Here is a 118,412-nt window from a genome sequence, read left to right as displayed (position 1 = left end):
GATAGAGCTAAGCACCCTGCTACTTGTCAGCATAAAAAGCCCTTTGTAATTTTCTGTAATTTCTCTGCATCATCTGTGAAGCTAAATTCCATGAGGCCAACAACCTCTTTTTGATTCTGACACTGACATATAGGTGATCAATAAGAATTTATTGAGTGAATCTCAAAGCATTGGGACCTATCTTGAAGCAGACTTCAAAGCAGGAGTCTGTGGGCTCTAAAGCCAGACCAGGGTTAGCTGTTGGCATCATTTCGTTCACTTTCATACTGATTAGTGTGTCGTATGTAGACATCTGTTGGTTGAGGGTGGTAACTGCAAGCTGTCATGGCATGGAGGAAGGTTCATAGTTGCACTTGCTGTTTGGATTTTGAACTGGGGTTTGATTTCGTCTTTACAAAAAAGTTTCTTCAGCTTAAAAAATTACCAACTGTTTAAAAGTTTGTGGCCATATTGTCTACCATACAGAGCCAGCTTTCACTTTTATATGGTAGGGAATTTTTGACATTTACAAATACTGATTTATTTATTTTAAAAAGATTTTATTTATTCATTCATGAGACACAGAGAGGCAGAGACACAGGCAGAGGGAGAAGCAGGCTCCATGCAGGGAGCCCAATGCAGGACTCCATCTCAGGACCCTGGGATCATGCCCTGAGCCAAAGGCAGATGTTCAACCACTGAGCCCCCCAGATGCCCCTAGAAATATTGCTTTAAAAAGATAAATAGGGATGCCTGGGTGGCTTAGTCTGTTAAGCATCTGCCTTTGGCTCGGGTCATGGTCCCAGTGTTGTAGGATCGAGCTCCATGTTCAGTGGGAGTCTGCTTCTGCCCCTCCCTCTGCTGTACTTTCTCTCTCTCTGTCAAATAAGTAAAATCTTTTAAAATTTTTTTAGAAAGATAAAGCAGCAGCTCATAAGGTGCTCAGAAGTGTTGAATATGGTGCAGTTATAAAATGGACTGTTAATAGGAACTTGATAAAAAGGCAAAAGAACATAGTAGTCTCAAGTGTAAGCAGATGGGAGACTCTACATGTTCAATAATTTATTATAGGTAATACCTTTGAAATGATGTACTAACCTTCTAGGATAATATTTTGGATAAGAGAATCCTATTGATTATTTTTAGGAGATGATCCTAAAACATGAATTTTTATTCTTTTTTTACAGCTCTTCTTTAAAGATTCTTCTTTAAAAAACTTTTTAAAGTTTTTAAAAATTGATGTGTTCCTCTCATCCTGTTTCAGTTCCACAGATCTGCTTTCAAAATACAGTTATTTAGAGCATCCGGGTGGCTTGTCGGTTGTCTGCCTTTGGCTCATGTCATGATGCTGGGGTTCTGGGATGGAGCCCCACATAGGGCTTATTGCTCAGCAGGGAGCCTGCTTCTCCCTCTCCTTCCTCCTTCTGCTCTCTCTTACTATCTCTCTCTCTTAAAATCTTAATCTAATTATAAATATATTTTTTTTAACAGTCAACTTATTACAGTAATATTCCGAATTGCAAAATTTCAGCCTTTTTCCTCATTTTTCTGTTCCTTTTTCCTCATTTTCCTGTTCCTAAATGAATGAATTCCATTTAAACATTTCTCAGAAAAAAAAAAAAACTTTCTCAGTTAAATTTTAGTATTTTTATGTGTTAATTTTGGTTTATACCTTTCCAGGTCACACCCTGTATTAGGCCTTCTTCCAAGATCACAGCACCCCCCCCCACCCCACCCCCCCCACCCCCCCCCCCCCGCCAAATTGACTTCACTGCCTTTGGTCTCCCCCATTTTCGGCTCATTTATAGATAATTTACAGATAGCTTTATGTTACTTCCTTGATTTAAATACAGAAAAAACTTCAATGATTCTATTTCTTGTTGGATATTATCTCAAATGTTCTGGGTGTTTTAGACTTTTAGACATGAATGTCTATGACACAGCTACTTTCACCATATCCTTAAACTCTTTTGCCACAACAAAGTTCATTTGCATCCTCTCTCATGAGTTATTTTTATCCTAATGGAGTGGGAATGGCTAAATTCAAATAGATCTGGTACTTACTTTGTGACCTTAGAGACGAATCTATGGAGCCTATGATACGGTCTTGCAGGTAGTAAAGACTTAGAAACGGCAGCTTTTAATAATACTTTTCTGTATCTGTTTATGACCATAACCACTCCAAAATGTAGCTGAAGTAGCCTTGAATTTACTCTTTTTCCCCTTCTATGTTGTCTCAACTGCATTACTGTTAAGTTGTTCACACTTAAATGTATTCATAGGTTGCTTTGTATCTTCTCTGCAAAAGCAGGTTGTAACATCCATTTGTATCTCCTTCCCCGCCAGGTTGCCTGTTGTAGCTCATTGAATGCAGAGAGGGCATTCAGTAAAGGTTGATTGTCAAGGAAAAACAGCTATGGAGTTTTCTCAAATTTACAAGAGGAAAAGACAGTTTTAAAAAACATCCAGAAAAAGTAATCTTAGTCTGCAGTATTGCAATAATTGCAATAAATTACTTCCATGGCAAGAGAAACATTCTGACAAAACCGTGGTTTTCAAAGGTTTATACAGTATCAGAATTGGTAAACCTTTGCTTAAAACACCCCCTGTATAAAAGTTTTCCCCCTTTTCTCACATTTATTTTGTTCTTTTTAAAGAGGCAAGTGGGAAGACCAAATGTCTTTAGTTAAGCACTTTGCTAGCCAGCAGTGGAAGTGCTACTCCTACTCTGCAGGCATCCTTTAATGGGGGGTGGGTAGGCCCCTAACAGTGGGGACCCAGCACTCCCAGGAGAGGTTGCTGGGTTAGAGAGCAAAGACATGATGGAACGCACTCAGTTGTTAAAACACAAACTTCCCATCTTGGTCTTGAAATCCTTCAGTATTCATCCTTCAGAACTTCATGTCTTTGGTCAATAAAGGAAAACAATTTTTAAGTTTAACAGTGTTATTTCAGCATGAACGCTGGAAATTAATAACTACATAGGAGGGAGTAGCAATTACCTATGTAAACTGCTGCCTCTAAAACTTGAGGTTCCATTCGTTAAATTATTTGCTTTTCTCTCATTATAAAAAATAGAAATTGGAAACTTCTAATAGGAAGTTTCAAAAATGAAGTAGGAAAAACAAAAGCACAGAATTCTGCTATCCAAAGAATGGTCTAATCACTTGTTTTACTCGTTTCCCCTACTCTAATATTTTAAAATTTTGTTCATTTTAAAATTGTACCTTGCTTTTGGGGAGAGTGGGGAATAATGGACCCTCTAAAGAGCTGTAAATATTGAAGTCTAGCTAAAACATTCCAGGGAACTTCTGCCAAAGGGGTTCCTATATATAATGAATTTTTTGGAAAATCAAAAACCTTTTCCCATTTACTGAGTATTTTTTAAAGATTTATTTATGAATGAGATACACAGAGGCAGACAGAGAAGCAGGATCCTATGGGGAGCCCAATGAGGGACTTAATCCCAGAACTCCAGGATCATGCCCTGAACCAAAGGCAGAGGCTCAACTGCTGAGCCACCCAGGTGCCCCACTAAGTTGGGATATTCGTTATTTTTTAGAAATTGGTACCTCTAAATTAGCCATTTTGTACTCAGCCACGTCTTATTTAAACTATTGTATAAAATGTCTCAGAAGGCTAACTGGAGTCCAGCCTCTTTCCTTGGCTAGAAATTTGACATCAGGGGTTTCAGTGATAAGGGTTAAGGGATGTTAATTTTCAAATGCCTACAGAAGGCAAATCTTTGTTTATAACTCTGTGTTTCAAAAGCACTTTTTTTTTAAGATTATTTATTTATTATCTATCTATCTATTTATTTATTTATTTAATTTATTCATGATAGATCTAGAGAGAGAAAGAGGCAGAGACACAGAAGGAGGGAGAAGCAGGCTCCATGCAGGGAGCCCGATGCGGGACTCGATCCCAGAACTCCAGGACCGCGCCCTGGGCCAAAGGCAGGTGCCAAACCGCTGAGCCACCCAGGGATCTCCTCAAAAGCACTTTGAAGTCAAAATTTAATATTTGGGACAAAAGACTTCTCCTTATACCAGCATTTCCCAAAATGTGTTTGGTAATCAAGGAATTTAAGTTCAGAGGGATGGTCCTAGGTTAAATTATTTAAGGTAATGGTTCTCTGGCTATTTGTTAAGAATCCTGCATAATTTCTCAGCACTTTTACTTACATTAATACATTAAATACCTTGTGTATTCAACGGTTGCAAAGGTTTTCTTGTTTTTAATCAGAAGGTACATTTTTCATCTGCCATTTCTCTCATGGTACAAAGTGATTTAGGGTGGGCTATATATCATAGCTGCTCTGGAGGGACTGGGTTTTGAAGAGTTGTTGTAATATTATTGCCTCACAAAAAGATCATTAAATTTGGTCTTGTCCAGGCTTTATTTGGTGGTAATCAGTTCTGTGTAGTATGTGGACTTTGTTATATTTGCTTGTTTTTAAGGTAACAGTAATGCAAATAAACAGTATTCATTGCTTATAAGAATATTCTTTATCAAGGATCAGGAGGGGAGCTTGAGTGGCTCAGTGGTTAAGCATCTGCCTTTAGCTCAGGTCATGAGCTGGGGGTCCTGGGACTGAGCCCTGCATCAGGCTCCCTGCTTGGTGGGGAGTCTGCTTCTCCCTCTTCCTCTGCCCCCACCCCTCCTGTGCACTCTCTCTCTCAAATAAAAATCTGTTTAAAGAAAGAACCAGGAATATTCTAAATTTACTAAGTTCAGAGGTAGTCATGACCCCTACCCAGTAAACTTTGTCTTAGACAATTTGTGAATGTTCTTATAGTACAGAAGAAAGTCACTGAGAAAACTTACAAAATCAACTCTAAAACATCTATAAAACGCTGTGGAATAGTTCATATGCTAAAGTAGGATAAAATGTTCTCTGAGTGGGAGAGGATCTTATTAGTGATATAAAGTCTCTAATGAACTCAAACTCTTTTCCTAAACTATTTTAGGTATTGTGATGTGGTGTTTGGGTTTTTTGTTTTTTGTTTTTGTTTTTTTGTTTTTTTTTGGTTCTTCAGTAATCATTCTCTCCCCCCTTCTAAAGCCATGAGGAAGATATAAGGGACCTGTCATAAAAAAGACAACCATAATGTCTCTCAACTTCTCGATAAGCAACTTACCCTGTTGTAATGAGACAATATACTATGCTCATTTTTTCTGGATTCTCTAGGAAAAGATTATTTCCAATCCAGTATCAGATATTTTTACTTTCTAAAGCTAGAAGTAACTTCTTACAACAGTTAAAAAAATTACAAATGCAAATTTGCTTCTGGAACAAAACACAACATTGATTTCTTAGACTTTAAAAAATGCTGAGAAGCTTTTAATACCTCTGATACATGTAACAGCTCAAGTCTGAACATGATAATTAAGCACCAAAATCAAATTGACTTCACATTTCTCTACAGTACTCCCCTCCATTTAGATTTATTCACGTTAACGTTTATCATAATTTAGATAGATTAAAAAAAAAAGTTGTGTTCAGGAGATTCCTTAAACAGTAAATGCCCATCCCAGCTAACCAGTGTTTCAGTTCTCCAGTCAATTCTGTTTGTTATCTGAGGCAAAAGACCTGGTCTTTAATAAGATATATTATGCTGCTTTCAAAATATTTATGCCACTTAGTGTTAATTATCCTCTTTGTGCCTGGGCAAGCACCAAAAATGACATCCAAATAAGGCATCTTAAACCACAGCTTTTAGATAGTCACAGAAACAGTCAAGCAAGGGTCTTCATTTTACAGGTAAGGAAACTGAACGTGGGATGGGTTTGAACGTGGGGTTCTTGCAAATTTAACTCCCATGTTCTTTTATCTTGTAAAATTTTACCATGTTGTTTTCTCCATAGAAGGAAATTTTTACCTGAATTTAGAAGCTGAGGAGCATAACCACCATAAGGGGGTAAGAGATAGTAGGAAAGAGGTCATGCAGGGAGATTTGGGGCTCTGGTCTAAGGAGAGTTGGAATTCCGGTTTCTCCCCTTGGACACTGAACTTGGTTGGTGGAGAGTATACTTGAGATTCGGTTATCCTAAACCCTCACTACAAAGTTTACTTCTGAGTACTTTGCTGCAAAATAGGTACCCTGAGCGTGCTCTGTATTAAACTCAGGTTTGGTTTAGATTTGGTTTGGAGATTATTTTGTTTTACTTGTGTCTAAATGATTTTGATAAAATTTCTGATTTTAAAACATTATTTCCTTAAGGAAATTACATTAAGGCTTGTGAACCAGTTCAGATTTTGGTTCATGTCCCTTTGAAAATTGGTATTGTAGAAAAGTTGGGACTCAGACTGACTGAAAAACAAGGCTTGATGATAAATCGAGTTTTCTCTGCTTTATAGCATACCAAAATCATTTTCTGTAATATTAATACATTCAAGTATAAATTAGTTTATTTAAATAAAAATGATCCAGATAATTCAAGTTATTACCAGACTTTTATAAGAAATAGGAAGATCACAAATTCTGTTTAGATTAACAAGCATGATTTGTGTGTATGGAATAAGGTTGGCACAGGAATAGCTCCCATTCATTTGTGTTTCTCACGTACTCATCACGTACCAAGCCCAGTATAGTTTCGTTTTCAGATCCTAGAGAACTCTCAGTTGAAAGACCCAAAGCAACTTACATTCCATGAGCAATATATAGCACTTAGACATCTGCTTATGAGTTGCTGTTTTTTTGTTTGATGTTTCCCCTCTCAATTCTTAGATAAAACGTTCTAAGATAGGTTAACTCTCATGATAGCAGGTGGAGAACAGTTGCTTCAAGTTGAGTACCAGTGGTAGAACTTTTGTTTTCTGATGAGAAAAGAAGGTAGCTTGTGTTGTTAACAGGTAACAATACATTTACTATGAACCTTAGGATAAAGGCAAAGCATAGTAAAAACACTGTATTCATATTTATTTGTTGAGACATAATTGAAAACTCTTCTGTCAATGTGACTACTAAGCTGGAGATTGCCAACGCAGAGGCCCTCATCTGACAAAATGACTCAAAGCCCAACACAGCTTGTGGGAGGGACCAGGACTATAGGTTCCTAGAACTCTTTGTTTACTCATTCATTTGGTTTCTACTCTGTCCTGGGCTCTGAAGATGATAAACATGAATTTTAAGCAAGTTGACTGTTTTTTGTTTTAAGTAGAACTTCCCAAGTTCTGTGTGGATTTGAAGAGGAGAAGCCTGGGCGCAGAGACCAGTAAAGCTGCTGCAGTGGTGCTGGTGAGCTGTGATGGCCTAAACTTGACAATGTTACTAGCCACGGAGAGAGGGTTTATAATTTATAATATAATTATAACACTTATAATTAACATCAATCTCGAGTGACTGAATATATGGGATGAGGAAAGAGGACAAAGTATCAAGGACGACTCTCAGGTTTCTCGTTTGGTGGTTCAGAGAAAATCTAGGAGGAAAAGCAGCTCCAGGGAGGAAAATATGTTCAATTTCAACATGATGAGTTGAGGTACCCGTGGGTCACATCCAGGTGGATATGTATAGTGAGAAGCTGCACTTGAATTTGAAGCTCAGGCGAGATGCTAGAGCTACACTTTTGGGGGTCATCAGCATAACAGAACTATGGCATCTGCATCTGCAGAAAGGCAGGGACACCTAATTGACCTGTTGTTTTGGGGCTCTGTAGATCGAACCTTGCCATCCCATTAGGCCCTTATTTTCTTGGGCCACTGAGACATGGTTGTCTCTTTTCTCTCATATTTCCTTAGAACATTTATGAAATGAAATATTTCAGTCCTATCATCATTTTTCCCCTGTGCTGGGAATGAATTAAAAATGGCACCTCCTCTATCTTCACATACGGCATTCATGGCAAGATTTCGGATATAGTAGGTAATCCATGAATGTTCATCTTCATTGCTTATATTCAGCTGGCTCTCTGTGTACAAAATTTGCTTCATATTTTTCTTGGAGAAACTTCTTTCTTCATTCTCAAGTTTTTCTTACAAATTTCTAAGACAACTACAAGATTAAGTGGACTACTTGAAAGGTCAGTATCTTCCATTCATCAAGATCAAATCATTCCTTTTGTTATCACCACCACATGTTGCTTGTTGTGATTTGAAAACCACCGTTTCTCTTCTCTGGGAAGGGCCATGGAGTTTGTTCAGTCAAGATCCCACAGGGGGAGTTAAGAGTTGCAGTAACCTGGCATGAAATCCCTGATTCCAGGTGATGATGGGGGGTTGTATTTCACATTTTGCTTTATTTGACAAATATGTGAAAGGCAGTCACTAGAAATATGAACAGACCAGGCTTTGTTGCAGCTGAGTGGCTTGGCAAATTCCTATACAGAGGAATCTTAGGACATAAAGGAGTTGATACTGGGATAGAATCCAGTTGCCCTCTGAATGGGAGTAAAATATCCTTTTTAAGAGCACTGAATTTCTCAGATTTTTCTGGAATAACCACCTTTGTGAGGTATGGATCATGTCCAGGAACTGTAACCTGAGAGGAAACAAAAAAACAATCTTCTGAGTGATTTCAGATGTTTTGTGGTGCCAACACTAAAAACACCGACATCCACCACTAAAACACAGCCTTTATGAGTCGCACATAACCATCTGCCCGGCCTTCCAGGCTAGTAACAGCTTTTGGCCTACTCACTGAATGAGTTGTCCAATGCCTGTTGCCCAGAGTTATGAAGTGCAATAAAGACAGGTCCTTTATCAGGAGATGTAAGCTAAGAGAAGGAAACCGTAGGCTGATTCTCTCATCATTTTTATGGAAAACAAAGGTAAAGTTGACTGTTTCCCTTTGTCCCAAGTCTATACTTAATATCCTGATTGGGTATCGAGATTATACGTGGAATTCTGTTCTCAATTTATTCCATTTTCCTTGTAGCTGATCTGAGTGTACAAGTTTATTGTTTCCTCAAAAGGCTTTGTTTTTACCTGGCTTTCTTCCTGAGCCTGAATCTTAAGCTGGATTGATTGATGGAAGAAATCAGGAGAAAGGACAAAAGCCAAACTACAGATGATGTCCACTGAGAAATACTTTCTTTTAAAAATATTTTATTTATTTGACAGGAGAGCGAGCATGGAGAGAGCAAGAGTGATAGCGAGAGCGAGAGAGCGCGTGCGCCTGAGTGAGCACTTGTACCAGCGGGGGGCAGGGGAGAGGGAGAAGCAGGCTCCCCATTGATCAGGGAGCCCTGTGTGGGGCTCCATCCCAGGACCCTAGGATCATGACCTGAGCCAAAGGCAAATACTTAACCACCAGGGCACCCCTGAGAAACACTTTTATTATATATGGAGAAGGAAGAGAATGGGGACAATTATTTACATAAGCAGCAGATGGTATATATTTTAGTCATTCATTTCAGCTTCCAGTCTTGCCCTCCACCCTTGTCCTAGAACTAGTAGCTAAGGCTAACAGGTACTTAGTCTAAATGGAAATGAACAATTAATAACTTTATAAAGGTGTGGCTTATTTTGGGGATTACATGATAATTTAGACTCATTACAAGGACTCTCCCAAAGCCCCCGTTTTTGTTTTTGGTTTTGTTTTGTTTTTTTTTTTCATGGAATAGAAAGGTCACTATAACAGGAAAATAAAGGGCCTTTTTAGGCAGAGAGTCACAGTGAATTGTGGCCTTACCAGTTCTAGGGGCAATTCTTAAGAGGATTAGCTGTTGATGAGCCCCACTGCTGGGCACCAGGGGAATAACCTATAGGAATTGAGAAGCTCTGCATCCGAAACTTTTATGAATTGAAAAACATGCTTTTCATCATTTTACCTTCAGGACATAACAAAATACAAAGCCAGTTTTTACTACGGAGCAGATGACCACCTTTTCCAAGGAGTCACTTCGTACAGAAAGACTGCTTTGTAGCTGGCATCAGACCCACTAAGCAAAGCAGAAGAATCTTGAGATTCTTAGAGAAAGTCGTATCAAAGAGGAAGAAGCACAGTCTGGCCAATTAAATCAGGTACTTAATTCGCTTAGTTCATTCAGATAAATCTGTTTGGGCACAAAGTAACCCAAGCCTCCCTCTAGGAAATGACTCAAACACCTTCATAGAATTAAACCTGGAATTTTACTTGTATTTATTGGAACTCACCATCATTTGCTTATGAAAGGGCTGCAAAGTATGTCTACCACTTGCTTTATATAGTGGTATAGTTTGTGGATCAAATGTTATTTGTAATGAATTCTAAGGAACTTGTGTCCCAATCCATTCTTTAATAGCAGAAATTATGTTTCATGAAATGGGTGTTAAAATGGTATTCCACGAAGCCTGGAAGCACTTTGGCTACATTGTTTAATTATTCTTATTAATAGTAAAGTTCATTCCACCTTTCATCATAAAATATATCACAAGAAATAGGATTTGGCTTCTGTTAACACTGCCAGGTGGGAAAAAAGGTGATTTGTTTGGATTGTTCCTATCATTCTCATCTCTTCCACTCCCTGCCAAATTTAAGTCTGGTGATGTCCTTTCCTTCTATCCTGATGTAATCACTTTTGGAACTTTGCAGACTTATTTCAGATTCCTTCTGGGTAAGTACTGCAAGTTCTGAAATGTTTTAATAACAATAATGAGGGCTATATACTCACATTTAATACATAGGACCCAGGCAAGAGGAGGAGATAATACTCTCCTAATCTGTTGGTTTTATAAGGGCAGATATGTTTTCTGTCTTGAACTTCTACAATTACATTGGGTAATGGATTTCCATTCTGGTCAAAAACTTGACCCTTTACACCTGCAAGACAAAAAGCATTAAATGTTAACAGCACATTTTATGACCTATGGAAAAAAATATTTGTAAGTATTTGAGAAAAATACACCCAATTATTTATTAAGCTATTTTAAAATGATGATAATAAAGTATTTAAAGGAAGGTAAACCTTTCCAAAAAATTGAGATATAATTGGGATATAACAATAGTTCCAGATGTATAAGATAATGATTTGATATATGTATATTTGTGAAATGATCACAATTTACCTAGTTAACATAGTTCAAGATTTTTCTTGTTTAGAGTTTTATAAATGGATGTTAAATTTTGTTAAATGTTTTTTTCCTGTATTTATTGGGATGATCATATTGTTTTTATCTTTATTTTGTTGATATGGTATATTACACTGATGGACTTTGCAGAGGTTGAGCCATCGCTGCATCCCTGGAATAAGTCCCACTTGATCAAGGTCCTTTTAATGTATTGTTGAAGTTGGTTTGCTAATACTTTGTTGGAGGATTTTTGCATCTATGTTCATCGGAGATATTGGCTTGTAATTTTCTTGGAGTGTCATTCATTTTTGCTATCAGTGTAAAGCTGGGTTTGAGAGTGTTTTCTCCTTTTCTGTTTTTTGGAAAAGAGTTTGAGGATTGGTATTAATTATTTAAATGTTCGGTAGAATTCACCAATGAAGCCACTAGTCTTGGGCTTTTGTTTGAATTAGGAATCAAAAACATGTCAAAAGTCTCCCTACTAGTAAAAGGTCTGTTCAGACTTTCTGTTTTTTCATGATTCAGTCTTTGTAGGTGATGCTTCTGTGGATTTAACTATCATCTAGGTTGCCCACTTTTTTGGTGTGTAGAGTAGTAGTCTTTTATGATCCTTTGCATTGCTGTGCTATCAGTTGTAATATCTCTTTTGTTTCTGATTTTGAGTTCTTTTTTTCCTGGTGAGTCTAGCTAAAGGTTTATCTTTTTTAAAAAACCAGTTCTTAGTTTTATTGATTTTTTTCTCTTTTTAGTTACTATTTCATTTATTTCCTCTTTGATCTTTATTCCTTCTTTCTCCTAATGTTAGGCTTTATTTTTTAATTTTTATTTATTTTTTTATTGGAGTTCAATTTGCCAACATATAGCATAACACCCAGTGCTCATCCTGCCAAGTGCCCCCCTCAGTGCCTGTCACCCCGTCACCCAAACCTCCTGCCCACCTCCCCTTCCACTACCCCTTGTTCATTTCCCAGAGTTAGGTGTCTCTCATGTTTTGTCACCCTCACTGATATTTTCACTCATTTTCTCTCCTTTCCCTTTATTCCTTTTCACTATTTTTTATATTCCCCAAATGAATGAGACCATATAATGTTTGTCCTTTTCCGATCGACTTATTTCACTCAGCATAATACCCTCCAGGTCCATCCACTTCGAAGCAATTGGTGGGTATTTGTTGTTTCTAATGGCTGAGTCATATTCCATTGTATACATAGACCACAGCTTCTTTAACCATCATCTGTCGATGGACACCGAGGCTCCTTCCACAGTTTGGCTCTTGTGGACATTGCTGCTATAAACATCAGGGTGCAGGTGTCCCCACGTTTCACTGCATTGGTATCTTTGGGGTAAATCTATTTTTAACTCTTTGAGGAACTTCCACACAGTTTTCCAGAGTGGCTGCACCAGTTCACATTCCCACCTATTGTGCAAGAGGGTTCCTCTTTCTCCACATCCTCTCCAACATTTGTCTGTCTTCTTAATTTTCACCATTCTCACTAGTGTGAGGTGGTATCTCATTGTGGTTTTGTTTTGTATTTCCCTGATGGCCAGTGATACGGAGCATTTTCTCATGTGCTTGTTGGCCATGTCTGTCTTCCTCTGTGAAATTTCTGTTCATGTCTTTTGCCCATTTCATGATTGGATTCAGGCTTATTTTATTCTTTTTTTAAGCTTGGTGAGGTATGAAGTTGGGTTGTTTTGAAATTTTTTTAAAATTTTAATTCCAGTATAGTTAACATACAGTATTATATTAGTTTCGGGTATACAATATAGTGATTCAACAATTCTCTGAGATCTCTGTTTCTTAGTGTAGGTATTTACCCCTGTGATCTTCCTTCTTAGAACTGCTTTTGCCGCATCCTGTAAGTTTTGGTATGTTGTATTCTTATTTCATTCATTTCAAGATTTTTATTTTTTTGACCTATTGGTTATGTAGTAGCATGTTGTTTCATTTCTGAATATTTGTGAATTTTCCAATTTTCTTCTAGTAACTGATTTCTAGTTTTATACCACCATGGTTAGAAAAGATAGCCGATATGATTTCAATATCTGTAAATTTATTGAGACTCATCCTGTGGCATGACACATGACTTATCCAGGAGAACGTTCCATGTGCACTTGAAGATGATGTGTATTCTGCTGCTGTTGGATGGAATACTATGTCATTTAAGGTATTTCTGTAGTAATTTTCGGTCTGGATGACCTGTCCATTGATGAAAGTGGGATAATAAAGCCTCTTATTATTATTATATTGCTGTCTAGGTCTATTAATACTCACTTTATATAGTTAAGTACTCCTATGCTAGAACATTCTGTTGGACTGATTCCTTTATAATTCCGTAATAAGCTTGTCTCTTATTAGTCTTTGTCTTAAAGTCTGTTTTGTCTAGGATAGCTATCCCAACTATCTTTTCGTTTCCATTTGCATGGAATATCCTTTTTTACCCCTTCACTTTCAGTCTCTGGGTGTCCTTATATCTGGAGTCTCCTGCAGGCAACATATAGATGGATCTTATGTTTGTTTGGTTTTTTTATCCACCCAGCCACTCTGTCTTTAGATTGGAGAATTTAGTCCATTTACATTTAAAGTAATTACTGATAGGTATGTAGTTATTGCCATTTTGATGATTGTTTTCTGGCTGTTTTGTAATTCCTTTGTTCTTGGTTTTCTATAGTATGCTTAGATTCCTTCATTTTTTTGTGTATCTATAGGGTTTTTGCTTTGTGGTTACCTTGACACTTAGATAACTATAACAGTCTATTTAAAGTTTATAATAACTTGATTTCATTTTAAACCTTTGCATGTTTATTCCCATCATCTACATTTTGCATCTTTTTTGTTTTTTAAGATTTTATTTATTCATGAGAGACACACAGAGAAAGAGAGAGAGAGAGGGAGAGACAGAGACATAGGCAGAGGGAGAAGCAGGCTTCCTATAGGAAGCCTGATGTGGAACTGAACCCCAGGACTCTAGGATCACACCCTGAGCCTAAGGCAGATGCCCAACCACTGAGCCACCCAGGTGCCCATTTTGCATCTTTTTATCTGTGTATCCATTAACAAATTATTGTAGTTATAGTAATTTTTGCCACTTTGTCTTTTAATCTTCATAATAGCTTTGTAAGTGATTAACCACTACCTTTACAACATTAGATTATTCTGAATTTTATTTAAGATTTACCTTTACCAGAACAGCCCACGTGGGTGGCTCAGCGGTTTAGTGCCGCCTTCAGCCCAGGGGCCTGATCCTAGAGACCTGGGATTGAGTCCCATGTCAGGTTCCCTGCATGGAGCCTGCTTCTCCCTCTGCCTGTGTCTCTGCCCCGCCCCCCCTCATGAATAAATAAAATCTTTAAAAAAAAAAAAAAAAAAGATTTACCTTTACCAGTGAGTATTCTGTTACTAATTAGTACCCTTTCATTTCACCTAAAGAAGTTTCTTTAACCTTTCCTATAACGCTGGTCTAATGGTGATGAATTCCTTATCTTTTGCTTGTCTGGAAAATTCTTTCTCTCTCCTTTAATTCTAAAGGACAGCTTTGCTAGATAGAGTATTCTTGGTTAGCAATTTCTTTTCTTCCAGAACTTTGAATATACTGTGCCACTACCTTTTGGCTTACAAAGTTTCTGCTGAAAGGGCAGCCTGGGTGGCTCAGCGGTTTAGCGCTTGCCTTTGGCCCAGGGCATGATCCTGGAGTTCCGGGATCGAGTCCCACGTCAGGGTTCCTGCATGGAGCCTCCTTCTCCCTCTGCCTGAGTCTCTGCCTCTTTCTCTCTGGATCTCTCATGAATAAATAAATAAAATATTAAAAAACAAAAACAAAAAAAAAGTTTCTGAAAAAAAAATCCACTGGTAATATTATGGGGATTCCCTGGTATATAACAAGTTGTTCTTCTCTTACCACTTTTTAGATTCTCTGTCTTTAACCTCTGACACTTTGATTATAATATATCTTAGTGTGGATTTGAGTTCATCTTATTTGGAATTCTCTGGCCCTCCCAGATCTGGAGGTCTGTTTCCCTCCCCAGGTTAGGGAACTAACTCTTCAGTCATCCTTTCTTTATAAAAGTTTTCCATTCCTTTATTGCTTCTTCTGGGACCCCTATAATGTAAATATTGGTATGTTTGATGTTGTCCCATAAATCCCTTAAGCTGTCTCCACTCTTTCATTCTTTCCTTTTTGCTGCTCTGATTAGATGAGTTCCATTGCCTTGTCTTCAAGTTCATGGATTTTTCTGCTGCATCTAGTCTGCTGTTGAGCCCCTCTGTTGTATTTTTCAGTTCTATTACTGTATTTTTCAGCTGTGTGACTTTTATTTGGCGGTGTCTTATAGTCCCTCTTTGTTGAAATTCTCATTTGTTCATGCATTGTTCTCCTGAGCTCAGTGAGCATGTTTATGATCGTTATTTGAACTCTATATCAGGTAAATCACTATCTCCATTTCAGTAAGGTCTTTGAGGCTTTATCTTATTCTTTTGTTTGGAATATACTGCTCTGTTTCTTCATTTTCTTTGATTCTGTGTTGGTTTCTATACATTAGATAAAACACCTCTTCCAGTCCTGGAGGAGTGGTCTTTTGTTAATGAAACTTATCATTCAACTCTGACCTAGCTCTTGGTTGTTTCTCAAACCTTTGTGATTATCTAAACAGCCCACTTTATTCTTAGGAGTTCCCAGTAGTTGAGGTTGTGCCAAGACCTATTGGTACCCAGATTCAGGCTGATTGGATGCCAGACCCTCAGGCAGAGGCTTTTAAAGTATGCAAATAAACCTCTTTCAGGGCAAGACTGGAGAATGGATGTGTCTCCCTGTTCCCTTTACACTGACCCCCTGGGGTGATAGCCAGTTAAGACCGGTTTCTTTGTTAGTCTCTTGTTGGAGCCCTGAACACAGACCCCACTGGCTACCAGAGCTAAGAGGTATTCACTTGGTTGTAGCCCCAAAACTGGGGCACCATATGCGTGCACAGGCTCCCTTTTGGGAGAGACTGTTGATCTGGAGGGAGAGGGAGTGCAAATATGGTGTCTGTCAACTTCTATCTCTGGAGACTATTTTGGGATACCCCTAGATGTGTATTAAGCTAGATACTTGCCCCTCAAGCCAGAGCTTTAAGACCAGCAAGTAGGCCTCTTTTGCAGAAAAACTGGGCATCTCTCAGTTGGCTGGCTTGGCACTGGGCCCTCGCAGGCAACCAGGTGCACCTGTGCAGACCTATAAGAACTATTTCCCAGTTTGCTGTAGCCTTGAGGGTCTTGTAGATGCAAGCCCCAGTGGCTTTCAAAGCTAGATGTTTTCAGGGATTGTTTTTTGGGTATAGCTTTTAACAGTTGGGGTGCCAGATGTGGGTGGGGTTCATACCTTTTGCTGCTCAGGGAGAAGCTTGGAGTTGTGAGTACCTTCCTGTTGTGGGTTGCTGTACCATGGATGGGGCGTATGGCAGGATCACATCTCAACCTCTCCTACTTTTTGCAACATAGGTTTATTTTCATTCATCCAATGCATGGGAATGGCTCAGGCAGTTTTTGGTTTCTTTCAGAGCAAAGTGTCCCATATGTAGCTATAGATTTGGTGTATTTGGTCCCACAGAATGTGGGAGGAGATGAATTCAGGATACTCCTACATTGCCATCTTGAACCAGAACTTGGTAAACTAATTTTTGATGTAACTTAAAAGTTTGTTTCAGATATTCCATCTATAGCACCTATTATCAAAATGAGGGAACCTTGATGACAACCTAAATCCATTCCTGTCCTTTCCAAATTGTCCAAACTACTGTAGCATTGCTCTTGGTGGAGTTCATTAAATCCTAAACTAAAAAATGCCACTGTATATACAAAAGTGGGAGGAGGTGGTTGCACCTGGCTGAGTCAGTTGGGGGAGCATGTGACTTTTGATCTAGGTGTCATGAGTTTGAGCCCCACATTGAATGTAGAGATTACTTTTAAAAAAATGCCAGTTTATTAATTTACAATAAGATACTTAGCTATGCAAGGGACTCAATAGTTTTGTCTCGTGGTCAAACTACATGGGAAAGTTACAATCACAAAATTTCTTGTAATTAATGGTGTCTATTACTAACAACAGGAGTGAACATTTACTGACCAGTTAGTATATTTCAGGCTCTGTGGCAAGTGCTTGCCATGCATGTTCTCCTCACATCAACTCTGATGTAGGCAATATTATCATACTTTTGCAGATGAGGAAACTAAGGCTTTGGATTATTAAATAACCTTAAGCTCCTAGAGCTGAGTGGTACAGCTGGGCTGTAAGTCCACACTGAACCTGACACCATACCCCTCATCTCAGAATTTCAGGAATACAGTTAAGAAAAGGCCATTTTAAATGTTACACATCACCTTCCAGTTTGTTCACTCAGTGACAAATCATCTTAACCAGTGAGAAGAAGCTACAATGAAAAAAAAAATGACCCTGCACTATTCCCAGGTCATTATACTTAGTAATTATTTACTGGAGCAGAAAACTACGAGACATAGATTGGTTTCCTTCAGAAAAGTTTAAAATGAAATGTAAAAGTTTTGACATTTGGCAACAAAATCTTTGTCTCAAAGGTTAAGCGTTGCCTTTTGCTTTCTTTCCTGACTCTTTGTTGCCTGTGCCCGCCCGCCCCTCCCCCCGCACAGAAATTACTAAATGCAGTATTTCCTTCTCACATATTCAACACGTAGCAGCTGTGTAACCTCTGTTTTCAGGTAATTTGTCCTCCTGCCTTTTCTAAAAGTTTTATCTATATTTATTCCTACTACTTGGTACGTATCCTTTTGATTTTTAGGTAGGACCCAACCATAAACATCAGTCACGATTTAACAACCCAATTACACATTTATTCATTGGATACCAGTGGCATTATTCTTTGAAGAAATGTTTTCACTGTGCTGCCCTTCTCAGGAGGTCTTTTGACACATTAGGTAAGTACAGATATGTACCAGTCAGGTCACAGTGTAAATCCCAGGTCACAACACATTCCCAAGACTCACTTTCATCACCCTTAAAATGGAAGTGATATGTACCACCTTCCAGGCCCTTCTACTGGCTCAGGAGGCTTTTCCTCTCCAGGCAAGGTAAGCCAGAGACTTCCAGATGGGTCAAAGTCTCAGATGTCTCATAGCAAGTGGGGAAGCTAAGCCAGTGACTGTAACACCGCTTGTCAAATATCAGTACTTTTCCTTAAACCACAGTAATACCAATAAGAAGGTGTTTGCGCCCATCATCTCTAAGCAAAGACAGTCTTTGGCTTCCTACCAGACACTGCAATGGAGAGAACCTATCAAATAACTGGACATCGGGTTTCATTATTAAATTGGAAAAAAAAAAAAAAAAAAAGCCTCTGTTTTAAACCACAAGGGGGCAGGGTTGGTGTGCTTATATATATTTTAGGTAGTTTGTGCATACCTGATTGTAGGGACAGGGAGATACATATTCTTTATAAAACCTAGTGTAAATGGATTTGTAAGCTCTCCAGATTAATAATAGTCATGCTATAATTAGCATGTTACTTCACAGTTACAAAGCTCCTTCATTGGCATTATTAGGTCAGTGTGATACTTCAGAGCCCACCTTAATTCAGTGCTTGGAAGATAACCTTTAGCGCTAGATTGCAATTCCAAAAATAGTAGTGCAGTTATGTAGAGCATATTTCATTTTAAGTTGCACTCCCATGTTGATACAGGTGAAGGAGAAATGTTATATTAGGCAGGGTAACACTAAATACAGAAATATGATAGGCTAAATTAGTATGTGACTCATGAGGAAAATCTAGTAGCAAAATACCAGAATATTAATCGAGAGAGGACTCAATAATCTTAATAAATGCTAAGATGCTGATGAAAAGTGACTTCTTTAACATCCCTTATCACAGGGAATTGGCCTACTTCATGAATGTCTCAGCCCTGTGAATTCACCAGTAATCTTTGCACACTCATGCTCTGGGGGGTGGGTGCTGGAGGGGCACCCAGGTTGGTGATATGAGCTCATATTGGGGAGGGAAGCTCAGCTCTGGAGCCCCTATGCTTCTTACTCTTCCCTCATCTCTTTAGCAGGTGGAAAGCTTTGGTGTGAAGTATGCAGAAAATTCCAGGAGCTGTGCAGTTATGTAGCAGGCCTATGAGGTAAAACCTCCTCGACCCAAACCCACACCTACTTTAGCTTGACTTAGTAGCATAACTACTGTGCCAGTTACTTGATAGCAAATTCTGAGGTTTCTTTCCCCAAGCCATCCTGAATGGAGAAAAATATACCCTGGCAATGCAGGAGAGCCTTCCACACCCTGCCCAGAGACACAGCCTTGTTCAATAAACTTGAACTGCATGACTCCACCACCATCACAAGCACTGTGTTTCTCTGGTACAGCGGTTTTCAAAGCATGGTTCCTGGGACCAGCAGCATCTCCTTGGGAAAGGCGAACCATTCAAGATGTACTAAGTCCTGACAATCTGTGCTTTAACAAACCCTCCAGTGAGTCTGCTGTACAGGTTTGAGAACTACCACCCTTGCCCCATTTAGTCCGTCCATCTCTGTTAAGGGCTAGATAGCTGTCTAAAAGACCAGACTGGGAAGACTGTGTCAGGACCAGGTCACTTGGCAGAGTTGCCAGGTTTGGGGTTTAGGTCACCACCCCAGTACTAGGAAAAATGCAAAATGGCATGTCCAGTGTCCTCTGAATCTATGATGCTGTGTGACAAGCAAACTGTTGAATCATCACCATCTAGAAAATGCTGGAGTAATAACTTGTTTTTCTAGATCTTTTGCCAGACTTCTCAGTCAACATGAAGATTTTGAAGTACTCTGGATTTTCCACCCTCATATTAAAGTAACATACATCATGCTTTCTCTTATATGAACTGATGAGCACTGAATTTCTCACATGCTGCAGATATTCATGCAGAGAAAAGTCTTAATCATTAGTTCTGGTACTCAGAATGAGGCTGTACCCGGAAAAACCAATAGAGGCTTGCATTTTTTCAACCCTAAGTTTTTGCCAGATATAATGTTTTGTGTTAGAAGAAATTAAAAAAAAAATCTTACAAACCTAGGTGCACCTGTTTTATATATTCAATTAGTGAAGCTTTGTTTTTATTCCAGAAGAACGGAAGCTTCTCCTCATGAGGATATTTACAGCATGACAGCTCCAACGTAATCTCAAAACACTGCTCCCAGATGTAGTTGTAATCTTGCATTCCACCTAAACACAAGCATATTTAATTTTTTAAGTCTGAAATTGAAGTAGTGTTAAGTATCCCAAACCTTGGGGACAAGTGAATCAGACAGTTACAAGGAAAGTACATGTAAACAGGAGAAGATGAACTTGACGTAAACAGGAGAAGATGAACTTGACGTATTAGCATTATAGAATCAGGACCTGACATCTTATTAGCCAGGCGTGAACAGGCGATCTAACACTCCCACGTGGGTACCTGGGTCGGAGCAGACTAAAGTTCAGCTGTGCGCCACCTGAGGGGAGGGGAAGGGTCAGTCCTATTTTTTTTTTCCAATCATAATGTACAAAAAGGATTCATCAGTGTACATTTCTTCTGTAAGTTACATCCTAGAGATATATGGAATGATACTTCTAAAAAAAAAAACTGCTTAGAAACCATAACTACACTTCTTATGTGAAGCTACATACACTCATTAGGAGGAATGCCAATGGCTAAGGGTCAGTGAGCGTGTGCCTTCAGCGGGTACTAGCTGAGGAGTCTGTTAGGCAGCTACTCCCCAGGTTTTACAGACAGACCATCACAGATACCAAGGAACGTGCCAGTGAGTGCAGAGCCCAGCGCACAGGCCCTCCTGTCTAGGCCCCATGCTCTTACCCACTAGAGGCTGAGCTGCATCTGGGGGTGAGAGAGAGAGTGCCCGGCGGCTCTCGGGGATGGAGGGACCCAGGCCCCCTGAGGCTGCTGGTGCCCAAGCTCACCATCCAGTTCTCACCTCTGGAGACTATTTCTAAAGGGTCATAATCCTGTTTCATATTTTCTAAGATGCAAAAATTTTCATATTTAAAAATCTCTGAGTGGGGAGGTGTGTTAAATTCGATGGCTGAAAAACCCAATTGTCATTAGTTTGGCCAGAAACGTTTCTCTTTCATCCTTGGAGGTACGGTGTTTTATCCTCAGTGGCATCTTGGATCTGATGAAATCACTGCAGGCCAGCAGGGTACTTGGGAAGTACTGACTTAGCAAAAAGCCTCATGCTAAGAAAATAGTCAAACTATTATCAACGTGTTATTTACGTTAAATAGCAGCTACGGAGGTCTAGATTCTAACGGGAAGGATTTCTCTGTTCTTGGTACTTACTTCCCTTCTAAGACTTGTACTTGTGTTTCTCCCTGACCTCGTTTTTTTTTTTTTTTTTTTTTTATTTTTTTATTTTTTATTTTTTTTTAATTTTTATTTATTTATGATAGTCACAGAGAGAGAGAGAGAGAGAGGCAGAGACACAGGCAGAGGGAGAAGCAGGCTCCATGCACCGGGAGCCTGATGTGGGATTCGATCCCGGGTCTCCAGGATCGCGCCCTGGGCCAAAGACAAGCGCCAAACCGCTGCGCCACCCAGGGATCCCTCCCTGACCTCGTTTTCACCAAGAAATAGAGGAAGAGACAGAAAGCCGAAGTCCTGGGGGGGGGGGGGCAGGGGCTCTTGGAGCCCGTGGGAGCTGCGCACGCAGGGTTCCTAGCTGGTCCCCAGGGTTAGAGACCCCGCCTGCGGGTGGGGGCGGGGGAGGACTGAGGGCCACCCCATGGGGCCAGGCCGCACAGGTCCCCGCTCGGAGCTCTCGGGTGCGGCCTGCGGACCCCAGGCCACCATGGGGAGCGCGCACGGTTGAGGGGGGGCAGCTCTGGGGGGGGCGGGGGGCTCCCCTCGGGGCCCCGGCCTCGGGCCCTGCCGCCGCTCCCGGCCTGCATGTCTCCTCCGACCCCCGGGCTGCCACCTACCTTAGTCCTTCTATGGGAACATTACCGCCCCCGCCCCCGGGATCCCTGCGCGGGGGTCCCGTGCCCTCCCTCACCTGCCCCCCTATTCCCAGGGCCGAGGAGCCGGGGGAAGGAGGGACCCACCTCTGAGCGGATACCAGGCGTAGCCGTTGGTGATTCCGTTGGGGAAGTCCATCTTGTCCTTACACTGATCTCCCTTCTTCATGGTGGGGTTTCTCGAGGCGTAGACGTGGGCGAGGTGTTGGAAGACGTCGTCGTCGGGGGTCAGGCTGCGGGAGTGGGACGTCCCGGTGGCTGCGGGGGACCCACATGTCTCGGCGGGCGCCCAGCGCGAAGCACCTGGCGCCGCCGCCTCCGTGCCAAGGCCCCTCCCTCCTCCCGACGAGGCCGGGGCTCCTCGGGGTCTCCCCGCGCCCCTCCCCCCCACGAGGCCGGGGCTCCTCGGGGGTCTCCCCGCGCCCCTCCCCCCCACGAGGCCGGGGCTCCTGGGGGGTCTCCCCGCGCCCCTCCCCCCCACGAGGCCGGGGCTCCTGGGGGTCTCCGCGCGCCCCTCCCCCCCACGAGGCCGGGGCTCCTGGGGGGTCTCCCCGCGCCCCTCCCCCCCACGAGGCCGGGGCTCCTGGGGGGTCTCCCCGCGCCCCTCCCCCCCACGAGGCCGGGGCTCCTGGGGGTCTCCGCGCGCCCCTCCCCCCCACGAGGCCGGGGCTCCTCGGGGTCTCCCCGCGCCCCTCCTCCCCACGAGGCCGGGGCTCCTGGGGGGTCTCCCCGCGCCCCTCCCCCCCACGAGGCCGGGGCTCCTGGGGGTCTCCGCGCGCCCCTCCCCCCCACGAGGCCCGGGCTCCTGGGGGTCTCCCCGCGCCCCTCCCCCCCACGAGGCCGGGGCTCCTGGGGGTCTCCCCGCGCCCCTCCTCCCCACGAGGCCGGGGCTCCTGGGGGTCTCCCCGCGCCCCTCCCCCCCACGAGGCCGGGGCTCCCCGCGCCCCTCCTCCCGACGAGGCCGGGGCTCCTCGGGGTCTCCCCGCGCCCCTCCTCCCCACGAGGCCGGGGCTCCTCGGGGGTCTCCGCGCCCCTCCCCCCCACGAGGCCGGGGCTCCTGGGGGTCTCCCCGCGCCCCTCCCCCCCACGAGGCCGGGGCTCCTGGGGGTCTCCCCGCGCCCCTCCCCCCCACGAGGCCGGGGCTCCTCGGGGGTCTCCCCGCGCCCCTCCCCCCCACGAGGCCGGGGCTCCTGGGGGTCTCCCCGCGCCCCTCCCCCCCACGAGGCCGGGGCTCCTGGGGGTCTCCCCGCGCCCCTCCCCCCCACGAGGCCGGGGCTCCTGGGGGTCTCCCCGCGCCCCTCCTCCCCACGAGGCCGGGGCTCCTCGGGGGTCTCCGCGCCCCTCCCCCCCACGAGGCCGGGGCTCCTGGGGGGTCTCCGCGCGCCCCTCCCCCCCACGAGGCCGGGGCTCCTCGGGGTCTCCCCGCGCCCCTCCCCCCCACGAGGCCGGGGCTCCTCGGGGGTCTCCGCGCCCCTCCCCCCCACGAGGCCGGGGCTCCTGGGGGTCTCCCCGCGCCCCTCCCCCCCACGAGGCCGGGGCTCCTTGGGGTCTCCCCGCGCCCCTCCCCCCCACGAGGCCGGGGCTCCTGGGGGTCTCCCCGCGCCCCTCCCCCCCACGAGGCCGGGGCTCCTGGGGGTCTCCCCGCGCCCCTCCCCCCCACGAGGCCGGGGCTCCTGGGGGTCTCCCCGCGCCCCTCCCCCCCACGAGGCCGGGGCTCCTGGGGGGTCTCTCCGCGCCCCTCCCCCCCACGAGGCCGGGGCTCCTGGGGGTCTCCCCGCGCCCCTCCCCCCCACGAGGCCGGGGCTCCTCGGGGCCCCCGCCCCCCTCAGGCCTCAGATGCACGCATCCCGGGGCGACGGCCCCTTACCCGGCACCCCGTTGTCGAAGGGGTAGCTGGCCACCAGGGCGCCGCCGTGCAGGTTGGCGGAGAGCACGAAGGTCTCGGCCTCCAGCCAGGCCATGACGGCCGCCGCCTCGGGCTGCCGCGACACGTCGTTGGGCTCGAAGGCGTCGGGGAAGTTGCGGTTCAGGTCGTAGTGGTTACTGTTCTCCCTTCGGGAGGAAGACGGAGGGGTCGGGGTGCGCTGGGGCAGGCGGGGAAGGGGCTCGGCCGCGCGGGTCTGGGCGGTGGGCGGGCGCTGGTGCCCCCAGGGCGGTGGGCGGCCTGCAGCCCCGGGGACACGCGGTGGGCAGGGCACGTGGGGGCTCGTGCCCTTAGATGCCCCCCTGGAGGCCCGAGTCACCGCCACCGGCCCCCTGGGGACTCACGGTGGGCTGGGCGCTGGGGGTACGGGGGGCTCCTGCCCTGGACGCCCCCCCAGGAGGCCCAAGTCGCACCCAGTGGCCGCCCAGGGCCTCACCGTGGGCTGGGGGCACCCGGGGGCTCCTGCCCTGGATGCCCGCCCGAGGCCCCCCACTGGCCGCCCGACTGGGGGCTGCCACTGAGTCTCCCCGACCCCGCCTTGCAGGGCCCAGAGTGAACAGGGAGGGTCTAGGTCGCTGAGCCGGGTGCTGGTTCCCTAGCGAGGGGTGGAGAGGCGACAGGAACCTCCTCAGTGCGACCCCTCCTGCGGCCGCCGCTGTCCCTACCCCGCAGGATGGCCCGACATCGCGGGTCATCCACTGGTGAGGTTATATTTATTTTTGGTAAAAGCAAACAAACGTTTGCCCCTATATCAGTGTCCAGCAGACCCCTGAGAAATCCTCAACTCCGGGGGGCCACTGCGAGAAAATAAACTGTTTAAATCAGAAATAGTACAAGGCTCTCTCTTCCTCTTTTTTTTTTTTTTTTAAGATTATTTGGGAGGGGGCAGCCCCGGTGGCACAGTGGTTTAGTGCCACCTGCAGCCCAGGGTGTGATCCTGGAGACCGGGGATCGAGTCCCACATCAGGCTCCCTGAATGGAGCCTGCTTCTCCCTCTGCCTGTGTCTCTGTGTGTGTGTGTCTCATGAATAAATAAATAAAATACTTTAAAAAAAAAGATTACTTCGGAGGGAGAGAGCGAGCGAGCGGGCACATGCCCATCAACAGTTGGGGGGGGACAGAGAGAGAAGCAGCCCCCCCCCCAGGGGCAGCCTGGCAGCGACAGTGCAGGGCTCCGTCCACCACCCTGACGTCGCCCCTGAGCCGAGGACAGGAGCCAGACTCTTAACTGGGGAGCCACCCAGGCGCCCCCTGGCCCCCTCTTCTTCTTTTGATCAGTTCCTGTCCTGGCTTTTAAAAAACCAACCGGTAATTCCCAGGGGCCCTGCTGCAGATTTAGGCTCCGAGATTTAACGGTGCACAACGTGGGCCGCAGGACTCCTGCCCCTTCCCGGGGCGCTCACAGACGGGTGCTGGGCCCAGTCAGGAGGGATCCCCGAGGAGGCCTGGGCGGTGGGCGGCCTGGGGGGGGCAGGGGAGCCCGGCGGGTGGCCCAGGAGGAAGGCCGCCTTCTCCGGCCCTCACTCGTCTGCCTCCGGCAGTGGCCTGAAGCCTTGAGCGGCCCAGGCCAGGGCTGGTTCCCCGGGCGCCTGGGGCCCCCCTCACCTTCCGTTACTGTAGAAGCAGTCGGGCTTCCGGACGGCCTCGAACCCGTCGGGGTTCATGGAAGGCATGAAGTGCATCCGGGTGCTGTTGATTAGGTTCGTGATTTCCAGGTCTTTTCCATCCCTGGTCACGAGGTGCTCGATCAGATGGAGCAGGAGCTCCCGCCCCACGGTCTGCGCAGGTTGAGAGAGAAAACGGGGTGTTACTGGGGCAGAGGACGGTGAGGAGCGTCGTCCGGAGGCACGGTTTCCCCAACAAGGGCTCCCACTGCCACCCACGCCTGCCCTGACACCACGGTGACCTCCCCACGTGGCGCTCGGGCAGGGGGCCACCGCTCAGCGGCCTGCGGGGCAGCAGCGGCGAACGGTATTAAAAAAAAAAAAGTTAATCTTTTAAAAAGCATTTTAAAAAGTATTTTAAAAAAATTTTTATTTATTTATTCATGAGAGACAGAGAGGCAGAGACACAGGCAGAGGGAGAAGCAGGCTCCCTGCAGGGAGCCCGACGCGGGACTCGATCCCGGGTCTCCAGGATCACGCCCTGGGCTGAAGGCAGGTGCTAAATTGCTGAGCTACCCGGGCGGCCCCAAGAATTTCTTTTTTTAAAAAAAATAATTAGGTGGAATAAAGGTTATTCTTATTATAGTCTCCGTTTTCTCTGCCTTCTGAAATACTGGAGGGGGAGAGCAGGGGCGGCACAGGGGGCAGGAGCCGGCCCCCAAGAAAACGTGGATGGCGACCCCCGGGCTGTGTTTCAGACACACGTGGGTTCCAAGAGGGAAGAGTCCTGGTTGGTAATAAGTATCCACACAGTGAGCAAGGTCAGCCCCGTCTGTGCAGCCCCAGTTGCCGCCTTCTTGGGTTTCTGCAACCTCAGCCATTCGCACATCATGCTTTTTTTTGGGGGGGGGCCCATATCTGCATATTATCTATACTCTTGCTTAGTTTCTATTTTCTTTAAGTCAGCTCACTTTTACTTACAAGAAAAATGAAAACCTTTGTGTCCTTAACCATTTTGCCAGATAGATCTTGTTTGAAAAGGAGGACCATGAAAACAAACATGATCATATCCAGCTACCATTATCTGATGTATCACCAGCTAGTGGGGACCTCAAGACCCATGAGAGATCTTGCTTCATAATCCTCAATAGTGAGAATTACATTTTTTATTTAAAAAAAAAAAAGTAATTTGCAGTTCACAACCTGATCATAGAACTAGTCTGACGAGGCTATGTCAACTTGTCTCTAGAATCCTGGGTTCAAAGGAAATCTCCTTGTAGGAACGTTGGCCTCTTACCTAAGATCAGATGCTGCTGTGGGGTCAGTCCCTGGGAAATCTGGGGCACCGGGTGATTTAGGGCCGCGGTGTAGAGGCACCAGTGTAGGCATGAGCAGGACAAGAGTTTCCAATGAAAACCCCACCGTATGAATTCACTGTTGTGACAACAGATGAGCAAGCCTTGAACGGCAATCTCTCACTGTAGTCCCCTCGTTGGCAAGCAAACAAACTACATTTTATGAATTTGTAATCCCCATGAACATGGAACCATTGGAACTGGGACTAAGAAAATTTGGAATATGTGAATTATATGTTTACAGGTAGCCATCAGGTCCAGAGCGGAAATATATTCAATATTGACTTCAATTTTTTTCCTACTTATTTCTATCTTCTACTACTACTACTACTACTACTACCTTGATTTTTGTGTTTACAGTCAAAATTGTCAGCTTGTGGGGCACCTGGCTGGCTCAGTGAGTTAAGTGTCTGCCTTGGGCTCAGGTCATAATCCCGGAGACCTGGGATCGAGCCCCAAACCAGGCTCCCTGCCCAGTGGCGAAGGGGGCATGAGAGCCCATCAAAAGCTAAAAATGATAAATATGTGTGTGTGTGTGTGTGCCTCTCCCAGGCAGAGGGAGAAGCAGGCTCCCTGCAGGGAGCCCGACGTGGAACTCGATCCCAGGACTCCGGGATCATGCCCTGGGCTGAAGGCAGATGCTCAACCGTTGAGCCACCCAGGCATCCCCCAAAATGCTATATTTTAAATGATTACAATTTCAAAAAGTTTTTCCCCAATTTTCTTTCTTGACTTTGGAAGAACCCGGTAATTCCTTAGGTTGAGAACATATTTATCAAGTCTACCAATTACTTGAGTTTCACCTCAGTTTTATTCTGTTCACATAACATGAAATCTCATGCTTAAAGGGTACCGTAGTCTGACACCCCATTTTATTTTATATCCTTTGAATCCTCCTCATTCTCTTACTGCAGAAATCCAAAGATGTCTAGAACAATATCTGGCAACTATTCATGATGGTTGTTTCTGAGTGCTAGTTTTTTATGATTTTTACTCCTTTTATTTTTCTGGCATTTTTTTTTTTAAAGAAAACCTTTATTATTTTTACGAGACCAAGAAAATCCGGATTCTTTCAAGTAAACCAATGTAAAACCAAAGTACTTTCTGTCTCCATATCCCAAAAACATATCACAAGTCCTTAACTGCAGAGGACAAATTTTAAAAATCTTGGAAAAATGGTAAAACACCAAGTAAGAGAATAATTTTTAAAAGGCTGAGTTTAAACAGCTAAAATTTCAGGGAGTTAAAGTCCTCTCTTTCTGTTGGGGCTGTATTTCGCTGCCTTCCTAACAGCAGATTTATGCCAAATATTATTCAAATTAATTCTTCCCAACCTTAATATAAATGTTTCAAACACTCATTCATGTTTTATGCATAAACTTCCCTTCTTTAAAAATTAAGTCTTTGAATATGAAACCTTAGAGGGTCCAAATTTTAAAAAGGATCACAGTCAAAGCAATCCCAACAGCTTCACCAGCTTTCCGTTTAGCACGCCCACTTCCTGTGAGGGTGTAGACTGAGTATGAGAATCCCTCCCGAAGACACTGAGAGACTGGACGCACATGCCAGGTTTGGGGGCCTTTCCTGATCACTCATCTGCCAGTTAAAATGGTAATAATCCAAATGCAGCAAATAAATTCTCCATCAGTTTTGGTTTCCAGTCAAGGTGGAATCTGCCAGAGAGACAAAATATGCATTCTAGCTCTTTGAAGAATGTTTTATAACAGTGGAAATAAATTTTTGAAGAGTCACCAATCTAGGCAACACGTGAGAGCGAGAGCAAAACCCAGCTATCCCGACGACGGAATCTGTCTTAAAAATGCTACGTTATAGTGCAGCTTCTCGGTGGAAAAATAAGCCTGTGAGCTCTGGGGCTCCCCAAATAGTGTGTTATCGATTTAATTCTTTTGTCTGATTGCCTAGATATTAGCCTAAATATTACATTATCTAGCACACTTTTCCCAGGGTTCCAGAGCTCTGCAGGCTTGTGCTCCCCTAATAGCACCCCATACATCTACAATGGCCCCACTGACCTTGACCAACCACCCTGCCCCCCACTCCCTCCTCTAAGCCTTGAGGGCAGGGACCCTAAGAGGCTCTCTCTGTAGCCCCGTAACTTTCCCAGCTCTGCGGATAGCATGTTCTCCGTAAACGATTGCTGAGGACTGTTGACAAACCCGCTACAAGGTCAAGACTATTCTAAGGAGGAAATTTCTGAAAACGTGAAGACTTAAGCTGCTAAACGAGGGCAGATGATGTACCAACCATCAAGTTATTTCCTTTGAAGGATTTTCAATATTGAACAACTTTCACAGGGGCAGGGGCTTACATACAATTCAGGTCATGCCAGGGACTCAAGGTACCTGGTCCCCTAGCCTAACCTCACCAAAAGCTGAGATGGAGAGAAAAAGCACAATTACAGGAGAAATTTAATACATGCTTGAAAGGAATCAGACCCTTCACTTGGAATAAAGATTAATTCTAACTCCAAAAGGAAAAAATTAACAATCTAAAGCCACACTGCCTAACTGAGGGTATTTTGCTACCATCTGGGATAATGGTGGAAAAAAGAACTTGGCAAATGGCATCTGGAAGGACAAGCTTTACTTTTTTTTTTTTTTTTTTTTTTTTTTTTTTAGTACATTTGGAACCTGTACTGCATGTTGACTACACATCCCAGATTTTCCAGCCCAGGCAAAATTAAGGTATTATGGCCTGGTGTTCATATAAATCATTAAATACCCTCTAAATACAAACATCTAAGCACACAAACTGCATCTCATAAATCGTCTTATATGCCTAGAAGGTGTGTGTGAGAATCCTTTATCCATTTATCCTGTATTTTTAGGTTAAAAAATATGGTCACTATTATCCAGGGATTGTTTTTGCTTTTAGCTTATATACCTAAAACATAAGAACTATGAATGAATGCCACCCAAATATGAAGTTCTAAGTGTGATGTGGATATTTCGAAAAGCTACCCAAATAACCCACCCTAGTAAAAGTAATTCATTGATGTTTAAGAAATAGGAGCTTGGGACTGGGGGGATGGGGGGACAAAAAAGAAACCGAATTGGCAATTCAGTTAAGCCTAACGAGCACACAGTGAATATCTGCTCCCATCCTGCTGAAGACCATGGCCCTGAGGTCAAGGGAACCCAGTGACCCTGGCTTGTGACCTGTACTTTGCCTATTACTGGATTAGCTGAAACCTATTGGCACTCAACTTTCTCAACACATAGTCAGGCCTCACTTCAGTATTTCTATTAGGAAGTAGAGAGGTCTTAACGATCTAGAGATTAACCAAGATTTTTTTTCTTCCTACAGAGTTTAAAAACCATGGGATGAGGCGGCTTTGGGGAAGGCACCTCCCCCGCCCACCCTGAGGCTGAGGCTACCAGATGTTCCCAGCCTTGGGGCCTGGTCCCAGTCTCCAGTGGAACTCTGTCAATGACTCTGTGGATGGCTCTAGCTCACTGCAAAGTGGACCAGTCACAGAAGGAGGGGGACGGAGACAAAGACCCCATTCTCCAGCTCCGCCAGTGTTTGTGGAGTAAAGAACTACAGGGAGCCCACTCAGTGTGCCGGCCGCGTCCCTTCCACTGAAAAACAATCACTAGGCTTGAGATGCGTCTACACCACCCATTAGGAGCCTGCAGAAACCAGAACTAGAATTGGGGCTTCTACAATGCGCCGGGTCGGCGTGTGTGTCAACAGATGGCCCAGGTGACTGAGAAAAACACGGGTGAAAGGTAGAAACTCAGAAATACTTCTCCCTCGCTGTTCTGAAAAGAGCCTGAAGCCCAGGTGGCAAAGGCCCAGGGGTGCAGTTGGCTACCCTGCGTGATTTCCTGGCCATCAAGGAGGGCAAGCAGGGCGCAGAAAAAAGGACGGGAGAGAGAGGGGACTTGGACTTACAGCCAGGGTCACCCTAAGGGCTTGGCCTCTTTTACACGACAAGGGAGACCCAATCTTCTCATCCAATGGCACTGAACACTCCGAAGGCAGCAGAAAGGGTAAAGGAGGTGGACCTACGCTGGGTGGGGCTCGCGCTTGGGTTTAGACATCCGTGACTGAGCCCACGGCTGCTTCCCTCCGGGGAACCGGGCCTAATCAACCTGCCTGCTGCAGAAGGGCTCAGCCTACGCCCAGGGCCACGGGGCGCAGTCTTGGTTCAGCCCAGCTCCTGACTTCAGGGCCGTGAGATCGCGCCCCACGCTGGGCTCCACGATGAGCGCACACTCTTCTTTGCATCCTCTCCCTCTCCCTCTCTCTCTCTCTCTCTCTCTCTCTCTCTCTCTCTCGCGCGCGCGCGCGCGCGCGCTCTCTCTCATCCTCCCAAATGAATAAATACTTAAAAAAAAAAAAAGGCAGCTCTGCCCACCCAGTACTTAGTGTGGCCCATGCTCCGTAATGTGGGCTATTCTCATTATTCTCTTGTAAAGCGCCGCGGAGACGTAACTCGCCAGTCCCATCACCGTGGCTCAGTGAGCTGGTGTCATCAGAAGCACAGGAGCCAACAGCAAGGTGACCCAAGACAAGCAAGATACTACACGAGCGTAGGCTGAGCATCACGTCTTTCCTAACAATCCTTGCCTGCAAAGGATCATCCTACGTTGATTTTGCTGCCACGGTTTGCTTTTTGCAAACCCTCAGCATCAGCCAAATCCATCCTCACGATTCCTAAGGGTATGTTAGCCAAGATGTTTCACGCCCATACAGCAAACCTTTGCATTTAGCTTCCAGTTGGAAGGAAACAGGAACTAGAAGCCCAAGTTCATTGATACCATAAGGAAGGAAGAAATCCAGAATGTGGAACATTCTGCAGGATAGATAACTGATCGGGTCTCTTTATTAGATCTAGAGTCGTGAAAAGATCCTTTAAAAGGCCAGGAGAAAAAGGGATTCAAGGGTCATATCGATCACATGCGGTGCCTGGGCCTGGACTGGATCCTGATTTAGACAATTTGGGGGACATTTTAAGAAACTAGAAAGGGGGATAGGAGATAAAGATAGGATACACTCTTATTAACTTGAAAGGGTAGCTAGTGTGAAATGTCACAAATAGCAAATCAGCATAGCTCATTTAACCAAAGTACGCACACGCACACACAAGCGTCTGGAAGGATAAACAGTATTAGGAGAATTAACTACTGATTTTTGGAAGGTCAATACACAAGGTTTTTGTTGGTGGTGGTTGATGTTTTGTTGGAGATGCACAAGACTGATTTTATGACAACAACAAATTGATTTTAATTTCAAAAAGACCTGATTCAGGACGCCTGGGTGGCTCAGGGGTTGAGCGTCTGCCTTCGGCTCAGGTCGTGGTCCCCGGGGTCCTGGGATCGGGTCCCACATTGGCCTCCCCACGGGGAGCCTGCTTCTCCCTCTGCCTGTGTCTCTCATGAATGAATAAATAAAATCTTTAAAGACCTGATTCTAAGACAAGGTATAAAGATGTAAGGTGAAAGTTCATGGGGGCAAATAGCGGGTCTGATCAGCAGAACCGGGTCTTGCTGCCTCCACTGCCACCATCCAGCCGGGTACTGACACAGGCGGTACACAGTCCTCGGTGGGGCGGGGTCCAGGTAAGAGAGGCAATACTTTCAAAATAGTGATCGGGGGGCTCAGTGGTTGGGCGTCTGCCCGGCTCAGGTCATGGTGCTGGGGTCCTGGGTCGAGCCTCCTCCTCCGCAGCACCTTGGGCTCCCTGCTCTTTCTCCACCATCCCCCACCCAGCTCACACTCTCAAATAAATAAAATGAAAAAAAAAATAAGTGTGATCAGTGCTGTCCCCCGTGAGCTGCTCGTGTGGGGCCCACAGAGTCCTGGAGGAGCCAGGGCCAGTGCTCGCAGGCGCCCCCCCGCCCCAGGGCTCCAGCTAGGGAGGTGGGAGCCGCACCCACAGGGTGGCTGTGCAGCTCTTTTTCTCCGCTCATGGAGAAGAGGCCTTTGGTCCCCAGCTCCTGGCTGTCATCTGCAGCGGGGCTTGGGGGCTTGGGGCTCGAGACTCTCTCTCAATTCCGAGAGGTGGGATAGAGGACGCGGGCCCCGGGGTGGTTGGAGCCCCCGCTCAGGCCCCGGCTCCCGTGGAGCCATCCCTGTCCCCAGCTCCCCGCGGCACCGGGAGCAGAGGGTCGAGGTGGCCGGTCCTCGGGGCCACGGCTGGGACGCTAGGGGACAGCAGGCCTGGGTCCCGCCCGAAGCCCAGCAAAGGGCCAGGAGGGTGTGTCGCAAACCAAACGGGGGCAGCTAAAGCGGAATAAAACCAGTTTGTCTCTGAGAAGTTGGGGGAGAGGCGGGCGCTGGGATAGGGTTTGTGGGGAGGCGCCCTCGGTCGGTTGCGGGGGCCCGAGGCTTTCAGAAGCCCAGTGTTCCTGGGATCCCCTGCGTGAGGAACAGTCCAGCCCGCCCGGGGCTGCGGCACCCTGGTGCCCCTAGAGGTAGGAAGGCCTGCCAGGGAGGGGAGGGGTTGGGGGGGCTGGGGATGGGTCCAGGGAGGAGTCAGGGGCCTGGGGAGGGGTCCAAGGGGTCCAGGGAGGGGTCGGGGTACTCAGGGAGGGGTCCGGGGAGGAGTTGGGGGCCCGGGGAGGGGTCTGGGGAGGAGTTGGGGGGCCCAGAGAGGGGTCCAAGGGGCCTGGGGGCCTGGGGGGGGGTTCCAAGGGCCTGAGGAGGGGTCCGAGGGATTGGGGGCCAGGGAGAGGTCGGGGGGCTGGGGAAGGGTAGGAAGGCCCAGGTAGGGGTCAGGGGAGGAGTTGGGGGACCCAGGGAGGGGTTGGGGGTGGGGGGGCCGTGCAGGCTTGGGCACCCTGCTCCCCCAGCCCCACGCAGGACCAGCTGCCGGGACGTCCGTTCCCTGCACCCTCTCTAAGGCCTTTCGGGGATGTGGGTGCTGCCCTCCGCATCCCCAGGGCGCTCAGGGTCCGGCCGCACACGTACCTCGTCTCCGTGCATGTTTGCCACGTACTTGAACTCTGGGATCCCGACCCTGTGCTCCTTCGGGAAGCGCCCCACGACCAGGACCCACAGGTTCCTGCCTGTACAGCAAAGACAAGGATAGAAAAGTAAGGATAGAAAAGTAAGTTGTGTCCCTGGGAGTGGGGGGGCGGAGAAAGGTCGGCCCGTCTGTCCTATGGTCTGTGGGTCAGGCTCACAGTCCTGGGGGCCCCTCAGCCCAAGCCCTCCCCCTCCGGGCTCCCCGCTGATCCCAGGATGGATTCCCAAGAATCCAACACGCCTCAGGCTGCAGCCTCCGCATTTCCCCCAAATGCTGATGCGCTCGGAGCTCCTGGTGCTTCAGAGAAACCACCCTGCACCTTGGCTGGGTCCCCCGATGGCTGCGGGGGGGGGGGGGGGGCGCAGAGCCCTGGGCCTCGCATCGGGGTGGCTTCTTGGAGCACAGATGCCACAGCCCCAATGCCCCGGGGGGGGGGCGAGGCTGTAGCCCCCCACTCGTCCTGGGCACACAGGCCGTGGGGACCGTGCACCCCACCACCACCCGCTGACACGGAGTTTCAGGATCTTCCAAACACCCAGGCTGCTTAGGATCGGGCAGCTGGCGGGGGGCGGGGGGCCGGGCAGTGGCTTGGGCCCCAAGGCCAAGGCCTGACCTGCTCCACTTCCACCCATGAAGTTCCCTCATGGGTGACATGTGGGGGCCCCTCTTGGCCCCAAGTCACCTGTTTTAGCCCATCAGGCTCTTTTCATACAAAGACTTTAAAATCAGACACTGAGGACGATGTTCAAAGTCTGTCTCGTACGTAACAAAGTTCAAAGCCCTGTGACGTCAGAGCCTTCTGGGGCACGGAGAGCCCAGGGGAGGAACTCAACCGGCTTGGGTGCAATCGCGGCAGGGGTCCCCCAGGCTGCGGGCACGCGGCTGCCTTGAGGAATCCAGGGAGAAACACATACCTCTTTTTTTTTTTCACCTTTTCTTTCTTTTTAAAAAGATTTTATTGGGCAGCCTGGGTGGCTCAGCGGTTTAGTGCCGCCTTCAGCCCAGGGCCTGACCCTGGAGACCTGGGATTGAGTCCCACGTCGGGCTCCCTGCAGGGAGCCTGCTTCTCCCTCTGCCTGTGTCTCTGCCTCACTGTCTCTCGTGAAAAAAAAAATCTTTAAAAAAATAAATCAAAAGATTTTATTTATCTGAGAAAGTGTGTGCATGAGCAGGGGGAGGAGCATAGGAGAGGGAGAGACAGACAGCCCAGGGCAGGCCTTTATCCCAGGGCCCTGAGATCATGAGCTGAGCCAAGGGCAGACACTTGGCTGAGCCACCCAGGCGCCCCTTCCCCATTCATTCTTCATTTACTGTTAATATTTTAGGGATGTTTTTCATGACAGGGTGACACTTTAAATTTAGTAACTGCAGGATTTCTCAGAAAATACCCACAAAAAGACGTTTATCGGACTGATTAGAACAGAACCCGCATTGGCTCACACATTCCTTCACTTGGGACTACCGTATCCAGGCATTTTGGCAGGTGACCAGACTCCAGTGAGTTTCTGATCTAGTGGAGAACAGCAGCGTGCAAACACATAATTACATTAGCCGGTGACCTATACGGCCAAAGAAGTGGGTAGAAGGTACTGTTGTGTATGTAGAATCAAAGAAATGGTTCACTCTTTCCAAGGAAGGGGATCATGAAAAGGTTTACAGATCTAGGAGTTTATAGATGCCTTCTGAGCAGGGTTTTGAAGAAGGTTCCCACGTTTGCCACGTGGACAAGTATAATCCGTCCAGTGATTTCCCATCAGAACCATTTTTTTAAAAAAGACTTTATTTATTCATAGAGATGCAGAGAGGGGGTGGGCAGGAGAGAGAAGCAGGGAGCCCGATGTGGGACTCAATCCAGGGTCTCCAGGATCACGCCCTGGGCTGCAGGCGGCGCTAAACCGCTGTGCCACCAGGGCTGCCCCAGAACCATTTCATTAACCAGAACCTTCTATTGCCTGATATGAATTCTCAGGTCATCTAGAATTTCAATTCTACAAAGTTAATATTTTCATGTAAGCAAGGAAGAAAAAATTTTTTTAAGGCTGGGTGTGGAGCCTACTTAAAAAAAAAACAACAATAAAAAACAAAAGCCTTGAACTTGCGACCCTGAGACCATGACCTGAGCTGAGATAAAAAATCAGATGCTTAACCAACTGAGCCACCCAGGCGCCCCAAGGAAGAACTATTTCTGAGTGAGCTAATAAACCTGGTTTTTTAGGTTTCCTTCTGAGGAATTCTTTTTTGGTAGCTCTTAATACTTTTTAAGCTAGAATAATCATGGATTTGTACAGAAGAAGATAGTTGCTTCACAGGCAAGGGGGAAAATTCATTATCATCTCAACATAATATCTATAATGACATAACAACCAATTTGCAACAGCTGGTCTGTCACATAAGACTAGGGTAAGACAACAAAAGCTGGGCAGCCCCGGTGGCTCAGTGGTTTAGCGCCGCCTTCGGCCCTGGCGTGATCCTGGAGATCCAGGATCGAGTCCCACATCGGGCTCCCTGCATGGGGCCTGCTTCTCCCTCTGCCTGTGTCTCTCTGTCTCTCTCTGTGTCTCAAATAAATAAAATCTTAAAAAAAAAAAAAAAAGGCAACGAAACCTGACTTGACACAGCTATCCGGTATCAATTGGCTTAAGGAAGGAGGGAGATCGATAAAACCTAAGTGAAAAAATACTTGGTGGGTAACTCAATCCCAATTTTAGCACAGATGGCCCCTAAATGAATTGCAAGATGAGAAATTTACCTTGAATAACCTCAGTGGCACAAAGTTTGAGAATGAAAACCAACCAATAACCCTGGAAGACCACAGCTTTGTAGTACAACCTGAAATCTGGCATTGTGATGCCCCCAGCTATGGTTTTCTTTTTTAAAATTCCCCTGGCTATTCGGGGTCTTTTCTGAATGTGAACTGGTGCAGCCACTCTGGAAAACTGTGTGGAGGTTCCTCAAAGAGTTAAAAGTAGAGCTGACCTAGGACCCAGCAATTGCACTGTTGGGGATTTACCCCAAAGATACAGATGCAGTGAAACGCCGGGACACCTGCACCCCGATGTTTCTAGCAGCAATGTCCACAATAGCCAAACTGTGGAAGGAGCTTCGGTGTCCATCGACAGATGATGGATAAAGAAGATGTGGTTTATGTATACAATGGAACATTCCTCAGCCATTAGAAACGACAAATACACCATTTGCTTCAACATGGATGGACCTGGAGGGTATTAAGCTGAGTGAAGTAAGTCAATCAGAGAAGGACAAACATTATATGTTCTCATTCATTTGGGGAATATAAATAATAGTGAAAGGGAATATAAGGGAAGGGAGAGGAAATGTGTGGGAGATATCAGAACGGGAGACAGAACATAAAGACTCCTAACTCTGGGAAACGAACTAGGGGTGGTGGAAGGGGAGGAGGGTGGGGGGTGGGGGTGACTGGGTGATGGGCACTGAGGGGGGCACTTGACGGGATGGGCACTGGGTGTTATTCTGTATGTTGGCAAATTGAACACCAATAAAAAATAAATTTATTATTAAAAAAAAAACCCTGGAAGATATTCACGCAAATGCTTTTGGAATGACAAGCATCTTGAAGGCTTTTAACTCCCCTTTCCAACGAACACCGGCCACCCCTGGCTTAGACCAGAGCAAATGCACAAAGGACAAACTTGACGTTTCACAGCACGATTGCCAGCGTAAGGTTAATTTAAACACCATCTTTTTCTTCCCCTATCAAGGTAGGAAAGGCTACCCTTATTCCCCCTTTCTAATACCTGGTGTGCTGAAGAGTTCTGAAATGCTTGGCCTTTCCCTTTACTACAAAGTAAATGAAACTTGAATTCCAAATATTTTATTATTTATTTATTTTGTTTTAAAGATTTTATTTATTCATTTATGAGAGACAGAGAGAGAGAGGCAGAGACACAGGCAGAGGGAGAAGCAGGCTCCCGGTGGGGACCCCGATGTGGGACTCGATCCCAGGACCCCAGGATCATGCCCTGAGCCAAAGGCAGGTGCTCAGCCACTGAGCCCCCCCAGGTGTCCCGGATTCCAAATATTTTTGTATCTATATTATATTCGGGAACTTGGGAGCTTGACACAAATCCCAGGGGTGTGACACAGGTGCCCAACACGGGGTGTGACACGGTTTGCTTGGAAGATCAGGAAAAGCTTTATAACTTCTAAGGATTCATAAAACCCCAAAGACAAGAACAGCAGGCAATAAATGCCACAAAGTACTTTTTTAGGAGTTCAGGAGAAAGCAGATGGAGAAGTTTGGAGAATTAAGTATAGCTTCAAGAGTAGAAATGGGAGAAGTGTCATGCCCAGATCAGAGCCACCTGGATCCCTGTAAAAATGCCAACCCCCGAGCCCCATGCACTAAATCAAATTCTAGGGGTAAAACTCAAAACCTGCATTTAACAGGCTCCCTTGGTGATTCTGAGGCCCCATTAAAAATTGAAAGCTTGCTGAGCCTGAGGCAGTGAATCTCCAGACAGATCGAGAGGCGCTTGATTTTTAGGCAAAACCATCTCATTTTGCATATAGTCACATGCTTCTATGTTAACAAAATAAACTTCTACATCTTTTTAACTGGCTGCTTAATATCTTAACACCTGACTATATTAGCCCTTGCGTTCAGCCAATGCCCTTTTGTTAGGTGTTCAAAAATACGCAGTTTTATGCGAATCACAGCATCGCTGCCAAAATGACATACAGAATTTCTGACGACACTATTTCATCGTGCAAAAGAAGTCAGAATACCCAATTGTATTACGTAGGGCCACGTACAACAGACTGCTCGTTAACAGACGAGCCTGCAACAGTGCACGGTGGCTCACCATGAGCGATGAGGGTTGGAGGATGGGGCGGGGAGGGATCCAAGAAAAATTTTTCCCACTTCCCTATCCTTCCAGTTTTTTAAAAAACAAAACACCCAATTCTATCAGAGCCTAAGCAGCGGCCCCAGTGCTGAGCCCTGTTTCTGAGCCGCACAACAGCTCATGCAACACTCACAGCTTAGTGTTGAGCAAACCGACTTGGGTGGTGGCACCAGGCCCCAAACCCAGGTGTGTGTGATTTTTTGTGTGTGTGTGTGCGTGATTCTGAAACCTGTATTCCTCCGATGATGCCAGGCTGCTCTCACGGGCCTGAAAGCGCCGGGGGGCAGGGGGGGGGCGGGCTAGAGGCAGCCTCAGCGCAGGGCAAACGTTCCCAGCAGCTGTTTCAATGTCATGTTGCTACGGTCACACCGGGGGCATCAGCCAGCTGCCACCTGGCTGCGACCGACTGAGCCAGGACGAGACCCCGGCCTGAGGGCTGGCACCCGGGTCAGGCTCTCTGCTCCCATGGTTTCCCACGGGGTGGCCTGGTCCCCGGGGGCTGCTGGGCTGATGAGGCTTGTCCGTGTGTCTGCGAGGCCACGACGCTCCGGTGTCCGGGGATGCGGCACCGCTGCCCCCCCCCCCCCAGGTGCCCACCCGGGGCTAAGGCGGGCTCCGTGGGCTCTGCTAAGGCTGCTTCGCCTTCCCGAGAGGGAGCCAAACGCCTGACGCCACGGCCTCGATTTCACTGGTGCACGTTCCTGTTCACACACTCACACTCACACACAGCTTAGCACACAGCTCCGAGGCCGCACGTTAGCTAGTGGTGGGGTGAACACAGCCCGCTGCCCACCCGAGTCACGTTAAACGCCTGGCCTCCGAACGTCATGTGTCCCCCGGCTCTGGAGCGGGGGGCAAAGAGGTTCCTGCCAAGGGGCTCATTCCAGAAACCACACACACACGTGCACACACACACGGGCAAACAGGGACCCAAAGCCAAGGTCTCCAAGTTGCCTCTGCTTGCTCGGCCACATCCTCATTCCCAGCTCACAGCCCTGGTTTGTAAAACCCGCCCCAACAGGGACCGCGCCCCTAAGCACAGTGCCTGCGCTGCACTGCTCTAGCTCTCCACGACGTGCTCTAGCTCCCCACGACGTGCAAAACGTCAACGATGACCAGAAATATCAAGGGCAGGCGCCCCAGGCCTCAGGCATGGGTTGCGCTGTGGGGAACCCCCTCCCTCCCCCGTGGGGACCCGGACCCAGGAGGACGGTGAGGGCCCAGGAGGCGGCGTGGACACGGCCAGGCTATCACGCGCTCCCTTAGCTTTGCAGACAGCTCCCTGATTCCTGGACCGGGGCCTCGGCCCCCTGAGGGGGGGATCTGGAGTGGGTGCGCCTCAGGGCACCCGGCGCTGGGGGCTTTCCAGGCATCACTCACCCTCTGCCTGTGGGAGCGACAGAAAACACCGGGCAACCCCCCACCCCGCACACCTGTCTGGGACCCCAGGTCACGCCCGTGCCCTCCCTTGGTGGCCGACCCCCGCGGTGCTCAGGTGGGGGTCAGGAGCACCCCGTCAAGAGCTGGTCCTCGCCCAGCCGCGGTGACAGCCGCTGGATCCTCATGGGGCTGCTCTTGTCCGGGCCAGAGGGGCTTGGCGGCAGGGCCCGCGCTGCAGACGGAGACCGGGGCGCCCCGGGACCCCAGTGCTGCAGGGCCAGGGGGAGCTGCCTGGAGGCGGCCGGGCGATGCCCAGAGCCACGCAGGACCACGGGTTTGAGTGCAGGTTGCCATGCGGGGAACTCCCGGGCAGCTTTAGGGTCCGCGGCTCCTGCCACCCTGGGGCGGTCCTGGTGTGGGGGCCCAGGGGCGCTGTGGGCCCCACAGCCCGCGCCCCGGATCCGGAGCCTCAGCCCCGGCACTTTCCCAATGAGCTGTGGGCGGCAGATGCCAGGGGGCCGCCGCCTCTCGTCCTGGCTCCCCGCATGCCATCCGCCCGTGGCCAGGCCCGGACGAGGAGGCGGCGGTCCGCTGAGTGTGCCAGCCCTGCCATCCGGTCCTCCCCGGCCCATCCCCCTGGCTGGACACGACCCCCCACGGCCACCCCGGTCCTTCCCCAAGCCTGTGTATTTTCTTCTTCATGCATTTTTCATTAAGATCGTAAATTTAGGGACACTGGGGGGGGGGGGGGCTCAGCGGTTTGGTGCCTTTGTCCCAGGACGTGACCCCCAGGACCCGGGATCGAGTCCCACATCGGGCTCCCTGCAGGGAGCCTGCTTCTGCCTCTGCCTGTGTCTCTGCCTCCCTCTCTCTGTGTGTCTCATGAATAAATAAATAAAATCTTAAAAAAAAAAGATTGTAAATTTAATTATTCCCTTGCATAATGTCTGTCTTGACTAGAACACAACATCCAGAGCACCCCCCGCATGCTCACTATTTGTCGGGTTTGTGCGTTCAGTGCGTGGCTATGCTCTTAGCTAACAGTGCCTGGTGCGCAGCAGGTGGCCAATAAATGTCTACGCAGCCTTCCACGGTTACTGAAGCGGCTCCGGGACTACTTCTTCGTAAACGCTGGCACATCAGATCCAAATTCCTCCCTCGTCCTCCCTCCGCCCAGACTGTTCACCACCTGCGGACAGGTGCTCTCATTGGCAGCAGGCCCCTCGCTGTGCCCCCTGGCTCAGCCTCGTCCTTGCTGCTGCCCACCTTGCCCTAGAACACGTCACTGGACTTTCAGCCTTTTCAAATCTTGTGCATTCCCCAAAACCTAATTCCAGAAGTTTCCCTGGATTGCTCAGATCCACGCTAATTTCTCCTCTAAGGTATTTTTATAAAATGACACTGCACGCTTTGGTGTTAGAAGAACATCCGGGGCAGTGATGGCTCCATAAAACCCAACTCTCCCTTTCGGTTGGTTTTCTAAGGGTTTCACATGAACAGTCTTGTTTTCTCAACAGTGTTGTCGGCACGGCTCGCGTGGTCAGAGCCCCCTCTCTTGGCTGCCGTACACCACGGCCAGCCACCAGGGTTCAGGTGGGGCCAGTAGGGGCCCGGGTCACTACGGTTGACACCACACCCGGGGCCTTGTTGAGCTCAGGTGTGGTCACCTACTCTGGCCCATGAGATGTGGGTGGAAACGACACACATGGCATTTCTGGGAAGAAGCTACAGGAGCCAGTGTAGGGTGGCCACCTCCTTTGGCTCCATTGCAAGACAGGCAGCATTTGGCAGAAGTTGCTCGGTCAGCCTAGGTCCTGGGGGAAGATGGCAGGGAACAGGGTCACAACTGACCTGTGATACACGTGTAACGTGAGAAAGATATAAGCCTTCATGTTGTTGTCATCACCCATTGAGATTTGGGGTTTTAAAAGTTTCTGGGCTAGAGTTTAGCTTCTCCTATCTGTTATGCCCTCCGTAGCAAACCCACCCCAAGGGATCCTTCCTGCCACCGAATGCTCATCATTCTTAAGACAAAACACTGGTAATCTGCAATTTTTTTTCCCCCAGATAGGTTTTGTGGGGATGACACAGAGGTGAGGAAAGTTTAAAAACATTGCTTTAAAACTACTCACGTGGGGAGGGGGCGCCTGGGTGGTTGAGCCAGTTAAGCCATCAACTCTTGGTTTGGGCTCAGGTCGTGATCTCAGGGTGGTGGGATGGAGCCCCACGTCAGGCTCCATGCAGGGCATGGAGTCTGCTCTCTCTCCCTCTCCCTTTGCAACCCCTGAACCCCACCCCATGCCTGTGCTCATTCTAAATAATAATAATAAATAATAATAATATCATGGTAAGACATCATTGGCAAAGCCTATCTCTTAGGATTTTTTTTCCCCCGGATCATCTCATCATATCTGCCTGTATCATCAAATAGTATTTGTACATAGACACGACTCCAGAGCTGAAATAATACTTTGAGTTCCAGAAGTGCAAAGTTGGACATGAATCGACAAAAATGGGCAAGAAAGGACCTAAATACATGTCACATGGAAGCAATGTGGGACGGCCTGAAGCCAGGTAAACCGATGCACTCAAGTACAGGCATAGGCAAAGCGGTAGCCCCGGTGGCTCCTGGAACCCAGGCCTGCCTGACCTCAGGAGCCAGGAACAGGCCAGCAAAGGCTTTGCTAACCCACGGCTAGGAGACCGAGCTGAGAGCAGCAGCCAGCACCGTAGCCAGCAGCTGCAGCCCTGCTGGACTAAGTGCTTCCCTGCTTACAGATGCTTCTGGACAAAAAGCAGATACATCTTCACTGTGAAAGCTACTGTCCTGTACAAAGGCTTAGTCTTCCATTTCCCCATTTATTCATTCAATAAATAGGTATGGGGTCCCGAGCCTGAGTCTAGCATTTAGTCAGCTGGAACAATTGTAAGTCACTGATGATACTGGCCTGGAAAACACTGATTTTCTATTTTTTTCAAGTACTTTGGGATGTCTTTTTTTTTTTTTTTTTTAAGTAATCTCTACACCCAACATGGGGCTGGAACTCACAACCTTGTGATCAAGAGTTTCACCCTCTGTTGACTGAGCCAGCTGGGCTGTCGCCTGATTTTCTGATTTCTGAGGTCACTCTCATCATCTGGGGGGGGAAAAAGTCCACATGAAGCACAATGTCTTATAAACTTTCCATTATTTGGGAGGGGGGATCAATCAAATGTGAATCAAATCCCATGGCTCTGCTGTTTATCCTGCAATAGTTCCCCAGGGCATTAAGATAGAACCCAAGCCCTCAGCATGGCACGTCTGTCCTCAGTCTGTCCGCTTGCTGCCTCAGCATCCTCCCCACAATCGCAATCCCATACACCAGGCTCTAGGCATTCTTAATTATGTGTCATCCTCAAAGGAGCCAACCACCTGCCTCTACCTTTAATGCATGCTATTTCTTCTTACTGGATAAATAATCCTCTGTCCACCCATCAAAGCAGCTACCTTCCACTGGCCTTTTCAAGGCTCAACCAAAAGCCAACACTTTTCTTACCCTTCTCCTCCTCCTTCAGTCCTATCCCTTGCCAGCCTGAATTACTCTCCCTTCTGAACCTTCATGGGACTTTTGCAGCCTCTCTCCTAACGCTTATTGAAACCACAGGTTTTCCTGCAACAAGGGATGGTGTATCTTTGGGCTTGCAGAACCTCATACAGTGCCTGGCACATACGTAGTAGACGATCGATACATGATCGTTGAGTGGATTGGTGACTGGATAAATTAACAACAACTCAGAAGTCCAGTTGGAGCTGCGGTCACCCCCGGTCCAGAGACTAGATGGAAAAGTCTGCAGCTAGTCTACAAAGTACCATTTGGGTGGGATCTGAAAAGAATCCAATTTCCTAGATTGCAATCCCAAAGCACATGAACCCTCTTGGAGCATTACCATGGGAGCGTGCGGATGTCCAAACCAAATATCTGGCTTTGAGTGAGACTCTTCCCACATTATGGGAGTTGGGATTTCATCTGCTTACACATTTGTCCCTAAGCGTGGCACTAATGTTCTGAAATGATATCTAGGTTCCATTTTATTTCTTCCTGAACAGGTGAATGGGATGGGAGAGGGTGTTGGAGATTGCAGTTTCCAAGTCAAGGATTCTTCTGATTGCTGAGAGACATTTCCTTGTTTCATTGAAAAACAGGAAAAACTTGAAGATGCATTGAGTTCAGATAAACTTTCTTTTCTTCTTAAATTTCAAAACTAGTCACAACTCCCAGAGAAGCAGAGAGCATCTTGTCTCATTAATCATCAACCAGCAACCCAAACAAGAGGATCCTAGGAAATTCCTCTGCTTTTCTGCTCTAGCAAATCTACCCTCATGAGTCCTCCTGCTCTATTCCCAGGTCAGAGGCTGAATCTGTTCCCCTTCCTCTAAACATTTTAGTTTTTGAGCTGTAAATTATAAGAAGTTTTTAAAAATTGAGTTTTAAGAACTGGCCATCATTCTCATACCCCAACCACCATAATCTCCCTATATTCCTCTCTAGTTTTCGTCATCTTTTTTTTTTTTTTTCATATAGAGACAGGAAACTTGTTTTTGAATCCCCAAAGTGAAAACCTCTAGAGGCCTCATACTATAAAAAGCTGAGAACTTCCCTTTTTGGTCCCCCGGGAGAGAAGTCAAACGTAATCAGATCATCACAGTTGAGCAATCATAGTAGCCACGTTGACTATTAACTTAAAACACAAACAGGGCTTAAGGAGATTTTTTAAATCTTATTTTAAAGGATGCAATAATTACAGCTAGCGCTACTCATTAATTGTCCACTTGAGAGTTCTCCTTGATGGTGCGTCAGGAGCGTGCTCACTCGGTATTGATGTTCCAGTTCTTTCTTCCCAGTTGTTTGGATTTCTTAGGAGTTCCTGTAGGTGTCACAGAGCTGTGATTTGTGAGGAGGTCAACGCAGATCCATCTGACCCAGAAAAAGATCATTTGCTGGAGGCTGGCTTCTCCTTACTGCCTATTTATTATGACCCTAAAAAACTCATCTTTTAGTGGCAAGGAATAATGGCAATTTATTATAGGTTTCCTCATGAGCTACTTGGGAGGACAGAACTTTTCCTTTCAATCATCCCACTCCCTGCACCTGTGCCCTAAAACGCTTTCATTTGAGAGTGAAGTGAGCCGGAGTCGGGACAGAAGGATGTGGAGCCCCTGACAGCAGGAGGCCTGCAGTCGCCAGGAGGACTGCAGGCCTGCAGTCGCCAACCCGAGATGAGGTTCCCTCAAGGACTCCACTCAGCCAAAAGCCAGGGCACCTGATGGATTGGTGGAATTAACGAAGGTGGACTTCTCACTAGTACCGCTGTTCTGAGATTTAAATCTCGTAAAGGAATCAATAGTAGTAAAGACATCAAAACCAATATTTCAGTGACACACCATCTGCCTCGAAACAGCATCTGGATTTATTTTATTTAAATTCAATTAACATATAATGTATTATTGGTTTCAGAGGTAGAGCTCAGTGAGTCCTCAGTCTTATTTAACACCCAGCGCTCATTACATCAGGTGCCCTCCTTAATCCCCATCACCCAGTTACCCCATCCCCCCACCCCTCCCCTCCAGCAACTCTGTCTCCTATGATTAAAAGTCACTAATGGTTTGTCTCCCTGATTTCATCTTATTTTTTCTTCTCTTCCCCTATGATCCAGTTTTGTTTCTTAAATTCCGCATATGAGGGAGATCATATGGTAACTGTATTTTTCTGATTGACTTATTTTCCTTGGCATAATACCCTCCAGTTCCATCCATGGTGCTGTAAATGACAAGATTTCATTTTTTTTTGATGGCTGAGTAATCTTCCATCGTGTGTATACACACACACATACACACACACACACACACACACACCCCACACCTTCTTTATCCATTCATCTGTCAATAGACAGCATTTGGGATTTCTTAAAAGATACTCAGTATCCCTATGGCGGCACTTTATATACTGACGCAGGTTCTAGAATCAAATTGCCAGGGTTTAACCCCTGGCCACTTATTAGCCATGTGGTATTGGGCAAGTTGCTTAATCTGCCTGACTGGATCACTTTTATTGTCTTTGTTATGGGATTAAGAATACCCACACCTCATGGGGCTGCTCTCTTTTAATCCCCACAAGCTTTACGGACAGTGCCAGAAACGTGGTAAGCGCACGTCTGCTGGAGGGCCTCAAGTGCGCAGAACTGGCTGAGGACAAACTTTAGGCTCTAGCAGGTGACGCAACAGTGGAGCAATTAAAGAAAAATTTCAAATGTAAAGTGTCCATACGTATGGATAGAGACCTTTTGCCAAGAGTCAGCAGCAATGTATGTTCCAGATCTGCAGCTCAGATATGCTCAGAAAGACCAATACCCACTTAAGGGTTTTTTTTTTTTTTAAATAGAAGGATGGACCCACAAAGTAGAAGGGGTTATCTTGAGAAAACAGGTCCTTCAAAATCTGTTAGCAAACAGTCACAAACATTCTCATCACCAGACATCCAGTGAGTTTACTTTTTCAATCCCAGCCCTGAGTCCCATGGAGAATTCCCAGGATGAGATGCCTGAGGTTGGTGTCAAGCCTGGAATCTGCATGCACACAGGGCCAGAGGGCAGGTTAGGAAACCGGTCACCTCAGCTCATTGCGCTGAACCATTAACCATAAACACGTCTTTCACGTCTTCTTACGTGTCTTATTGCCAAAGTGATTGAAGCCATCACACAGATTTTTTTTTTTTTAACTATCTCCAGGCTAATGAGGCTGGAAACCACGTTAGGATTTCCAGTCTGGAGAGGCTCCAACTCACCCCTGAAAGAGCACAACCCAAGAGCTTGTAGATAAAGAATTGGCTCATTAAGGAACCAATGACATAAAACTGGTTCAATAGGAGTGGGTCGAAGTCAACAAAAGGGAGGGGACTGTCCCAGATTATGAGACTCCAAGAGACATTAACACAATATGCAACGTGTGGACCTTGACTGGAAAAAAAAAAAAAACACAAAAACCCCATAAGTTATACAAAGGCATTCTTGGGATCATTGGAGAATTTTTAAATAGAATATGTTATTCATTAATATTTTTGTTAGTTTAATAGCAGTATGTTGTGGTAAGGTAGGATGAAGTCATTTTTTGGTGACGCATGCTGAAGTCTTTAGAGACAATGTGGCATGTCACTTACCATTTCTAATAGGTTAGCAAAACCTATAGAGCTCAGACAAGGCAAATGTGGTTCTACATGAAGACTGTGTGAATATTTATTTTGCTATGTTTGCAATTTTTCTATAGGTTTGAAAAACTGCAAAATAAAGAGCTGGGGAGAAGGGAGGTTTCGAAACAGTAAAGGTGAGGAATCATGGCCTGACCCACTGGCTCCTGCAGCGTATGAAGGTGAGACGCAGGATGGAGAAAAGTCAGAGTTGTTCACCTGAAAGGTGAGGCCATCAGGAAGGGAGTGGGGGTCTGGAGGAAAAAAAAAGTCACAGGATGCCTTTTCCCAAAGAAAACACAGAATTATCCTCCAAAAGGAGTTTAGAAATTACTAGGCGCACTACCTCAAACCAAAGCACCTAGTTAGCTTCTTACAGCTCCACAAATAAGAAAAATCATCCCAGTGTAAACATGAATGTGAACTAAAGGACATTTTTTTTTTTAATTTTTACCACAACCGGAAAACAAACCACAAAAATATTTTTACTCTCATGATTTATGTAACCATTGAGCCTTCGGATCCCCAAGCCATGAAGCCCACGAAGTCCAAGTGACTAACATAGGATACAAATAAGGAATCGGGAAAGCTTGGGTGTTGGGCAACTGAATCATGACTCCCATCTCTTCCTCAAGATTGGACTTTGGATCAGGGGGAAAAAGGAATGTAAATGGTTGGAATTCTTCTATCTGCCTCAATTTGATCACCATTCCCCTGCAGGCCTTCCTTGGAACAGAGCAGCAAAACTATTACGGGGGAGGGAGGGCAAGGGGGGGGGCAGGGACAGTGGCTGCTGAGCTGCCCAGTCTGAGCGACAAGGGCCTACCACTGTCACTTGGCCCCACAGACACTCAGGAGAGGCCCTACTTGACCCCATGGACGTCAGTGCAGGGCCACAGGTTTGTGGCTTTCACAGGTCCTTTCAATTTATCCTTTAACAACAACAACAAAACCACAGCACGTATTTGCTTCTTAGGTCAATGAACCTGAGAAGCTATATGATTATCACTCGAGCACTTTCAAAGTAGTGGTGGATATGAGATTTACTTACATTTCTGTTTCTGTTCATTTTTAATGCAGCCAAGAATATGAACATACTTCAACACTATAGCTCTAGGTGGTACCCAGCACCATCAGCTGGTGCTAATTTTTTAAATAAGATTTTATTTATTTATTCCTGAAAGACCCAGAGAGAGAGGCCGAGACACAGGCAGAGGGACAAGCAGGCTCCCTGCGGGGAGCCCAATGGGGGACTTGATCCCAGGATCCCGGGATCACTCTGAACCCAAAGCAGATCTCAACCACCGAACCACCCAGGCATCCCTGGTGCTAATTTTTTTTTTTAAAGATTTTATCTTTGGGGTGCTTAGGTGGCTCGGTCAAGTAAGCGTCTGACTCTGGCACAGGCCATAATCATCTCAGGGGGGTCATGGGATCAAGCCCTGTGTCAGGCTCTCTGCTCCATGGGGAATCTGCTTGTCCCTCTCCTTCCGCTCCTGCCGTGGGCTCAAACTCTTTTTCTAATTCTCTCTCAAGTAAATAAATCTTAAAAATATAAAAATGAAAATAAAGATGTTATTTTTAAGTAATCTCTTAACCCAATGTGGGGCTTGAACTCATGACCCCCGAGACCAAGAGTGGGGGCTCCACCCCGGGGAGGCGCCCAGCTGGTGCTGATTAATTCCTCTAACAAAGTAGCAATTTGCTTGTCCCTATTGTCACAAAGTGGACACAAATACAAACACGGGCTTAAACAGAGCCAGTGCCCAGGCACTGAGGGCCTTGCCACAGCCCTACCTGGGAAACCGTGGACACGCTTCTCAGGCTTACGAAGCGATGGGCCGAGGAGGGGCCTGCAGGATGTCACAGGGGTCACAGCTCACTGCCCTCGGAGGAGTTTCCGCTCATCTTGGGCATTTCCAGGGTTTCACCGAGAGTTTGATCATTAGGATTGCCAAGGAAGGGGCCTATTCAAGTGATGTCCTATTGTGAAGTCAGAGGAACAACTTGAAAACTTTAGGGAATCCTATCTGCTTAAAATATTGGTATTTTACATACTTTCCAGGGCATTTTTCATGCACTTCATCAGAGTAGTTAGTCCTTACAGGAGCCCCCGAGATGCGTAAGGCAGGCATCACTGTACTCATTCTACAGGCGGGGGAAGGGGCTGGGCCTTGGAGCCTAAGTGGTTTTTTTTTTTTTTTTTTTAAAGATTTATTTATTTATGTTAGAGAGAGGCAGAGACACAGGAGGAGGGAGAAGCAGGCTCCATGCAGAGAGCCTGACACGGGACTCGATCCCCGGTCTCCAGGATCGCGCCCTGGGCCAAAGGCAGGCGCTAAACCGCTGCGCCACCCAGGGATCCCTGCCTAAGTAGTTTTTATTTGCTTCACACTAAGACCGACATTTGGCCTACGGGGCTCCTCCGAGTGGAGAAGTCGTCGCCAGCTCAGCTGGGATAGTTACCGTCCTTAACCCGAGAACTTGAGGCGTCTCGCTTCCCAACCCATGGGGTATCTAACTCCCAAGATGAACAAAAGCTTCATCTTCCTCACTCCTCTCCCCACCCCACAAGAGCAACTTGTGTGTCTGTGTTGTATGTGGTGTAAGTGTGTACGTATGTCTTGTGTTGGGGAGTGCGGGGTGTGTGTGTGTGTGTGTGACCCATGTGAGGCCTGTGTTTTTATGTTGTATTTGTTGTGTGTGTGCGATGTACATGTGTGACCTGTGTGTGTTGTTTGGGGGGTTATATGTGTGGTGTATGTGGCGTATATAGGAGTGTTTTGCAGCTGTGGGTGTTGTGTGTGTGATGCGGGTGTGGTAATTGTAGTGTATGTCTTGTGTATTGTGTATATGAATGGGTGGTATATATGTGGTGTTGTGTGGTGTATATGAGTGCTATTGTGGCAGTGTGAGTGGTATTATTGTGGTGTGTGTTTGGTGTATGTGGTGTGTGCACTGATATGCCACACACACCTCACATACACAACAAATACCAGAGCACAAAAAACATACCGCAAACACACCACATGCATGTAGCCTATGCACATGACACTTGTACATGCATGAAGACACAACACAAAAACCACACACCAACCACACACCTCACGTTCGACGTGCTTCTGTACCACATACACCACACTCACAACGACCGCACATACATCACACAGAGCACACATGACGCGGAGAGGGCCACCAATACACACACCCCACACAAACCACAAATACACCACACAACCCCACAGGTACATCATACGCTCACCACATATGACACACGCACACATCACACAATGCACGGATGCCACACACACCACTCAGACACCACACACGCAGTACACAGACACAGAAGCAACTCTTAAGTCACTTCTCCAATGGCGACATGCAGCTCCTTGGACTCATCAAGGAGAGACGTCTTCTGGAAAGTCATGTGCTGATTTTGGGTCTGTCGGAGCTTCGAGAAACTAACTGCTTACCATTCAAAAATCCACTTTATCTGGGGCATTTACCAAAAGGAAATGCACGAATTCAAAAAGACCTATGCACGTCTAGGGTTACTGCAGGGCCACTAGCGATGGGAGGGTACGGAAGCAGCCCAAGCGTCCGTCGGCCGACAAATGGCTAAAGACGCGGTGTGTACGTACAACTAGACTCAGCCCTAGGAAAGGAGGAGATCTTGTCATTTGTGACAACACACGCAGGCCCACAGGGTATGAAGCGAAGTGAGATAAGTCAGAGAAAGAGAAATATCCTAGGATTTCACGGATATGTGGGATCTAAAAAACAAAACAGATGAATAAACAAAAGGCAGACACAGACCTATAAATGCAGAGAACTTAGGGTTGCCAAGGTCAGGGATGGGGATGGGCAAAATGGGTGGAGGGGAGGGGGGTACAGGCCTCCGGCTACAGAATGAATATGTTGGGATGCCTGGGTGGCTCAAGGTGTGACTGCGGGGTCCCGGGATCGAGTCCCACATCGGGCTCCCTGCGTAGAGCCTGCTTCTCCCTCTGCCTGGGTCTCTGCCTCTCTCTGTGGGTCTCTCATGAATAAATAAATAAAATCTTAAAAAAAAGAATGAGGATGTCATTTGGATGAAAGCACAGCACAGGGAATACAGTCGATGCTAATGTGACAGCTTTATGTGGGGACAGAGGGTGGTTGTGCTTGTGGTGAGTATAACATATGGACTTGTTGGGATCCCTGGGTGGCGCAGCGGTTTGGCGCCTGCCTTGGGCCCAGGGCGCAATCCTGGAGACCCGGGATCGAATCCCACATCGGGCTCTTGGTGCATGGAGCCTGCTTCTCCCTCTGCCTGTGCCGCTGCCTCTCTCTCTATCTCTCTCTCTGTGACTATCATGAATAAATAAATAAAATCTTTAAAAAAAACAAAAAAACAAAAAAAACATATGGACTTGTTGAATCAGTATGTCATACACCTGAAACTAGTGCAACGTTGTGTGCCAACTACACCTGATATTTATTTATACATATATACACCTGAATTTAAAAGGAAACATCTTAGGCCGCTTTCCTACCCCCTCAAAAACAAAGTCAATGTTATTTGCGAAGCAGGCCTGCATACACACACACACACACACACACACAGGAACCAGCATTTTTTTTTTTTTTTTTTTTTTTTTTTTTTTTTTTAGGAACCAGCATTTATTTTGGAAATTGCTAAATTTCCCAACTATTTCTCTGGCTGCATATTTAGCACTGGCTCGCCTTACGTCTTTTCTAAGCTGAAGACCATGGCTTTACGGATGCCACCTTGTACTTGTATCTACAGCTTTTGCTCAATATGCCTAAAGCAGCAGCAATGAGCCGTCAGGCTCTGGACCGCCCGCCAGAGTAGATCCAAGGTTGCATGGGCTATTTTAAGGTCAGAAAATCTCTCAGGGGGGATCCCTGGGTGGCACAGCAGTTTGGCGCCTGCCTTTGGCCCAGGGCGCGATCCTGGAGACCCAGGATCGAATCCCACGTCGGGTTCCCGGTGCATGGAGCCTGCTTCTCCCTCTGCCTGTGCCTCTGCCTCTCTCTCTCTATCATAAATAAATTAAAAAAAAAAAAAAAAAGAAAATCTCTCAGGACCACCTCTTTGGCTTTATCAAACTGTACAATTAAGCTTACGTCTCAGGTCAGCTCCCCCCTTAAAATGTGGGCTGAGAAATGCCCGCTTCTGAGAAGCATGAGGAAATGCAGCTGCTAATAAGCCACCTGAGTTTACTCACCCATTTTTAAAGCACATCTTATCTTGATCTTTGGTAGTTTATAAGATATTTAGCAATTCATGCCCTGCCAATTTCACAAGGATATGAGGCAGCTAGGTCACAGAGCACATTGCCCACTGGCAATTCTTTCTCAAGAAAGAATGGGCCAAACAGACGCATGAAAAAATGTTCCGCGTCACTCGGCATTGGGGAAATATAAATCAAAACCACAAAGAGACACCACCTCACACCTGTCAGAATGGCTCAGATGAGCAACTCAGGAAACAGGTGTTGGCGAGGATGCAGAGAAAGGGGAGCCCTCTTGCACTGTTGGTGGGAAGGCAGGCTGGTGCAGCCGCTCTGGAGAACCGTGTGGAGGGTCCTCAAGAAGCTGAAAATAGAGCTGCCCTACGACCCAGCAACTGCACTGCTGGGGATTTACCCAAAAGATACAAATGTAATGATCCGAAGGGGCACCTGCGCCCCAGTGTTTAGAGCAGCGATGTCCACAAGAGCCAGACTATGGAAAGGGCCCAGATGTCCATGGGCAGATGAATGGATAAAGAAGATGTGGTCTGTAGACACACAATGGACTATCGCTCAGCCATCAGAAAGAATGAAATCTTCCCACTTGCAGTGACGTGGATAGAACTGGAGGGCATTATGCTGAGTGATAGAAATCAATCAGAGAGAGCCAATTATCCTATGATCGCCCTCATCTGTGGAATTTAAGAAACAAAACAGAGGATCATAGGGGAAGGGAGGGCAAAATAAAACAAGATAAAATCAGAGAGGGAGACAAACCATAAGAGACTCTTAATCACAGGAAATAAACTGAGGGCCTCTGGAGGGGAGGGGGGAGGGCATGGGGTAACTGGGTGATGGGCACTAAGGAGGGCACGTGCTGTAATGAGCACTGGGTGTTGTAGCAACCGATGAATCACTAAATACTACCTCTGAAACTAATAATACAGTATATGTTAAATTTCAATAAGAAAAATTTTAAGGGAAGCCTGGATGGCTCAGTGGAGCGTCTGCCTTCGGCTCAGGGTGTGACCCCGGGGTCCTGGGATCGAGTCCCACATCGGGCTCCCTGTGTGGAGCCTGCTTCTCCTTGTCTCTGCCTCTCTCTGGGTCTCTCGTGAATAAATTTAAAAATTCTTAAAAAATTTTTTTATATAAAGGAGAGCACGTGTCATGATGAGCCCTGGGTGATGTATGGAAGTGACGGACACTACATTGTATCCCTGAAACTAATATTACACCGGATGGTAACTATACTGGGATTGAAAAAAAAAAAAAAAAAAAAAGCAACTTCTCTATGTAGCAGCATTAAAAAAAAAAGTCCCAGAGCTTCTCAAGGGCACTGATTGCTTAAAAAAAAAGAGTGGCCCAGACGCGGGTCGGAAGGCCCAGGACGGACTGCAGGCGCGGGAATGCACGAGGTCCCCACCTTTCCACGGGCGCCGACCCAGGAAGCTGGGGGCCAAGACTCCAATCCGAGGGGGCCATCTAGGCGCTTGGTGACTCTGCTCTGCGCTTTGTCACGAGGAGACTTGCAGCCCCGCTGCTCCCCCACCTGCCTTGGCTGGACCCCTCTGGCAGCCCGAATCTTACCCTGTGCCTCCCCCTCCCCTGAGCCCAAAAGGTCTGGCCTAGTGTGCCCTGGGGCTGCGGCCTAACTCCATCCAGGGCTGGGCTGGACGGCTGGAGGGCAAGAGAGCCCCACTGCTCAGCTCAGCCTGGAGGTGCCCAGTTCGGGGGGCAGGTGGGGGGCAGCCGCAGGGTCGGGCGGAGGCTCCCACACCTGCCTATTAACCTCCTGCCCTTCTAACGCAGGAGGAGCTGGAGCGTCCCCTCCTGGGGGGATGACGAGGATTCAGAGAAATCTTGGAGCAATTTTAGACAGGGTTGCTACACTTTTGTGATTTATTATTTTTTATTTTTAAAGATTTTATTTAGTTCATAAGACAGAGAGAGAGAGAGAGAGAGAAACAGAGACACAAGCAGAGGGAGAAGCAGGCTCCATGCAGGGAGCCCGAAGTGGGGCTCGATCCCGGGTCTCCAGGATCACGCCCCGGCCACAGGTGGTGCTAAACCGCTGAGCCCCCGCGCCCCTCCGGCTGCCCAATTTTTTTTTTTTTTTTTTAAGCTCATGTAAGATCTATCGTCCAGTGGGAGTTCAGTCGTTCCCAAGTAATCCTTGGCTGTGCTCATGCAGCCTGTCAGGGGCCAGAGTTCAGCACAGCAGGAAGTGCCTGGAGCAGGGGGGGTGGCGCTGCATGTCACAAGCACCCTCTGGGGGCACCTGGCTGGCTCGATCGGGGCAGCGCAAGCCTTGAGGGGTGCTGGGTTTGAGCCTCACGCTGGGGGTAACAATTACTTAATAAATCAATCTTCTAAAAAACCAACCCCCCAGGCAGGCCTCTAGACTACCTGCAGCAGAATTATCTGGGGTTTTAGTTAAAAGAGGCAGCCCTTGGGCCCCCCCCAGAACACCAACCTTTCCACGAACGTTCAGGAGTTTGCATCTTTCATAGTAGCTCAGCTGAGCGCAGCACACACCATAAACACCAAAACCAAAAGCAAACCCCTTAGTGACTTAGGACATACACGTGGCAACAAGATTGTATCTGCTGAACCCGCAGGCATGTTCCCAGCCCCCCAGAAGCGCCCCAGTGTGGCTCCACGAGCACCCTTGTGCACACGTGCGAACCATCCAGGCTCCGGGCCACAGCGCTGTGCATGGTGCAAGGCAGACACTTGGGGAGGCCCCGTAGGCTCCATCCGAGGTCCCTGGAGGGCCGTGGCTTGGCCAGGATGGGCCCCCGGGGGGGCTGGGAACCCTCGCAGAGGTCTCCCCGCCCTGCCCCTTGCACACAGCGAGTGGCGCCAGCAGGGTGGCGGTGAGCGCCCGGAGCCCGACCACCTGGGGCGGCGCTGGGATTTTGGCCTGGGCACCCAACCGAACTCCCTGGAGTCTGAAGGTCCTCCTGTGTCAAAGATGACCTATTACTCCTGCACCTTGGGGGCGGGGGTGCATGGGAAGGAGCAAGACAAGCAGCCTTGGAAGGGCGCCCAGAACAGGGCCTGGCGCATAGCAAGCAGTCGCGTGTGTTGCGTGTGCTTGATGCACTGGCATTTCTGGGCTCACCGGTGTAACACAGCATGGGGCTGTGTGGTTCTTAGTCCAAAGGAAGAAACGGATGGAGGGGACTTTGAGTGGATTGGCCCAGACCAGTTCCCACGCCAGCCCACTTTAAGAATTATCCATCCACTGAAGGCTTATTCATCTGTCACCAGTGTTTGGGCCACACAACATCTTCTTTCAAGGTCAGAGGCTGGAGACCTGCTTCAGTAAGAAGCTGGGGGGGGGGGGGGTAGCGTTCACCACCACAAGGCCAGTCAGGCACCTCCCTATTTCTGTTTTGCACTTGAGGAATCCTACAGCAGCCACATGAGGCCCCCTAATTTTATAAAAATATGGGGAGAGCCTTATGAAGACTCTTAAGGGTTAACAGAGATTTTATCAGTTTATTTTGGTTGTAGTTTCTTATTTTTAAAAAAGTTAGGTAATCTCTTCCACCTTCCCCAAATCCCAGTTCTTGCAGAGTCATTAATGTCCAACCAATGCTTTCTGGTGTCTCAATTCTTTGTATACGCATTCTTTTCAGATGCATTAAACAAAAGAATCTGTAAAATATAAACTCCCTGAAGAGGCTCTCTTAAATCTAAAAAGGGTTAATTAACATACCTGTGAGTTAGCAGTCCATCCAGAAGTAATGGAAATAAAAATCAGTCATTAATCCAAAGTGGGGTTACTTTTTTTTCAAGGTTGGGTTACTTTTAAATAGGATATTATGGGGATCCCTGGGTGGCTCAGCAGTTTATCACCTGCCTTCGGCCCCGGGCATGATCCTGGAGACCCAGGATTGAGTCCCACATCAGGCTCCCTGCATGGGGCCTGCTTCTCCCTCTGCCTGGGTCTCTCTCTCTCTCTCTCTCTCTCTCTCATGAATAAATAAAATCTTTAAAAAAAATAAAGAAAAAAATTAGAATATTATCCCAAAGTCTTTTTTTTTTTTGTCCCAGATGATGGATGAACAACCCTATTACATTACAACTAGAAATACCAAAGGATCCAATCTCTGAATCATACGGGCTTATTTTTTGTTTTTTTGTATCTGAAGCTGTGATATTTCATGTATTTGAGAAGTTTCATGTATGTCCTGAGCAACCAGGACACAAGGTCAGCGTTTTGCCTCTGTCCCTCCCTGGACCCATTAGGACTCAATTTATTTGACAGACTGCAGCCTTCTTTCCCATCATGTTACCCTTTTTCTTCTGGACATCTACTCCCTGAGTGTCTTTTTCTTTTTTCCTTTTTTTTTTTTTAAGATATTATTTTTAAGTAATATCTACACCCAACATGGGGCATGAACTCACAATCCTGAGACCCCAAGATCAAGGGTCACACACTCTACCAACCTAGTCAGCCAGATACCTTGTGTCTTTTCAAAATCTCCATGTTTCTTTCTGCTTATAGAAATCATACACAGTTTAAAAATTTGAACATTCCAAAATACATACACTGTATGTAGGATGTGGAATCTATCCAAACACACTCTGTTCACAAGAATAGATTCCAGATGGAGTCAGGTGCCAAATGTAAAACTAAAGCTATCAAAATATTGAAAAAAAAAAAGTATAGACTATATTTATGACCTTAGGGCAAAGGCAGGCTTTTTAAATGAGACATAAAACATAAAAGCATGAAGAAAAAGAAATAGATTAATGACCAGGACTTCATAAAAATTAACTTTTGTAAGGCCAAAAAATATTGAAAACATTATTTATATTGTATACATATTAAACAATTAAAGACAAGCCACAGAATGGGTGAAAATATTTGTCACATGTATCACAAAGAATGTCCAGAATACCTAAGGCCTACAAATAAGCAGAAAAAGAGGCAAAAGGCACGAGGAGGTACTAATGGCCAATAGCCTTTGAAAGTAAACTCAGCGGGGCAGGGGTTTATGTTTGTTCACTGCCGTCTCCAGCATCGACCACAGAGGCTCAGTGTTTATTTAATATTAAGTAAACGTGAAAACATACTCCTTAGGATTTTCAATCACGAAAATGCAATTTAAAATGGAGATTTTGGGCAGCCATGGTGGTGCAGTGGTTTAGTGCTGCCCTCAGTCCAGGGCCTGATCTTGGGGACCTGGGATTGAGTCCCATGTCAGGCTCCCTGCAGGGAGCCTGCTTCTCTCTCTGCCTGTGTCTCTGCCACCAACCCCCATGAATAAATAAAATAAAATCTTTAAAAAAATAAAATAAAATGGAGATTTTCCCCCCTACTGATTGGATCGGAAAAATTTAAAGTGTTGGTTAGGATGTGGGGAAATGGACATATTCATGTGGTACTGGAATGTAAATAATCTCTTTTATCGAAGGGCAATTTGCCAGTACCCACCAAATATGAAAATGCATGTACCTTTTGACTCAGCAATGCCTTCCGTGAGAAAATATTGAGGCCAAGTGCTTGTTCAAGGGTATCGATCGTAACATTGCGATATCTGCCAGGTGTAAATACCCTACATACTCATCAATATGGAAATGATTAAATAAACTCTGAGAAAAATCAAACCATGCATGGTAGGAAGCAGCTAAAGACAATGAGGCACAACTGCTCCGGCTCTTTGTTTTTTTTTTTTTAAATATTCACCCTTCTAAACGATTTTTTTTTTTTAAATTTTTTATGATAGTCACACACGCAGAGAGAGAGAGAGAGAGTCAGAGACACAGGCAGAGGGAGAAGCAGGCTCCATGCACCGGGAGCCTGACATGGGATTTGATCCCGGGTCTCCAGGATTGCACCCTGGGCCAAAGGCAGGCACTAAACCGCTGCGCCACCCAGGGATCCCTACTCGGGCTCTTTGAAAGGCTGCATTACCCCACTTCATTTTTATGAAAAAAGGCAAACAGAGACAATAGCATCTGGTGTTGGTTTTGCAGCTCACCCGACCAGCAGCGACCTGGGCCCTGCCATGCTCCTACCCCCGGACCACATGCAGCATCTCAGCATCAAGCCACCACCTAAGTGGGTCTCTGAGCCTTTGTGCATCTCCTGTTTTGTGCATCTGCTAGTAAGAGGTGTCCTAAGGTATCAGAAAAGCCTAAGAGAAGTTACTTTTTGGGTGTGTGAACACTTGAACACTCAAATAATTTTCCACATAAATTAATGGTAAGTGCTTCCTCACTTTACTTCCAGTTCTTGCAGAGTCATTAATGTCCAATCAATGCTTTATGGTGTCTCAATTTACTCACTTTACTCCATTTGGGCTGAGGGAAGTGGTCATAGGGACGCTCTACCTTCAGACAGCAGGGGACACCTGGAGTACTATGTGCACCAACCCCCAACACACCTAAGTGAAAAAGGCAAATTGCATAACCATACTTATTAGGTAGTGATACTCATAAAAAACAAAACTATAGACATGTGCATATATATACATGGGCAGAAAAAAGTTTGGATGTAAATTTTTTTCCTTCACAATATAGTCTTCACTATCAGACACATAAATCTATCTCTTTTTATAAAGTTTACATAAGATTTCATAGACTGAGCATAGCTTAATCTAATCCATTTCCTATTGATAAATGCATGGTTTTACTTTCGAACACCTTTTCTCTCTCTCTCTCTTTTTTTTTTTTTAAAGATTTTTTTATTTACTCAGGAAAGACAGAGAGAGAGAGAGAGAGACAGAGACCCCGGCAGAGGGAGAAGCAGGGTCCATGCAGGGAGCCCGACGTGGGACTCTATCCTGGGACCCCAGGGTCACTGAGCCACCCAGGCATCCCTTGAACAGCTTTACTGAGATAATTCACATATTAACTATTCACCTACGTGGATGGAGTGTACAATTTGATGGTTTGGGCATTTACATTGTTTTTTTAAAATTGTGGTAAAACATAAAATGTGTCTTACTTACATATACAATCTAATAGCATTAGTTAGATGACGATCACTTTCATTTTTTACTGTTATAAGTAAGGCTACAAATCTACATCCTTAAACATACTTCGTTCCAATGTACTTCTCTATTGAATAGAAAGCTGTCATCTGCTGAGGGTCAATGATAAAAATATGGGTTGGTCTTTTCCTAAGATTACATTATTGTTAAACATGATTTTAAACTTCTTAAAGAGGCAAATTTTCAAAACGAATACAAAAGTGAAAAAATGAAAAACAAAATCCCTTATTATTCTACGTTCACTGACATTGTCCAATATATAAACACAAGCCAACTGGAGCAAAAGATGATTTGTCATCCAGTATCTGAGCGTGTATATGCTAAATCCCAGGGGAATCAGTGTTTTGGTATTTGACAACTTATCCTGAGTCTTTTCTTGACCAAACAGATCTTAAGCAATTGGGCCCTACCCAGAGAGACGCAGCCTTATTTTTAGATCTGGTTTCCCAATGTGGACTTCACAGTCTTAACTAGAGAGGGACCTTTGGCAAATCACTTAATCCAACAGCCTGATGTTCCTCTTTTGTCCAATGGAGGGTCTGGCTCGGACGCTACAACTTGTATGGCCCAGGTCACAGGTGTGCTGGCAGGAATCAGCCTAAACCTACAGGTGTGGGGATAGCCAAACTCTGAAGACCTAGAGCTCTGCTCTGAATCTGCCAACTAATTGCTTTGTGGCCCTGGGCAGGTTACTGAGCCACTGGCAAGTCAGTCTCCAAGGCTGTCAATTGGTATTTACCTCATAGAGAGCTATAAAAGCTCAGTGAGATAAAGCACAAACACTGCCTTTCCCTGTGCTAGATGGCAGAGATGCCCTCATCTTTGGGCATCTTCCCAAAGATGAATGGCAGCTTCCACTGCTTTCAACACCAAAACACGTGTCAGTGCTTCCGAGTTGCTCTATATCCCAGTTTATGTCACAACAATAGCAGCAGGCACTCCTGTAGCATCTCTTACGTGCTGATCACATTCCAAGTATTTCATAACTATGTATTTAACCCTCCCAAACCCATAAGGTTAATACTGTTATTTCCATTTTTCAAAAGAGTAAATAGGCCCCCAAAGGCTAAGAAAATTGCTCAAAATCAAGATTACTGAAGAGCATAACAGTCTTAACTACTATCAAACAGGCTTATGATTGTTTTCAAATATCTGTATCTACAGTATGGATAATTTCAAGTATCTGTATTTACAGATATGGATATAAATGATATTTCCCTCTATTCTGATAGCTCCTCAATTTTTAATACCTGATACCAAGATCTCTTTCTTGCCAAGATTTTAAAAATTAAGATTACTTTGCTAAACACTCAATTTTCACCCTACCACTTACTTTAAAAACCTAGAGTGAGTGCCAGATGGAAACTTGTTTTAAAGGAGCCTCTATAAAAAGAGTGAACAGTCAAGGGAGCAGAATAGAGAACCCAGAAGTGGACCCTCAACGCTATGGTCAACTCATCTTCGACAAAGCAGGAAAGAATATCTAATGGAAATAAGACAGTCTCTTCAACAAATGGTTCTGGGAAAATTGGGCAGCTACATGCAGAAGAATGAAACTGGACCATTTCCTCATACAATACGCAGAAACAGACTCAAACTGGATGGAAGACCTAAACGTGAGACAGGAATCCACCAAAATCCTAGAGGACAACATAGGCAACACCCTCTGTTACCTCGGCTGCAGCAACTTCTTGCTAGACATATCTCCAAAGACAAGGGAAACAAAGGCAGAAATGACCTACTGGGACTTCATCAAGATAAAAAGCTTTTGCACAGCAAAGGAAAGAAAAGACGACCAACAGAATGGGAGAAAGTATTTGCAAATGACATATCAGATAAGGGGCTAGTATCCAAGATCTATAAAGAAATTATCAAACTCAAAACCCAAAAAACCAATAATCCAATCAAGAAATGAGCAGAAGACATGAATAGCCTTTTCTCCAAAGATGACCTACGTATGGCCAACAAGCACATGAAAAAATGCTCCACATCACTCGGCATCGGGAAAATAGAAATCAAAACTGCAATGAGATCCCACCTCACACCATGGCTCAACTGAACAAGTCAGGAAACAGCAGGTGTTGGCGAGGATGCAGAGAAAGGGGAGCCCTCTTGCACCGTTGGTGGGAAGGCAGGCTAGTGCAGCCGCTCTGGAGAACCGTGTGGAGGGTCCTCAAGAAGCTGAAAATAGAGCTGCCCTACGACCCAGCAATTGCACTACTGGGAATTTACCCCAAAGATACAGAGCAATGATCCGAAGGGGTACCTGCACCCCAGTGTTTAGAGCAGCGATGTCCACAAGAGCCAGACTATGGAAAGGGCCCAGATGTCCATGGGCAGATGAATGGATAAAGAAGATGTGGTCTGTAGACACACAATGGACTATCGCTCAGCCATCAGAAAGAATGAAATCTTCCCACTTGCAGTGATGTGGATAGAACTGGAGGGCATTATGCTGAGTGATAGAAATCAATCAGAGAGAGCCAATTATCCTATGATCGCCCTCATCTGTGGAATTTAAGAAACAAAACAGAGGATCATAGGGGAAGGGAGGGCAAAATAAAACAAGATAAAATCAGAGAGGGAGACAAACCATAAGAGACTCTTAATCACAGGAAATAAACTGAGGGCCTCTGGAGGGGAGGAGGGAGGGCATGGGGTAACTGGGTGATGGGCACTAAGGAGGGCACGTGCTGTAATGAGCACTGGGTGTTTTTTAAGACTGATGAATCACTGAGCTCTACCTCTGAAACCAATAATACATTATATGTTAATTAATTGAATTTAAATAAAATAAAAACAGAAAACAAAACAAGAGTGAATGGTGGGCAGCCTGGGTGGCTCAGTGGTTTAGTGCTGTCTTCAGCCCGGGGCCTGATCCTGGAGACCTGGGATCGAGTCCCATGTCGAGTCCCATGTCGGGTCCCATGTCCCTGCATGGATCCTGCTTTTCCCTCTGCCTGTCTCTCATGAATAAATAAAATCTTTTAAAAAAAGTTCTGTAATGGATACAATCTTGTCTCGATCAGTTTCAGAGGGCTCTGAACCTTTGTACAACACGTATGTCCCAAAGGCCAGGGACGGGTGATACTCCTTGGCACCCACCAGAGAGCCTGGCACATTGTCTTGCCTGTGGCACATCCTCAGTCTAGTCTTGCAAAGGTACCATGGTCAATGCAGTAATTTTCAGGATATTCATTGCTGGTCATGTGACTTTTTTTTTTTTCCAATAAAAATTTCAGTGTAAAATCCAGTGTAAAAAGTTAAAGCTGAGCTGCTGTGGATTAGGGAAGGAAAACCCAAGCTGTCTACTGTTTCCTTCGCTGTTGGAGTCCCAAGTCCCCCTGACAGGAGCCTCCACGTTCTAGAGACCGTTTGAAAACTGGAACTGGGGCTCTGATTTCTCACAGACCTGGGTATGAATTCCCAGCCCTGCCACTTCCTGGCTAAAGGGTCTTGGGCATCTCATCTTTCTCCAAGTCTCAGTGTCCCATCTGTAAAACAGAGAGACCACCACTGAGTTCCCAGACTGATACCAGGATTTAAAAGAATGCATACAAGTAAGTATCCAGCCCATAGTAAGCATTCAATAAAGTGTAGAACTTTATTACTAATCCTCAAATACCCTTTTTTCTTCCTTTTAAAACTTTTTTCCCCCCAAGGACAGAGAACAGAATGTCCTATGGAAACATGATTCCCTCAGGGCTACAAATATTTAGTGCAGAGTTACGGGAGTCAAAATATTTTCCCTATTTATCACTGTTCTTTGAACAATCTGTTTATAAAAAAAAAAAAAAAGGCCCCATAATGACCAGAATCCTTCTAAAACTTGGTATTTTCCAGTGAGCACAAACTAAGATACCGTAGATGTTAAGATACAGTAGAAACAGTCACCAGCAAGTGGTCTTCATCCTTGACCATACGTACAAGGGCATCCTGGGCACGCAGCTCCCATGCTCCAGCTGCTTCGGACAGCAAACCTAACCACGCCCCACAGGCTGTGGTCTATTTTTTTCATTCACTTTACCTGGAATTCCCATCCTTTCACCTGTCTGCTTGACAACATTCAAAGCATCAGCTCCCCTGATAAGCCTTTCTCCATTTTACCAAGCATCCTGGAAGTTAGGCCTCTGAATGTCCATTGCCCCATTACGGTGCTTTTCCCATTAAAGGGATTGGGTGTAGGGCCTCCAGCTCTAGTTCCTAAAGAGAAAGGTCCAGGCCTCGTCACCCTTCATATCCTCTCACATGGATTCCAGTAGACAACAGGAGCCCCCTGAATATTTGAATCAATATATAAGTAAATCACTAAGAGACAAATTTGGGTTAATGACCCAAATCTACTAGTTACCAAGATGAAAGTTTGGGTCATTAAGTGCTTCATCTTTGAAATCTGTTTGTTCTCAGCTCTAAAATGGAAATGTAAAGAATTCGGAGTCTTTAACATAACTTAAATGAGGAAAACTTGTGAAGGGCCTACCACAGTGCCTGAGATGTAACAAGTGCTCTGTAAACAGCCCTTGCATTTCTTTCATTTCCCATCCTTGCTGTTCCTCCCAAATAGCCTCCCTTGAAAATGATTAAGTTCCTTCTCAGTGCTGCCACTACCACCTGGAAATGCAAATGGTTGTATTTCATAAGAACAATATTCCAACATTATTTTTAAGTAGCAAGTATCTGTGCACCATTGGTGGGAATGTCAAATGGTACAGCCATTATGGAAAACAGTATGGTGGCTCCTCAAAAAAAAAAAAAAAAAAAAAGTTAAAACTAGAACTACTATATGATCCAGCAATCCCACTTCTGGATATATATCCAAGAGAAATGAACTCATTATCTCCAAGAGGTATCTGTACCCCTATGTTTAGTGCAGCATTATTCATACCAGCCAGGGCATGGAAACAGCCTAAGTGCCCACAGATGGATGAATGGATAAACAAAACACATATATAGTAAAACACATACTATGTATACAGTCTATTATAAATATTTTAAATTGCCTGTTAAATTTAAATTTTCTATGATATATAATGGGATACAAGTAATTCAACCATAAAAAGGAGACCCTGCCATTTAAGACCACATGGATGAAACCTGAAGGCATTATGCTAAAGGAGGTCAGACGTAGATAAATATTCTATAATCTCATTTATATGTGGAATCTAAAAAAAAGCGAAACTCGCAGAGTGGATTGGTGATTGCCAAGGACCAGGGAAGGGAGCATGGGAAATGGGGAGATGCTTATCAAGTGGTAAACTTCTAGGACAAGTTCTGAGGATCTAATGTATGGCATGGGGACCATAGTTAATGATACTGTATTATATACTTATATCTCAGTACAGCTGGGAAAAAAGTATCTGTTTCTACATCCTCCAGCATTTCTTTCTGAATTCTAGGTTTATATTATAAATCTAGAATTATATATTATAAATTATTATAATGTTAATATAATTATTATAATTATAAATATTAATATAATTAATAATTATTATTATATTAATATTTATCAGTTTCTGTAGAAACTTTAATCACCAAAATTGCTGATTAAAAAAAATCCTTTCGGGATCCCTGGGTGGCGCAGCAGTTTGGCGCCTGCCTTTGGCCCAGGGCACGATCCTGGAGACCCGGGATCGAATCCCACGTTGGGCTCCCAGTGCATGGAGCCTGCTTCTCCCTCTGCCTATGTCTCTGCCTCTCTCTCTCTCTGTGTGACTATCATAAATAAATGAAAATTTAAAAAATTAAAAAAAATTAAAAATAAAAAAAATAAAAAAAATCCTTTCACGTGATCTGTGAGGGCAAAAAGAAAAGATAGTGTGTGTTATACAGTATTGAATTTTTTTTTTTTTTAAGATTTATTTATTCATGAGAGACACAGGCAGAGGGAGAAGCAGGCTCCCTGCGGGAAGCCGGACATGGGACTCGATCCCAGGACCCTGGGGTCACGACCTGAGCCGGAGGCAGATGCTCACCTGCTGAGCCACCCAGGAGTCCCTATTGAAACGTCTCTAATAAACGGTATTGGTAAAATAATCTTTACATTTTAAATGAACAATTCAATCCAATTATGGGCTTTAAATCAGAAGTTTTCACATTGATAGTTCTTGGGAACTGCTATTTTTACAGACTTGATACTTCATCTTGTTGGTGTTCTCATTGTCTCAGTCCGGTGTGTATACTCTAACCACACTCCCCCCTGCCCCCTGCCCCGGAATGGCTGCACCACCTCATTTCTTAGAGGGTATCTTAAGTTTACATTTCATTTTTTTTTAAATATAGACAAATTACATCCACATAATGTGTCTATATTTTTTTAAAATTTTATTTATTTATGATAGTCTCACACACACACACACACACACACACACACACACACACACACACAGAGAGAGTACATTTCATTTTGTATTACAGTAATCAGAAAATTTCCAATCCAGAAAACAAATTTGTCATTTTCCCGTCAGGTATGAATCCCTAGGGGGATTCTGGTTCCTTCTGGATGAAGCAAAAAAAAAAATCTTCAACAAAGCATACAAGGTCCTCTCCTTGACCCTCCCACCTTGCCTCCTTTCCCCTCCACCCTCTCCTCTTCAGCCTCACTGAATTTTGTGTTCCTCAAGGTCCAGATGCTCCTTCACCACCGGGCCTTTGAACGTGCTGTTTACGGCCTCACCTTCCCCCTCTCACCTGGCCGCCTGCAGGTCTCAGCCATGCGCATCTCTTTGCCGTGGCTCCCATACCTTATCTCCTGGGGGGGGGGGTCTCTTCCCTCCTAATCACTTCTCAGGCACTCGACCCCATGAGGGCAGGGACCATGTTTAACTTCTTTATCTCTATATTCCTCTGCTAGCTAGTGTGTGCCACAAACCATATTAGGCCTTCCATAAATGTCCTCAGGATCAATGGAATAAATAGATCTACAGAACGACAATTCAACTCCCGTCACTCTAGGGCCCTCGATTTCCAGTGTTAGCAGCATTCCACATGGTGGGTTAGCCACGACCTCAGCAAGGAAAGAGTTAACACAGCCTGTTTTCTCCCTTCTTGCTTATCTCTGGGAACACCTGCAGTGGCAGTAAGGACCCCTAGCCAAACTCTGAGCACTGTACTCCTGAAATGCTCACTAATGAACGATGGGATTTTGTACCACCATGTCCAGGGAAGGCCAGGACGCACCAGGCCAAAGTGTCGTTTAAAGTAAACATGAAGATTCATGAGATGCACCTGGTATCTTGCAGAAGCCTGCACTCTGGATGGTCGGACAGTCACATGACCAGCTCCTCTGAAGGGCCCTGGACTGCCAAGACTTGAGTGGCCTTCCTTGGGTGGAGGGACAGTTCACAGCTGGAGAAAAACACCTATCCGGGGGGGCCTCACAGATTTTTAGGGAGAGTAAAGAAGCCAATTCCGACCTTTTGGGTCTTCACCTATGTAGATCATTATGCTGCTCCTAGTGGGTGGTCAAGGGGACCCCAAAATCGCTCCTTGAGATGCTGCCCTTCCTGGATGCCTGTGACCCCACTCTTATTTTCCTCCTACTATATTGCTACTTTTCATCTCCTTAACTGGCTTCTAGCTTTACCAGATTGTAATGGCCTAGTGCCCTATAGCTCTATCCTGGTCTGTTATCTTCACTCACTTTTAGTATTGAAACTCCTGGAACTGAAAATTATCTATATATCGATGACCCTCAAGTGTATTTGTTTATTTCTCTAGCCAACCTCTCCCCCAAACTCTAAACCCATACCCAACTACTGGTCATCCCCAATGATTGTCTACTAAGGGCTTCAACTTACAAAAATTGTCTCAATCAAACCTCTTGATTTCAACCCAAACTTGTCTTTTTCTAGTTGTCCCCATCTTGGTCAATCATACTTCCCACATTCAGTTAGCTAAGCACAAAAGCTAAAGGTCATTCCTGTTTTTGTTTTTTTTTTTTTCCCCTCCTGATCTCCCCCTTCCCCTTCCAATCCATTAGCCAGTATTGTTGGCTTTATTTCTGGAACAAATCTCTAATCCTTCCACTTCCTTCCAGTTCTAATACACCATCTTAATCAAAATCACTGCCATCACCATTTGCTTGGATTATAACAACTAGATTATTCTCTCTGCTTCTATACTTGCCCCTTTCTAATTCTCTATTCAGCAGCCAAAATTACTTTTTAAAAAATCTGCCTCAGTTTATATGGCTGTCCTTAAAACCCTCCAATGGTTCCCTATTATCCTCAGAACAGAACTGAACTTTCTACGCTTGAATTGGCTTGCAAAGTACTCCACGATCTGTCCCTGCATGCACCTCCAACGTCACCCAATATAACTCTCCCTTTGCTCAGTATGCTCCAGCTTGCCTGGTTTTGCTTCTGTTCTTAGAACACAGCAATAACCCTGTCCACCTCAGGGCCTTGGCGATTGTTGCCCACTTCTGCATTTGGAACTAGTGTATGCTGTAGATCCCATAAACACATTTTGTGCACTTAAAAGTACATGTTCTTAAAACAAAAGATGACCAAGCCCAATTAAACTGTTTTTATTAAACCCAGAATGTGGTATATCCCAGTTTATCTTTGTTTCTTTAAAAACAGAGAGGAACTTACCAGTAGCAAATGATAAACCAGCTCGGCTTACCTCTAGGATGGTTAAGATTATTCAACTGAGTTCCTAAGAGTAATAGGAAAAAAAAAAAATTCTCCAATTGAGTAGCCTTTATCTGAAATTTAACTGCATGTACACCTGGTATTATTATTAAAGGGCATATAAATCTTTCTGATTAAAAAGTAATAGGGAAGCTGTTGAATTGCTGCATGTTAAAACGATCTGTGTGCTCTACACATCTTGAGGCATCTATACTCACAAAAATGACTAGTACCCCCTGCTTTTAAGAAGATATTAATGGGTGGAACTTACTGAGTTACCAATGGTGGGCAAGGGAATGAATATTTAGTAGGACCTAAAAACTAAGGTTCTTTCACAGTCTGTCTACCTGGGAATTTCCAGTACCTGTGCCTTTCTGATCCACTCCAAGCAAGGATAATTAAACATGCTGGAGGGCTGGAGGTCTTCATCTTAAATCTGTACAACATTCCTGAGAGTGGATGGGAAAAAAAAAAAAAAAAAAAGACACTTTGAATCGAGAGGTTTCCATTCTCTGCTGAACTGTCGGGGGGTAGGGGGCAGATTTCATCACAGGATTCTTTTCCTCTCTTTTTAAATTCTCTAAATAGACACTTAAATTGTCTTTGCACTGTTCAAATAAAACAAGGGATATTTACTCAAAGTCTTCTTACAGGAGGAGCATGCATATCTCCTATATTTACTTTTAATACATGTTTAGTTAGCATTTGGGGGACCCGATGACTCTAGGCTTGTCAGAATAATTCAATTATCCCCTTCACTGCCTGAAGACACTCATGTCCTCCTACCACCTCCAACACCCCGGTGACTTATCCTGGAGCTGCGGCATCAACCTCTCCAACTTAGGTTATTTGTCATAAAAAGAGCAATTCAACAGTTTCCTCATTACTGTTTAATTAGATTTATTTACACCATAATACTACTTTCAGATACAGGCTACTCAACTGGGGAATGCATTTTTTTTCTATTTTTAATTTTTTTCTATTTTCTATTTATTTTTTTCTTAGACACTCAAATACCATAAAAATACCATAAAATACTTGACAGACTAAAGTACTTACTACATACAATTTATGTACCGATACAAAGTTGTATACCTAAAGCTGGAGATGGGAAATGTAACTGCATAAAAGCATATAGTGTAATAAGGTGACTGTGTTCTATACTGTATGAAAGTAGATTTATATTCATGTTTCACTTACTATGGGTGGAAAAACTCTTTAAGGGTTGACGCCAGTGCTCGTCCTCTCAGAAGCACACATCCAGGCCTAGGATATGAAGATGAACACAGCCTGAACCCTGCCCCACAGGTGCAAACGGAGCTAAAGCCCCCGAAGGTGCTAGGAAGAGGAGTACAGGGAGATGCTAACTCTGCCCGAGGGATGGAGAAAGGCTTCCGGGGAGAGTTAACATTTAGAACTAAGCCGTAATGAACTGAATGAGTGATCAAAAGGCCTGGGACACCCATTCCCACTCTAAAAATGGGACATTGTACTAAATTTCGTCTGTGTTCATAACATAGTTGTGTTCTTTGTCAGAAAGGTATCTTAGGCATGTATTTGGATAATTGTTCATGTTTTGCTCAAGTATGGTTCTAGTTTCCTCAGAGATTTCTATCAGAGAAATTAAAAATCTGGGAAAGCAAGTGGTGGGAAGCTCTTTACTTAGAAGGGGGATTTCCTTGGTTTCTTCCACTGAACTCTGCGAAAGGGTAACCCTTCCCAATACATGAGCACGCCTGCTCATGCCTTTATTACTCCCCCCCCCCCCCCAAAGGCTGTTGTTATCTGCGGCTCTGGGTAAGTTCACGATAAGTCCGCGGCGCCAGTTTAAAGGCAATTTGTTTGAAGTTGGCAGCCTTTTTCTGATGGAGACCAAGCCCTCCAGCTGAGCTTGCTGCAGCTATTATGCCATGGGTCACAGACCAGAAAGTTTGTACTTTAAAACATCTGACATGCAGCAATCCTTACAGAGATGAGAAACACTCTTAATGTGCAACTCCTGTCTGTTTCCTTTTATTATTTTTTTGATTTAAATTCAATTTGCCAACATATAACACCCAGTGCTCATCTCATCAGGTACCCTCCTCAGTGCCCATCACCCAGTTACCCTTCTGCAACCCTTCGTTTCCTAGACTTAGGGGTCTCCCTGTCTAATTTTTCCCCACTCAGTTCCCCCCCTTCCCTTGTGGTCCCTTTCACTACTTCTTATATTCCACATATGAGTGAAACCAATGATAATTCTCTTTGAATGACTCATTACACTCAGCATAATACCCTCCAGTTCCATCCACATTGAAGTAATTGGTAGGTATTTGTCTCTTCTGTTGGCTGAGAAATATATATAAATATATATTATATATATCTGTCAAACCTAATCATCTGTCAAACCTAATCATGGCTCCTTCCACAATTTGGCTATTGTGGGCATTGCTGCTTTGGACATTGGGGTGCAGGGGTCCTGTTATTTCTCTACATTTCTATCTTTGAGATAAATACCCAGTAGTGCAATTGCTGGGTTGTAGGGTAGCTCTATAATTAACTTTTAACCAAACTCAAATTAGGATGTAGTAACTTCTCAGCAGACCACTATACTCTATTACATTCAACACCAAGGAGCTAGGAGGAAGACAAATTGCTTTAAATCACTAGATAGGACCATCTGATTTAATCGCTTTCTCCTAACCCAGAGGCAAGTTGGAATTTGAAATAATCTTAAACTTTTTTTCTTCCTTTAGAATTCTTTTTATCTTAGGTACTCTTAAAGAAAGGGGCATTCTAGATATATAAACTAAAAGAAGGAGACAGGACTAATGGCAGTTTTTATTGCTTGACTCCAGACACCGCTGTCACCGCCAGTGTTACCTCCAGACACACATATTCATTGATTAAGAACAGAGACCAAACACCTTTTGGATGCTGGCTACATAAACTTGAATCTAGGTCTGTGATTTTATTTTATTTATTTATTTTTTTAGGTCTGTGATTTTACTTCAACAGTTCCTAACCCTATCAGTTTACGCCTCTTTTCTTCAGGTCCAATCTATCTTCCTTTACTATGCTGGCATAACACATTTACATACATGATTTCAAGAAGATCAATAGAACATTCAAATTATATAAAGATAAATAAAAGGAAAACAACTTAGAATAGAGTATGGGATCACTAGGTAAGAATTGGGGCATGATTCACTAGAAGACAGGAGAAAGTGAGACGCTTATGTCCGTGCCTGAAAGTCACCACTTGCATCTGCTACAAAGGCTGACTGATTCAGCTGCGTGGTCACTGGTGTCAGTTTTTTTTGTGAAGTCCTGCTCAGTCAAGTTCGTCCTGCTCAGTCAAGTTCAGAGCTGCGGAAAATAGAATTTCCCCTCAACTGACATACAGTTACATTCCTGAAAAGTTCAGTTTATATTAAGACTATGGGAAACTATTTTTATTTGTACATAAAACAGAATGTAGTTTTAGGTTCAGATAACTGTAAACTGGTCTTAGAGGGCATTAGGAAACATGAGTGACAGCTTCTTTCCTCTGCATAACTATTCATGCATTGCTGACAAGATCAGAAGAATGCATCAGACGGGTTCCGCCCCCCACCCCCTCCCAAAGATTTTTAAGTTATGGCCTAAACCTCCAGCTCACATTTCCAAAATTCCCCCAGGGGGCGGTACTGCTCTTAAGGAGAATAGCCAGTCTCCGAAGAGATGGCATTTTGGTGGGTGGATGCCCCTTAAGTGTGCAAATCAGAATCTCAGAAGTCTCCTTTCACCTCATACTCAGAGTTTTGCATATAGAAAAAAAATTATCTTTACAACAAAAGATGGAATCTGAACTGGTTTAGATGAAACCGAATACTTAAAGGGAGTCAAGGAATTCCACAGAGGATCACTTAACACATTAAAAAAAAACTTAATATAAGACTTTTCTTGGATGATTGAGGATGCTTGTCAACTTTTTCAGATCAAGGGTCAGAGGCAAGATGGGGTGGGCAGGACACACAGAGCCGAGGAGGTAAGGAACAGGGCAGAGGAAAAAGTAGCTGGAGAAACTTTATAGTAAAGAAGGTTCAATATTTGGCACAAGGCAGACATTGGTTTCAATCACTTACTGATAGTTTGGTTCCTCTGTCATTTACTATGTACAACTCATTTAATCTCAATTCTTCATGTGTAAATTGGATAATAATGGTATTTCAAACCACTGTTAGAATCACCAGGTGAAACAAGTACCAGCCAAATAGTAAAACTTACTTGATGTTGGCTGTCATTACTTTTTAAAAGTCTCAAATGCCACTTGTCCCTAAAGTGTTGCTGTTTAGATATGTTTGAGACTTGGAATAAAAATAGTTACTAGATCTAAGAAGCAGAGTAAAATTCTATGTCACTTTGTGGATATTCGGTCTCACGTTCCTCTTATAAAATATAGAACAAACGTAGGGGAAGTCTAAATCATTTCTTTTTTTTTAAATTTTTATTTATTTATGATAGTCACACACACACACACACACACACACACAGAGAGAGAGAGAGAGGGGCAGAGACACAGGCAGAGGGAGAAGCAGGCTCCATGCACCGGGAGCCCGACGTGGGATTCGATCCCGGGTCTCCAGGATTGCGCCCTGGGCCAAAGGCAGGCGCTAAACCGCTGCGCCACCTAGGGATCCCTAAATCATTTCTGCATTAAAAAAAAAGGCAGATCTTTAAGAAACCTTGAATGGTCACAAACAAAGCAAATATTTGTAATAGGTTTCAGAAAAGGATTTTGCCTTTTAAACTGTTCAAGGAGCAGAAAGTTTTGCCAAACCAATATAGCTTTAAATCACATACATTACAGAAGTTCTTAGATTTTAATGATTTTCCTGATATTTGGTCCTCAATATGTCAGTATTTACATCATAATAAGCATTTTAGGAACACTGGGGTGGCTCAATCAGGAAAGCATCTTAGTTTAAGTCAGTTAAACTCTTGATTTTGGCTCAGGTCATGGTCTCAGAGTCATGAGATGGAGAATGTCAAGCGGGCTCACTCTCCCTCTGCCCCCACCCTTGTTTGTGTGCATATGTGCCCCCTCTTGCTCAAGAAAAAAAAAAAAAGAACATTTAATACAGGGTCCCAAGCAAAGTGGCTTTATGATCACACTTGAGAAATGGAGAGTGTGATAGAAAGGCAAATGTTGTGGCAACGTTTTATACACAATGTTCTCTTCTGAGGGAAAATCACCAGCTAAAATCTACCCCCATCCAGGACCGTGGACAAAGATCTGTGTAGGAGAACACAGTACATGCCTCTTTGGGGCAGGAGTCTAAACCAATTATCAGGTTGGTGGGGGGGGGTTACTGAGCATCTGAAATGGTTATTACTCCCGGCACAGTAGTTCAATTAATATCTATTGAATGAATACGTGAAGGTAAGTGTTGTTGGGAGAAAAGCATGAGAAATACTTCCCTATTCATTAAACAATGAAAATTCGAGACTTCAATAATCCTTATTATTATGCCTTTTATAAGAAGGCAACATAAGATCTATCCTCTTAGGACATTTTTAGGCCTACAGTACAGTGTTGTTAACCGTGGGCGCTAGGCAGGAAAGTAGGCCTCCCTCTACAACAGATTCATCTTGTACAACCCAAACTCCATACTGACAAATACCACAGTTACCTTTCAAACCACTAACGTCCATACTGATTTATGAAGAAAAGAAGATTTAGAGAAGTTGTTTTCTCTTAGCATATGTTTCTTATGAGATCATAAAAGTCAAGACAATCTTTTTGGGAAAGCAATTTGGTTACATGCATCAAATACATTAAATTGCCTACAATCTGGTAGTTTCCTTTGAGGCAACTTCTCCCTCTGTAGCAGCTACTGTATCCCCAGCAGCAGCTTTGATGTAGCACTTACTATGTGCCCCAATTATCCAGCAACTGCAGGTCACACTGCTACAGAGTAGAGGGTCTAGAATTTGCACTCGGGCCTGAGGTTCCAAAGTCCACATCCCAACAACTTTTGCTGTCTTAGCTATGAAGATGTCTACACGATGGCATTGTTTCTAACAGGAAAACTTTACAAACTACATGCCCATCAGTGGGGTACAAGTTAAATAGACACTAAGATATCCATTGGTAGGACACAAGGCAGGCATTAAAAGTCAAATTTTGGAAATAACACGTTTGCATGGACAAACACGATCATTGGCTTAGCGCGAGGCAGGGAAAGGCGCAGAACAGCACACGCAGTGGTTTTAGCCTACCAAAGGTTTGCTTTCTGCAGTGAGATTTGAATTTCCTTCTTGGTGCTTTGCTGTATCTTCCAAATTCTCTAAATGAACTCGGATTCTTTTTGCACGCAAAAAAAAAAAAAAAAAAAAAGTTACTAACGATGTCCGTCTAGGTCAGCACAGCCCAATCAACATATGCTGCAAGCCGTATCATGTAAAATGTTCTAGTAACTGTGACTGCATTAACAAAAGTAAAGAAGCAGGTGAAATTTTAAATATACTTTTAACCTATAGTTATAAATTATTTCAACAAGTGATCAACACAAACATTAAGGTTTTTTTGTTTGTTTTGCATTAAAGCTGCAAAATCACTTTCAGCACATCTCAATTTTCCCTAGTCACATTCCAACTGCTCGATAGCCGGGTGACTCCTACTGTGATGGACAAACCAGCTGTAGATCTTCAGCAGAAGCTATACTTTCAAATCAAACGTGCCCAAACCAGGACTCTGAAACCTTCCACTAACAACTTCAATCTCCATGTAGCTATCTACATCTGTGTCAAACTGCTTCTTTAAAGGGCAAAGAGAGGTGCTTGGGAGGTACACGGATCTGTATTCGCATCCTCTAACACTTACTGGCTGTGTGAGCTTCAGCAAGTTAATTAAAAAAAAAAAAAAGAGGCACAGGAAGTTAAAGATTTTGTTTATTTATTCATGAGAGACAGGGAGAGACACAGGCAGAGGGAGAAGCAGGCAGGGAGCCCGACGTAGGACTCGATCCCGGGTCTCCAGGATCACGTCCTGGGCCGGAGGCAGGTGCTTAACTGCTGAGCCACACAGGGATCCCCCCCCCTGTGCCTTATTTGACCTGTTTTGTAAACTCAAGGGTAACAATACCTACTCAGGAGTTGTTGAGATTGAAGTGATGTATTAAAACCTGTAAGGTGGAAAGCACTTGCTAATAGATTTTTATTATCTACTCCTTGCCCTTTGCAACCTTCTTTATTCAGATAAACGTTAGACTTAGCAGGATGGAAGATTCTTAAAACTGAGATGGCAGAAAAATCTCATTTTAAATGGTCCTAAAACTAGAAAAAGAAATATTCGTTCACTGTTGGGAATGTAGACTGGTGCAGTCACTCTGGGAAAACAGAATGGAGGTTCCTCAAAAAGTTACAAATAGAACTTGTACTATTTGTACAAGTACCCTCCAGTACTTGTACTACTGGGTATTTACCCCAAAAATACCAAAACACGAATTCAAAGGGGTATGTGTACCCCTATGTTTGTAGCAGCAGGATTCACAATAGCCAAGATAGGGGAGCAGCCAAGTGTCCACTGATTGAGTATTGGATAAAGAAAATATGTATATACACACACACACACACACACACAAAGGAATATTATTTAGCCATAAAAAATGAAATCGTGCCATTTACAACAATATGGATAGAGCTTGAGTGTGATGGTAAGCAAGATGTCAGTTGGAGAAAGACAAGTACCTTATGGTTTCACTCATATGTGGAGTTTAAGAAACAAAGGAAAAAGAGAAACAAGATCAAGAAATGGACTCATAGAAATCTGAGAGTTACCAGAGGGGAGGGGAGGGCAGGATAGGTGAGAAGGGGTGATGGGGATTAAGAGGGGCACTTGTGATGAGCGCTGGGTGTTATTTAGAACTGCTGAAAACTAGTATTACACTGTATGTTAACTAACTGGAATTAAAAAGCTAAAAAAAAAAGTGGTGGCAAAAAGAAAAATATAAATTTTTTTTTTTAATTTTTTTTTTTAAATTTTTATTTATTTATGATAGGCACACAGTGAGAGAGAGAGAGGCAGAGACACAGGCAGAGGGAGAAGCAGGCTCCATGCACCGGGAGCCTGACGTGGGATTCGATCCCGGGTCTCCAGGATCGCGCCCTGGGCCAAAGGCAGGCGCTAAACCACTGCGCCACCCAGGGATCCCGAAAAATATAAATTTTGGGGGGTGTGAAGAGGCTTGTTGGGGATCCACAATAAATACTTTTGTCCTTTAAAGGGGGCTACCTAGGGACGCCTGGATGGCTCAGGGGTTGAGTGTCTGCCATTGGCCCAGGGCGCGATCCTGGAGACCCAGGATCCAGTCCTGCATCGGGCTCCCTGCAGGGAGCCTGCTTCTCCCTCTGCCTGTGTCTTGGCCTCTCTTTCATGAATAAATAAATAAAATCTTTAAAAATAAAATAAAGGGGGCGACCTACTGGCAGGCAATGAATGGCACACAATTTTGCTTGCTTCCCACAGCTTTCACTCAGCAAATATTCATTTAACAAACATATAAATTACTGAATATGGGCCAACATCGTGCTAGACACGATGCTAGACACGGGTTAGGAGTGGGGGAAAAAAAAGGGGTGGTGGTGGTGGTATATTCACTTAACTAAATGGAGGAATGAGTAAACCACTGAATATTGTCCCTTTTCTAGTTTTTCTCAATTCGGTGGTCAGTTTTTTGAGTTGCTTCTCTTGTTTCACCTAGGATTTTGCTAGGTTATTAGATAACAGGGTTTCCTCCAAAAGGTTCAAATGAAATATGATCAGTATACTATGGATGAATCCGGGTGAAGGGTATATGTGGGCTCAACTTTTGTGTAGGTTTCAAGTATTTCGAAATAAAAAATTGAAAAAAAAAAACCCCACCAATTATAATGGAAGATAATCATCACAACCTGTATCAAAACTTTTAAAGCATCATGATTTGTAACAGATCAGAGCTACCTAGAGGCCCCAAAAAGGTGAATGACTAAGACCGTTCACATAGCCAAGAGGATAAAACACTATATAGCAGGCAACCAATTTACATCTGCAGACTTTGTCAGTTTGCAGAAATATGGAATGAAATCGTGTGAATTGAGGAGAAAGGCAGACTAGGATCCATGATTACAGCAACAAAAATACAGGTGATGTGCATTTACAAAACCTAAGAATATATTTGGTCAGATAGGAATATTACTCTCTTCTAGGTACATTGCCCATGTTCATAATAAAAATAAATAATATGTATGGTAAAAGCTGTTTGCCAAGCAAATGTATCCCACACCAGGGGGTGGGACGGCCAGGGAAAACTGCCTATCTAGTGAAAAGGGTGTCAACAAGTGAGCACTGATTTTCAATGGTCATGATATCACACATGCAATGACACAGTGTACAGTTTAACACCCACCTCTTGGAACCTTTTTCCTAATCAGAGGAATTATTCAGAATATTCAGCACAGCCATTTGACTACTGGTGTCAGATTTTATTTTTACATGATAGTTTCTCAGTCCTTTAACCACAAGAGTACAGACATACAAAGTGTGTGTGTGGGGGAGGCTAAGGGCTCTCACTGTTACTGTGGTCTGATATCACGCAAGACGGATCGGTTCACATTAGGAAAGAGATTCCCCAATTGCCAAAACTTGCCAGATCACTCAGTACTTAAAATTAGCAACACCCTCATCATCTTGTGGTTTAAATGATGACTGAACAATAACTCAAGATAGTTGTGTTATATTTGCTTTATTAAGATAATTAGTATTCTTAGATCTTTTAAAATTGCTCTTCTTTAGCCCTAGGGGGAAAGGATTTCAAAAGGCTGAGTACATATGCTGATTCAAGACACGATTTCTCACACACCCAACCTCTGTAATTTGGATTATTAGAGCAATATAGAGTAATTCTGACACCAACTCTCTGGCAACGTTGTTTGAAAAAGATACCATTACACACATGACCCAGCGTTTTTTATCTTGTACTGCATGTAAGTTTGTGTAATAGGTCTTCTTTAATATAAAAACCAGGACTTTAATTTTTTTTAAATGACTGAGAATATGGTAATTAAGAGACACTCCTTGCATCAAAGGCTCAGAGCTAAAATCTAGATGTAGAGTTTGAGCGCACCTTATTAAGAGATGCATAAACTTGACCAAACTTTTGATTTAAGCATCAGGTAATCCCTTTAAAGGTACCAACATAAAAACATTAAGAATGTTTTGATAAACTATTTGCCGCATCCTCGAGTATCTTTGCCTTTAAGTAGAGTGATCTGAATGCCAGTCCTGGTTATAAAATCTACCATCTGGTGATCTTGAGTAAAACATTTAGCATCTCTCTGATTCAAATTCTTGTCTATAAAAACGAAACAACGTATAGTCATTTATACTTAATACATAGTTTCTAAATTCAAACAATGAAGCAATTAAATGATAAATGTGAAAATGCTCTTCCCAGTCATTGCTGGCATCCATTTATTATCAGGCAATCGTCCTATTCAAATGGGTGATTCTAAAACAGCCAGTAATCATGATCAGAGCCACTCTTTTGCATAACTTTAAGAGGGCTAATTACACAGGACACAAATCTTACCAATGATACTATTCAACGTTAAAGGAAACTTATAGAAATGGTGGGTTTTTCTTAAAGATTTTATTTATGCATGAGGGAGAGAGAGGCAGAGAGAGGCAGAGACACAGGCTCTATGCCTCATCGGGGAGCCTGATGCGGGGACCGGATCCCAGGACCCCGGGGTCACGGCCTGGGCCAGGCAGGCGCTCAACCGCAGAGCCACCCAGGGATCCCCAGAAATGATGGTTTTTGCATCACTCTAAGTCCCGGGGGTAACTGCACCCGACGGAAACCTCACCGCCAGAACGGAATCCCTGCAGCTTACAGGGGACTGTAAACCAAGTGAGCGGACGGCGCAAGCCACCGGGGAGGAAGCCAACAAGCAGGCAGCGCCAGGCGGCAGCGGCCGGACGCTTTCCGGGCACCAAGCTCATCCGCCAGGGAAAGCTAAAGGGCGCCCCTCGGGCAACCGGCGCCAGCCCGACGGAAGGGCGTCCCTGGCCGGGCTCGGTGACCGCCACGGGCAGCGGGTGGCCGCCAGGAGGGTGCCGTCAGGTCCGCCCCCTGCTCCCCGCCGCGACCACGGGGCTCACCACGCGGGCACCGGCGAGCGGCCGGGCGCGCCCTACCTTGCACCGACTTCCCGATGCTGTGTAAGCGGGTGATGGAGCTGTAGTTCCGGGCCACGGCCGTCAGGAACGCTTCCATCTGCTCCTGGTGGTGGTAGGCGAACTCCAGCGCGGCCGCCGCGGGCAGCAGCAGCCCCAGGCACAGGCACAGGCGCGCGACCTGCATGCTCTGCGGGACACGAGAAAGGCTGAGCGCACCGCCAGGCCCCCGGCCCGGCCCGGCCCCGTCCCCACCTCGGGCCCCCCCGTCCCCACCTCGGTCCCCCCCCCGTCCCCAGCTCGGTCCCCAGCCATCCGTACGTCGGGCCCCCGCGCCGTCCCCGTCCCCAGCTCGGCATCCCCCCCCTTACCTCGGGCCCCCCCCGCCCCTACCTCGGGCCCCCCCGCCCCTACCTCGGCATCCCCCCCGCCCCCACCTCGGGCCCCCCAGTCCCCAGCTCGGGCCCCCCGTCCCCACCTCGGGCCCCGCCGCCCCTACCTCGGGCCCCCCTCCCCTACCTCGGCATCCCCCCCGCCCCCACCTCGGGCCCCCCAGTCCCCAGCTCGGGCCCCCAGTCCCCACCTCGGGCCCCGCCGCCCCTACCTCGGGCCCCGCCGCCCCTACCTCGGCCCCCCGCCCCCACCTCGGCCCCCCCCCGCCCCTACCTCGGGCCCCCCTCCCCTACCTCGGCATCCCCCCCGCCCCCACCTCGGGCCCCCCAGTCCCCAGCTCGGGCCCCCCCGCCCCTACCTCGGCATCACCCCCGCCCCCACCTCGGGCCCCCCCGCCCCTACCTCGGCCCCCCAATCCCCAGCTCGGGCCCCCCCGCCCCTACCTCGGGCCCCCCGTCCCCACCTCGGCCCCCCCGTCCCCACCTCGGGGCCCCCCGCCGTCCCCAGCTCGGTCCCCAGTCATCCGTACGTCGGGCCCCCCCCCCGCCGTCCCCGTCCCTACCTCGACCCCCCAGTCCCCGCCTCGGCCCCCGCGCCCCCTGCGCCCTGCTCCCGCGGAGGGAGCCTCGGAAGCCGCCGCGGGACCCGGTGCGAGCGGCGCCCGGGCAGCGCCCCCATCCCCCGCCCCGCCCTCCCATCCCCTCCCCTCCCCTCCGGGACCCCCGGCGGCTGCAGCGCTCACCCCGCTCGGCGCGCCCAGCTCACCCCTGCCCGGTGCGCACCGCCGCCCGCCGCCCCGGGACCCGACATTTAGCCGCGCGGGGGACGGCCGCTCCCGGGCGCCGCCCCGCCCCCGCCCCCGCCCCCGACCGACGTCCCGCCCGCCCAGCCGGGCGCCCGCGGATCCCCGGGGCGGGGCGGCCCTGCGCCCTGCGCCCTTCGCACCTGGGCGATCCCGGCCCGCGGCGGCGGGGACCCGGGGGGCGGCGGGGGTGGGGGGGTCCCGGAGGCGCGGACCCGGGGGTGGGTGGGGGTCCGGGGCGGCGGGGAGGGGGTGGGGGTGGCGGCGGAAGACGGTCACGTCCCCAGGTTTTGCGGGCGCCCGAGGGTTGGAAGAGTGTCCTCCCCGCGACCGGGGCTCCTGGCGGGGGGCGCGGGCTTTGGGTGTCGCCAGCTGCTGGGAGTTTGCAGCCGGAGAGCTGAGCCCCGGCTCACCTGGCGCCCCGGACGCGGGGAGAGCCCCACCTGGCCTCGCGAGCCCTGAGCCCTGGCTCACCTGGCGCCCAGGATGCGGGGAGAGCCCCGGCTCACCTGGTGCCCAGACGCGGGGAGAGCCCCACCTGCCCTCACAGGCCCCTGCGGCCGAGCTTAGGGCCCCCGCTCCCACCTGCGCCAGGCTGTCCAGCCCTGCGCTGGGATTCAGGTGTCGAAGTTTTAAATTGCCAATTGTGGAGTACAGGAAAATTTCTGACAAATTTATTTGGCGGATGAGATTGATTAAATCAGTTAAATTTAAAACTAGAAATCACATGGAAGAAAGCAAAGCTGAGATTTTTAAGTCCAACACTCCCTCCGCCAATCCTCCCTAGGCCAATTTCTTCCTTTCCTAAATGCTGCTTTCTGGGAGGATGGCGTGGTCTACATTTGCACTAGGGGTAACAAAGGTCGCACCCCAACCCGAGAGGCGGTCTGTGGTGAGGGCAAAGACCTCACGCACCTGTCACACATTACCTGTCAGTAATTGGACGTTCGTGCCAAGGGTCCAGCGAGTCTAAAAAGCTTGAAAAGCACTGATTTGGGATAACGTTCCTCTTCAACAGGTTAAAAATAGTAGTGTCCCACTGAAAACTAATTGAACAAAATTTCTCTCGATGAGGTCCTGGAAAGGACATTTTTTAAAAAGTGCCTTGAGTGAATCAAACATGCCATCAGGAGCTGAAACCCGCGACCGATTTGCCTGCCTCTTCTTTGTTGCGGATACAGACACTATTGTAGAATTGAGCTCCTGGGAACAATGAGGCCTCCTGTGATTTCCAGGCAGCAGAGCCTGGATGGATAAACCCCAAGACTAGCGGCACCCGATTTGGGTGCTAATCCATGCTCTCTCAGTGGTTGTGTCAACTCGCTGTGCCGTCGTTTCCTGGTCCTTAAAATGGAAATGATTACACCTGCCTAACTAAAGTTGTAAGGACTGTGCGAGGTGGTGTTTAAATACTCTAATTTCATTCACAAGCCTTTCGGCAGACTTCTAAGAGTCGGGGTTAACAGGACGTTGGGGTTTTGAGCAGCTTTTTAGAAAGTATGCAGCAGTGACTGTGCTAAATGTGGCTTCTACTAGATGGCTCGAAGAAGGTCTTTCACTGTTGTTCATCAACTCAGAGGCCTCCAAGCAGACAGAATGGGGTCACAGAGGAGGTCACATTTAGGCAAAGTTACTATAATAATGGGAAAGGATGCTGACAAGGAACAAAGGGAAAGCTTGCAGATCTGACTTCAGAAATGATACATTTGTTATAGAAGAAAGTAGCAGCTCTAGGGTTTCCTTCAGTGGTGCTGGAGACTGGAGAAATGGTGGCTTTGTCGGTCCTGGGTGGACACCGCAAGGGTTGTCCCAGAAAAACAAAGGGGTGAAGTATAATTGAAATTACGTTGAGGTTCATAGTAGGTAGGGAGGGAAGCAAATCTAGAGGAGAGCCAACCAGAGAATGGAGGTAGAGTACAGAGGATTGAGGGCTGAAGGTCTAAAACCTAGGGACTCCAAGTGTGGTCCAGGGACAGCATTGGCATCGCTGGTCAGCCCCTTGGAAGGGCAAGATACCTTGGCCCACTACAAATCTACTGAATCAGAATGTGAATTTTAGTACGATTCCAATTAATTCATATGCATATTTGAATTTGATTTGCACTGATCTAGAGGTTGCAAAGGCTTAAGGTGTGATGAGAAAGAAGGAAAAATAGGTTGGTCTGATAGAGTAAAACACTAAAACATAAGATGTCAGAGGTGATCTTTCTAAATACAACACCACTAACAGTAAAACCCCAATAAAGAGGCTGATAAAAAAAAAAGAGCCGATAATTTGACAACAGAAAAATGTTTACCTTCTGTAAAGGAAAACTCAGCATCAATGTTGACCAGAGAAATTACAAACTGGAAGAAAGAATTATTAGCTCTTACAAAATCAAGAATGGACAAAAGACAGTAATTGGCAGCTCACAGAAGTCGTACTACAAATGAGCAATAAACATAGCAAAAGCTACCAACTGGTTAGCAATCAAAGAATTCATAAGTTTATTTATTTATTTTTTTTTGAATTCTTAAGTTTAAAGGGCAAAGTAGTATTATGTTTTGCTTTCTATTAAGAAAGATGTAAAAGATGGAGAGCACTTGGACAAGATCTGAAGAAATGGCATTTCTGCTGTTTAAATGATACTATGACTTGAGACAACACTTCTGGAGGCTATCTGGGAATAGGTCTCAACATTTAAAATATATTCTTTTCTAGGAATTTAAGCTATTCAGGTAATTCAAAGAAGTGCTGAGTTTATGTGTTAGGATCTTGATTAATACCACTGGTTTTGTTTTTTTTAAGATTTTATTTATTTGAGAGTGAGCGAGAGAGCAGAGCGCAAGTGGGGGGAGGGGCAGAGGGAGAGGGAAGAGCAGACTCCCCAACTCCCTATGGGGCCCAACATGGGGCTCCAGTCCAGGACCCTGGGATCATGACCTGAGCCGAAGGCAGATGCTTAACTGACTGAGCCACCCAGGCGCCCTTAACAGCATTGTTTTTAATTGTAAAAAAAAATAGATAAATGTAAATGTCGAATAATAGCAGATTGATTGTATCAGTGGTTCTCAACTGGAGCAAGATTGCCCACAGAAGACATTTGGAATAGCTGGAAATGTTTTTTAAAAAGATTTTATTTATTTATTTATTTATTTATTTATTTATTTATTTATTTATGGCGTGGGTATGCACAGGCTTGCAGGCATGGGGGGTGGGGAGGGGCAGAGGGGGAGCGATGGGGGGGTGGGGAGGAAGAAGGACAGACTATTGCACTGAGCACAGCATGATATAGAGCTCCTGAGATCATGACCTGAGCTGAAATCAAGAGTCTGAGATGCTTAACTGACTGAATCACCCAGGGGCCCCTAGCTGGAAACATTTTTGGTTGTCAGGACTAGGGGTTGGTGCTACTGGCATGTAACCTGTAAATGGCAGGGATGCTGCAAAACATCCTACCATGTACAGTACAGGCTCCATAATAAATTGTCCAGCCTCAAATATTAGTGCTGAAGTTGAGACATCCTGGGTTAAATAAAGAATATTACATCCATAAAATAAATTATTTTTCAGCCATAATAATGATGATGCGGATCTGTATTTATGGGCTTGGAAACGTAAATCATTGAGTGGCAAAAACAAGATGATAAAAGTAAAAAGAATAAAAGTAAAATTTCCATTTTGGAAAGTAAACAAAAAACTCTTCCCGACAACAAGTTTAAAAGGTTGCAAAAATGCTGGGTGGTATGCCCCGGATTGCAGTGTTTTGATTCTCTCCTTTGAAACCTTCTGTATCTTCTGAAGAAATTTTCTAGCAAATATGTTTCTTCTTTTAATCGGAAAAACAGGGATCCCTGGGTGGCGCAGCGGTTTGGCGCCTGCCTTTGGCCCAGGGCGCGATCCTGGAGACCCGGGATCGAATCCCACATCGGGCTCCCGGTGCATGGAGCCTGCTTCTCCCTCTGCCTGTGTCTCTGTCTCTCTCTCTCTCTCTCTGTGACTATCATAAATAAATAAAAATTAAAAAAAAAAATTTAATCGGAAAAACAAGGCATTTTTACCTAAAAGCAGAACAAAGCAAAAAGCACAGAAACATCGGAGATGGACAGTTGTGAATGAACACTGGGTCTAAAATTCTTTGTGCTGAATTGCAGAAGTGAAGAAGAATGAAGTGAATTATAGAACTGAAGAAGGCCACTGGAAATGGGACATAAAAGGACTGAAAAGTGAGAGTGGGAGATCAATCCTACTCAAAGACGCTGAAGGTCCCTGAGTAAGTGGCAGGAACTGGAACAGAGGGAAAGACTATAGCTATGGGCTACATACCTCAACAGAGGTCAACAAGAATGAGAAGTGTAACTAGACTTTGTGATCTTTAAGCTTTCTTTTTTCTTCTTCCAAAAGTGTCACAAAATATGAACAACATAAAAGAAATTTCAGCAACCTACAAATTCCACTTATCCAGAAAAAAAACATTCTTAAACCAAATTTAGGTATCAATCAGTCCTCTAATGTCGCATAGTTGTTTCTATCTCGCTTTTATATACAGCACACCCATGATCATTCTTAGAGCTAAATCTATGGGCACATCCTATCTTCTTAGGATCAATACTTAGATAAGCAATTGCTAGGTAAAAGAGCATGTGTGTTTTTAAGATTTTTAAAAATTTGACCAAGTTGTACTCCTATAAAATGTCAAAAGTGTAATTTCAAAATGTTAAAAAAGAATTCTCATACAAATACAGTTAAACACAGGTCGGGTTTTTATTTTAACTCACTATCAAGAAAATTAGCAGTAAACAAATCTCATTTAAAGAAAGATAAGAGAAAGACTGTGTATACATCAGTATGAGAAAAAAAATACTGATGTCATTCTAAATTATTGTGAAATTAGACGTATATCTGATTAATGTTCTACAGAACAATAAACTATAACCTTTGGTGCTATCTTCTTTACAAAGCAGAAATTGTTAGCATCTTACCAATTTTCTACAAGTTAATAACTAAATTTCTTTTTTTGGAGACAAATTTTAGCTTATATCTATTAAAGAAACTGAATCAATAATTAATAACCTTCCCAAATGGAGTCAGGCCCAGGTGGGTTTACTTGTAAATTCTACCAAACACTTAAAGAAGAAATCATACCAATCCTCTACAAACTCTTTTAGAGGATAGAAGCAGAGGGAACACTTCCTAACTCATTCTATGAGGTCAACATTACCCTAGTACTAAAACCAGATAAAGATAATAAGAAAAGAAAACTATAGGCCAATATCTGTCATCAATATTGATGCAAAAGTCCTTAACAAGATATTAGTAAATCAACTCCAAAGAAGTATATAAAGATTTATACATCATGACCAAGTAGGCTTTAGCCCAGATATGTAAACCTAATTGAACATTCAAAAATCAATTAATATAATCCATCACATTCATGGACTAAAAAAAGAAAAACTACGTGATCATATTAATAGATGCAGGAAAAGCATTTGACAAAATCCAACACTGAAGCACGATTAAAAAACTCTCTGTAAACCAGGAATAAAGGGGGAACTATCTCAACTTGAAAAAGACCATTTACAAAAAAACTATAACTCACATCATACTTAGTGCTGAGAAACTCAAAGGTGTTCCGCCAAGATCAGGAACGAGGCAAGAATGTCCCCCCTCCCACTACTCATTTTCAATATTATACTGGAAGTCCTTGCTAATACAATAAGAAAAAAAAAAAAAAAAGCAAAGACATACAACTGGGAAGGAGATATAAAACTGTCTTTGTTCACAGGTAATATGATTGTGCAGAAAATCCAAAAGAATTGACTAAAAAACTGCTGCTGAAACTGATAAGTGACTATAGCAGGACCGCAGGATACAAAGTTGATATATAAAAGGCAATTGCTTCCCTATATACTAACAATGAATAAGTGGAATTTGAAATTAATTTACATTAGCACCCCCAAAATGAAATGCTTAGGTATAATAAAACCAACAAAATATGTACCAGGTCTGTATAAGAAATACCATAAAACTCTGATAAACGGTTTCGAAGAAATAAACAGAGAGATATTCCATGTTTGGGGACAGGAAGACTCAATATTGTCAAGATGTCAGTTCTTCCCAACTTGCTCAATAGATTCAATGCAATCCCAATCAAAATCCCAGTAAGTTATTTTGTTGGTATTAATGGATGGCCTGATTTTAAAGTTTATATGGAAAGGCCAAAGACCCAGAATCGCTAACACAGTGTTGAAAGAGAAGAACAAAGTTGGAGGATGGACGCAATCCAACTTCGAGACTTATGCTAAAGCAACAGTAATCAAAGTAGTGGTACTCTACTGGTCAGAGATAAAAAAAAAAAAAAAAGAAGAAGAAGAGATAAATAGGCCAGTGGAACAGAATAGAGAGTCCAAAAATAGACCTCCATATAGTCAACTGATCTTTGATAAAGGAACAAAAGCAATGCTATAGAGCAAAATAGTCTGTTTATTTTTTTAAAAAATTTTTGTTTATGATAGTCACACACACACAGAGAGAGAGAGAGAGAGGCAGAGACACAGGCAGAGGGAGAAGCAGGCTCCATGCAGGGAGCCCGACGTGGGATTCGATCCCGGGTCTCCAGGATCGCGCCCTGGGCCAAAGGCAGGCGCCAAACCTCTGCACCACCCAGGGATCCCAAAATAGTCTGTTTAATAAATTTTACTGGAACAACAGGATATCCACAGGCAAAAAAGCAATGGATCTAGACATAGACCTTATAACTCTTCACAAATGTAACACTTACAAAGCTATAAAACTAGAAGGTAACATAGAAGAAAGCCTAGATGATCATGGGTGTGTTGATGCCATTTGAGATACAACACCAAAGCCATGAATCATGAAAAACAAACAAACAAACAAACTGATAAGGTGGACTTCATTAAAATGAAAAACTTTTGTTTGGCAAAAAGACAATATCGAGAGACAATTAGAAGACAAGCCACAGGTTGAAAGAAATTATTTGTAACTACCCATCTGATAAAGGACTGTTATCCAAAATACACAAAGAGCTCCTAAAACTCAACAATAAGAAAACAAACTTGACTGGAAAATGGGGCAAGGACCTTGACAGGCCCTTCTCCAAAGAAGATATACCGATGGCAAATAAATGTATGAAAAGATGCTCCCCATCGTACATCATCAGGGAAATGAAAATTGAAATAAGGTGCCACTAAAAACCTATCAGAATAGCCAAAATCTGAAATTCTGAAACAGGAAATGCTGGTGAGGACATGGGACAACAGAACTCTAATACATTGCTGGTGGGAATGCAATGTGGCCACTTTGGAAGATAGTTGGGTGGTTTCTTACAACACTAAACAAATTCTCACCATACAACACAGCAATCCTGCTCCTTGATATTTATTCCAATGATATAAAAACATGTCCACACAAAAATCTGCACAAAGATGTCTATAGAAGTTTTATTCTAATTGCCAAAATGTGAAAGCAACCAAGATGTTCCTCAGTGAGGAATGGGTAAATAGACTGTAGTACAATCCAGTGATGGCACACGATTCACTGCTAAGAAAAAAATGAGCTGTCAAGCCATGACAAGATATGGATGAACCTTAGGTGCGTAGTACTGAGAGAAAGAAGCCAATCTGAAAAGACTACATACTATATGAGTCCAACTATATGACATTCTGGAAAAGGCAAAACTGTGGAGACATAAAGAGATCAGTAGTGCCAAGGTGGGTGGGATGTAAATGGGTAGAGCACAAAGGGTGTTTAGGGCAGTGATGATGATGGTTTTATATGTCATTATACATCTGTCCAAACTCATAGAACGTACTAGAGCAGGCCCTAAGGTAACTAGGGACTCTGGATGATTCTGAGGGGTCTAGACAGGTTCATCCTCCATGAAAAATGTGCCATTCTAGCGAGTGATGCTCATAATGCGAGAGGCTACCCATGCGTACAGGCTTCCCCCCGCTATCAGAAGTAGAGCATTCCAATGAGAACTTTCATAAGGCTAACTGGCATAAAGCAAAGAAATGATTGTCATTAACTCACGTGGAAGTTTTTTGGGGGCATTCCCAGACCCCCCACAATATCCTGATATCTTAGGACACACCTTGTGACTGGTGTACTTGTTACTGGTTACTGGTGATGCACACAATAATCAAGATAAAGCGAGATGCTCACAGACAAGCTTCGAGCCATGGAGGCTCGATGCTGAGAGGCTGAGCGCGGTGAGTTTGGTGGGGCCACTCCCGCTGCTTGGGGTGCATGCTGCCTCTGTGGTGGCTTGCTGCAAAGCGGTCACTGAAGGCTAATTTTCCTTTTCACCTTTTTCTGTAAAAATCAGAAACAGATCCTCACTCATGGAGGTCTTTTGTAAAAGCAAAGTGGTGTATCATGAACTTTTGAAAAGCAGGGGATACCTGTACATGGGAAACCTCTGCACCTCTTTCTCAGTTTCATTGTAAACAGAAAACGGCTCTTAAAAATCGCCTTAAAAAAGATGTATTCTTGAAATTTCCCATGTAAAATGAATGATATCTTGTCCTCATGCCACTCACTGATTCCACTGCCTGCTGCTTCCTATATATCTAAGAGGGGTTGGTGTTTATGTCAAGTGTGACTCTTCTGGAACTTCTCTCGCAGCACTATACCTACCTCTTGCACACCAGCTCCCCCACATCAGATCTATCCCTTCACCAAAACTGGGTTTGCCATTATTTGATACACACAAAAGAAGAAAGTGACTTCATAATGTTGCAGAATAGAAAGATTATAATATTTAGCAGAGCATATGGAAGTTGTTAGTGAAAAGCTGGATGGTGTCCATGAAGGTCCAAGATTTGATCCTTCTCCTTGACTACCAAGGAATGGTATCTGAACAGTGGGGACCCAGAAATTTAAAGAACACAGCCTAACTCAAGCTTTCTGTTTAAACCAAGAACTCTGTCTCATGTACTGCACCTATTTTTGTTTTGTCCCCCCCCCTTTTAAGAATTGTACATCTTTTTAACAAGCATTTCTCTAGGGATGGTGATTATGTTTTCTATTTGCTATGGAAGCTATCAAAATCCAAGCAAAGTTGTTCTTTTTATCTTGGATGTAGAACTGTAAATATGTTAGCATTCCCTTAAGAGATTCATAAAGAATAGGAATTCAGGAAGATAAAGTTCTGAATCCTCGAATTCTTTTTTTTTAAGATTTTATTTATTTATTTATTTATTTATTTATTTATTTATTTATTTATTTATTTATGTGAGAGAGTGAGAGGGAGAGCATGAGTAGAGAGAGAGAGGGAGAGGGAAAGAACCTTAAACAAACACCCCACTGAGCATAGAGCCCAACTTAAGGCTTGATCTCATGACCCTGAGATCTTGACGTGAGCCAAAACCAAGAGTGGGACACATAACAACCGAGCTACCTAGGCACCTCTGGATTCTAGAATTCTTGATGGCACACAGAAAAAAATTAAAGGACTGAAAAATGCTATTTAAGTCATCAAAAAGCACAGCGTATTTCCTAGAAGAGTATGACAAAATGTAGCATGACTGTAAAGGCGTCCACCGTCATCCCTTTCCATGGTTCCCCTTCAGCGCTATGCCACCGCGGGCATAGACCTACGTACGGTCCTGACCCACTCTCTCACTTCCATCTACTCACTCACTCATTCCTTTATCAAATACCTACTGCTGACTCTGTGCCAGGCACTGCAATAGGGATTACAGCTGTGAATGAGATGGGCCAAATATCTGCCCTCATGTCGCTTACATTCTCTACTAGAGAATACCGTATGTCCTCAGAAACCCGTGACCTTTCTTGGGAGCTGGCCTGACCCTACTTTCTGCCTCTTACATCTTATCCTTAGCGGTTTGGACCACATCCTACACTGCATAGCATGACCTTCTTCCCTCAACATTTTCTCTACCTACTGACAGTGAAGCCGAATTGCACTTTCATCAGATCAAAGTTGGATCCCACACTCCAGTGTGTCCCTGACACACCACTTGAGAACCACTGTCGGGAAAAAAATCTAAGCAAGGGTGAAATTTAAGTTAGTCCAGAAAAATACCTCCAGGTCTGATATACATTTATTTCTTTTACTTCTACATGCTAGCATCTTCCAACCTACTGCCAACCGTGGGATAGATTTTTATCTTTTTTTTTTTTAAGATTTTATTTATTTATTCATGAGAGACACAGAGAAAGAGAGAGGCAGAGACACAGGCAGAGGGAGAAGCAGGCTCCATGCAGGGAGCCCGACGTGGGACTCGATCCCGGGTCCCCAGGATCACACCCTGGGCTGAAGGCAGGCGCTCAACCACTGAGCCACCAAGGCGTCCCGATAGATTTTTATCAATTCCAATAATTTAGTGTCAGGGAGCAATTGCTAGGATGATGATTTTTTCTCTTAAAAGCGTGGCCTCTGAGCACAAAATACTTTTCCTGCTATGCTTTGTATATATATGATAGATTTGAAAGAAAGCTTACTGGGCCTGAGAAGGCAAGTTTCCAAAGCCAAGGTCATAACATTTAGCAGCATTTAATCCGGTCATTAGATGATGTGGCTATCAAACCATCTGATGACGATACATGTCTTCGGGTCTCTCAGGAAATGGTGTAATTACTGAATTCTATTGCCTTCTCTAGTTTGTGTCAAATGTTGAGAAATAGCGATCTTTTGGCTCATTAAACAACAACAACAATGAACCTGTATAATTGAGAAACAAACCCCCTGACTTGTTAATATCCCACACTTGCCTTGAAAAGAAAAGGAGTGGGAGTGGGGAGAAAGGAAGAAAAAGAGGTACATAAAGTAGAATGACAAAGAGACTAATTGAATGTAGTTGAAACTTCTGTTTCACCTATGCAGAGGCTGCTTTTAAATGGCCTTCTGCTCAGGGTGTGATCCCGGGGTCCTGGGATCGAGTCCCACCTCGGGCTTCCCCCAGGGATCTTGCTTCTCCGTTTGCCTCTCTCTCTCTCTCTCTCTCTCTCTCTCTGAATCTCTCATGAATAAATAAATAAAATCTTAAAAAAAAAACCTGATAAGAACGGATACTACACTTGATCAATAGTAGTAGTAGTCAAGAGGCCCAGAAGTGCTATAGAGGCTGCTGTTAGACAACAGGCTTGAGCAATGGAAACCTGATCAAGATGCAAGGGCCTGAAGTGACCCCAAGCCCTGGACTGAATACAGGGGATCCACCTCAAAACACTCCTAGGCTCTCACTAACCAGCCAGTCACCAGAAAAGGGAGAATTTCATGTTGCCGTCCCCCCTCCTCCCCTTCTCCCTTTAACAACTGCGCCCCCTCCTCCTCCAGGCTGACAGGCCCTCCCTCCCTCCCTGTAGGGCCCTCCCTTCCCTTGTGGTGGATTCAATAAACATCCATCTCCTTTGGTCTGCCTCGGGTGAATCCTTACCCCCCTCCCAGCCACAGGTTCCACCCTACATTTAGGGGCCCTCATCCAATTGACACCACACTTAGACACCACAATCTAATCATTTATTTTCTCATGGTTCTTATGAAAACAGCCTAAATCTTATCCCTCAACTATGGATTCCACAAAATCAAATTATAAACACATTTAGACCATACCCAAAACAAATTCTCTTGTCTTCTCATGGTTAACAGGGTGCCGGTGCTTCGGGGCTTTTTCTCTCCTTCATTGGTACCTATGGTTCTTGGTCATGCCACTTGGTAGACCAGATGAGTGGTGGGCAGTGAGCAAGGTTTACTGAGCCATTGCCAGATGATGGCATGGAGCTCTGGAGGAGAGGGGACCCCAGGGGGCTGTCACCCGGGTTCCTAAGTCTAGGGGTTTGTATGGGTTCCTTGGTGGGCTGTTAGTCTGTTTACCCCTCCCTGTCCCTGTCACCCAGTCAGGTCACCTATGCATCACGTGGGATAGGGTGCAGGGCTCCTTCCAAGGGGGTGCAAAATCCTTTTAAGGGTGGTTTCCGCTTGGGGCAGGGAGCCCCTTGTCCCTGCCCGACCTGTCTTCCAACTGTCCTTCATCACCAGTAATTACTTACTGAACTTTTCATAATACGCTCAGCACTGGGGATGCTGTGGTAGACGGGGAAACAGTCTTCACTTTAATAAAGTCCATATTCTATTGGAAAAGGCTCGGACAACCAGCCACTCAATGACCATGTTCATTGTAGGATGTTGTGACACAGACTAACAGAAGTTGCTAGTCAGGTAGGGGTGGGAATGAGTGGAGGTCAGAGGAGGCTTCTGGAAGGTGTGTCTCAGTTGAAACCTGAAGGAGAAGTGGAGGGCCCAGACAGAGACAATTGTATGCTCTATTTTACATGCTCGTGTAATTTTTATTACATTTCTTCACACACATCAGAGTCAATATTGAGATCATAGGCTGTTTTGTTTTGGAAGGCAGATGATGCTCAGAGACAGAGTTTGTCCTTGCCAGCAATTAATGCAGGTTTGCTGTGGGAATCTCACAAGCCCAGAGCATTACAGGGTAAGGTCTCTTAATGAGCTAATAAAGAAATAACATACCCCAAACCAGTGATGGATTAATCACATAATTCCAGGCAAGCAGAGAAAAAAGGAATAAAGTCTCAATGCGGTTGAAGTGTATCTTTATAGGAGTTGGTGCTCAGGCCACCGCAGGCCCTTACCGGGGAGGCCTAACTGCCCCCAGGTCTTCGGAGAGCTGTTTAGATCAGCTACGTGTCACCTTGCTCGAACCAAATGTTCTTGGACAGTCTTGGTATTTATAGTCAAATGTCCCCTGGCTGTTGTTGATTCTTTGTGTGCTTTTATGGATAAGCTCCCCACCCCCCACCCCTGGGGCCCAGAGTTCCTAAAACCTTTGGAAATTCCTAAGTGATGAGAGTTTAAAGGTGTCTCTTGTTAAGTTAATACGGTGATTTTTTGGGCCACGCCTAAGGAGGGGGCTAGTTGCCAGGAGAACCAGACATCTGGTTAGAAGGTTGGAACTTTCTCCGATGGAAAAAAAAGAGTCTCCTCAACAAATGGTTCTGGGAAAATTGGACAGCCACGTGCAGAAGAATGAAACTGGACTGTTCTCTTACATCAGACACAAAGATAAACTCAAAATGGATGAAAGACCTAAATGTGAGACAGGAATCCATCAAAGTCCTAGAGGAGAACACAGGCAGCAACCCCTTTGACCTCGGCTGCAGCAACTTCTTGCTAGACCCATTTCCAAAGGCAAGGGAAACAAAGGCAAAAATGAACTACTGGGACTTCATCAAGATAAAAAGCTTTTGCACAGCAAAGGAAACAGCCAACAACAAAACCAAAACACAGTGTACAGAATGGGAGATGTTTGCAAGTGTCTCAACAGACAAGGGCTAGTATCCAAAATCTATAAAGACCTTATCAAACTCAACCTCCAGAGAACCATAATCCAATCAAGAAATGGGCAGAAGCCATGAACAGCCTTTTCTCCAAAGAAAACCCACACATGGCCAACAGACACATGAAAAAATGCTCCACATCACTCGGCATCGGGGAAATACAAATCAAAACTGCAATGAGATCCCACCTCACACCTGTCAGAATGGCTCAAATGAACAAGTCAGGAAACAGCAGGTGTTGGCGAGGATGCAGAGAAAGGGGAGCCCTCTTGCACTGTCGGTGGGAAGGCAGGCTGGTGCAGCCGCTCTGGAGAACCGTGTGGAGGGTCCTTAAGAAGCTGAAAATAGAGCTGCCCTACGACCCAGCAACTGCACTGCTGGGGATTTACCCCAAAGATACAAATGTAATGATCCGAAGGGGCACCTGCACCCCAGTGTTTAGAGCAGCGATGTCCACAAGAGCCAGACTATGGAAAGGGCCCAGATGTCCATGGGCAGATGAATGGATAAAGAAGATGTGGTCTGTAGACACACAATGGACTGTCACTCAGCCATCAGAAAGAATGAAATCTTCCCACTTGCAGTGACGTGGATGGAACTAGGAGGTATTATGCTGAGTGATAGAAATCAATCAGAGAGAGCCAATTATCCTATGATCTCCCTCATCTGTGGAATTTAAGAAACAAAACAGAGGATCATAGGAGAAGGGAGGGCAAAATAAAACAAGGTGAACTCAGAGAGGGAGACAAACCGTAAGAGACTCTCAATCACAGGAAACAAATTCAGGGCCACTGGCGGGGAGGGGGTGACGGGGTAACTGGGTGACGGGCATTAAGGAGGGCACGTGCTGTAATGAGCACTGGGTGTTATATAAGACTGGTGAATCACTGAGCTCTGTCGTTGAAACTAATAATACTTATATGTTAATTGAATTTTAAATTTATTATAAAACATAGAAAGTTGGTACTTTCAGTCCCACCTCCGTGGTTAGAGGGAGATGGAGCTTGGAGGTTGGATCATGACCAATGATCAATGATTCAATCAGCCATGTCTATGAAATGAATGTAAAGCCCCAAAAGGACAGGGTTTGGGGAGGTTCTGGGTTGGTGAGCACACAGAGCTCCAGGGAGAGTGGCAAGCTTGGAAAACTGCTTTGGGTTTTGTACTCCAAGTACAGTTTTTGGGAAATCCCTGAAAAACTAGTCATGAGATGGGATGGCTGACCCAGGCAAGGACCTTCCCCTCCTCCACTTATGAATCATGGGACACAGTTGGCCTCTAAATAATGATTGAGGACAGAGGACATCAGTGTACTACGTACTTTTATGTGATTTATCATGTTGCAAACATTGAATTTCGGGAGTGGAAATCTTATTCTGTGGTTTGTAACAGTGAAGCCAGCAGGAGGGGGAGTGAATGCAGATTAAGGCAGGGCAGGGCACCAGAGAGGCAGCAGCAGCTCGGACACACTGTTGCATCCCTGCTGATTCACTCGGTGGCATGGCCCTCAGCTCTGGAGACCCTACCAGTTCTCCTCTGTCAGCCTCTGTGACCCCAGGCCTGGGGGGGGGGTACCCCAGACAGAGGTGCCTGCTGCTCCTGGAAGTTATCCGCGCATGGATGCTGTAGGCTCGGAGGCAGGGAGATACCCACGGGGGTCCCGCGGGGGTCCGCAGGCTCCAGAGTGGCCTTGCTTTCTCCCCCTCTCCTTCCCCACTATCTGCCCTGCAGGCCCAGCACCAGATGCAGGAGCCGAGCCTCACACCGACCACTTATGGGCACCAACAATGACCCCCGTCTAGGTCTAATTCCTAAAACAAACCCCTCACTATCACTCCTGGTGATTCTCCTTCTCTAACTGAGCTCCAACTGACAGAGTTAAACATAGAGACCTTAAGGTCTCACATCCTGATGGAACCACCTCCTACTGTGTGACCTCAGGCAACTTACTCAACCTCTCCGAGCCTGGCTCTTCCCATCTGCTAAACGGGCACACCTAATCCTTTCCTTCTAGAATTGTTGTGAGATGATAAATGAAGATCGCTTAGCAGTGCCGAGCCTTCAACAGTGTTCCACAATTTTCTTGTTGCCAGGTTTGGGGAGTATAATGGAGAAGAAGTCTAGCAGGTCCCCTTTCCTGCTCATGCTGGGGCCCTAGTGAGAGATACAGGCAAGTTGGCAGGAATGTAGGGAGTACAATGTGGTAAGGATGCCTCGAAGGGGAAGAAAGAACAGTGAGGGGGGACTGGCTCAGTGTGGGGTGTATCAAGGCAGGATTCCCAGGGGAAGGGGTCTTTAGACTGAGCCCCAAGGATGAGTAGGGGTCCTTAAGCATTCTGAGAAGAAGGCACTGTGTGTGCAGACCGGGGAGGGCACAGGGAGCCCTGACTGTCATCATGGTTGGAGTTGGCTACACACCAAACCCCACCGGGGGGATCTTAGGTCCAGAGCAGGGAAGAGGGGTGGACTCTGGGATGTGGGGAGGACCCAGAACAGCAGAGCCTTACCAGGAGCCAGGAGGCCTAATCAGATGCCAACCAGCCTGGCCAAGAGGCACTTCTAGACTGAGAGGGGAAACAGCACTTTTAGGGTTGGGTTCTAGCGAGCACATGTGACTTTCTTTATAAGAAGAGGAAAAGGAAGAAGAGCAGAGAAAAAGGAGCCAGAAAGCGTGAGTTACATAATGTGCCAGGGAAGGCCATGGGGAGGGCCGAGTGAGGAGAGAGAGGAAGTTGGAGTCCTGCGAGGGGTGTTTGCTGAGCTGGAGGCTGCAGAGCCTCTCCTTGAGCCCTGTGCCCCCATTTCTACAGCTTGGGAGGTTACTTGGGGGGCAGGGGGCAGAAAGCCCTTATGCACAAGGGATAAAGGAGGGGATGTCTTCTTCAAGTGTCAGTCTTACGTCAAGATTATTTGGGGGGAAAGGCCTAGGTTATTTTCAAAATGTACTCAACAGATATATTATGGGACAGAATGCAAATATCTTTTTTTTTTCCTTTCTTTTTTTAGGATAAAATATAAGCCTTGCAAGAAATCTCACAGTTGAGAACTGTTCCCTGCTCTTCCCTCAGATCCTGGTTAGCGAGCCCCGGGTCCCTCTGTTCTGACATCGGGTGTGCTTGGGAGGAGAAAGAACTTGCCCAGAAGTGGGTCAACAGCACCAGAGTAAGGCCCAGATGAGAGTCAGGCCTGAGCTTGCTCTTCCCCGCGGGCTAATTCTGACCAGCACCCGCCTCTGGGACTGGCCACACAATTTGTGGGGTCTGGTGCAAAATGAAGTTGTAAGGTCCCTTATTCAAAGATTGGTAAGAACTTCAAGACGGCGAAAGCAAGAGCCCTGAGCAACTGTGCAGGTCCCACGCTCACGAAGCTGGCTCCACTTCTCTCCCTTCTACTAAACCATACCTGGGACATTTCTGAGACACCAGCTGAAGACAGGGGGGACAGGGAGGAGAGAGCGAGCGAGAGGCACTTTCCCCCAGTTTGTCCTGCTTATAACCTGTTAGAACTGCCAGGGTCTTTGCCATCTTCCCCTGAATGGCTGGGAAGGGGGTGAACAGGGCAAGATTCCACGGAGGCTCCAGGTTGTCAGTCAGCCCTCCATGCCCTTGATGCTGGCCTGTGCTCCCCCCTGAAAGTGGGTAGGAAGGCCAACCATTTGTGGCTGCCCGTGTACACCTCTCTGAGCCTCCAGATGGGTCAGAAGGGCATGGCACTTGATCTCTACTTGTCTGGTAGACTCTCTAGTCTATTTGCATGATAGGTGGAGTTGGATGGCTGAGCATCTTCATCCAAAATTTATAGGTGACCAAACCCAAACCACTATTTCTCAGGAAGATAAGGTTAGCGGGGGTGAGGTAGGGGTGAGGTGGGGGGTGTAGGTACTAGTTCATAGAAAATGGCTTCCTCTGAAAGTTGCCCCTCTAGGACCCCACCCAGGACATTGATGCCCATTGTCCCTACAGGATATTTGGCTCCTTGTTAGATAAGGAACTCAAGCAGTAGGCTTCATGTGGCTGGCAGTGAAGGGCCTCCTTCAGCATGTACATCCTTTCTCTTTCCTCTTTAAAGGATCTCCTTATGTGCTCAAAAGTCTTATATTTCTTCCTTGCCCCTCCTCCCATTTAAAGTTTTGTTTAGTTAAGTGATTTCTACACCCAACATGGGGCTCAAACTCATGACCCCAAGATTAAGAGTCACAAGCTCAAAAAAAAAAAAAAAAATCACAAGCTCTCCTGACTAAGACAACCAGATGCCCCCTTCAAGGCATATTTTAAGAATCACAGTCTTCAAAAAATTTTTTTTCAGGTAGTCCTAGTCCTATATCCCCTTGTTTATGTTTTTCCTGTTTATCCTGTAATGTATTTTGAGCTGTTTGCTCAATAGCTACTCTGCACCAGATACACTTGTCTTTCTGTACTTTAAATTCACTCATTTATTCATTTGTTGTCTGGGGTGCCGCTATGACCCTCAAAATTCTATGTTGAAAACCTAAGTCTAAGGTGAGGATATTAAGAGGTGGGGTCTTTGGGAGGTACTTAGGTCATGAGGGTAGAGCCCTCATGAATAGGTTTAAGCTCTTATAAAAGAGACCCTCTGGGCACCTGGGTGGCTCAGTCGGTTAAGCGTCTGCCATTGGCTCAGGTCAGCGTCCTGGGATGGAGCCCCACTTCGGGCTCCCTGCTCATTGGGGAGCCTGCTTCTCCCTCTGCTGCTCCCCCTGCTTGTGCTCTCTTGCTCTGTCAAGTAGATACATAAAATCTTTAAAAAAAAAAAAAGAGAGAGAGAGAGAGAGCCCACAATGGTCCGCAGCCACTTCCACCATATGCAGATACAGCAAACAGACAGCTGTCTATGAACCAGAAGCTCTTGCCAAACACCAAATCTGCCAACACCATGATCCTTAACTTTTCGTTCTCTGGAACTGTGAGAAATTTTTATTCCTAAGTGACCCAGTATTTGGTATTTTGTTATCACAGCCTGAACAGACCAAGACGAGCACCTTCCACGTCTAGGTGTTGGGTTGCAATGGTAATCCAGAGAGACTCGGCCCCTGCCCCTGCTGCGGTGGCAGCCCGATGATAGGAGAGTTCTTGCTAGCTTTTTGAAGGCAGGAACAGCTTATGACTCATCCTTGTGTCTCCTTCAGCAGTAATCACAGCCCCTTCCCCTCACCATCTGCATCATCAACAAAAATAGTTGTTGAATTCAGCGCAGTAGATGCTCTTTCAGTAGCACATTGCGACGAGTGAAATAAGCCTGTCACAGCTCTAGATAAATATTTTGCTAGTTGTGGGATTGGTTATAATGTGAATGCCTTAACTACAGAAGTCAATACCATGTGTTTATGGTAGCTTTGGTAGTATTACAACATAGAGATTCATCAGGCATAAGTTATTCCCAGTCAGCTTTTCTATGTTTGTTAGCCTTTTTTACAATTGCTTTTATTAGTTATTCCTCCATGCTGGCTTGGAGAGCTACCCCATAAAATTATTAATGCTGGTTATTTGGTGGTTCTTTCAGGGCATCACAAGATTTATGAGCGATGTAGGTGGCAGTGAAAACTTCGCAGTATTTTTTTGTTGCATATTTTCTGCATGCCACATAGCATAGAACAATTAAAAAAAAAAAAAACATGGAAAAAATGGTACGCTCCTAGACCAGCACAGCTTTGGAAGGTATTGCCCAAGCTTAGGGAGTATGTGTCTATATTTCTTTAATCCCCTCACTCTGTTCCTATCACCCCGAAACTACCTGGTTAAGATTGCCAAAGACCTCCAATGGCCACTTCTCAATGGCTCCTTTGTTGATTTCTCTGCTTATCCTCTAAGTGGTGGTGTTCTTGACTCCTCAGCTTCTCCATTTACCCTGTCTTTAGATAATCTCATCCAACCCCATGGCTTAAACTTCCATCTATATGCCAATGAGTCCCCAATTTAAATTTTTATCCCCGACTTCTCTGTGCTCTGGACTGATATCTAAACGCTCATGTGACAGTTCTACCTGGATGTCTAACAGGAATCTCAAACTCAGTATTTTTTTTGAAGATGTGACTCTTGATTTCTCCCTTACAACTTGTTCTACCAAACCCCTCCCCAGCTTTTCCATTTCAGAAAATGACACTATTATTATACATTCAGTTACTCAAACTCAAACCCAGGAATACAGTCTTGACGCCTCTTTCCTTTCCTCACTGCCATATGCAATATAGCAGCAATTTCTGTTGACTCAGTCTCCAAATATATCCTGACTTTGCTGCTGACACCTCAGCTTGTGCCTTCCTGATCCAAAGCCACCATCATGTCTGTCCTCATTGCCCTTTCTGCTCCCTCTCTGGCATTTACAGTCAAGTCACAACCCGAATGCCACAAAGTTGTTTGAAAATGTAAGCAGGGATCCCTGGGTGGCGCAGCGGTTTGGCGCCTGCCTTTGGCCCAGGGCGCGATCCTGGAGTCCCGGGATCGAATCCCACGTCGGGCTCCCTGCATGGAGCCTGCGTCTCCCTCTGCCTGTGTCTCTGCTTCTCTCTCCTCTCTGTGTATTCTCATGAATAAATAAATAAAATTAAAAAAAAAAAAAAGAAAATGTAAGCAGAATTTGTCATTTCCCTGTTTGAAACACTCCAGTGGCTTCTAGTCACACTAAGAATCAAACCCAAAGACTCCTCCTGGCCTCTATGACTCCACATAAACTGGCCCTTGCCTACCTCTCCCTTGGTGACCTACATTCTAGCCACAAGACCCTGGAACCTTAGGACCTTTGCATTAGCTCTTCCCACATGTCAGACATGTTCTTTTTCTAGACCATCCCATGTCATCCTTCTTATCATTCAGGTCTTAACTTCAATGTCGTCTCTTCAAAGAGGACATCTTTGACTACTCAGCTGTAGCCCTCAGTCCATGCCCTGGTGGTCACCTTTCTTCACATTACCAGGTCTTATTTTCATCATAGCAGTGATCATTACCAAATATTTCCTTATATATTTTTTTTTTACAGATTTATGTGGGGAACATGCCTAGAACGTAAGTTCCAAGGGAACAGGGACCTGTCATCTTGTTCAATGTGTTATGCCCTGGCTCAGGCTAAGTCCTTAGGACATGTTTGATGATTAAATAAATGATTAAGCATATTTTACAAAGAGCCAATCCTGCCCATAGGCTGTTGTCTAAATTATGAGACTCAGAGGTATTTCAGACTCCCAGTTGCCTAGCCATAATTTCAACTTTCACAGTCACTCATTGGCTACTGTCTTGAAACACCGTTATTGTAAAAAGACACCCCCCAAAACAGGAGAATAGAATGCTAATTGTTAATACATTAATTCATTGAAACACGAGCCTTGGATAGAAATTATTTTATCCTAATATTAGATTATTTTCATTTTGGAAATCAGAAGAAGTGGGACCAAGAACAAGTAAATTGTAATGGAAGTGTCCAAGAGAGAGTACGAAAAGTTGGCTACCTGTGGGTGCACCCAGTCAGGACAGTTAAGGGTGAAAAATTAGCTGGAGGGAGGAGCTTGATCCCTGAGAGGCCATAATCAGAGAGAGAGTGAAGAGAGGGTTTGCTGAGTACTTTTCACGTGCCAGCATTATTCGGTGCCTTAAGGAGGAAGTGAAACACAGACGTTGGATGTCAGTGCCTTTTGAGAAAGCTGACTTATGGTGATTTCTGATGAGGAAGGATAATCATGCTTTTTAAAAGGATTTTTAAAGATTTTTTTTTTTTTTTTTAGATTTTATTTATTTATTTGACAGAAAGAGGGAACCTGATGCGGGGGCTCCATCCCAGGACTTCGGGCCCATGACCTGAGCTGGAGGCAGACGCTTAACCAACTGAGCCACCCGGGCGCCCCAAGAAAAATCATGCCTAATAAATAGGCACAGACATTTCAGTTTTGTCATATCCCCAGTCTCCTCTCCTAATATCAGTTTATATCTCTATAAGCAAAAATCAGTTACCTTTGGGGTTCATAAAATTCACTAAAGCACAAATGTAAAAGTAAGTGTTACTTTGCTGATTTGGAATGGATTCTGGCAAGAATTCCCAGATAAGCATACAAATACATTCTTTGTTTCCATGAACAGCCTTTTTATGGCTTTTGAGCCCTTGTCTAAATCAGTTACCGTAAGAATTAGTGTTTCTGATAGGTGTCGGCCTTGCAAAACTGGAAAAAAGGAATCATAATTTCTACAACATATGAATGCACAAGTGATTCATTCTTTGGCTCAGGATGGAAACTTTCTTTTTTGGCATTCTTGATTCATCTTACTACATTAGCTTCACAGATTTTTCTCAATAAGATGTAGACACTGGATAGACTTCATTCACAAAGAAACACCAAGATAAATGGAGTGACTGATAGCCAGCAATTTGAAACTTGTAAATATTTATGAGAAAATTACATCCGTCTTTGTGAGGCTTTCTGTTTGAAACTGTATGTAACTATTATGTGCTCCAGATTCTCTTTAAATTGTGGGTTCTAGTGTTAGTATTGCCATGCTATATGGCAAAATCACTATGAAAATTTTATATAAAATAGCTACATTGAATCTTGAATAAAAGGGACAATCCTGCTTCTTTGCTCACATAACCCTTCCCCCAACTGAGCCCAGAGCATCAATCAGTACCCCAAGATCTAGACCAGCTAGATAATTTCTGGGGCCCAGTGCAATATGAAAATGTGAGGCCCCATGATAAAAAGTTATTAAGAATTAAAAAAAGAATTTCAGATAGCAATCCAGCAATCACACTACTGGGTATTTACTCAAAGAATACAAAAACACTAATTCAAAGGGATACATGCACCCCATGTTTATAGTAGAATTATTTATAGTAGCTGAGATTTGGAAATAGCTCAAGTATCCATTTGTTGATGATTGGATAAAGAAGATGTGATATATATATCATATATATATAAATATATACATGATATATATATCATGGACTATATCCATATATAATGGATAATATATAATTTTATATATGCATATATATAATCTGATATGTATATTGAAATATTACTCAGCCATAAAAGGAATGAAATCATGCCATTTGCAATGACATGCCTGGCACTAGAGAGTACAACACCAAGTGAATCAGTCAGAAAAAAGACAAATACCTATGATTTCACTCATATGTGGAATTTAGGAAACAAAACAAATGAACAGAGGAAAAGAGAGAGAGAGAGAGAGAGAAACCAAGAAATAGTCTTAACTATAGAGAACAAACTGATGACATCAGACAGGAGGGGGCTGGCGGGATGGGTTAAATAGGTGATGGGGATTAAGGAGACACCTGTTGTGATGAGCACCAGGTGTCATATGGAATTGTTGAATCACTATATTGTACACCTGAAACTAATATAGTACAGTACACTGTATGTTAACTAACTGGAATTAAAATTAAAACCTAAGAAACAAAAAGAATTTCAAGACGGCAACTGGAGAGCATCAGGCCCAGTATGGGGCTCTTCTAAGTATGGACCCTTTAGTGACTACATAGGTCTCAAGCCCAGGAAGCTCTGAGCCTACCTTTCCCAGCAGCACAGGTAAGAATACTAACATACTTTCAGCTAGGCCTATGCTATACCCTATAACAACTGAGGGAGGGAAATCAAGTTGTTTATATGATTGTGATGTTCGTGTAAGAGAAAACAGAATTTCAAACCAATTTGCTAGTGTAAGGGTTTCTCCTGACAAGAGTCTTCTAATTTAAACTTGGAACTTTAGTAAGAGCTTCACAGTCACTTTAGAGTGTTACTCCCAACTATTTTCTTGTCCATGAAAATATTTTAATGCTTCCCCTCTAGACTGGTGATCCTGGCTGATCATCATAAATACTTTGGGACCATTTGAAAAACACAGATTCCTGGGCCCACTGTGGACCTAGGTTGCTGGTGAGAAAATATATAGAAAATCAATCAATCATCAATCAACCAATCAATCCTTTTTTGACCTACTATGTTGACTTATGTAGAGGCTCTGCAACTCTGTATTGGGAACTATCACCCTCAGCAAAAATCAGGAGTTTGTTAATTTTACTTTACTAGGTTGATCCAGCCATTCCCAAATAGAATGCTGTGGGACAGTGGTCAATGCCCCAATCCAGTGGGACTGGGGTACAAAAGTGTCAGGAGGACAGGAAGAGTTATGAGAAAAAGAATGTAAAGATAGTCTCTTAAAAATCTGTATTATATATTTTTTATTTTAGAAACAACTGTATAAGCTTGAAAGCCACCAAAAGGTTTATTTATACTTAATTTATATTTATACTTAATTTACTGATTTATACTTAAATCAGTAAACCTTTAAAATGTTAGATTACTTTCAGTATTATATTTCTTGGTCTTTTTTTTTTTTTTTACAGGTTTTCAAGATTTGTTAGTTGTGGTAAAATACACATAAAATTTGCCATTTTTAAGTCTACAGTTAAGTAGACTACAGTTAAGTAGTATTAAATATCTTCACAACGTTGTGCAACCCATCTCCAGAACTGTTTCATCTTGCAAAACCGAAACTTTACCCATTACAAGTTAAAAATATCTCATTTCCCCCACTCCAGCCCTTGGCAAACTTCATTCTACTTTCCTTTCTCTCTCTCTCTCTCTCTTTTTTTTTTTTTTTTTTTTTTGAGATTTTATTTCAGAGAGGGGCAGAGAGCATGCAAGCATGAGCAGGGGGAGGGGCAGAGGGAGAAGCAGACTCCCTGCTGACCAGGGAGCTCGGTGCAGGATGCAGGGCTTGATCCCAGGACTCTGGGATCATGACCCCACCTGAAGGCAGGCGCTTAACCAACTGAGCCACCCAGGGGCCCCTTCATTCTACTTTCTGTCTCAATGAATTTGTTTACCCTAGTTCCTTATCTGAGTGGAATCATAGAGTATTTGTCTTTTTGTGATGGGCTTATTTAACCTAGCAGTGTCCTCAAGGTTCATCCACATGAAAGCACGTGTCTGAATGGCCTTCCTTTTTAAGGCTGCATAATATGCCATCCTATGTACATGCTACATTTTATTTATCTGCTCATCCACTGATGGATACTTGGGTTGCTAGTCTTTGCTTTATACTCCCAAAAGATCTTACCAAGACATTGCTTCAAAAACAGTGTTCTCCCCAAGAAGAATTCTACTAAAAAACATTTCTTCATTGTTACCAATAGCAAATTTGTGTTTTGGCTGCCATGTTAAAAAAAAAAATCAAGCACCATCAGGTAAAGTATCAATATTGTTCGAGAAAGGTAACATCATCTGAGAGTTTCACAGTCCCCATTGATAAATGCTGTCGAAATTATGATCGTGACTTGTCTTTGCAGCCCATTTGCACGTGGTAGCTTGGAAGCTGAAGAATTAGTAGAAGGGTTTGCAAAGAAGGAGTTGATGTTGAAGACCGTGTTCCTCGCCAATGTGACTTCATGGATAAATGAAGTTCATCAAGTCCATGTAAAGTCAGCTGGAACCTTTATATACATGTGGTAGAGTTAAGGAAATCCACGATCTTTCCATAAACATCCTGTATGTGCTGTGTTAGGGAGCTCCTGGCCTTCCAGCCAGTTCCCTTGCTTCCTTTTCCCTCCACCTCCTCCTCTTTGATCAGAAATACATGTGGCTTCAGTCCTGTATGAGGCTTCTGCTTCCTTTGTGTAAAGGAAATAGAGAGAGAAGGTGTGACTCATGGGGGATGGGGTGGTGCGTAGAAGAACAAGGAAGAGTCGGATCAGAGAGCCACAAGAAGCATGTTAAAGACTTAAGGTAAGTGAATGGACACATCTTAATATTTGCATTGATAAATGGGACCAAAGAGAGCCTGTTGGAGAAAACTGTCAGAAGTTTAAAGCATAAGAATGGGAAGAAATGGTACTATCAGCTTTTCGCTTCTATTTCTTCAGCTGAGCCGATGTGGATATAGACCTGCTCTCACAAGTCTACAAATGTGGAAATGTTGACTTAAAAAAAACAAACCCACAACATTAAATGCAGGAACTCCCAGGCCTCTGTCCCCACTCAGCTCTCAGAATCTGACAGTTTTCTAGACGTTACCCTCCAGGTAAGAGATGGTAAGGCTCTTCTTACAGCCCAAAGGGAAATATTTAAAAATACTAACATGGGGGGTAAAGGATGAGGGGTGGGAAGAGGGTCAGCAAAGAATCCACTTGTATTACTCTGGACCTAGAGTGAAGATCAAAAATAATAAGCCTCATTCTTGAGCTTCCGAACAGGTTTTAGTCCCCCATTCTCGGGGTGGGGGGTGTTAGTAGGCAAAATAGACAAGAGTTCCTGTTGTCTAGGAGCCAATTACATTCTAAGGAGAGGGAGCAGAAGATAGATGGGTAAGACATCATCTAGTATTTTAGAGAATGCTAAATGCTTTGGCTAAAACTGCGATGGTTATGAAAAGCCACTTGGGGAGGACACTGCAATAGTACATGAAGTTCGGAGCGGGGAGAGGGAAATGCCCCACATCTAGCCAGCCTGCCATCTTCCCTGGAAGCCCTGCAGCTGAACCACTTTCATTTTCTGAAACAGACTCACCTGCACTGGCCTGTCACCCCCCCTACCCCCCCACCCCCAGTCTTCAGTTCCCTCCTCCTGGAGTCCTGGGCACCGTGTTCCTCCTGGTGGCCCGACTTTGGTCACAATGAGATTTGGGGTTGTGCTTAAGATGAACTGGGTTAGGCTCCCCTATCTATTTTATTTGCCTAATCAGCGCAAGGAGGAAGAAGCTTCAGGGATCTTCCTTAGGCCAAGAACACCAACAGCCTTTGATAGTGATCGGGTTCCTTACAGCAGCATCGGCGAGGAGGTCTGCACTGGTTCATTATCACAAGGCTGGCGAACTAGTCTGACCTCCTATGACAAACAGTTTGCAATGTCAGGTGAAGAAACAGGATTCTGGGCAACAGCACTCTAAGGCGGAGATGCAGTTCTGCAGGACAAACATTCACAGTCTCCAGGGGATGAATCAACAGCTCACCTATAAAAACACACCTCCGAGTATTGCAGGAGCGCTCTTCGCCCTTCTTAGTAAACAAGGAGAAACCTAACTTTATGATCACAAGATAAAGAATCATTAGAGATCTAACTTTACTGGGGACAGGTGGGTAAACACTCCCTAACCTTCTTCTGTACGTTTCCGAACAGAGAGTAGGGACTAAGCCAGTGCTAGCTAGCACCCCTGAAATGCCGATGGGCTCAACTACGACTTTAAATGAGGGCAAATCCAACAATTTGGAAGTCACTATAATTTTATGTCATGCTTTGTACCTCAGCTTCGTCATCATTCCTCCAAGGAAGGCTTCCCTGATCCCCTAAGAAGGGACTTGCCCCCTCTACTCTCTTATCATATACTTAGCACATTGTGATTGTCTTGGCCTACATTCTAATTTTGAATACCCCAGTAGACTGGGCACTTCTCAGAGCAGGAACTAAATTGATATTTTTCTCAGTTCAAGCCCTAGGCCCAGTACAAAGGCGAGCCTCCTCTGGCAGGCACAGAATAAACACCTGTAGAGCAAATGATTAACAATATGTATGAAAAAGAATATTCATCATAATAGGGCATCAAACAGTTCATATACCTTAAATCTCAGCAATTGTCCACTATTATTTATTAAGATGTTCATTTGGATTTAAAAATCACATTTAAAATGCTTGATTAAAAAGTTAAATCTTGGGATGCCTGGGTGGCTCAGTCGGTTGGGTGTCCAACTCTTGGTTTCAGCTCAGGTTACGATCTCAGGGGCGTGAAATCGAGCCCCATGTCAGGCTGGGCGCTCAGTGCGGAGTCTCCTTGAGACTCTCTCTTCCTCTCCCTCTGCCCGACCTCTTCTGCTTGCTCTTGCTTGTGCTGTTTCAAATAAATAAATAAAATCTTAAAAAAAAAAGTGTTGAACTCTGTTCCAATGTTGCCTTCTCAGGGATGCCTTCTTGCAACATCCTGAAGTCCTGTACTTTTAAATCTTTTTGAGCACAGCCTAGGTAGGGACGCATTTGACATAGTGACTTTGCACATCACATGAAAATTTACCTTTATTTAATTAATTTATTTTTAGATTTACCTTTAATTACGCATGATGCTCTTTTTTTCTTTTTCTTTCCATTCTATTTCATTAAAAAAAAAAAAGCCAGTCTGACCCACTTAACTGATTTCTTAACCCACTCACAGTTTGAAAAACACTGTTTTATATAATAAAATCCCTGACTCGTGAAAATAAAACGATTGCTTCCCCTATGGCACTACAGGTGTGTCTTGAAAGTTCCATGATAGCTCTGTTGATTGCTGAAAATAGACCAAGAATTAGCTCCAGCCCAGTAGGCTTATTTTTTTAGGTCTGTTTGGCACATTTTTTTCCCTAAATAATTTTATTTATTCAGTGTTGTTCAGAAGATAATTTTATGCTGTATAAATAAAATTTCTAAATATTCCAACATATTAATTAAAAATTCTTCTTGGGCATATTTAGAGGAGGGGGAAAAGGAAATTTAAGTCATATTTGAAGTATCAGGTTCAGATGAAAAATGTCTTTGGCAATGAATGGTTACAATAAGTTTGTAGGGCATATATTTCCTTAGATATCTTAAAAATTTCATTCATTTTAGGGGAGCCTGGACGGCACAGTTGGTTAAGTGTAGGCTCTTGGTTTCAGCTCAGGTTGTGATATCAGGGTCTTGAGATTGATCCCCAAGTCAGGCCCTGTGCTCAGCGAGGAGCCTGCTTGGGACTCCCTCTCCCTTTCTCTCTCTCTCTCTCTCTCTAATAAATAAATCTTTAAAAACTTTTTTTCTTCATTTTATAAGATAGTACTTTAGATAGAAGGAAATTTTAGACTGAGTTTTGATATGAGGTTATACATAATATATTTTTTAGGAGTGAAAAAAAGTTGCGTCAAGGTAATCATGACTCAGAAGGAAATGGTCCAAGCAGAAAGCATTTGCAACAATACACAAAAGAGGAAATACAAATGACTAACGTATGGAAAAGTGTTTAACCTCACTGGAAATAAAGAAAGACATTAAAGCAGTAGTGAAAACAACCTGCGAGAAGAGCAAATATTTTTTTAAAATCTTGTATTTATTCATTTTTAAAAATGAGATTTCTAATATGAGTCAGGGTACAAAAAAGCGGTCATTCATAAATTGTGGGCAGGAATGAAAATTGCTACAACTCTTTTAGAAAATAATTTTGGGATGTAGCTTTAAAAATATTTATGAAGGTAATTCTATAAACCTATCCTAAGGGTATCATCTGAAATTTGGAAAATGTTTTTTTCGTGAAGGTAGGAATCATAGTATTACTTATAATAGCAAAAAAATTGGAAGTGAGGTTTAAGCTGAAGACAAATGGACTATAACCTGGGTTAACATATTGGTACTTACCCGTCTGTGTGTTTTTTTCTCTCCATGTATATGCATATATTTTTGTTGTCCTTTCAAAATGGGGCACTTCTAGTAAATTTTTTAGTTACCTATATATTGTCAACACCTTTCCATGCCAATATACAGTTCTATCACATTATATTTAATAGTTGCATATGTTCTATATGGTCATACTGACATACATTTAACCAAATTGCCCATTTTTGATATCTATAAATCAATGTTTTTCAAAATGTAGCTTATGATTCTTAGGTCATGAAATAAATTTAGGGGGTCAAGACTAGCAGTCTTATTTATTATACTTTAAATATTATTATACCTTTATGCTTTGATAGATAATTGATAGGACAAGTCCTTTCTTAACCATAATCTCCTGCCTTTCTAAATTAAATTGGCTGTCCTCATAAGTTTAGTCTAAAATGTTGAGGTTTAAAATTACTTTGAGGGGCGCCTGGGTGGCTCAGTCGGTTGAGTATCTGCCTTTGGCTCAGGTCATGATCCAGGGTTTTGGTTGGAGCCCTGCCTCAGGCTCCTTGCTCAGTGCGGAGTCTGCTTCTCCCTCTGCCCCTCTCTTACTCTCTCAAATAAATAAATAAACAAAATATTTAACTAACTAACTAAATAAATAAAATTATTTTGAATAGATCCAAGAAAAATACTATGGAAAATTTCACATTCAATTTCTAAACTACTTTGAGAATTGATGCCTTTACAATAATGAATCTTCCATCCATAAATAAAATGGATTTATTTATTTATCATTGATTTATTTTCTTTTATGTTTCTTAGTAAAGTTGTAGAGGATGCTTCATATGGGCTCCCATATCTCTTAAGTTTATTCATTGGTGTTTAATATTTAGTTTTGCTATTGCAAAAATATTTCCATTATTTTTTTTTTTTTTTTTCCAACCGAACACAGCCCATCTGTAGGGAAGATACCAGTTTGTTTATACCCTTATTTTGTAACTGAGCATACTGCCTTCTAAAAATATTTTCCCACTCGAGTTGTAGAAGCGGAATGAGAATGAGAGCTTTGAAATGTAACTGAAAATTTGCTCCTATCCCTCTTCCTTCCTCAGTCACATTTTGAGTCATTTTCATCTCATTAAAATAAGTGGCTGGCCCATGAAAACAAAAATAAGAGCGTTAGGACATCTGTACCACCAAATCTCTTTCTTGAAAGAGCAGAATGAATTTCCAAGTAAACACGATTAAACAACACAAAACAGGACCCACCTGCGGTCGCTTTATCCCTTTTGTCAGCAGCTGCACATCCTGAAACCATGCTCTCCCCCAACAGGAAGAACATAAAGGACCCTGTGGATAGTTAAAACCTGGGCCTGCATTTGACACTGGTTGTTATACATACACATATAACATCGAGTGCTACTATGATCTTCATTTTACGAATGAGAACACTAGGCCCAGAGAGATGAAATACTTCATCCACTCGTTCGATTGATACGTCTTGAGCACCTGCTATGCACTAGACCCTCTTCTGTGGCTGCAAACTCCAGGAAGTCCCCCACCCTCCTGGAAGTTACATTTAATGGGGCCAGACGTGCAGAAACACAAATGTCCCTTGTCCAAGGTCATATATTTGAACTGTAAATGTGGCTGCAGAGCCCGTAGGCTTGACCATGACCTCACCTCGCATGGGGAGAAAAGAGAACACGAGTCCAGAGAAGGTCACCTGCTGTCCCAGGTCACCTGCTGTCCCCTGCAAAGCCTTCAAGCTGGCATGCCTTGGGTGAGCTGACCCCAGCCCGGGCTATGATACCATCCATTGTACAGGTTCTACTCAGCGGGACAATATCTATCCCCTAGGGACAGTTGATTTTATATTTTTAATCACGCTTTGGATATCATTTTATGTGTCCACCCTTCCTGACCCCTGCAGCCCACCCAGAGCTCCTGCCTTCACCTTCACATTCTTGCTGACTCAAATGCCAAACTGGAGGTATTAGCGACCGATACAAGCTGACCGATTTTATGAGGCTGATGTCAGATTTTCTCATACCAGCACCAGTATACAGAGACATAGTTGAGGGCAGTTAGGCAAAAACTTTCAATGCTATTCATAATTATCCTTAAAAACAGGGCAGTTGGTTAGAGGCCTATCACCTGCAGCCACATGGATTAATTACTGTTATTAGTATTTTGACACAGAGTAACTTCCACTGGATAAAACTGCATTTTATTCCATTTACCAGCCCCTGTTGTTCCTTCAATAATGAAACTAAGGCTCTTCTTGCCTTACAGACACATATATTTGATAAATACAGATATTTCCCAACTATCACACAGTGAATCTCCATTTACTATTTTTCAGGATTTATCTAGATTTTAATTTCTTTTTTTTTTTTTGATTTTAATTTCTTATAAAAAATATTTGTCTTGTTTAACCCCTTTGAAATCTTTGGAGTTAAATAGGCTTTTTTTTTATCTAAACCGGGGTTTGAGAGCCCTAGAAGGCTTTTGAAGGATTTAAGTTGCTTTTATTCAACAATCTTAGTCGTTTCAATACAGGAAAAAAAAAAGTATTTTCTCTGATATTAATTTAGCTTGATGTCAGATATTGTGAGTCCCTTTGAAATACGCTTCAAATTTTCAGCTGTATTTCAAAAATAATTTGTGAGTTTTGTTGCTGCTGTTGGATCTGTGAAAGCCAGGGAGGAAAGTGGAAACCCAAGAGAGAAAGCCCCCCAGACCTCCCGTAGCCTTTCTATTAGTACTGCACACAAGTGTGCTTGATTCCTCTGAATCCTCTGTAATTAAGTGGTTCGCACAAGTCTGGTAAGCACACTTGCTATGGAAAACTTTACACGCCTTTTTTTTTTTTTTTTTAGTACATCATGTGAAATCCTTGCAAACACAAGGACCTTTTATTTATTGACAAAGGGAACAGTGCTTCCAGACAAGCGGCTCTCTTGTCCTTCTCAAAAATAAGAAAGAGAATCTGTTCCATATTTTGGTGCAGAGTAACCAGAATGAAAACTATGTATTGTGTGTTATTTCTCCTTTGTTTTGTGAACGCTTTCCACCTGACAGTGAAAAATTATTTGTGTAAACTAGCTGTGCTTTCTGCAAATGACCTGAAAAGCAGAAATACTCTTAAGTTGTCTGGGGTCAAGCACCCCATTGCGGGCCACGCTGAGCAAAGTATTAACTTTCCTGCCCTTGGGAATTTGAGATAAAATAAACCGGTGGAATGCTTTTTTCCCCGCCTTTATCTACATTCCTAGATGGGTAACTGTGTATTCATCTCACAACATGGATCAAATGCCTTCTATGTGCAGGGCTGTGTGCTAGACACATGAATGAGTCCGGGCCCTGGCCTGGCCCAGCACATTCTCCTAAGGGAGCAGGACCGGTTAATGATTACAAGGCCGGGAGACTCGTGTTCTAGTGTGTTCTAGTCAGGGACAGCTGGCAGGCACAGAGGACTCCCTTACCCAGGGACCCAGCAAATGAGGGGAAGATGCAAATCACAGCCAAACAATGTACTGATTTAAAATCTTTACTGATTCCAACCAACCCGGCACAACCCGTTGCCCTTTATGGCCTGTAGACAAAGGTGGCCAAAGACCATAAACGGGGCATTTTAGGGAATTTCTGTTTTAAAAGCAGCCTTCCCGGGGAGGTGCTACCTTCCTGGCCTCCGTCATTAGGTCTGGGTCTTAGGAAAGAGCCAAGGATCCCTGTCTTCAAAGACCGCAGTGGATTCACCATGAATCTCCAATGAATACTAACTTATTGGGCGCCAACCAAGTGTTTTTGGCGTCTCTGTCACCTGCTCAAAGACTCCCTCACTGACCCAGGTAAGTTTAGGGCAAAGCTCATGAAGCTTCCTTCTATTACAGAGCCCCTCACCTGCAGAGGCATTCTCTAGGTCAAGTGGGGAGGGGCTGGGGCCTAGTCACATGCTATTTTGGGAAATGTTGCAAAAGTAAAATATTTTAGCAACAATCAGTTAAAATGCAAGTCTACTCTCTTTGTACTCCTGTTGTCCCTCCCTCATGCTCCCCCTCGTCAGGTGGCATCTGAATGGCTGTGGGCATTTTGGGGAGCTAAGGGGGGGCTCAGCGGTTGAGCATCTGCCTTTGGTTCAGGGTGTGATCCCGGAGTCCTGGGATCGAGTCCCCCATCGGGTCCCCAAAGGGAGCCTGCTTCTCCCTCTGCCTGTGTCTCTGCCTGTGTCTCTCATGAATAAATAAAATCTTAAAAAAAAAAACCCAAAAAAACAAAAAAGAACATGTCCCATGACACCCATGACCACAGGATGAGGCTAGCATGAGAGAAGAGTGAGTCTGAATTGGGTGGAGCCTGAAGCTAGTCGTGGTACATCTTTCCAAAGCTCACCGCTCATTTAGGAAAGAAACTTAACAGAGGCTTCTCCAAACTTGACAATAATCCTAAAAAGACACACGATTTCAACAAATAAGTTTTGAAGCTCAAAGAAACTTAAAACAGTAGCAACAAAACAGTAACAATAACAAAAAAATGCTTGTTTTTTGGAGGACCTACCATTTTAGGGGAAAGATCAAAATCTCTTTCTTCCCTTAAAAGATGGCTTGTTACTAGTGGTTATTAGCACATAAGGGCATCATCAAAAAAATATATAGCTAAGTATATAGGAAAAGGTATAGTAGGGGTGTGTCGGGGAGTTCATATCATGGGTTTTTTTTTTTTTCTCTTCTGGATTTTGTGATGTTTGAGGCATTTATTAGCTTTTATTACTTGTAATTTGCCCAAACTTCTCATTTTGAATAAATCTTCGTGTTTCTACCAGGTTTAAATTTTTTTTTAATGTTTTATTCATGAGAGAGAGAGAGAGAGAGGATGCGTGCACAGGGGAAGGGCAGAGGGAGAGAAGCAGACTCCCCGGGGAGCAGGGCGCCCCATGTGGGTCTCCATCCCAGCACCCCGGCGTCATGACCTGCAGGTGCTTAACCATCTGAGCCATCCAGGCGCCCCTGTTCATGCCAGTTTTGTTTTCATGACTTCGCCTGCTTCTCCCTGAAAGAGCGCCCAGACTGTAAGCTGCAGATCCATGGGGCCTGAATCTGGGCCTGTTTCATGGCCCCGCACCCCGCGTCCCTCCTGCCCCTGATGCCCTCTCTCACCTCCCCACCCCAGGGCTCTGCCCCTGGGAGATCTGCAGGTGTGGCAAGTGCTCAGCCCGAAGAACGGTGCCCCTGACGACTTGTACCTGGGACCAGGTCTGCCCGAGGAGCCTCCTCACCTGGGGGGGCCAACGACGGGCAGAGACAGGAGTGCAGGTGCTCCATCTTCTGATGTTGCAGGACAGGTGTGGACCAGCCCCCACTGGTCAGGCCAAGGCCAGACCCTACCTCACACTGTGGCTCAGCCTCTTGCCTTACCCCCTCTTGGTGGCCCTCCCTTTACAGGTGTTGCCTGAATCAATGTGTGCCTGCAGATCAGGTGCCTGTGCATGCAGATCAGGTGCCGCCTGCATCCACCTGCTAAGGGTTTGGCTCCCTCCTCCCTGGAATATAAGGTGCGAGAGCAGGCTCTCGGCCGCCTTGCTCACTGCTGCCTTTCCACTGCCTGGTGCTTGGCAGGTAGTAATTACGACCATAGGGGAGGAGATGCATAAACAATGGATGAATCCAGAAATTCTAGTCACTCCACACGTATGTCTCCAATCCTCATGGCAACCCTAAAGGTAGGTGCTGTTTCTTTTGATATTACAGATGGAGCATTGAGACAGACTTTGGTCAAGTGGCTTCCTCAAAACACCCCCCCACCAAGGGAGTGCCTCCAGGCCACTCAGCCCATCTTCTGACCTCAAGGGAGGGATCCAAGGTTTCCCTGTATCCCTCTGGCCCAAGCGTGGGTGTGGACCCTCCCTGATGCGGTGCAGGACAGGCTGCGCAGATGACGAAAGGCCATGTGGCACAATGATTCAGGGAAACTGCAGCCAGGACCCAAGCAGAGGTCCTCTCCTCTGCACACTCCCTGCCTGCCCCCATGGTTATTGCCCTGTGACAAGGAACAGCTCCCACCCCAAGAGAAGTGCTCTGGGAAATTCCATAACATGAAGACTGGGCTGAGTATGGACCAGAGGAGGAGCCAAGAAATATCCTTTGTCCACACCCCCCCACACACACACAACCACGCACACCCCTCCATTCCCCAAACTGGCCTCCTCCCAGGGCAGCTGACTAGCTGACCAGGAAGCAATCCCTTCCAGGGACAGACACCCTCCCCTCCATGGGATTTCATAATCTCTGGCAATATATTTCCAACGTCTATGTTACTTACCCTTTAATATCCTTGCATTTTTTTACTGTGATATAATTGACATGTAACATCATGTAGGTTTAAGGTGTACCCACCACATGGTGATGTGAGACACTTGAATATCGCAATGTGATTACTACCCTGTCATTGGCTAACTCCTCTGTCCCATCACATAATCACCAATTCTTTTTGGTGGTGAGAATAATTAAGACCCAGTCTCTTAGCAACTTTGAAGCTTAAAATACTGTATTATTGGCTATAATCACGGTGCTGTGCGTTAGATCTCCAGAACTTACTATCTACTAGTTGTAAGTTCGTGCCCTTAGACAACATCTCCCCAATCTCCCATCCTCCCATCCCCCCAACCCCCAACCCCTGGTAACCACCATTCTGCTCTCTGTTTTTGCAAGTTTGGCTTTTTTAAGATTCCACATGAAAGTGAGGTCATACAGTATATATTTATTTATATAAGTTATTTATCTAATTTATTTCACTTAGTGTAATGCCCTCCAGGTCCACCCATATTGTGGCAAGTGATGGGATTTCCTTTTTCTCATGGCTGAGTAATATTCCAGTGTGTGTGTGTATCACATCATCTTTATCCATTCATCCATTGACTGGCACAGGTTGTTTCCTTCTCTTGTCTACTGTGAATGATGCTGCAGTGAATATGGATGTGCAGATATCTCTTTGAGATACTGATTTCAATTTCTTCATTATATATACTCAGAAGTGGGATTGCTTGATCATATGGTAGTTCTATTTTTAATATTTTGAGAACTGTGTTCCATAATGGCTATAATATTTTATATTCCTGCCTCTATTGTTTAAGGATTCTCTTTTTTTCCACATTCTCACCAACATTTATTATCTCTTGACTTTTTTTTAATAATAGCCAACCTAACAGGTATGAGGTGATATCTCATTGTGATTTTGATTTGCATTTCTCTGAGGATTAGTGATGTTGAGGATCTTTTCATATTGGCCATTTGTCTTATTTGGGAAAATGCCTCTGCAGTTCCTTCTCCAGTTTTCAATTGGATTGTTTGCTTTTTTGCTATTGAGTTGTATTAGTTCTTTATATATTTTGGATATTAACCCCTTATCAGGTTTGCGAATATTTTCTCCCATTCTGTAAATTGACTATTCAATTAATTGACTGTCTGCTTTGCAGAAACTCTTTAGTTTACTGTAGACCCTTCTTGTTTATTTTAGTGTTTGTTGCCTGGGCTTTTGGTGTCTTATCCAAGAAACCATTACCAAGACCAATGTCAAGATCTTTTCCACTATGTCTTCTAAGAGTTTTACTGTGGCAGGTCTTACATTGAAATCTTTGATCCATTTTGAGCTAATGGTTGTGAGTGGTATATGATAGGGGTCTAGTTTCATTCTTTTGCATGTGGAGATCCAGTATTCCCAAAACAATTCATTGAAGAGATCGACTTTTTAAACTGTGTGTACTTGGCACATCGCAAAAAATTAGTTGACCACGTATGCATGGATTTATGTCTGGGGTCTCTGTTCTATTATTCACACTTGAAATAACTCTATTTCAAGCTCTGTGTTTTCCAGTTTCTTCTTAGAAAGGTTCCATTAAATTTAGTAATGCGTTTTCATCCATGACCATCTTCTTCAGAGTAGTAAACCAAGTACATGCACTTGGTTTGTCTTTTATAGTCTGAATGTTTTATAGTCTGGTGATGGGAATGCGATGAATCCATACGAGACAATTATTGGAGAGTACAAAATTAAATTGTAAATAAGACAGAGAATTAAATGGTACATAGAAGGCTGAAGTACTTCTGTCTGAACCTCTCAAGGAGAGGGTGACATTTGTCACTAACTGCAGTTGTTGGTAAACCACAGAAGTGATGCATTTCCTCTTGGATCTAGTTCACACATCGCCTAAGGTGCTAAGGGTGAGTTCAGGGTGCTGGTCTCCAGGAGCTGCTGTTGTTGATGGGACTGGAGGAGTCACCCTCCCAACTTCCTCCTGCCATCTTCTTATCCTTCTCTCAACATCTGATTCTCCTTCCTGTCTTCTCACTTCCTGTATGTCTCTTTTTCTTCTCTCTTTTCTATTCATCTCACCCTTCTCTTTTCCTCTTTAGAATTTAAGATTTGGTCATATATTCTACTTTTAAAGGAATATTTATTTATTTGAGAGAGAGAGAGAGGAGGAGAGGCAGAGGGAGAGGGGCAGAGGGAAAGGGAGAAAGAGTCTTAAGCCAACTCCATGCTGAATGTGGACCTGGGGTTGGGCTCAGTCCTACAACCCTGAGATCATGACCTGAGCCAAAACCAAGAGTCAGATGCTTAATGGAAGGCACCACTCAGGCACCCCTCATATATTCAACTTATGCAATTTATAGACGGGAAAGGGCTCCAGAGCCACACAGACTTGGGTGCAAACTCAGATCTGTGCCTCTTGGGCGAGTTATGGAACCTCTTCTGATTCTTCATAGAAGTGGGGATACTTATCTCTCTCATTATTTATTTGAAGGAATAAATAAGATGATATATGCAAAGTGCCCAGCACATAGCTGGCTCTAATTAGATGCTTATTTATCTCCCACTTCCTTTTATCCTTGTTTTTACAGTGCTATGCATGCAGTAGTCATTAAACAGCTCAATAATTGAAGGAGTACTTAGGAGTTTAATTTGGTAGACCCTCATTTCCTTGCAATGATTGAGTTTGAGATTTATTTAACAATCACTATTGTAACCTACTTATTATTTTGTTCTGGGCACTGGGGTTGGGGAAATCCTTTTCATATGATGTCTGATATGATTTTCCCCAAATACGTAAGGTAGGCATTACTTTTATTATTCAAGACACAGCCTGTATTGCTCAGAGTCCACACTTC

At 44.9% G+C, this 118,412-nt stretch overlaps 1 protein-coding gene and 1 long non-coding RNA gene across 4 annotated transcripts; one reads left to right on the top strand and one right to left on the bottom strand.

Annotated features, from left to right (window-relative positions):
• Window positions 1–5,301: 5,301 nt before the first annotated feature.
• CPM (carboxypeptidase M) lies at window positions 5,302–80,614 on the bottom strand. Of its 2 annotated transcripts, none has more exons than XM_041755903.1 (9): window positions 80,519–80,614; window positions 79,405–79,573; window positions 33,781–33,878; window positions 25,488–25,660; window positions 23,826–24,010; window positions 22,046–22,216; window positions 20,018–20,170; window positions 10,576–10,724; window positions 5,302–8,462 (listed from the first exon to the last, which is right to left on the bottom strand). In XM_041755903.1, exons 2-9 carry the CDS (start codon window positions 79,568–79,570, stop codon window positions 8,220–8,222), a joined length of 1,338 nt encoding a protein of 445 aa, XP_041611837.1. In that variant the 5' UTR covers window positions 79,571–79,573; window positions 80,519–80,614; the 3' UTR covers window positions 5,302–8,219. The 2 variants fall into 2 exon arrangements, with proteins under 2 accessions (XP_041611837.1, XP_041611836.1); XM_041755902.1 differs by having other exon boundaries at window positions 80,542–80,611.
• On the top strand, window positions 8,470–32,695 carry LOC121491249. Of its 2 annotated transcripts, XR_005987907.1 has the most exons (4): window positions 8,470–9,946; window positions 17,762–17,897; window positions 19,026–19,097; window positions 30,169–32,695. It is a non-coding gene; the product is annotated as an uncharacterized LOC121491249 (long non-coding RNA). The 2 variants fall into 2 exon arrangements; XR_005987906.1 differs by lacking the exon at window positions 30,169–32,695 and having other exon boundaries at window positions 19,026–19,320.
• Window positions 80,615–118,412: the final 37,798 nt, after the last annotated feature.

This window comes from Vulpes lagopus, chromosome 5 (assembly GCF_018345385.1).
Source record: "Vulpes lagopus strain Blue_001 chromosome 5, ASM1834538v1, whole genome shotgun sequence".
Taxonomy (NCBI): Eukaryota; Metazoa; Chordata; class Mammalia; order Carnivora; family Canidae; genus Vulpes; species Vulpes lagopus.
This window is presented reverse-complemented; position numbering and strand designations above follow the sequence as displayed.

Bases quoted from the DNA above. Each gene is read 5' to 3' on its own strand.
- CPM (XM_041755902.1), bottom strand. From the start codon at position 80,586: ATGTCGGGTCCCGGGGCGGCGGGCGGCGGTGCGCACCGGGCAGGG. The intron at 33,879-79,404 runs GTAGGGCGCGCC...TTTGCTGTACAG, and splicing joins CATCGGGAAGTCGGTGCAAG to GCAGGAACCTGTGGGTCCTG. The intron at 25,661-33,780 runs GTACGTGTGCGG...CAACCTGCGCAG, and splicing joins CAAACATGCACGGAGACGAG to ACCGTGGGGCGGGAGCTCCT.